Source organism: Erythrolamprus reginae, chromosome 2, assembly GCF_031021105.1.
Source record: "Erythrolamprus reginae isolate rEryReg1 chromosome 2, rEryReg1.hap1, whole genome shotgun sequence".
NCBI lineage: Eukaryota > Metazoa > Chordata > Lepidosauria > Squamata > Dipsadidae > Erythrolamprus > Erythrolamprus reginae.
The window spans coordinates 5,341,618-5,484,967 of record NC_091951.1 but is presented as its reverse complement, the minus strand read 5'-3'; the positions used below and the strand labels follow the sequence as shown (position 1 = coordinate 5,484,967).

The following is a 143,350-nucleotide window of genomic DNA, read 5'->3' as shown; positions in this document are numbered from 1 at the left end:
CTTTCTCAATAGATGCAAGAGACATCGATATGTACTCTAAAATTGGACTGGCCTTCTTAAAACCTCTTTATCTTGATTTATTCAACGCTTGCTTTTACTTATCTATAATTTCAAATATTAGATATAAGGAATGAGCTGCTGAAAATATATCTAGTTCATAATCTCAACACAGATCTACCGTACACCCACCCACTCCTTTCTTCCCTTTACTCTTCTTTTTCCCTTTCTTTTCTTTCTTTCTGTATGTTTATTGACCTTTTTGTTTATTTGTTTTGATCTATTGGCAAAGTATATTGTTTAGACTATAATCCGACATGATTATTGTCTTTTGTAATTCGAAATGTTTTTATTGTCAATCGCAATTATATGTATTCATTGTATATTTGTAAATAAAATATTTTAAATTTAAAAAAAAGAAAAGAAGAGAGATTATAGTTAGTTTTTTATTTTTTTAAAAATCAGTGATCAGATATTGTCTCCTGGAAGGGAAAAGTAAAGTATCTGGCCTTCTCGTATTCTAAGGAAGGAAAGACTCAATGTCTCTTTGCTTATATCAGGGGTCCACAAACTTTTTTTATTATTAAAATATAGTTTATTGATTTTTTAAGAGAAGAAAAAAAAAGGAAAAAAGGGGGGGAAATAGGGATACAGAAAGTAAGGGCGATACAGAACAATAAACATATTTCAGCATAAGATATATAACGTATTGTATATCAGTTTTAAACATTTAACTGTACATTTTCATATTATACTTAATATTTGTTTTATAGTTTCGTATCTATAGATTTATTTAGTAATATATTAGTATGGTTAGAGAAGATAAGGTAAGATTTGAGTGGGGAAAGGGAAAAAGGGTTGATACCTGCGATATAGCAGGCGTATGCGGTTTAACGACATATTTTTAAATTATAGTGTTGTGGGTGTGTATATTGAGGATGGTTGCATATTACATTGTTAGTAGATTATAGATATATATCAGAGGGATTGAACTCAGACAGAACATCTTCAGATATATTAGTGATAAGAAGAAGAAAAACTGCGGCATCACGAAACTTAGTACCGGGAATAATACATGCATCAATGGGAATAAGGAGATCGCTGACCATTTCAATAGCTACTTCTGTTCAGTTTTCTCAAAAGACACCGTACAAAATAATACTATACAGGGATATAGCATTGCTTCCAGCTGTATGGATTCAGCTCCAGTGATCTTAGAAGCCGATGTCTTAGAAGAACTTGAACGATTAAAGATAAATAAGGCAATGGGTCCAGATGGCATCCACCCCAGAGTTCTTAAAGAACTCAGATCTGTCATTACTACCCCCCTGACTGATTTGTTTAACCAATCCTTGTTAACAGGAGAAGTTCCTGAGGATTGGAGAATGGCCAGTGTTGTGCCTATTCACAAGAAGGGCAGTAGAGAAGAAGCTGGTAACTACAGGCCAGTTAGCTTGACATCAGTTGTAGTTAAAATGATGGACACTCTTCTCAAAAAGAGGATAAATCAGCACCTAAAAAACAATAACTTATTGGACCCAAATCAGCATGGCTTTACTGAAGGCAAATCATGTCAGACTAATCTCATTGATTTCTTTGACTATGTCACAAAGGTGTTGGATGAAGGTGGTGCCGTGGATATTGCCTACCTGGACTTCAGCAAAGCCTTTGATATGGTTCCACATAAAGAGCTGATAGATAAATTAGTGAAGATTGGACTTAATCCCTGGATAGTTCAATGGATTTGCAGCTGGCTGAAGCATAGACATCAGAGAGTTATTGTTAGTGGCGAGTATTCTGAGCAGAGTCAGGTTACAAGCGGTGTGCCACAAGGGTCTGTTCTGGGTCCTATTCTTTTTAATATGTTTGTGAGTGACATAGGGGAAGGTTTGGTAGAGAAAGTTTGCCTATTTGCCGATGACTCTAAAGTGTGCAATAGGGTTGATATTCCTGGAGGGGTCTGTAATATGGTAAATGATTTAGCTTTACTAGATAAATGGTCAAAGCAATGGAAACTGCAGTTTAATGTTTCCAAATGTAAAATAATGCACTTGGGGAAAAGGAATCCTCAATCTGAGTATTGTATTGGCAGTTCTGTGTTAGCAAATACTTCAAAAGAAAAGGATTTAGGGGTAATGATTTCTGACAGTCTCAAAATGGGTGAACAGTGCAGTCAGGCGGTAGGGAAAGCAAGTAGGATGCTTGGCTGCATAGCTAGAGGTATAACAAGCAGGAAGAGGGAGATTATGATCCCGCTATATAGAATGCTGGTGAGACCACATTTGGAATACTGTGTTCAGTTCTGGAGACCTCACCTACAAAAAGATATTGACAAAATTGAACGGGTCCAAAGACGGGCTACAAGAATGGTGGAAGGTCTTAAGCATAAAACGTATCAGGAAAGACTTCTTGAACTCAATCTGTATATTCTGGAGGACAGAAGGAAAAGGGGGGACATGATCGAAACATTTAAATATATTAAAGGGTTAAATAAGGTTCAGGAGGGAAGTGTTTTTAATAGGAAAGTGAACACAAGAACAAGGGGACACAATCTGAAGTTAGTTGGGGGAAAGATCAAAAGCAACATGAGAAAATATTATTTTACTGAAAGAGTAGTAGATCCTTGGAACAAACTTCCAGCAGACGGGGTAGAAAAATCCACAGTAACTGAATTTAAACATGCCTGGGATAAACATATATCCATCCTAAGATAAAATACAGAAAATAGTATAAGGGCAGACTAGATGGACCATGAGGTCTTTTTCTGCCGTCAGACTTCTATGTTTCTATGTATTTGGTCTAAAGAGTTTTCAGTTGGTTTCTGTTTTATTGTCATTAGTGTTGGATAGTGTTGGGGTCCTCAAACTTTTTAAACGGAGCCAGTTCACAGTCCCTCGGACTGTTGGGGAGCTGGACTGTAGTTTGATCAACCTAATGGTCGGCTGGGTGCGTGGACAGGTGGTCATATGACTGGGCGTGCATGGCCAATTTAGCAGTCCATTTTGCCTCTGTCCTTACAAAGCTGTACTTGCTCAAAGGCATCTGTTTATTTAATAAGACCCCACTTCCCAAAGGGGAAAAGAGTACAAACTTTCTTGTCACTTGCCTAATTTCATTAGAAGAGCAGCTTTAGGTTACTTAAAATAGGTCATTAACAAAATAATAAAACAAACAGGATTTACTTCAAAAGAATTCTTGATTGTATGTTTCAGATGACCACACAATAAACTAGACCGAATGAGGGGAGGGGAGAGAGAATATGTCTCTGGTGATTTTAATGGAGACCAAGGGAGGGATGAATGTAGAAAGTTGCACCAAAAAAATGGGGGGGGGGATATTTAATTCACGGCTTTGGTTTTAATTGGGTTGATTCATCAAGAAGAGAAGTTGATTCTTCAGAAGAAAAGGATTTAGCGGTAGTGATTTCTGACAGTCTCAAAATGGGTGAGCAGTGTGGTCGGGCGGTAGGAAAAGCAAGTAGGATTAATTTAATTTAATTATTGACTTTTAAGCTGCCCAACTCCTTGTGGACTCTTGTACAATTGGGCCTCTGTCCTCTACTAAGGCTTGTACCAGATCTGGCTGAAGAGACCTTGCAAGGTGATTAGACTTTGGGGCAGTGAAATAGCCGTTCTTGAAGCCTTCCAACTTTTTCAGTGTGAAGAGCATTTACAAGCCAATGGGATGCTTCAAGCAAAGGATTTTGCCCCAAAGTCTCATCACTGGGATCAGTGAAATGGCTGAGTGAGGGTTCGGCCCACCAGACACATACGGTGTAGAAGCTGCTCCAAGGTACACCGGGTAAGGAGCTTGTTTCAAAATTGTTTTGAGTTCTCATAGGTCTCTGCTGAAATTAACACACCCCAATAAATGTTAACATTTCTCCTAATTCCCTCTTAGATGTTTCCCCTGATTATTCCTTAACTCAAAAACTGAGTGAGGTTTGCATATACAGTAGTACCTCGTGATACAACCCCTCGTCATATGAACTTTTCGAGATACGAACCTGGGGTTCGGAAAATTTTTGTCTCTTCTTACAAACATTTTTCGCCTTACGAACCCGCCGCCTGAACGCCGAACCCGGAAGTTCGGGTTTGGCGTTCGGGTTCGTAAGGTTGCCGAGAAGCGCCTCCGCCCGGCTGTTGCCTTTTGAAACAGCCGGGGGGCTTCTCGACATTCCCCCGAACCCGAACTTTTGCCAAACTTCCAGATTCGGCTTCGGGAGGCCGCCGAGAAGCCCTGCTTCCCCGCTGTTGCCTTTTGAAACAGCTGGGGGGCTTCTCGGTGTTCCCCCGAACGCCGTACCCAGTAGTTTGGCAAAAGTTCGCCATTCGGGTTTGGGAGGCCGCCGAGAAGCCCCGCCACCCAGCTGTCACCTTGCCAGAAGAGCCACGGAGCTGTCAGCCGGTCGGGAGGCTCAAACGGAGGTGGGGAATCCCAATAGGGAATTCCATGGGTGGAGCTTTGACGTCATGAAGACGTCCTTCCTGGCCGGCCGAAATGTGAACCCCAGGAAGGCCTTTTTTTTTTGCTTGGACGCATTAATTTATTTTACATTGTTTCCTATGGGAAACATTGTTTCATCTTACGAACTTTTCACCTTACGAACCCCCTCCCGGAACCAATTAAGTTGGTATTACTGTATATAGATAATTGTAGAGATATTCTATAAATATTTTCAAAGCTTTTATGACTCACAAATATAGAAACCATCATGGTTTATATCACAGCACTGTAGGCATGCAAAAAACAACAAGGGAATTTTGGAAAAATTCAGAAGAAAATTGATTAACTTTTTACAGTTTGATTTATTTCTTTAACTTTGTTAACATTTTCATTTCTCTTTTTCTTTGAAGGTAATAATGAGCAGGAGAACCAAGATTCCTGTGAACTGTTCCAAGTAATCAATGCTAAAGACGGAACTGAGAAATTTGAAATCCGAATGGAATTCAAAAGCCATGAGAGAAACCAGTCAAATAATTTGAATCAGAAAAGCTCTTCTTCCAGTGATGCTCTGATGCAAGACTTTCTTGCCCAGCCAGAGAAAATAAGGAAAAAATGTATTGGGGATAGTGTGAAAAGTGCAAAAGAAGACCATTTAGCCCAAAACAAAAGAGAAAATGCTATAAGATGCAATGGACAAAATTACAATGGGACATTCATGAATTCTCTTGGAAATAACGTCCTTACACCTCAAAAAGTCATTCACACAAGAGAGGATCCTTATAAATGTTTGGAATCTGGGAAACATTTTAGAACAAGCAGGCAACGTACTTCCCATGAAAGGATTCACACTGGGAAGGAACGTTGTTCAAAAACGCCTGTAGCCCAGGCACCTCGGTCCCTCCAAACAGCAGGAGAGAAACCCTATAAATGCATGGAGTGTGGGAAAACCTTTATTCGTAGCAATGGGCTTAGAAGCCACGAAACAATTCACACAGGAGAGAAACCCCATAAATGCATGGAGTGCGGAAAGACCTTTGCTCTGAACAGTAGACTTAATATCCACAAAAAGATCCACACAGAGGAAAAGCCATTTAAATGCATGGAGTGCGGAAAAACCTTTGCTCAAAGAGGTAACCTTATCACCCATAAGATGATCCATACAGGGGAGAAGCCGTTTAAATGCATGGAGTGTGAAAAGAGCTTTGCTCTGAATAGTAGACTTAATATCCACAAAAAGATCCATACAGGGGAGAAGCCATTTGAATGCATGGAGTGTGGAAAGACCTTTGCTTATAGAGGTAAACTTATTACCCATAAGATGATCCATACAGGGGAGAAGCCGTTTAAATGCATGGAGTGTGGAAAGACCTTTGCTCAAAGAGGTAATCTTATTGCCCATAAGATGATCCACAACGGAGAGAAGCCATATAAATGCATGGAGTGTGGAAAGACCTTTGGTCAGAGCCGTTATCTTGCTAACCATAAAAAGATCCACTCGAAGAGAAAGCATTTAAATCCATGGAACGTGGAAAGATGTTTACTAACAGCAATGCTGTTCCGTCTCATAACCACACAGGAGAGAAGCCATATAAACGCATGGAGTGTGGAAAGACCTTTGCTCAGAATGGTTATCTATCTTCGCATAAAAGGATTCACACTCGGGAGAAAGTATATAGCAATACCAGTTCTACTTTAGACTTATCTACCCCTCCACGAAGCTTTATAGCAGTCTTTGAACAGTTTACCAAGTCAGCATATTGTCCCCAGAAACCTGGATCTTCACTTTACTGAATTGAGAAAAATGAAAGTTTGACTCAACTATGAGTCGCTTAGATCGAACTCCTGGCGGTGGCTATAGTACTATATTCTTTAAAAAAAATTAAATTAATTTCTTATTAAAATATTGGACACAGTGCGACCATCCTGGAGTTGTCTCTGCCATACAGACCAAAATATGAAATAAATAACATATATACTCTTCATACATCACTAATTATATATACAGTGTTCCCTTGATTTTCGCGGGTTCGAAACTTGCAAAAAGTCTATACCACGGTTTTTCAAAAATATTAATTAAAAAATACTTCGCGGGTTTTTTCCCTATACCACGGTGTTTCCCACCCGATGATGTCATATGTCATCGCCAAACTTTCGTCTGCCTTTAATAAATATATTTTTTAATAAACTTTAATAAATAAACATGGTGAATAATAATCTAAATGGTTGCTAAGGGAATGGAAAATTGCAATTTGTGGGTTTAAATGTTAAGAGAAAGCTTGTGATACTGTTCATAGCCAAAAATGGTGTATTTACTTCCACATCTCTACTTCGCGGAAATTTGACTTTCGCGGGCAATCTCGGAACGCATCCCCCGCGAAAATCGAGGGAACACCACTACTGTAATTATTCTACCCATTACACTCATCTATATTTACATATAGTACATTACTTATCTAAAAATCTGGGTTGTTTTCTGTTTCAACTCCCACCTCTTGTTTCCAACCACTGTTGAAATCTATTCCATATATCATTCAGTCTCTTCTTTTTTAATTCTAGCGTCCATTTATCCATTTCTGTGCAAATCAATACAGTGGTACAGTACCTCGGTTTTCGAACGCCTCTCAGTTCGAACAAATCGGTATTCGACCAGGAAATTCAAGAAACGTTTGCCCTGAAATCTGAACAAATATTTGGAACTCGAACACTCGAGAGAGCTGTAGACAGAAGCCAGCAAGCTACACAGAGAGAGAGAGAGAGAGCCAGGGACAGAAGGGGGCGAGCGAGAGAACTGAAGCCGGAAGCCAGCAAGCTAGAGAGAGAGAGAGAGAGAGACATGGGGACAGAAGCAGGCATGCTAGAGGGAGAGACAACTGAGGAGGGGGATTTATCTTAAATTGTTTCAGTTCTCAACCAAATCGGATCTCGACCACACTTCCAGAACGAATTGTGGTCAAGAACCGAGATACCACTGTATTTCCTTTATTACCGTATTTTTCACAGTATAAGACACACTGGAATTTATTTATTTTTATTTATTTATTTATTTATTTATTATTTGGATTTGTATGCCGCCCCTCTCCGAAGACTCGGGGCGGCTCACAACAAGTGTAAAACAAATCATAAATAATTCAATTAATTAAAATATTTAAAGATTTTAAAAAAACCATATACTAACAGACACACACACAGGCATACCATGTATAAATTAAATGTGCCCAGGGGGAGATGTTTAGTTCCCCCATGCCTGACGGCAAAGGTGGGTTTTGAGTTTACGGAAGGCAGGAAGAGTAGGGGCAGTTCTGATCTCCGGGGGGAGTTGGTTCCAGAGAGTCGGTGCCGCCACAGAGAAGGCTCTCCCCCTGGGGCCCGCCAACCGACATTGTTTAGTTGACAGGACCCGGAGGAGGCCCACTCTGTGGGACCTAATCGGTCGCTGGGATTCGTGTGGCAGAAGGCGGTCTCGGAGATATTCTGGTCCGATGCCATGAAGGGCTTTAAAGGTCATAACCAACACTTTGAATTGTGACCGGAAACTGATCGACAGCCAATGCAGACTGCGGAGTGATGGTGAAACATGGGCATACCTGGGTAAGCCCATGACTGCTCTCGCAGCTGCATTCTGCACGATCTGAAGTTTCCGAACACTTTTCAAAGGTAGCCCCATGTAGAGAGCATTACAGTAGTCGAACCTCGAGGTGATGAGGGCATGAGTGACTGTGAGCAATGAGTCCCGGTCCAGATAGGGCCGCAACTGGTGCACCAGGCGAACCTGGGCAAACGCCCCCCTCGCCACAGCTGAGAGATGGTTTTCTAATGTGAGCTGTGGATCGAGGAGGACGCCCAAGTTGCGGACCCTCTCTGAGGGGGTCAGTAATTCTCCCCCCCCCAGGGTAATGGACGGACAGATGGGATTGTCCTTGGGAGGCAGAACCCACAGCCACTCCGTCTTATCCGGCTTGAGTTTGAGTCTGTTGACACCCATCCAGGCCCCAACAGCCTCCAGGCACCGGCACATCACTTCCACCGCTTCGTTGACTGGGCATGGGGTGGAGATGTAAAGCTGGGTATCATCGGCATATTGATGATACCTCACCCCATGTCCTTGGATGATCTCACCCAGCGGTTTCATGTAGATGTTAAATAGCAAGGGGGAGAGGACCGACCCCTGAGGCACTCCACAAGGGAGAGACCTCGGAGCAGACCTCTGACCCCCCACTAACACCGACTGTGACCGGCCAGAGAGGTAGGAGGAGAACCACTGAAGCACAGTGCCTCCCACCCCCAACCCCTCCAACCGGTACAGAAGGATACCATGGTCGATGGTATCGAAAGCCGCTGAGAGATCGAGGAGCACCAGGACAGAGGATAAACCTCTGTCCCGGGCCCGCCAGAGATCATCCATCAACGCGACCAAAGCGGTTTCCGTGCTGTAACCGGGCCTGAAACCCGACTGCTGGGGACCTAGATAATCGGCTTCTTCCAAGGACCGCTGGAGCTGGAGTGCCACCACCTTCTCAACAACCTTCCCCATAAAGGGAAGGTTGGAGACTGGACGGTAGTTGTTAAGTACGGCTGGATCCAGGGAAGGCTTCTTGAGGAGGCGGCGCACAAGCGCTTCTTTATAGAGTGTTGGAAAAACTCCCCTCCCCAAGGAAGCGTTGGTGATCTCCTGGGCCCAGCTCCGTGTCACCTCCCTGCTGGCCGAGACCAACCAGGAGGGACACGGATCCAGTAGACAGGTGGCGGAACTCACAGCTCCAATGACCTTGTCCACTTCATCAGGTGTCACCAGATCAAACTCTTCCCAGACAGGTGGACAAGTACGTGCCCCAGTCACCTCGACTGACTCATTGTCAGTCGACTCTGTTTTACAATTGGAGTTGAGGTCGGCCCGGATCTGAGCGACTTTATCAGCGAAAAACGTGTTAAACTCCTCGGCGCTACTCTGCAAGGGCTCCCCAACTCCCTCCTGATTAAGAAGGGAGCGGGTCACCCTAAACAGAGCGGCCGGGCGGGATTCCGCTGATGCAATCAAGGCGGCATGGTACGCACATCTTGCCGCCTTGAGCGCCACTTTGTAAGTCTTAATAAAAGCTCTTACAAGTGTTCGATCAGATTCAGACCTACTCTTCCTCCATCGCTTCTCTAGATGTCTCTTTTGGCATTTCAACTCCCGGAGCTCCTCGTTGAACCATGGGGCTCTACGGGGTCTAGCGCCACGGAGAGGTCGCAAAGGCGCAATCCGGTCGAGAGCCTCCGCAGCAGCCGTATTCCAGGCCTCCGCAAGAGACTCCGCCGAACTATGGATGAGTGCCTCTGGAATAACCCCAAGCGCCGTCTGAAAGCCCTCTGGGTCCATCAGGTGTCTGGGGCAGAACATCTTCATTGGTTCCGCCTCCCTGCGGGGAAGGATTGGAGCCAGGAAGTCAAGCCGTAGTAGAAAATGGTCTGACCATGACAAAGGCAATGCTTCTAAGCCCCTTAGTCTCAGACCATTTCTCAATTGCTCGGAAAGGAATACCATGTCAGGCGCATGCCCTCCCTCGTGAGTCGGACCCTGTACTACTTGAGTCAGGTCCATGGCTGTCATGGTGGTCATGAACTCCTCTGCCAACCCAGAGGTTTCGCCGAGTGACGGCAGGTTGAAGTCCCCTAGGACAATGAGTCCGGGGAACTCCACCGCCAACCCGGCTACCTCCTCGAGTAGCACAGGCAGGGCTTTTGACACGCAGCTGGGAGGCAGGTACGTGAGAAATAAGCCCACCTGGACCCCTAAGTCCAACTTCAACAAGAGAGACTCGCAACCCGCAATTTCCGGAGCAATGAGTCCACGCAGGCAAAGGCTCTCCCTGGCTATAATAGCCACTCCTCCCCCCCCTTCCCTGGGGTCGAGGTTGATGCCATATCTGAAACCCGGCTGGGCAAATTTCAGAGAGAGGAACACCTCCCTCCGGGCCCAGCCAGGTTTCAGTAATACACGCCAGGTCGGCCTCCTCATCCAGGATCAAATCCCGGATGAGGAGAGCTTTATTTACCACCGACCTGGCATTAAGCAGCAGCAACCTGAGTCCAGGGCCAGAGTTACACTCATCACCAGTACCCAAGATTGGGCTCACAGAGCCAGAACAAGGGACCGTTATTAAGCAATGGTCCCTCGTTCCCCTGGAATGGCTAGCTCTGTGACCCCCGCCATATCTGCCTCTCCCCAGCAACACAGGGATATTCCGACCCTCTGCCACCCCAGAGATCGGTGCCCCTTCCTGTCCCGTCTCCCGAGCGTCAGGTGGGCCAAATCTATCATTCACACTACTATCAAACCACTCATCCATACCATAACCCCCCACCCACCCACCAACCCAATTATACCAATCATTCCATTCATACCCACAAGTATACTTATCCCAGTCATCCATTACTTAGCACCCCAATTATATTAAAAAACAATTAAATTTATAACAGTATAAAATAACAATTGATAAAAAATTTAAAACACTAAAACATTAAAATTATACTTATATAAATATAGGATAAAAATTATAAATTAGTAAAAATTGAATATAAGACGTACCTTAGGTTTGGGGGAGGAAAACAAGCAAACAGTATAGATGATATACCCTGTTTATATCCCATAAACAGTTGCATACATTTATCCAATCCAATACACAGAAACATAAAAGTCTGACGGCAGAAAAAGACCTCATGGTCCATCTAGTCTGCCCTTATACTATTTTCTGTATTTTATCTTAGGATGGATCTATGTTTATCCCAGGCATGTTTAAATTCAGTTACTGTGGATTTACCAACCATGTCTGCTGGAAGTTTGTTCCAAGGATCTACTACTCTTTCAGTAAAATAATATTTTCTCATGTTGCTTTTGATCTTTCCCCCAACTAACTTCAGATTGTGTCCCCTTGTTCTTGTGTTCACTTTCCTATTAAAAACACTTCCCTACTGGACCTTATTTAACCCTTTAACATATTTAAATGTTTCGATCATGTCCCCCCTTTTCCTTTTCCAGACTAGACAGATTGAGTTCTGGCGGGACCCAGGGGAAGAGCCTTCTCTGTGGTGGCTCTGACCCTCTGGAACCAGCTCCCCCCTGAGATTAGGATTGCCCCCACCCTCCCTGCCTTTCGTAAACTCCTTAAAACCCACCTCTGCCGTCAGGCATGGGGGAACTAAAACATCTCCCCCTTGCCCATGTTGTTTTGCCATTTGATTGATTGACTGTGCCTGTTTTTTATATATATTGGGATTGTTTTATGAATTTCTTAACTTAAAATTGTAATTAGATTGGTTGGCATTGGATTTGTTATTATGCACTGTTTTTATTATTGTTGTGAGCCGCCCCGAGTTTGCAGAGAGGGGCGGCATATAAATCCAATAAATCTAATCTAAATCTAATCTTTAAAGTCACTAAAAAAAAACCCTATTAAAAAGCAAAAACATACACACAAACATACCATGCATAAACTGTATAGGCCTGGGGGAGATGTCTCAGTTCCCCTTGCCTTACAGCAGAAGTGGGTTTTAAGGAGTTTGCGAAAGGCAAGGCGGGTGGGGGCAGTTCTAATCTCCAAGGGGAGATGGTCCCAGAGGGTCGGGGCCACCACAGAGAAGGTTCTTCCCCTGGGTCCCGCCAGACGACATTGTTTAGTTGATGTGACCTAGAGAAGGCCAACTCTGTGGGACCTAACCAGTCGCTGGGATTTGTGCAGCAGAAGGCACTCCCGGAGATATTCTGGTCCGATGCCATGAAGGGATTTATAGGTCAAAACCAACACTTTGAATTGTGACCAGAAACTGATTGGCAGCCAATGCAGACTGCAGAGTGTTACCGTAACACAGGAATATTTAGGGAAGCCCATGATTGCTCTCGCAGCTGCATTCTGCACGATCTGAAGTTTCCAAACATTTTTTAAAGGTAGCCCCATGTAGAGAGCATTACAGTAATCGAACCTTGAAGTGATGAGGGCATGAGTGACTGTGAGCAGTGACTCCCGGTCCAAATAGGGCCGCAACTGGTGCACCAGGCGAACCTGGGCAAACGTCCCCCTCCCCACAGCTGAAAGATAGAATTGTCCTTGGGAGGCAGAACCCACAGCCACTCCGTCTTATCCGGGTTGAGTTTGAGTCTGTTGACACCCATCCAGAACCCAACAGCCTCCAGGCACTGGCACATCACATCCACTGCTTCGTTGACTGGACATGGGGTGGAGATGTACAGCTGGGTATCATCGGCGTACTGATGATACCTTACCCCATACCCTTGGATGATCTCACCAGGGGTCTCTTGTGAACCCTCTTGGGGGCTCATCCAGACTGAACCCCCCTACCCCCAATTAATCCATCCAGCGGTTTTACCAGTTGGAGCATATGCTGTAGGAGATCAAGAGGAATTCACTCCAAGGCTCTGCTGAGGTTGTGGCACCTGCCTGATCTCCTGAGCCTCTTTCCCTTTCCCCAAAAGATCCCCTCTGGATCCCTTCTGTCTTCCCTTCCCTTCTCTCGTCTCTTCCCCTCTTCTCCCCTCTTGCTTCTTCTTGCTTTCTTTCTGTCATCTTGGTTGATCATCTTCATGGCCGCGTAGAGGAATTTGGCCCCACCCTCTCTCCTCCCCTTCACAACCTCTGCATGAAGCCGCTGGGTGAGGCCGTCCATCACCAGGGCTGGAGGTCTCTTCCATACGCTGATATCATCAGTTTACATCTCCACCTCTGGGGACACAGGTGATGCTGAGGCTGTGGGGGTGGAATCAATGGGGGATCAGAGGCTTCGGCTGAACCCTTGCAAGACCAAAGGGATTTGCGTCCATGGAGCCCCAACATGGGGGGACTTCAACCAACTGGGTTCTGGGTGGAGTTTCATTGTCCCAGAGACCCAGTTGGCAATTCTGGAGATTCTCCTGGATTCCTGAAGAGCATCTGGCAGTCACAGTTTGGAGAGTGTTCATAAGGCTTTGGGTCAGACGTGGTCACTTTGGCAAATAAATTTAATGAATAGATAAATTTACTAAACAAATGAACAAATGTTGTGGTAATACACCGAAATTAAGTGTGGCTTCATTTTCAACAAGATCCCAGGAATCACCCGACTCATGCTGCGTCTGTCCTTTCCGTCTTCTGCGTTATTTCTTTCCATGTCCACCACATCTGGCAGAAAGTTCCTTCCACCTCTGGGCATAGTTCCCTCTAAGCTGAGCAGTGAGCAATCGCTCACTTAAAAATCATCAACTCAGAGTTTTCCAAACCTGCCCAGAAGCCGAGAGGGAAAGAGTGAGAGGGAAGGAGAGAGAGAGGAAGCGAGGAAGAGAGAGAAACAGATAGAACAAAGAGAGGAAGGAAAAGAGAAAGAAAAAGAATGGGAGTAAGGAAGAAAGAAAGAGAATTGGAGAATGGCCAGTGTTGTGCCTATCCACAAAAAGGGCAGTAGAGAAGAAGCTGGTAACTACAGGCCAGTTAGCTTGACATCAGTTGTAGTTAAAATGATGGAGACTCTACTCAAAAAAAGGATAAATCAGCACCTAAAAAACAATAACTTATTGGACCCAAATCAGCATGGCTTTACTGAAGGCAAATCATGTCAGACTAATCTCATTGATTTCTTTGACTATGTCACAAAGGTGTTGGATGAAGGTGGTGCCGTGGATATTGCCTACCTGGACTTCAGCAAAGCCTTTGATACGGTTCCACATAAAGAGCTGATAGATAAATTAGTGAAGATTGGACTTAATCACTGGGTAGTTCAATGGACTTGCAGCTGGCTGAAGCGTAGACAACAGAGAGTTATTGTTAATGGCGAGTATTCTGAACAGAGTCAGGTTACAAGCGGTGTGCCACAAGGGTCTGTTCTGGGTCCTATTCTTTTTAATATGTTTGTGAGTGACATAGGGGAAGGTTTGGTAGGGAAGGTTTGCCTATTTGCCGATGACTCTAAAGTGTGCAATAGGGTTGATATTCCTGGAGGGGTCTGTAATATGGTAAATGATTTAGCTTTACTAGATAAATGGTCAAAGCAATGGAAACTGCAGTTTAATGTTTCCAAATGTAAAATAATGCACTTGGGGAAAAGGAATCCTCAATCTGAGTATTGTATTGCCAGTTCTATGTTAGCAAATACTTCAAAAGAAAAGGATTTAGGGGTAGTGATTTCTGACAGTCTCAAAATGGGTGAACAGTGCAGTCAGGCGGTAGGGAAAGCAAGTAGGATGCTTGGCTGCATAGCTAGAGGTATAACAAGCAGGAAGAGGGATATTATGATCCCGCTATATAGAATGCTGGTGAGACCACATTTGGAATACTGTGTTCAGTTCTGGAGACCTCACCTACAAAAAGATATTGACAAAATTGAACGGGTCCAAAGACGGGCTACAAGAATGGTGGAAGGTCTTAAGCATAAAACGTATCAGGAAAGACTTCATGAACTCAATCTGTATAGTCTGTAGGACAGAAGGAAAAGGGGGGACATGATTGAGACATTTAAACATGTCAAAGGGTTAAATAAGGTCCAGGAGGGAAGTGTTTTTAATAGGAAAGTGAACACAAGAACAAGGGGACACAATCTGAAGTTAGTTGGGGGTAAGATCAAAGGCAACATGAGAAAATATTATTTTACTGAAAGAGTAGTAGATCCTTGGAACAAACTTCCAGCAGACGTGGTAGATAAATCCACAGTAACTGAATTTAAATGCCTGGGATAAACATATATCCATCCTAAGATAAAATACAGAAAATAGTATAAGGGCAGACTAGATGGACCATGAGGTCTTTTTCTGCCGTCAGACTTCTATTTTTCTATAAAATCAAAATCTAGTTTGAAACTAGCTCAACTATTTAAGTGGCATTTTGATATTGATAGAGTTGCCCTATTATGAGCTCACTGTTATAGACACACAGTACAGTATTTTATTTTGAAATTCTCTGAGGCAAAACAGGGTGGGTTTTTTGTTTGTTTGCTTGTTTGTTTGTTTATTTATTTATTATTTCTGTGCCGCCCAGTCCCGAAGGGACTGCCGCTCAGACACTATACTTTTCCGCCCCCCCCAAAAAAAAAATTAGAGGGAACATTGCCTCTGGGCGTTTCCAGCATTTATGCCTGTCAGACTTGCCTATTTTGGGAATTCTTTTTTGGAGACTGCAACTGATCCCAATCACAAAGGATTTAGGAGAGGGTTTTCGGAGAGGGGCGGCATACAAATCTAATAAATAATAATAATAATAATAATAATAATAATAATAATAATAATATCTCCCTTTCAGGATCCCTTTTGATTTCTTGCAGCAATTTACTCTGGAAGATGACTCAAAACACAAAATACTTTTTTCAGGAGCAAAAAGGGATCTTGGCTTGAACTAACCAACTGGCTGTTCTGTTCTGGGCCCTCCTGTGTCTCTCATGTGCCTCCTTCTCCTCTCTCCCTCCAGCCAAGCCCACCGTCACCATCTCCCCCACCAAGATGGACCCAACTTCCTCCAACACCATCCTCCTCTGCACAATGACGGGCTTTTACCCCGTGGAGATCGAGGTCCAGTGGCTGAAGAACGTCCAGCCAGAGAAGGAGTGTGTGGCCTTTGGGGAGAAGCTCCAGAATGGAGACTGGACCTACCAGCTCCAAGTGATGCTGGAGACCCAGCCCCAGCGGGGGGACGTCTACACTTGCAAGGTGGAGCATGCCAGCCTAGAGGCCCCCATCAATGTCCAGTGGGGTAAGCCCCTCTCCTGCCACCCCTCCTGGTCTGGGGACCCCATCCTGCCCTGACAAGGGGGCGTGACCCTCTCTGTGGTGGTGGGAGCCAGAATGGACCCTCCTGGGGGAAGGTGGGCCCGATCCTCCTGCTCAGGTGAGGCTCCTTCTCCTTCCCCAGAGCCCCATTCCTCCCGCTCTGCCAGGGCCAAAATCTGGACGGGGATTATGGGGGCTGTGATAGGAGTGGCCTTCCTGGCTGTGGGGCTCTTCTCCTACCTGAAGGCCAAGAAAGGTGAGTCTGTGGGGTTGGAGGAGAGGTTGTGGGGAGGGGAACATCTAGGGGAGGCCTCTGATCAGGCTTAGCAGGTGGCCAAGAGGGTCCCATTGAGAAATATTTTGGGGAACTTCTCTTTTTGGAGGGTTTATTAAGGGAAGATTGTGCAAACTATTATGGGCTATTGATGGGGAGGGGGTCCCTCTGAGTCCTCCAGCCCATGAAGGGTCCTGATTGGCTCTTTTTCTCCTTCCAGTAATTCCCATCTAACCACCTGCAGGTGAGTTTCTCCTCTTCCTCCCTCTTCTCAGCCCCTCCTATAAATTATCAATATTTTTGTTTAATTTCTCAATTGTTCCTTTCTTTAAAGAAAACATGCCTGAACAATATATCTTTGCTGTGGATACAGCAAAGGTTTTGGAGTTTGGGCAGCTTTTCCTTACAGAGACCTGAAAAAGTATTGCAATCAAAAACAAAAACAAAGACAAATGCTTAAAATCTTACCCATAATTTTTCAATGTTTTGGGAAAATGCAAAAGGGAAGGGAAGGAGGGGGGCCATTCCTTCCCTTTCCTCCCTCGGGGAAGGAGCACCCCAGCATTTTGGAAGCAAGCCACCAGTTCTCTTAGACTCACTGGGGTGGGGAGAGGTTCCTGAGGATATTCAGGCATGGGGACAAATTCCACCCCCGCGGCTGTTTTAAAAGGGGGGAGTTCCACACTACTATGCACTATGGGATTGGAGGCCACTTCAGCCAATGGCAGGAGATCTGCCCAGCTGAACTGCTGATAATTAACATAGCATCTTCTCAGGTATTGTTCTATCATTGAGTTAGCTCGTTCTACAGCTCCATCAGTTCTCAGATGGAAGGTGGAGCTAAGCCCTTCAGATGCTCCTTCTTAACTGAATGGACCCCCTCCAAAACCTCACCGTGAACTGCACCCCCCATCTCCCCAGTCCCAGATGATCCTTCTTGGCAACCCATGCAGACCCATTTAGGTTTGTTAGTTGGAACCTTGACAGACTGTTCTTCCTGACCCCCCCTTCTCCTTGTGACAATTCACACCATTTCTGGCCATGTGACCCCAGGCTCCCCCCTTTGCTGCCCCCCCCCCCATCTTAGCCCCATCTTCCTTGTTCACATGAAGAATCCCAGCCTTTTGCTCCCTGGAATGGGCGGATTCTCTCTCTGTCTTTCTCTGCCTGTGGGGGCTGAAAGGGAAGAAAAATACGTTATTTACAGTAAAAGTTTCTCCTTATATTCTGATTTTCTTCCCCTTCTCTTTTTCTGCAGCACTCATGAATTAATCCTGCTGTCAACCTTCGCTATAATTCTGCATCATTTCTACGCTTGGTTGCCAATAGTTATGGGGAGGGGTCTTGGGTAATGGGGGGGGGAGTATGTAGGAGGCCCTGTGAAGTGGAATAAGTTTCCTCTTCCTTGAAACCAGGTGACCTGAAGGAGACCGTTAAAAGTGACATTCCATAAATGTGACCTGGGTTGAAGATGCCTCCACCTGATGGTCATGGACACTTGGGATTGGCCAATCTCCAGAGGGGGGGGGGTCAAAGGGGGTTTGATCTACGCAGGTACCGCACCTTTTTCTCCAGTCTTTGCTTTAACCTTGACTGCTTTCAGTTCTGGTTTATGATAAATTCACTTTTGAACCTTGAAAAGGACTCTGAGTTTTATTTTTCTTAAATACTGACTGTAGCAGCTGACACCTGCTCTCCGATGCAACAGGATTTATTTTTATTTCTTTGGTCCCTGATGATTCTTTGTCCTGTTTGCAAACTCTGAAAAATGGAGGCTGAAGGTGGCAAGTTGGGGGGAGGAGGAGAATGGCAGCGTGGACCTTCTCTTGCTGAGGAAACACCCCCCTCCCCACTTTCTTTCCTGTGAGGGAGGGGTGGAGACCATGTAGACTGTCCCCAGGGATGCTGGGCAGACCTGTCAATCAAGCCCCCTCGTGTCTCCTGGCTTTGAACCCACAGCAGCTTCATCTCCATCCTTCTTCCTACGAATCCCTTCCCTTCCCTTCGCTTTGCTGTGAAAGAATAAACTTCAGTTGTAGGAAAACCCTGGAATCCTTCGTTTCTTCCTCCTCTTCCTCCTCTTCCCTGCCCCCGCAGGAGGCCCCTCCCTCCACTGCCTCTGGATCAACCATCCCGGCTACTTCGGGTCCAAAGCCAGAACTTATGTGGGAGGAGGAGGGGCAGATCCAGGGAGGGGGAGGGGCTGGACCCCCTTGCTCTGCTTCCCCTCAAGTCCCCCTTTGAGGAGCAGAATGCCGGCAGGGACGGTCCTCCCTCGGCAATTGTGGGGAGCCATTGGGGGCACCTGAGACTCCCCCTACATTCACCCAGCCATTTGAGCCATTTCTCTTCTTCCCAACTGGAGGGCCCTGCCCCATTTTGTCAGCCAATGCCCCCCTCCCCTTTTTGGGGACTCTTTCGAATGATATATAGAGTCTCCCGCCTGATGGTATAAATAGAGAAGGCTCGAGCAGGGGTGTTCTGTCTGGGTTCCCCCAGACCTCAACACCAACTGGAAAAAACAGCCAGACACGCTGGTAAAAGCAAAAGTACTTTATAGCCTGAAAAATAAACACAGAGAAAAACCTGTTCTTCCCAACAGGCAGGCTAGGAGACTTTACAGCAGAGTCCTGATGTCCAGACAATACAGCAAACTTCTTGCTGGCACACCCACCACTGTAGAGCATAAGACCCCCACCTTTCCCCCCCAAGGTTTCAGTAGTCAAAGTCACAAACCAGAATTCCAAGACGCCAAAGATCACAGCCAGGTCCCAAGACTCCCAAAGATAATACTCCACAAGCCAGGAAGGGTGGGTCTGCCTTTTAGCCTTTCCAGAGAGCACCACACCCAAACCCAGCTGTTGCCTCTTTAGTGCTGAAAGTACCTAGCCAATTGGTCCCTTCTTTGTGTTGCTCTTCTCTGTCGCAGATCGATTATTGCTTGTGCATTTTCCTCTAAGGAATCCAGGCTGCTTGCTGGGGAGAGCTCCCTCTCGGGGGCCTCTGGCTGTTCCCCCTCTTCCTCAGCCTGGGATTCCTCCTCCTCATCTGCCTGCACCTCCTGTTCCTCATCCTCCCCCTCTGAGCAGCCGTTCCCTGAGGGGCCTCGGACGGAATCACAACAAGGGGGTTGGACTATATGACCTTTAAGAAATCCATCTGAAGCCATTCTTGGTGCAGGAGACGTTTGACAGCTCTGCAGGGGAAGGGGGAAGGGGGGGCTTCATTGTGCAATCTTGAGTGGAAGACCCCTTCCTTCTCTCCAGCACCCCTAGATGTCCCTAGACAGCCCCCCAACTGAGCCCGGCACCCTCCAGAGCTGATCCAGACTGGTTCTGCAGGACTCCAATGGCCTCAATCCCTGAGGCAGAATTTCCCCCTCCCCTCCCTCATTTGGGGTCTTGGGGTCCCCACAGGAAGAATCTGTCAGTATGGGATTGTAGGAATTGTTTGAAACTCTGAGAAGATCTGGGCTCCAGTTGGCAATACTTCCTCTTGCAAGACAGCCTGCAAGAACCTGCAGAAGGGACAACAACAAATGCACCAATGTGGGGGGGGGGGGGGACATCAGAGTGGACTTCCTTAAGAGAAAAAATAAAAGCATGTGTTGATGGTAGATGATCCATTGTTCAGGGGAACGGAAATAGCTGCCTCCAAAATGGACAATCAAACTAAGGTGGTTGGTTGTTTCCCAGGAGCAACTACCAAAGATGTGACTGAGGAGCTTAGAGAAATATTGAGGTCCACAGATTATTCTTCCTTTTCCCTCTTTCCTGTGGGGTGGGAGGATAAAGTCCCTGGAAATGATGCCAAGAGACTCGGAGCAGGGGGGCCCAGTGGGAGCCACAGAGATGGGGGCACAGGGGGGTTTTCTCTTCCACTCTCCCAATAAAGGGAACCACCCAAGGAGGGAAGGCAGCACCTTGGAAGTTGAGCCTGATGGTTCTCTCGAGGGAAATTGGGAGCCACATTTTTCACTGCCATTGAAACTTCAGTCACTAAATGAACTGTTGTAAGTCAAGGACTCCTTCCAGTTGGTCACAGGACAAAGAGGCTGCCCCACCTGGAGACTCAGCCATGGGGCGGAGGAGGGGAGTCCCTGAGCTGCCCTGATGAAGAATCCAGGCTTGTTGCCTGCTGGATCCTGGCCAGTTCCTCAGTTCTTCTTCGGAGGAGCCCAACGCTTCAGGCTGGGGAAGCAAAGCCCAAGCGCCTCTTCAGCTGTTGTGGGTTGCAAAAAGAAGAGCTGCTGCTCTCTCTCTCTCTCTCTCTCTCTCTCTCTCTCTCTCTCTGTGTGTAGTGTGGGTGTCAGGAAAAAAATTAAGAGAAAAATCAAAATCTCACAAGGGGGAAAATGAAAAGAGCCCAGAAGTTCTGCTTTGATCAGGAGAGCAATGGGCGTCCCACTAGAGTCTCTCTGGATCTGGGGCCCATTTTGTGTGACTGGGTGTGTGCAGACACACAATTGTGGGTCAGGTTTGGACTCTGCCTCCTCCTTCAGCTGCAGGTGGGGACCCAGTTCTGTCCTGCTGAGGCTGGTTCTAGGCCATGGGGGAATTTGACCCCTCGAGCCCCCCTCCCCCACCCCAGGAAAAGACTGCGGCCATTGCAGGATACAGGTCCTGTGGGATGTCTGCATGCTACAGCTGGGAGAGAGAAGGAAGGAAGAGCAAGTGGGGGCAGGAAGAGGGAAAAGGAAGGGGAGGGAGGCAGTTGGGGGAGGGAGGGAGGAGAGAGAGCGGGAACCAAGAAAGGGAGGGGGAGGGGAGGGAAAAGTGACATGAAAGGGAGAGCAAGGAGGGAGGGATGGAGAAAGTGAGGGAGAGAGAGTAAGGTGGGAGAGGGGGTAAGGGAAATCAAGGGGGAGCAGAAGCCTTATAGAATTTGTTGTGATTCAGTCTGAGGCTCCTCAGGGAACGGCTGACCCTCTGCCGGCTCCATGCTCAGAGGGGGAGGAGGAGGAACAGCAGGAGGAGGCCCAGGCAGACGGGGAGGAGGAATATCAGGCCGAGGGAGAGGGAGAACAGCCTGAGTCCCCCGGGGTGGAGCTCTCCCCAGCAAGCAGCCTGGAGTCCTTAGATGAAAATGCACAAGCAATCATCCATCTCAGGCAGAGAAGAGCAGCACAACGAAGGGGACAATTAGCCAGGTATTTCCAGCCCTAAATAGGCAACAGCTGGGTTTGGGTGTGGTTCTCCCCAGAAAGGTGAAAAGGCAGACCCACCCTTCCTGTATTGTGGAGTATTATCTTTGGGAGTCCTGGGACCTGGCTGTGATCTTTGGCATCTCTGATTCTGGCTTGTGGCCTTGAAGGCTTGAAGGGTGGGGGGAAGGTGTGGGTCTTATTCTCTACAGTGGTGTGTGTGCCAGCAAGAAGTCTGCTGTATTGTCTGGCCGTCCTGACTCTGCTGTGAAGCCTCCTAGCCTGCCTGTGTGGAAGAACAGGTTTTTCTCTGTGTTTGTTTTTCAAACTATAAAGTGCCTTTGCTTTTATCAGCGTGTCTGGCTGCTTTTTTCAGTTGGTGTTGAAGTCTGGGGGCACCCAGACAGAACAGTATAATACTCCACCAACCACCAGACAACTGGTTCTCATTTTGGAGGGGTGGTTTGGTTGTTTATTTTTCTTGCTCTCTGCTGCTGGTTCCTTGTTTGGCATTTTTTTGCTTTTTGGCTTCCTGTTTTTGCCTGCCACCATGGATGTTTCTGCAGCTGACATGCAGGCTGTCTTTGCAGAGTTGCGAGGGGACATTGCACAGTTGACCCAGACGGTCCTGGTGTTACAATGCCAGGTGGAGGTGTTGTCCCAGCCGGCCCCACCCCAGGCGCCCCCTGTGGTACCTCCTCCAGCACCTTTGCCCAGGAGGAAATGTTTTGTGGCGATGCCGGAAAAGTTCTGGGGGGACTGGTGGCTGTTTTCTGCGTTCCAGAGCCAGGTGCAGCTGTTTATAAACGCCCAGATGATGCACTTCCCGGGGGATGACCACAAGGTGGCGTTTCTGTGTAGCTTGTTGGCTGGCCCTGCAGCGTCGTGGGTGGCACCTTACCTGGCTCGGGATGACCCGCTACTCCAGAACTATGCTGTTTTCTGTGACCTGCTGCGTCACCAATTTGCGGACCCGGTGCAGGAGCAGACGGCCACGCGGGCACTGAAGCAACTGCGCCAGGGTTCGCGCTTCCGGCGGACTACATGGCTGACTTTCGGTCTCTGGCCGGACAAGTCCAGTGGAATGAGGCTGCCCTGATCAAGGCCTTTCAGGACGGACTATCAGACACTATATTAGATGAACTGGTGCATGAGGTGATGCCCGGCACGTTGGACGCTTTGGAGCGGCATTGCTTGGCAATAGAGGCCAGGCTGTTGGCCAGGGAAGTCCGTCGAGCGGGACGGTCCAACCCCCATGCGTCAGGCATTCCGCCGACACCTGTTCCGCGGCGGGGGTTGTCGACCGTAGGCACCCCGGCTCCGGTCCCTGCGCCCCGACGTTTTTCACCAGCGCTGCCTCCACGCCTGATGGATCGTGTTGCCGCCGGGGAGCCGATGGACGTGAGTTACGCACGACCCTGACAGACCCCGGAGGAACGAGGGCGTCGGCGGGCGGCTGGGTTGTGCTTCTATTGCGGGGTCCCGGGACATTTTGCTGTAGTTTGTCCCCACAAGAGGCGGAGCACGTGGCTGCCGCCATTCCAGTACCCTCCAGCTCTCCCGTGCTTCCAATGGCGTCCCCCGTGCAGTTCCCGGAGACAACCCCTTGTGTCCCTGTCCCTGTCATGAACTCTCTGATGGCGGGGCCTTCATCTGGACGTCCTCAGTCGCCGGAACGGTCGGGAAACGAGGGAGGCCCGGCTTGGTGGCAACACTAGGTCGGGCGGGGATCCCACTTTCTCCTGATTCCACGGCTACCGACTCCGGACCGTTTCGTCACCTGACACTCGCTGTGACTCTGCATATTGCGCAACGGACTCGGGCGTATCCTGCATTGGCCCTTGTGGATTCGGGGGCGATGACGAATTTCTTGGACGAAGCCTTTGCCCACCGCCATTCCTTGCCCCTTTGTCCTGTCATCCCGCCGTTAACCGTGGAGACCATCGATGGGTGGGTGTTGCTGGCTGGTCCCATCCGGTTCCAGACCCTGCCGGTGCGGATGTGCATCGGAACTCATGAGGTGGCCCTGCAGTTTTATGTCACCAAGGGACTTCATTTTCCCCTCGTGCTGGGGTTGTCGTGGCTGCGCGCACATGACCCGCATGTGGTGTGGTCCCAGAACCTGGTAACTTTCTCCAGTTTGCAGTGCGTGGACCACCACCGACATGTGTGCGCAGCCCATGGCCCCGTGGTTCCCGCGATCCAGTTACCCCGTTGCCTCAAGGAGTTCGCCGATGTCTTTAACGAGAAGGAGGCAGATCGGCTACCACCGCATCGGACGTACGACTGTGCCATAGACTTGATCCCTGACGCCAAGCTTCCGGCTGGTCGTTTGTACTCCATGTCAGAGACGGAGCTTGTGGTTCTCAAGGAGTTTGTTGAAAAGAATTTGGCCAAGGGATTTATTCGGCCATCCAAGTCCCCTTTGTCTGCCCCTGTTTTGTTCGTGAAGAAGAAAACGGGCGATCTTCGCCTCTGTTGTGACTATCGGCGCCTTAACGCCATCACGGTGCGTAATAGGTACCCCTTGCCTTTGATCCCTGAACTCATGGACCGGTTGCGGACGGCAACGGTATTCACCAAAATTGATTTGCGCAGTGCATACAATTTGGTCCAGATGCGGGCCGGGGATGAGTGGAAGACAGCATTCGGCACGCGTTATGGCCACTTTGAATACACCGTGATGCCCTTTGTCCTCACCAATGCCCCGGCCGTGTTTCAACATCTAATGAATGACGTGTTCCGGGACATGTTGGACCATTTCATGGTGATTTACCTTGATGACATTTTAGTGTATGCCCCGAACCATGCCTTGCATTTGGACCATTTGCACCGGGTCCTGCTCCGGTTGCGGGAGCAGCATTTGTATGCCAAACTGGAGAAGTGCCAATTCTTCCAGACTACCGTCGAATTCCTTGGGCACATTTTGTCTCCAGGTGGCATTTCCATGGACCCGGGCAAAGTGGCCGCACTTCAGTCTTGGCAACCTCCACGACGAGTGAAGGACGAACAACGTCTTTTGGGGTTTGCGAACTACTATCGGGCTTTTATTCCGGGGTATGCCACGTTAACCACGCCCTTGACTCGGTTGTTACAAAAGCAAGTTCCGTTTGGTTGGGGGGAGGCAGAACAGCGGGCTTTTGAGGCCCTAAAAGCGGCATTCATGGTGGAACCGCTTCTGCGTCATCCTGATCCCGCTCGCCCGTTTGTGTTGGAAGCAGACGCCTCAGATGTAGCGGTTGGCGCAGTGCTCCTCCAAGCCCATCGTCCCAGTGACATGCTGTTTCCGTGTGCCTACTTCTCCCGCAAGTTGTCTCCCTCGGAAAGGAATTATACTATTTGGGAGAAGGAACTCTTAGCTGTGAAGGCCGCCTTTGAGCATTGGCGGCATTACCTGGAGGGGGCCCGTCACCAGATCGAGGTACGGACGGACCACCGGAACCTCAAGTATCTGCAGACGGCCCGGAAATTGAACCAGAGACAGATACACTGGTCCTTCTTTTTCGCGCAGTTCAATTTCCGCATCAGGTACACTCCCAGCGCTCAGAACCCTCGAGCGGACGCCTTGTCGCACAAGCCGGAGTACATGCACCCGAAGGAGCCGGCTCTTCTGCAGACGGTTCTACCTCCTGCAGCTTTGGCTGCGACCCAGGACCCAGTGGACTTGCGTCGCCGTTTACGGGAGGCGCAGCGGGAGGATGGGTTTGTAGCACAGAGGGTGCGGGAGTTAACACCCAATTCCACCTGGACATTTCAAGACGGTCTGCTTCGGTACAGGGGGCAGCTGTATGTTCCCACTGGCCCAGTGAGGGGCCTGATTATGGCCCAGTGTCATGACTGTCCAGTGGCGGGGCATTTTGACCTGTTCAAAACATTAGACCTGGTCACTCGGACATTCTGGTGGCCACGCATCCAAGATGATGTGCGTTCCTACGTGGCCACCTGTGTCCGGTGTCGTATGGCCAAGGGGGTGACTGGAGCCCCACCAGGCTTACTGCAACCTTTGCCCACGCCGGAGAGACCCTGGGGTGCTGTGTCCATTGACTTTGTAACCCATTTGCCTTCCTCAGCTCGCTTCATGGTAGTCATGGTGGTGATGGACATGCTCACCAAGATGGTCCATTTTGTACCTTGCACTAGGGTGCCCACTGCTCAACACACGGCTCAAATGTTTATCAGCCACATGTTTAGGTTACATGGGCTTCCCGATCGGGTGGTCTCTGACAGGGGAACACAATTCACAGCCCGGTTCTGGCGGGAATTGATGTCGGCCCTGAATGTGTCCGTATGCCTCGCATCGACGCAGCACCCCCAGACCGATGGAGGCACAGAAAAGGTCATAGGGATACTGGAGCAATACCTGAGGTGTGTAGTGGCGGATCGCCAGACTGATTGGTCCAGGTTCCTCCCTGTCGCGGAGTTTGCTTTTAACAACTCCCGCCACTCCTCGACCCGACTCATGCCCTTTTTCGCCAATTATGGCTTCCATCCTCACTTCTTTCCCTTGACCCTCCTAGATTCCCCGGTGCCTGCTGCCGAGGACTTCCTCTCGGAGCTGCAGGCGGTCCACGAGATGGTGAAAAGGTACTTGAATAAGGCCAAGGAGGACTACAAGAGAGTGGCTGACCGCTCCAGACGGGATGTGCCCCCCTTGGTGGTGGGGGATCAGGTGTGGCTGTCCACAAAATACATAGCCTCCGAATTACCCAGACACAAATTAGATCCCCGGTTCCTGGGCCCTTTTCCCGTTGAAAGGGTGATCAATCCGGTGGCCTACCGGCTCACCCTGCCAGCCAACTTGCAGGTTCACCCTGTGTTTCACCATTCGCTGTTAGTCCCTGTCCCTCCCGATTGTCCGCTCCGTCCCAACGTTCCCGTGTTTCCTGCCCCGTGTGTTTGTGACCACCTCCCTGAGGCTATGGTACATGCCCTTATGGATTCCCGGTGGGTGGACGATTCCTTCCAATACAAGGTTCAATGGGTGGAGGGGGACCCTGATGATTGCTCCTGGGTGGAAGCAGCGTTGTTGGACGCTCCCGACCTTATTCGGGATTTTCACGCCCGGTTTCCCCAGAAACCGCGTCCTCTCTGCTGGCAGATGGGGAGGGGCCTTCCGAGGGGGGATGGTGTTGTGATTCAGTCTGAGGCTCCTCAGGGAACGGCTGACCCTCTGCCGGCTCCATGCTCAGAGGGGGAGGATGAGGAACAGGAGGAGGAGGAGGAGGCCCAGGCAGACGTGGAGGAGGAATATCAGGTCGAGGGAGAGGGAGAACAGCCTGAGTCCCCCGGGGTGGAGCTCTCCCCAGCAAGCAGCCTGGAGTCCTTAGATGAAAATGCACAAGCAATCATCGATCTCAGGCAGAGAAGAGCAGCACAACGAAGGGGACAATTAGGAAAAGGGCGGCATTAAAAAATTGGATAAATAAATAAATAAATAAATTAACCAGGTATTTCCAGCCCTAAATAGGCAACAGCTGGGTTTGGGTGTGGTTCTCCCCAGAAAGGCTGAAAAGGCAGACCCACCCTTCCTGTATTGTGGAGTATTATCTTTGGGAGTCCTGGGACCTGGCTGTGATCTTTGGCATCTCTGATTCTGGCTTGTGGCCTTGAAGGCTGAAACCTTGGGGGGGAAGGTGTGGGTCTTATTCTCTACAGTGGTGTGTGTGCCAGCAAGAAGTCTGCTGTATTGTCTGGCCGTCCTGACTCTGCTGTGAAGCCTCCTAGCCTGCCTGTGTGGAAGAACAGGTTTTTCTCTGTGTTTGTTTTTCAAACTATAAAGTGCCTTTGCTTTTATCAGCGTGTCTGGCTGCTTTTTTCAGTTGGTGTTGAAGTCTGGGGGCACCCAGACAGAACAGAATTAAGCCTTTTTGTCCACCCATCAAGCCCTTCGGAGGATTCGGGAGAGGCTCATATGCCTGGTTGATGGTGTCATCAAGCGTCTCCTGGTGGGATTTAAGCAGTTGCAAGCAGATCTGCCTTCCGCAATTGACTGAGGGGGGAGGGTGTTGTCAATGCCTAACCCTAATGCTGAAGAGCAGGAGAGGGGAGTCTGTGGGGCTGGATAGGAAGCGGGGTCGTCTAGGGGAGGCCTCTCATCCCGGTGGCATAGAAGGTTGGGTTGGCCCAGCATGTCTGACCCCTGGGAGATCCATCCTGCCTAGAGAGGTTGAGCTCAGTGTGGAGAAATGTACTGGGGGTGCTTTTCTGACACCTAGAAATATAACACAACAGAATCCAGAATAACAGAGTGGGAAGGGATCTTGGAGGTCATCTAGTCCAACCCCCTGCGCAAGCTGGACACCTCATGTCCTTCTGGTCCAAGGGCTGCCCAGTTTCTTCCTCAACACTTCCAATGATGGAGCTGCCTCTCTTATTATCTGCCATGGGAAATATTCCCTTTAAGGAGCATGTGTGTATGTGATCTGGACCATCCTTTGTTCATGTGACGGAGGGATCCAGCGTGTCTAGATAGGTGGAAAGCAGTATGGAGAAATCTGTTTGCAGAGCTTTGACATGTCAGGAAAGTTAATGGAATCTATCGATGGGGAGGGGGCTCCTCTGACTTCCCCCTGCCCCCGAAGGGTCTTTTTTTTCTCCTTCCAGCAACTCCCATCCAGCCTCCTGCAGGTGAGTTTCTCTTCTTCCTTCACCTGCCCCCCGGTCCCAGTTTTAAAAAATCTTTTATCTTCCATTTTTCAGGGGGGAAAATGTTTCTAAATGAATCAAACACCCTCAAATTCTCCCTGCACAGACTCAGTGCTCCAGTGGAATGAAAGTTCAAATTTCAGCCAAATTTTCCTTACACAAAACTCCACAATGAGGTGCCACCAAAGGCAACAGATTGAAAAGACTCAGAAGGGGTTTAGCCTCTCACAAGAGAACAAAATTGATCAACTTTTGCAAAATTGCAACATGACCCATGCACACCCATGTCGCTCTCCAATACAAACAGATTTTTACAAGTTGACACAACAGAATAGTCCTCAATTTGAAGATCAAACACTTTACCGTTCAGTCATTGGGTCACTGTTATACATTAGCAGTTGGACAAGACCCGACATTTCACTTAGTGTCAATCTTTTGTCAAGACACGTTGGCAAAGCAACTACATTTCACTGGACATGCATAAAGAGACTGCTGAGATACATGAAGCACACAAAAGACATGAAATTGTTCTTAGAACCAGAACACAACAATTATCCTGAGTTGATTTGCTATGAAGATTCTGATTGGGCAGGTGATAAAGAAACATGAAAAAGTACCTCTGGTTATATAATGTTTTTGAATGGTTGTCCAATTTATTGGAAAGTTAGAAAGCAAAGCTTTATTTCTTGTTCTTCCACTGAGTCAGAATATGCCTGTTTCTGACTGTTGTAATGCTTTAACCTGTGTTTCTGCTCTCGTTGATAGTATTTGGGGTGATCCCATGAAACCAATTGTTATTATTGAGGACAATATTTCAGTTACGTTCATATCTGAAACTGAATATGTTGGAGCTCGTTCACGGCACATCAACATAAGATATAAGAATGCAAGAGAATACGTAAAACAAGGATTCGTGAAACTATATTATGTGCCCACAACTGAACAGATCGCTGACGTGCTGAATAAACCACTGCCAGCTGACCAACACGAATACCTCTCCAAGAAAATGTGCCTTACGTGAACCAATGTCCCTGATGACCGCCAAAGAAGGGGTGTCATGCTGAATATTGCCAGCCTGAGACATTTAGTAATTAAAGAGTTAATATGTGTGCCTTTATTAATCTCCTCCTATATTTTGTGTAATATCCTGCCTTGTCATTTCCGCCTTCTTGCTCCGTTGTTCTTCTCTGCCTTAAGACTCCATGATGTGAGGTATTTGTTCTTTTGTCTACACTCAATGTTTATTTATACTTTCATAATAAAAGAAATCTTGTTTTGAATAAATGTTTGGAACTCTAAAATCCATCGCCTCCACGATAAAGTTCAAATGGACTTTTACAACCGTGACAACAACATATAAAAATAATATTAAAATATTATGAAGCCCAATTTCTTTATAAGAAGAAAGAAGGTGGGCTAAGAACAAAGGGTCACGAAGAAAAGCCCACAAACTAAGGGTGTTCCCTCCCCGAAGGAGGAATGGGAAGGAATGGTCCCTTTCTTTCCATCCTATTTGCAATTCCCCCAAAACCTGGAAAAATTCTGGGTAAGATGTTAGTGTTGGTGAGTTTTTATTTTAGATTGCAATTCTTTTTTCAGGTCTCTGTAAGGAAAAACAGACCAAAATCTGAAAAAATTGCTATGTGCTCAGCAAGAAGACTTTTTCTGGTATGTTGCTTTTTTAATGTAGCAATTAAAGAATTTTAAAAATCTCCAATAACATTTAGAAGAGGTTCAGATAAAGGAGAAGAGAAACTCACCTGCAGGTGGGTGGATGGGAGTTGTTGGAGGGAGAAAATGAGTCAATCAGGATCCTTCATGGGCTCGAGGACTCAGAGGGACCCCCTCCCCATTGATAGCCCACAATAGGTTGCATTCTCTTTCTTTAATAAACCTCCAAGAATATTCCCAAAAATATTTCTGAAAGAGACCCTCTTGGCTAAGCTTGATTAAGAGGCCTCCCCTAGCTGGTCCCCTCCCCACAACTCATCTTCCATCCCCTCAGACTCACCTTTCCTGCTCTTCAGGTAGAAGAGCCCCACAGCAAGGAAGACCACTCCTATCACAGCCCCCATAATCCCCATCCAGATTTTGCACCTGGCAGAACTGGAGGAACGGGGCTCTAGGGAAGGAGGAGCCTCATCTGAGCAGGAGGATCAGGCCCACCTTCCCCAAGAGGGTGCATTCTGGATCTCCCTAGAAAGAGGGTTAATAATAATAATAATAATAATAATAATAATAATAATAATAATAATAATTCATTACACTTGTATGCCACCCCTCTCTGAAGACTCGGAGCTTTCTTGGGATTGGGGGGGCAGCAGGGAGTCTGGAAGGAATAGGAGGGATCTGGCGGGGAAAGGGAAAGCGGGGCAGGTGGAGGCAGAGGAGTTCAGGCAGATCCCCAGATCATAGCAGAGCTTTGGACAGGATCCCTCTTTCCTTCTTCACCAAATCTCTAAGTGGCACAATTTTTAGATGGATTGAGGAGGGGGCGAAAGTGGAGGTGTCTGTGTGAGTCCCCCAAGAGGGTCCTTAAAATATCCATTGCATCTCAGAGTACTTTGCTAACAGTATTGCTCTCTGTTGAAGGATGGTTTTAATAACTATTAATTTTATAATGCTGAAAATTATTCGTTATTTGTAAATTAAAGCTGGGATTTAACCTGGTTGCTACCTAGACAAAGTACAGTAATACCTCGTCTTACGAACCTAATTGGTTCCAGGGGGAGGTTCGTAAGATGAAAAGTTCGTAAGACAAAACATTGTTTCCCATAGGAAACAATGTAAAATCAATTAATCCGTGCAACGGAAAAAAAAACGCAAAAAAACAACGACGCCCGGCTTTCACCTTTTGAAACACCCGGGGGTGCTTCCCAGCATCCTCTTGAACCCGAACGCCAAACCCAAACCTCCGGGTTCGGCGTTCGGGAGGCCGCTGGGAAGCCCCACCGCACGGCTGTCACCTTTTACAACAGCCGGGGGGCTTCTCGGAGGCCTCCCGAACACCGAACCTGGAAGTTCAGGTTTGGCGTTCGGGTTCAGGAGGCTGCTGGGAAGCCCCCCGGCTGTTTTAAAAGGTGACAGCCGGGCGGCGGGGCTTCCCAGCGGCCTCCCGAACCTGAACTTTTGCCGAACTTCCGGGTTTGGCGTTCGTGTTCAGGAGGACGCTGGGAAGCCCCTTGGCTGTTTCAAAAAGCGACAGCGGGGAGGCGGGGCTTCTCGGCGGCGGCAGCAGCGGGTTCGTAAGAAGAAAAAAGTTCATAAGAGGCAAAAAATTTCTGAACCCCGTGTTTGTATCTCGGGTTATTCGTAAGACGAGGGGTTCGTATCATGAGGTACCACTGTACGACATTTCCAGTGTGAGGTTTTGTTTTTTTGTTCTTCATAATAAGACCATTTGCATCTGGGAACGTTAACAATCTTTGTGTATTAGCTTAAAAAAAGGCAGCGGTTTTACAAAGTGAAAACCGTGACTTGTTTTTTTGAGCAAGAAATGCAAATGGATCAGAAAAAATATTTCAGCAAGAAAATGGATGGAGCATTTTTAAATAAGTGGAAATTGAAAAGTTTCAATTTGACATTTTATTGAAAATACCTTCAACTTCTGTAGATTACTTTTAGCAGTTGACTCACTAAAATGAGGACCCAGATTGCTTGGGACAAGAAGCTGTCTTTGTAAACTGCTCAAAGATAAAGTGGTAGAGCATTGTAGAGTAGTAAAGAAATCTAAGTGGAATTGCTATTGCTATATAGTTTCTCCCGAGTATGGATCCTTTTATGAGACGATAAAGATCTAATCTGAGCAAAGGTCTTTCCACACTCCATGCATTTATATGGCTTCTCCCCTGTATGAATCCTCTTATGGCAAATAAAAGTACCTTTTCGAGCAAAGTTCTTTCCACATTCAATGCATTTATACGGCTTCTCCCCTGTATGGATCCTCTTATGGGAAATAAAAGTATCTTTTCGAGCAAAGGTCTTTCCACATTCCATACATTTATACGGCTTCTCCCCTGTGTGGATCATTTTATGGGTATTAAGGGCACTGCTCTGAGCAAAAGTCTTTCCACACTCCATGCATTCATATGGCTTCTCACCTGTGTGGATCCTTTGGTGGTAAATAAAATGATCTCTTCGAGCAAAGGTCCTTCCACACTCCATGCATTCATACGGCTTCTCCCCTGTGTGGATCCTTTTATGGGAAGTAAGTGCACTAGTATAAGCAAAGGCCTTTCCACACTCCATGCATTTATATGGTTTCTCCCCTGTGTGGATCCTTTTATGTGAAATAAGTGAACTACTTTGAGCAAAACTCTTTCCACACTCTATGCACTTATACGGCTTCTCCCCTGTGTGGATCCTTTTATGGGAAGTAAGTTCATTGCTCTGAGCAAAGGACCTTCCACACTCCATGCATTTATATGGTTTCTCCCCTGTGTGGATCCTTTTGTGGGAAATAAGATGACCACTTTGAGCAAAAGTCTTTCCACACTCCATGCACTTATACGGCTTCTCCCCTGTGTGAATCACCTTATGGGAAGTAAGATGAACTTTTTGAGCAAAGGTTTTTCCACATTCCATGCATTCATATGGCTTCTCCCCTATGTGGATCCTTTTATGGGAAATAAGTGCACTACTTTGAGGAAAGGTCTTTCCCCACTCCATGCATTCATATGGCTTCTCCCCTGTGTGGATCCTTTTATGGGAAGTAAGAGAATTACTATGAGCAAAGGTATTTCCACATTCCATACATTTATACGGCTTCTCCCCTGTGTGGATCATTTTATGGGTATTAAGGGCACTGCTCTGAGCAAAAGTCTTTCCACACTCCATGCATTCATATGGCTTCTCACCTGTGTGGATCCTTTGGTGGTAAATAAAATGATCTCTTCGAGCAAAGGTCCTTCCACACTCCATGCATTCATACGGCTTCTCCCCTGTGTGGATCCTTTTATGGGAAGTAAGTGCACTAGTATAAGCAAAGGCCTTTCCACACTCCATGCATTTATATGGTTTCTCCCCTGTGTGGATCCTTTTATGTGAAATAAGTGAACTACTTTGAGCAAAAGTCTTTCCACACTCCATGCACTTATACGGCTTCTCCCCTGTGTGGATCCTTTTATGGGAAGTAAGTTCATTGCTCTGAGCAAAGGACCTTCCACACTCCATGCATTTATATGGTTTCTCCCCTGTGTGGATCCTTTTGTGGGAAATAAGATGACCACTTTGAGCAAAAGTCTTTCCACACTCCATGCACTTATATGGCTTCTCCCCTGTGTGGATCAGCTTATGGGAAGATAAACTTTTTGAGCAAAGGTTTTTCCACACTCCATGCATTCATATGGCTTCTCCCCTGTGTGGATCCTTTTATGGGAACGAAGTGCACTGCTCTGAGCAAAAGTCTTTCCACACTCCATGCATTTATACGGCTTCTCCCCTGTGTGGATCCTTTTATGGGAATTAAGAGAACTACTATGAGCAAAGGTCTTTCCACATTCCATACATTTATACGGCTTCTCCCCTGTGTGGATCATTTTATGGGTATTAAGTGCACTGCCCTGAGCAAAGGTCTTTCCACACTCCATGCATTTATATGGCTTCTCCCCCATGTGGATCCTTTTGTGGATAGTAAGTTGCCCCCTTGTTTTAAAACATTTTCCACATTTCAAACATTTATAAGGCTTCTCTTTTCTGTCGATCCCTTTTTGGGATGTCAGGTAGTTACTTCCAAGAGAAAGAATGGATGTCCCATTGTAATTTTGTCCATTGTGTCTTCTTATAACATCTTCTCCTTTGTTTTGGGTTAGTGTTAATTTACTTGTACTATAGCTCTGATTAGCTTCACACTTTTCCCAATATATTTTTTCTTGATTTTCTCTTGTTGCACAAGTATGTCTTTCATCAGAGCATCAGTGGAAGATGAGTTTTCCTGATTCCAATCCTTTGACTGGTTTCTTTTGGGGCTTTCGGATTCTATTGGAATTCCAAACTTCTCCGTTCCATCTTTAGGGTTGGTGACCTGGAGCAGTTCACAGGAATCTCGATTCTCTTGTCCTGTCCTGTTATTACCTTCAAAGCAAAAAAGAAATGAAAATGAAAGCCTTTGTTCTTAAACTGGATTGGGAGAAGACTCTTCTATGGGCTGGGTGTGAAAGTTCTATTCTGACACAATTTGGGAGGTTTCAGAGTACAAATGACAACACAGTCCTTTCACATGACCTCCAGAGGATACATAAAAGCACACCTCGTTCTTTTCAGCCTCCACAGGTAAGTTCAAATAGAAATGGAAAAATAGAGATAGCACAGAAAGCATCTAAGCAAAGAGACATTGACTCTTTCCTTCATTCAAGCACCAGAAGACCAGATCCATTAATAATAATAATAATAATAATAATAATAATAATAATAATAATAATAATAATTTATTAGATTTGTATGCTGCCCCTCTCCGAGGACTTTCCTTCTCCCTCCCAGAAGACGATATCTCATAATACATGTATTATTTTTAAAAATAAAAAACTAACTATAATCTGTCTTCTTGAAGTCTGATTCGCGACTAGAAAACTCTTACCCAGAGAGACCACATTCCTATGATTTTCAAGCATCACTTCTGAATGCAGCACTTTCTGGTCAGGATCCAGCTGCGACCATTCTTCCTCAGAGAAATACACCGCCACCTCCTCGAAGGACACAAGACTCTCCTGAACATGGAAAAAAGAACAGAACAGGAGGATTTGCAAGATCTTTTCATGTTCATCAAAGATTTAGACAAGAGGATAGATGGTGTGCAGTAGCTGCCAATAAAGCAGTAACACAGTTCTAGGCTGCATCAACAGAGGGATAGAATCAAGATCACGTGAAGTGTTAATGGTAAGGCCACAGTTGGAGTATTGCATTCAGTTCTGGTCACCACAATATAAAAAAGACGTTGAGACTCTAGAAAGAGTGCGGAGAAGAGCAACAAAGATGGTTAGGGGACTAGAGGCTAATATTGTGATGACGAAATTATGGCAGAGCCATTTCTCCGGGCACTCCAAGTGGCGGCCATGAAACTTCCAGGTTTCTGACATGCTTGTGCAGTGCCGAGAAGAGGGAGGAGTGGCTTCTGGACCCGCAGAAGCTGCTGACTGCCCTGGCGTCCGCACGCCAGTGGGGAAATCCCGGCGCCGCTTGAGGAGCAGCTGGAGGAGTTGGAGAGATAGGTGCATTTCTGCCCTCCCCCTGTGGCCTGCCCCCACCTCGCCTAGCCTGTTTGTGAGGATGGGAGAGAAGCGGGGGAGAGCCCAGCTGTAGCTTTCGCTGGCCGACTGGAGCCGTGCAGGAGAGGTGGCTGGACCTCTCTTGTGTATCTCCGGTCCGTTTTCAAAAAGAACAGATAAAAGAGCAAGGCGGAAAAGGCATCGACTCACTCTCCTGCCCTCTCCCAGCGCCCGGCTCTCCTCCTCGCCTCCAGTGTCAAAGAGCGAGCAAACCATCCTGCCTCCCTCCATGCACGCCTTCACACCCAGACACACACACACACATGCAAAGGAATCAGGAGGCTGCCATGCGCGTGGGCGTATGTGAATGTGAAGGCGCACATGGAAGTCGGCAGCAGCTGTGGCCGAGGGAGACAAAAAGGTTTGCTTGGCCTTTGACACAGGAGGCGAGGAGGGGAGCCAGGCACTGGGAGAGGGCAGGAGAGTGAGTCAGTGCCTTCTCCACTTTGCTCTTTGTCTGTTCAAGTACAGTGATACCTTGTCTTACAAACTTAATTGGTTCCGGGACGAGGTTCTTAAGGTGAAAAGTTTGTAAGATGAAACAATGTTTCCCATAGGAATCAATGGAAAAGCGATTAATGCATGCAAGCCCAAAATTCACCCCTTTTGCCAGCCAAAGCGCCTGTTTTTGCGCTGCTGGGATTCCCCTGAGGCTCCTCTCGCTGGGAAACCCCACCTCTGGACTTCCGTTGCCAGTGAAGCACACGTTTTTGCGCTGCTGGGATTCCCCTGCAGCATCACAAAAACACGGAAGTCCAGAGGTGGGTTTTCACATGGATGGGAGCCTCAGCGCAATCACAGCAGTGCAAAAACGGGTGCTTCGCTGGCAACAGAAGTCTGCAGGCGGGGCATCCCAGTGGCGGCGGTGGGTTTGTAAGGTGAAAATAGGTTGTAAGAAGAGGCAAAAAAAAATCTTAAACCCCGGGTTTGTATCTCGAAAAGTTTGCATGACGAGGCGTTTGTAAGATGAGGTATCACTGTATATTCAAATGTATTAAAAATGTACATTTCATCACTAAAAACCTATCCGCTCAGTCTATCCCATTCATACACATTCATCCAAAACTTCTATTTACTAATTAATTAAAAAGATTATCAGAATTAAAAGTACATTAAAAAAAGAATACATTTAAATATATATATAGGCCCTCAGATAATCCAATAGTGCAATAGGGATATCAAAAATTTCATAAGCGCTACTAAAATATTATAAAATGTACTAAAATAGAGCGGAACGGGGAGGAAGGCTATCACCTCCCCACACCAAAGCCACTTAGAGCTACTGGTCGGCCAGCAAAGATTTGGCCTGGGCAGGAGGAGGAAAGAGGAAAGAAGCTGGCATTTCCAGGCGCTTGCTTTGTCTCCTCCCCCTCCCCACCCCCTCCCCAAGGTTCCTCCCTCAAGCTGCCTGGTGACAAGAGAAAAAAGTGAAGGCTGTGTGGCAAGAAAAGGAGAGAAGAGTCAGAATCTCCCTATATGTCACTTTATGTGATGTAAAAGCTTTGCTGGCTGACGGATTCTGGAAGCTGAAGTCCTCCGGCCCTCTGGAATCAACTCCCCCCGGAGATTAGAACTGCTCCCACCCTCCTTGTCTTTCGTAAACTACTCAAGACCCACCTATACCACCAGGCATGGGGGATTTGAGACATCTTGCCCCCAGGCTCCTTATAATTTATGTTTGGTATGTATGTGTTGTCTGGTTTTTAATTATGAAAGGGTTTTTAGTTATTTTTAATATTAGATTTGTGCCACTATAATATTGTTTTTTATCATTGTTGCGAGTCTTCGGAGAGGGGCGGCATACAAATCTAATAAATTGAATTGAATAAATTGAATTTCTGTTGGGCCAGTGACTTTCCAGCTCATGTATATCTGCTTGGCTAGGCCGCAGCATGGGTTCAAATTTACTTGTATGAGATTCTCTAAAATGGGCAATGAAAAGGGTTTAGTTCAACTGGCAGCCTTTTTTAATGAGTTTTCATCAGAATATGAGACGGGAAGCAAACCCCTTCCATCAACTGTTCTCTCTTAAGCTCCTCCTCTAGCCCTGTGATGGCGAACTTGTGGCACCCAATTTTCACAAACACTGGGCTGTTTGTGCCTTCCCCGAGCCCTCGGAAGCATTCTGCAGACCTCACAAACCTCCCCCATTTTTGCACAACGGGCCTGTTCTTCACCCATTTTTGCAAAATGCGGGGTGGGCAGAGGGCTTGAAAGGCCCGCAAAGTGCTCCTGGGGGAGAGGGGCAGGGAGGACAGAAACTTTTTTCGTACTTACCACTTGACAATCTTGGTGTGTCCTATAGTCTGAAAAATAGGGTAAATTGCCCTATTGGCAGTCGGTTATAAATACGTGGGTGTTGGGTCGCGGTTTGGGCATTCGGTTTCAAAAAGGTTGGCCATCACTGGGTGAAACATATGAAAAACGGTTGCAGGACCTGGGTATCTCTAGTTTAAAGGAAAGAAGGACTGGGGAGACATGATAGCGATGTTCCAGTATCTCAGGGGTGGCCGCAAAGAAGAGGGAGTCAAGCTAAGGAGACAAGCGACTTAGAACTAAGGAGGAATTTCCTGACAGTTAGAACAATTGAACAACTGAGATTAAAACCAGAGACCTCTCTCCTAGGCATAATAAATCAAAAACTCAAAAAAGACTATTATTATCTGATACTATTATTATCTGATATGATTACTGCAATAGGAATTACAATAGCACAAAATTGGAAAAAAGAAGAAACACCATCAGAAAGAGAAATGATTAAAAAAAAATATGACTGTGCAGAAATGGACAGACTAACCCAAAAACGTAAAAATAAAGAAGAATCAAATTATGAAATCTGGAAAAAAATTTATGACTGGGTAGAGACAAGAAAATACAGTGATACCTCGTCTTACAAACGCCTCATCATACAAACTTTTCGAGATACAAAGCCGGAGTTTAAGATTGTTTTGCCTCTTCTTACAAACAATTTTCACCTTACAAACCCACCGCTGCTGCTGGGATGCCCCGCCTGCAGACTTCCGTTGCCAGTGAAGCACCCGTTTTTGCGCTTCTTGGATTCCCCTGAAGCTCCCCTACATGGGAAACCCCACCTCCGGACTTCCATTGCCAGTGAAACGCTCGTTTTTGCGATGCTGGGATTCCCCTGCAGCATCGCAAAAACACAGAAGTCTGGAGGTAGGGGTTCCCATGGAGGGGAGCCTCAGGGGAATCCCAGCAGTGCAAAAATGGGCACTTCGGATGGTAAAAGGGTTGAATTTTGGGCTTGCACGCATTAATCGCTTTTCCATTGATTCCTATGGGAAACATTGTTTCGTCTTACAAACTTTTCACCTTAAGAACCTTGTCCTGGAACCAATTAAGTTTGTAAGACAAGGTATCACTGTATAAACAAAAACAATAACAATAACAATAACGGTAGTAAATAAACAAGATGTTCTTAAAATCATTCCGAGATACAACATCAAGATCAACCCAATATGACTTTAGATTAATTGTATAATAGAACAAATGTGTGACAACCGCTGATGCCATAAGCTGCATATTGATATCAAAAGGAAAAAATAGAACTGTTAGGTCAACACTTCAACGGGGAGGGAGGGAGAGGGAACTAGGGGCAGCTCTGTAAGTATCTTAGTATCTTAGTATCTTAAATTCTAAGTATCTTAGAATTTAAGCACAACAACCATACAAATAATAATTATACTCTGAAATGATACAATATGTAAAACACTATATATCTGCTCTTTTTTAATCTTTGTATTATAATAAAAGTGATTTTTTTAAAAAAAAAGAACAATTGAACGGCTTGCCTCCAGAAGATGTGAATGCTCCAACACTGGAGGTTTTTAAGAAGAGGTTGGATAATCATTTGTCTGAAGTAATTTAGAGATCTCCAAGGTCCCTTCCAACTCTGTTGTTGTTGTTGCTGTTGTTATTATTATTATTATTACTCTCACTATTATTACGTATATTTCATTATCTATAGTTCTTGCATAGACATCCCTCGTATCTGTTAATTTTCACCCTCCTTCTCTTTCCATCTCTATTTCCCAATTTGTTTGACTGCTCTTTATTTTTATCTTCTAGCCATTAAAAGCTTTCTTCCAAAATTTGTAACAATCCGTCTCATCTTTGTCCTTGTCTAAAAAAATTGCTTGTTATAAACTTAAAGTTGGAGGAGCTTCGAAGAGAACAAGACAAACAGAGGAAGCAACTGGAACCTGCTATTCTGCTCTCCATGTTACGGTAGAACACAAAAATAATCCTGGCCAAATGGAGGAAAATAGAAGGAGAGAGCACTCTGAACACCCACTTCACTTCCTGAAGGAAGAATAGAAATCTAGTAATTTTCCCCTTTCTTACTTGATTTGGAGGTTCAACCGCTGTGTGATCTCCGTCATAAAAACAAGAGAACTTCATTCTTTGTTTCTCTGTAAGGAACAAATAATTTCAAAATGCATCATTAACAAATGAGGAGGAGGCTTTCTATACAAAAGAAGAGACAGAGAGAGGTAAGACAGATGGACAACTGGAGGATATTTTATTACCTGCTGAAGTGTCATGGCTTTGATCTTCCCAAGGGATCCTCCTGAAAAATATCTCCTCAGGGGGATTTGATGGATTCTTCTTTCCCTCAGGATCTCTGATCTCCACAGTGCAGCACTTCAGATGGGAAGAAGGAAAAAAAAGCACAATGTACATCAAAGTGGATTCCCAGATTCGGAACACAATCTCAAAGACCCCAATACCCATCTGTGAGGTTGAGTGAGAAAACAGAACAATGTCCTACAAGAATTGGAGATGGGATGAATGCTAGAGAAGTTGGGGATGGAGGGGTGAAGTATTGAAACACATTCTCTATTCTCTTCTGAGCTCCCAAAAGTGTCTCACCTGCTCCTTCTGCTCCTCCGCCTGGCTCAGGAGGAGGCCTTCCGCCAGGGCCACCGCCTGGGAGCTGGTCTCTGCTCCACACTCCCGCACCCAGCCCTCCATCTCTGGGGGCAGAAGGGACAGGAGATGCTCCAGAACCACCAGGTCCAGCATCTGGGCTTTGGTGTGCTTCTCTGGCCTCAGCCATCGCCTGCACAAGTCGTGGAGTCGGCTGCAAAGTCCTCGGGGACCCTCAGCCTCCTGGTATTGGATGGAGTTCCAGGGCTGAACTTCTGAAGCGAGGATGGATTCTTCCTCCAGGATCTTCTGCCCGGGTCTTGTCCAGAGCTTCCCCCCCTTCCCAGGCTGAGCGGCTGCAGGGCCTTTTCCGCTTCCCCCCTTTGCAACAGGTGAGGTCTCCATCCTTTCTCTGTCCTGCAGAGCAACTCCAAAGGGGTCCAAGGACTCTTGTGGGTCTCCAGACGCCTTTTCCTTCACGTTACCATTTCTGGGAACACAGGACGGATCCCTCCAGGTGACTCCGCTCTTTTTTTTCTTCCCCCAGGAGAAAATGTGGCCTTGCAAAGACCACAAATGGCTTCCGGTTTCTGTCTCTGAGATGGAAGGAAAAACAAAGGCCCAGAATGAGAAGGTGGAATTCAGCCCCTGAGCGACCTTCACCCAACCTGCCCGGAGCCTCAAGAGGCTCATCCCAGCGCAGGGCCAAGGTCCCCCGAGCAGGGCCGGGAAGGAGGCAGCTGCAGAAACCGCCCCGCTTCTCTCTCCCTCCGGAGACAGGATTGGGCCCTCGGAGAGCCTGGTGAGAATCCCGTCTCCTCCTCCTCCTCGCCAGGTTTCGCTCCTGCCCTGCTGGGCCTCCGCCAGCCCCCCCCCCTTCCTTCCCACCCCCCCTCCCGGCATCCCCGCTTCTTCCGCTTCCCCCTGCAGGGGGAGGGCCGCTGGGGAGTATGGGACTTGGGAAGAGCCCCCACTCTCACCTTGGGCGCGTCTGGATGTCCTTCCACCACCTCCCGCAGGGTCCCAATCTCAGGTGGAGTCCCACGGGATGAGGAGAGCGAGTGTGGCTTCCTAGACTGGCAAGGGACAGTGATGTCACTTCCTTCGCCAGACTCCTCAGAAAAGCCACTTGTGACGTTTTCCCTCCAGTGGGTCAACTCCCGCTGTGTTCCCTTCCCTTGGCAGAGGGCGCCCCCTGGTGGATTTCGGGTAAAATACCTGGGTGCCAGAAACGGCGGGAAAGAGGAGCTGACGGGAGTGGGGAAGGGAAAGGGTGGGGATGATGGGCTTGGGAGTAGGAGGAGAAAGGCCCCTTTCAGTGGCTCCCTGTCAGACCAAGGCTTCGAAGTCTCTATTAACCCAAAGGCAGTGAAGGAGGTTTTGGTCTTTCTTCTGTGGCGTTTCTAGAGCGGTTTCATTCTTTCTTCTCTCTCCTGCACCTCCGTCTCTTTCATTCAGCCTCTTCTTTGTCTATAGGATATTTATTTTATTTATTTATTTTGTCCAATACATAATACACATTGAAGAGGAAGATATGTAATAATATAAGTAAAAAGAATAGAAGAAAAGATATAAAAGTGTAGGTGAACATATATGAAAGGAAGAAAAAATAAATGAGATAAGGACAGACAATTGGACAGGGGACGGAAGGCCCACTGGGGCACTTATGCCCGGCCCTTACTGACCTCTAAGGAACCTGGAGAGGTCAGTCGTGGAGAGTCTAAGGGAGAAATGTTGGGGGTTAGGGGTTGACACTACTGAGTCCGGTAATGAGTTCCACGTTTCGACAACTCGGTTGCTGAAGTCGTATTTTTTACAGTCAAGTTTGGAGCGGTTAATATTAAGTTTGAATCTGTTGCGTGCTCTTGTGTTGTTGTGGTTGAAGCTGAAGTAGTCATTGACAGGTAGAAAGTTGCAGCATATGATCTTGTGGGCAATGCGTAGATCGTGTTTTAGGCGATGTAGTTCTAAGCTTTCTAGACCCAGGATTGATAGTCTGCTTTCCTAGGGTCTTCTGTTTCGAGGATAGAATGGTATGGAAGGAACAAGGGCAGAAGAGGAAAGGAATCTTGGTGGCAGCCCCAGAGATATTATGTTTTGAAGGGGATTTAAATGGTTGTGTATTGTTTTATTTGTGTAGGCCACCCAGAGCCCGTCAGGAGTTGGGTGGCCTATATATGCAATAAATTGAATTAAAATAAATAAATAAATTTAGCCTCCATCTTTGTTGCTTTTCTCTGCCTTTTTTGTACTCTTGAGAGCTTATTCATTTATTTATTGTACAAAACACAAGGAAAAATAGAAACCAGACATTGAGGGCAGGAGAAAGGGAGGGAGAAGGAGGCCTGAGAGGGACAAGGGGAAAAAGAAGAAAAGGACGTTGACTTCTTTTTCGCACAGTGCAAGATAAATTTTAAAAACCATCCCAGCCGGACAATTCAATCTAAGGGACAAAAGCAAAGTCATCTTATCTCTGTTTCTTTTGGATACTTCAAATGTGAAGATACTGAATTTAATGGCTGGAGAAGGAAACACCCCATTCTGAGGGAGCGAGGGCCAGCTCCTGCCTGAGGGGATCTGTGCTCTGATTGGTTGCTGAGGGTGGAAAGGGGGCGTTTCCCCTTTCTTGCCTTTTTTTTCTGGAGGCTGTTTCAGATTTACCTCAGGATGTTCCTGACTCTCTTCTCTGCTGCGAATGTTAAATACATTTACAGTATGTTGATATAAAGCTACAAGTTTGTGTCAGTGTCTCCCTCTTTCTTTGGACAACATCTGCATATTTCCTCCACATTAATCTCTTCAGTTGCATCTTCCAGTCGTGGGTTTCCATTTTCTCCTAATAGTGTTGGAAGCAAAATAAGGTCCACTTCCAAGAAGGGAATAAAATGGAAGCTGCTTAAGAACAGAGCTGAAAGGGAACTTGTGTCAGGGCAGCACTTGAGGAAGCTGACCCAACCCAACCAGCCAGTCACAGACCAATAGATAAGAAGCTGAAGTCTTCGAATGAACACATTGCAGCAGGAGTTCTAAAGAAAATATATTTACTTCTTCTTAGCAAAAATTACTTCTCTATTTACAATATTACCTATACCCTATCTTACTGTACATAAGTCACACTACAACTTGTTATTTATAATATAACTTTATTTGCATTTTATTATGAATAATTTTATTTTTCATTTACTGTATTATTATTTTGTGTATGTACCAAAAAAGTAAAAATAAATAAATATATTTTGATTGTTATTAAAATACATCCATTTTTTTTGACGTGGGGTATTAAGCATTGTGAAAATTATAGAAGGGGTACACATATGTCAAAAGTTTTGGAAACACTGATTTAAGGTATAAATCAAGTACCGTATGTCCATCACCATCTATATCCGTGATATCACAGGTGGCACATGAAGCCATATTAGTGAGGACGCAAACTCAGGTGAGCGCCAGCCAGCTGATTTACGAGCCTTCTGAGCTTAATGGGAGTCGGGAAACAGCCTTTTTTCAGCTTCTGGGTGGGGTGGGGGAGGCTCTTCCCAAGCTCCAGAGCTTTTCTAGGAGCCTGGGGAGAGCAAAACATGGGCAGGCCATTATGTTCTGGGAGTGGGGTAAGGTGTTATTGCACATATTTTAGACTTTAATATTAGATTTGCTATTGTATATTGTTTTATCACTGCTGTAAGCCGCACCGAGTCTGCGGAGAGGGGTGGCATACAAATATTATAATAATAATAATAATAATAACAACAACAACAATAATAACAACTAGTCAACCACTACTACCACAGCAACCACACCTATGCAAATGTTTCATACATTTTTATATATTTACCAGCCAATTAGGTTGCAGCATATTGATTCAGCATTCTCTGCGTATAATAGCCATTACAATGACTACAGTCCTTCCTCTTGCATTGGGATGTTATATCAAGTTAGGCCTAATCCTGACACCTTGGAGGTCTTCTAGTCCAGCCCCCTACTCAGGCAGGAGAAACTATATCTTCTTCTGGGACTTTGGAGGATAATCCCCCCCCCATGGGGCAGCTGAGAAATGAGCTGGATGAACAAAGAAATTTTGGGCCATTTCTGTGACGTCCAGTTATCCAGAGGAGTCTTTTGTCCAGCCTCTCACGGGTCCTTCCCCCTTGCAAGCGCCACGGCCATTTGGGCCGCCGATGGCAGCAATAATCCATTTCTTCTTCCCGTTAAGCCAAGCCAGGCGTCGCTTTGCCTGCGGCTGTCACCCGGCAGCCTCCTTCTGGGGCGGGGGGAAACCCAGACATGGGGTGTTATTGCTTTCTACTCGGTTTCTTTTGGGGTGTGGAGAAGTGAAGGCTTTCGTGGGATCTGTGTTCTGTTCCTCCGGGAGTTTGAGTTGGAAAGTAACAAGGAGCGTTTGGGTTTGGGGCGGCTGAGTCTTCCACAGCTGAAACAGGCAGATTTCTCAGGGAAAGCTCCACATCTGCTCTTTTATACCGGGTTAATTGATTGCAACATGTCACTTTATATTTTTCTCTACATATTCTTCTATTGCTTGAGTTTGTGGCAAGATAACAGATTAACAGAGTTGGGGACCTTGGAGGTCATCTAGTCCAAACCCTAATGAAGTTATCCACATCAAGGAGTGGGAAGAGGAGGAGAAGTGGCCAGACTTTAATTTGGGGTCTCCATTTGGGGCTGCTTTGAAGGGGAAAGGAGGATCCCCTGACCCACAGAAAGAAAGGGGCAAGAAATTGGGAGGGGCCGGTTCCTCTAGATGTTCCAAGCAAGGGTGACGTATATTTTAAGGGGGGTAATCAGCTTTTTCTGTCCTGAAGTGAAGCAGCCCTCTCCTGGTCTGGCTGGTTTTTTTGTGACTCCCCACACATTGAATAGGTGGGTGTGTATGTGACCCAGAAGTCCTCACTGGCTGCGGGATTACCCCTCCCCCACCCTTATCAACCAGGGCAGCATCTCCTCCTACAGCAGAATCTTCCCATTCAATGAGCACACGCATGTGTGTGTGTGTGTATGAGTGGGCCAGATGTCTCCAGTCCCAAAAGAGGAATAGGGTTGTTGAGGGGAGGAAGGGTTTTTCTCCTCTTTTTGAGATGGGAGTCGCCAGAAAGTGAGGCAGGACCAATGGGAAGTCTCCTTGCTGTAGCGTCATCAGTCTCCGGGCAGAGCCCTTTGTGACATCATCTGAAGCAGGAGGGAGAGTTGGGGGAGAGAAGGAAACTGAGAGTGGCTGGGGTGGCCGCGGCTCAAGGGGAGTTCAGGGCAGAGACAGAAGGTTCCCTCCATTTAATAATAATAATAATAACAACAACAACAACAATAGGATCTGACTGGATTCTGAAGGATAACACACCAAACATCCTGATGGTGGAGAAAAAGAAAGTATGGATCATCGACATCGCAATCCCAGGGAACAGCAGAATTGAGGAGAAGCAGCTAGAGAAATTAGTGAAATACAGTGGTACCTCATGATACGAACCCCTTGCCAACAACCGGAGATACGAACTCCGGGTTCGGATATTTTTTGCCTCTTCTTACAAACGTTTTCCATCTTATGAACCCGTTCCCACCGCCCGGCTGTCGCTTTTTGAAACAGCCAGGGGGCTTCCCAGCGTCCTCCTGAACCCGAACGCCAAACCCGAACTTCTGGGTTCAGCGTTCGGGAGGCCGCCGAGAAGTCCCCCGGCTGTTTCAAAAGACAACAGCTGGGTGGCGGGGCTTCTCCATGGCCCCCAAACACCGAACCCGGAGGTTCGGCAAAAGTTCGGGTTCAGGAGGCCGCTGAGAAGCCCCGCTGCCCGGCTGTCATCTTTTGAAACAGCCGGAGGGGTTCTCAGTGTCCTCCTGAACTCGAACGCCAAACCCAAACTTCTGGGTTCGGCATTAAGGAGGCCGCCAAGGCCTCCGGCTGTTTCAAAAGACGACAGCCGGGCGGCGGGGCTTCTCGACGGCCTCCCGAATGCCGAACCCGGAAGTTCAGCAAAAGTTTGGGTTCGGGAGGCCGCAGAGAAGCCCCACCGCCCGGCTGTCATCTTTTGAAACAGCCGGAGGCCTTGGCGGCCTCCTTAACGCCGAACCCAGAAGTTTGGGTTTGGCGTTCGAGTTCAGGAGGACAATGAGAACCCCCCCGGCTGTTTCAAAAGATGACAGCCGGGCAGCGGTGCTTCTCCTCAGTTCTAAGTTGCTTCTCTCCTTGCTTAGTTTCCACCCATTGCTTCTTATTCTACCCTCAGGTGCTTTGCAGAATAGGTTGACTCCTTCTCTGTGGCAACCTCTTAGATATTGGAACACTGCTATCATGTCTCCCCTGGTCCTCCCCAGTACGTTTACAAAATGAAAATCGTGACTGACTGTTTGAGCAAGAAATGCAAATTCTGGATGGGAAATCATATTTGAGCAACAAAATGGATGGAGCATTTTTAAATAAATGAAAATTGAAAACTTTCAATTCGACATTTTATTGAAAACATCTTCAACTGCTATAGATTGCTTTTAATAGTTGATTCAGCCTTTCATATGCTGACTTTGTAAACTGCTCAGATATAAGTGGTAAAGCACTGTGGAGTAGTATATAAATGTAAGTAGAATTCCTATAGCTATATAGTTTCTCCTGAACATGTATCCTTTTATGAGAACATAGGTGACCATTCTGAGCAAAGATCTTTCCACACTCCATGGATTTAAACGGCTTGTCCTACGTGTGGATCATTCTAGGGAAAGTAAGAGGGTTTTTTCATACTCCATGAATTTATACGGCTTTACTCTTGTGGATCCTTTCATGGGAAATAAGATGACCACATTGAGCAAAGGTCTTTCCACACTCCATGCATTTATATGGCCTCTCCCCTGTGTGGATACTTTTATGGGAAATAAGATCACTTCTTTGAGCAAAGGCCTTTCCACACTCCATGCATTTATACGGCTTCTCCCCTGTGTGGATCCTTTTATGGGAAATAAGATGACCACTTTGAGCAAAGGCCTTTCCACACTCCATGCATTTATATGGCCTCTCCCCTGTGTGGATCCTTTCATGGGAAATAAGATCACGTCTTTGAGCAAAGGTCTTTCCACACTCCATGCATTTATACGGCTTCTCCCCTGTGTGGATCATCTTGTGGGAAGTAAGATTACTTCTTCGAGCAAAGGTCTTTCCACACTCCATGCATTTATATGGCCTCTCCCCTGTGTGGATCCTTTTATGGGAAGTAAGTGTGTTGCTATGACCAAAGGTCTTTCCACACTCCATGCATTTATACGGCTTCTCCCCTGTGTGGATCCTTTTATGGGAAATTAGAGGACTTCTTTGAGCAAAGGTCTTTCCACACTCCATGCATTTATACGGCTTCTCCCCTGTGTGGATCCTTTTATGGGAAATAAGAGGACTTCTTTGAGCAAACGTCTTTCCACACTCCATGCATTTATATGGTTTTTCCCCCGTGTGGATACTTTTATGGGAAATAAGATCACGTCTTTGAGGAAAAGCATTTCCACACTCCATGCATTTATACGGCTTCTCCCCTGTGTGGATCCTTTTATGGGAAATAAGATGACCACTTTGAGCAAAGGCCTTTCCACACTCCATGCATTTATATGGCCTCTCCCCTGTGTGGATCCTTTCATGGGAAATAAGATCACGTCTTTGAGCAAAGGTCTTTCCACACTCCATGCATTTATACGGCTTCTCCCCTGTGTGGATCATCTTGTGGGAAGTAAGATTACTTCTTCGAGCAAAGGTCTTTCCACACTCCATGCATTTATATGGCCTCTCCCCTGTGTGGATCCTTTTATGGGAAGTAAGTGTGTTGCTATGAGCAAAGGTCTTTCCACACTCCATGCATTTATACGGCTTCTCCCCTGTGTGGATCCTTTTATGGGAAATTAGAGGACTTCTTTGAGCAAAGGTCTTTCCACACTCCATGCATTTATACGGCTTCTCCCCTGTGTGGATCCTTTTATGGGAAATAAGACTACTTCTGCGAGCAAACGTCTTTCCACACTCCATGCATTTATATGGTTTTTCCCCTGTGTGGATCCTTTTGTGGGAAATAAGAGGACTTCTTTTAGCAAAGGCCTTTCCACACTCAATGCATTTATACAGCTTCTCCCCTATGTGGATCACCTTGTGGGTAGTAAGATAACTTCTTTGAGCAAAGGACTTTCCACATTCCATGCATTTATACGGGGTCTTCCCTGTGTGGATCATCTTGTGGGAAGTAAGATTACTTCTTCGAGCAAAGGTCTTTCCACACTCCATGCATTTATACAGCCTCTCCCCTGTGTGGATCCTTTTATGGGAAATAAGAGGACTTCTTTGAGCAAAGGTCTTTGCACATTCCATGCATTTATACGGCTTCTCCCCTGTGTGAATCATCTTATGGCAAACAACATGACTTTTTTCACCAAATGTCTTTCCACACTCAATGCATTTATACAGCTTCTCCCCTGTATGGATCACCTTGTGGGTAGTAAGACCACATCTTTGAGCAAAGGTCTTTCCACACTCCATGCATTTATGCGGCTTCTCTTTTGTGTCAATCACTTTTTCAGATGTAAGATAGTTATTTCCATGAAAATGAATGGATGTCCCATTGTAATTTTGTCTGTTGTTTCTTTTTCTACCATCTTCTCCTTTGTTTTGGGTTAAAGAGTATTCATTTATTTGTACTTTAGCTTTGGTTAGCTTCACACTTTTCCCAATATATTTATTCCTTATTTTCTCTTGTTGGGCAAGAGAATCTTGAATCAGAGCATCAGTGGAAGATGAGCTTTCCTGATTCCAGCTCTTTGACTGGTTTCTCACACGGCTTTCTAATTCCATTCGAATTCCAAACTTCTCATTTCCATCTTCAGCATTGATCAGTTGGAACAGTTCACAGGAATCTTGATCTTTACCTTCAAAACAAAAGGGAAATGAAAATGATAATTAGGTTAGAGAAAAAGGATAGAAAGCCAAGTGAAATTCCTTCAGAATTTCTCCAAAATGTCACTAGGTTATATGTTTGCATGCTTGCACTGGTGTGACATAAACATGATGATTTCTATATTCATGAGTCATGAGAGTGTACAAAGCTTCCATTCTCCTAATGCTCTTCTGGAACCAGACAATGGTGGGAGGGGTGGGGGAATATGGAGGGCAAATGTTGCAGCCCCTCTGCTGTCATTCATAAGTATGCACTATTGCCATGATGCTGCAACACTCATAATTTCGGGACTGGATCCCACGTACTTAGGGGAGGGCTGCTCATAACCTGGAATGGTCACTAAGGAAACTGTTGTAACTCAAGGATGTCCTGTACCCTAGGATGCTCTCAGTGACACTGCAGGAGGGTTTTGTTGTTGAATTGGATTGAGAGAATGCTCTTCCATGGGCTGAGGGTGAAAGTTCTGTTCCCACACAATTTTGGAGGTTTCATAGGACAAAGGACAATACACTCCTCTCACATGACCTCCCTAGGATACATAAAGGCCCACTTTGTTCTTTTCGGCTCCTACAAATACGTTCAAATAGAAATGGAAACTACAGAGAAGAAATGCACAGAAAACATCTAAGCAAAGAGACATTGATTCTTTCCTTCCTTGGAGCACCAGAAGGCCACATCCTTTCCTTCTCCCTCCCTGGAGACGATCTCTCATAATAGTGGGGTTTTTTTTAATCTCTTGAACTCTGATTGGCGATTAGAAAACTCTTACCCAGAGAGACCACGTTCCTATGGTTTTCCAGCATGACTTCCGAATGCAGCGCTTTCTGGTCAGGATCCAGCTGAGACCATTCTTCCTCAGAGAAAGACACAGCCACCTCCCCGAAGGACACAGGACTCTCCTGAACACAGAAAAAAGAACAGAACAGGAAAATTTGCCAGCAGCAGGAGGGCACTGGCAGCAGCGGCACTCGGCAGTAGCCGCAGGACGGCGGCTGCGAGCAGGAACTCCAGGGTGGAGGCACCGGCAGCTGCACCGCCCCAGCTGGCTGGAGCTTCCCTGGCGGCACCGGCAAGTGAGCTTTGGTGCCTCACGGGCGGGTGCCGGTAGCGGGAGCAGGAGGGTGCCGGTAGCAGCGGCACTGGGCAGTAGTCACGGGACAGCGGCTGCAAGTGGGAGCTCCAGGGTGGAGGCACCGACAATGGCAGTTGGATGCTGTACATGCTGGTGCTGTGCTGGGCATGGGCACAGGGCTGGCACTAGCCCACTGGCTGGGCTGGAGGTGCCAGCCCCACGCCCATGCCCAGCGCAGTGTCAGCATCTACGGCATCCAGCAATAAGTCCAGCTGCCCCCGTCGGTGCCTCCACCCTGGAGCCACTCGCAGCCGAGCATCCTGCCGCCACCCCGTGGTTAATGTGTTGCCTGCGTGGTGTATGAGAGAGAAAGAGATCGACAGAAAGAAAGCAAGAGACAGAGACAGAAAGCAAGAGAGAGAGAGAGGGAAAGCATCAGAGAGAGAAAGAGAAAGAAAGCAAGACAGAGAGAGAGAAAAAAGCAAGAGAGAAAGAGAAAGCAATCAAGAGAGAAATAGAGAGAAAGCAAGAGAGAGAAAGAAAGCAAGAAAGAGAGAAAGAAAGCAAAAGAGAGAGAAAGAAAGCAAGAGAGAGAAAGAAAGGAAAAGAGAAAGAGAAAGAAAGCAAGAGAGAGAGAGAGAAAGAAAGAGAAAGAAGAGAGAGAGAAAGGAAGCAACAGAGGGAGAAAGAGAGAGAAGGAAAGCAAGAGAGAGAGAAAGGAAGCAACAGTGGGAGAAAGTGAGAGAAGGAAAGCAAGAGAGAGAGAAAGAAAAAGAGAGAAAGAAAAAACAAGAGAGAGAGAGAAATGAAGCAAGAGAGAGAAGGAAAGCAAGAAAGAGAGAGAAGGAAAGCAAGAGAGAGAAAGAAAGCAAAAGAGAGAGAAAAAGAAACCGAGAGAGAGCAAGAAAGCAAGAGAGAGAGAAGAAAAGAGAAAGAAAGAGAGAGAAAGAAAGCAGGAGAGTGAGAAAAAGCAAGAGAGAAAGAGAGAGAAAGAAAGAAAGAAAGAGAAAGCATTGTCATCGCTCCGCAGCCTGCACTGGCTGCCGATCATTTTCCGGTTTCATTCAAAGTGTTGGTTATGACCCATAAAGCCCTATCGGACCAGAATACCTCCGGAACCGCCTGTGGCCGCACGAATCCCAGCAACCAATTAGATCCCACAGAGTTGGCCTTCTCCGAGTCCCGTTGACGAAACAATGCCATCTGGCGGGACCTAGGGGAAGAGCCTTCCCTCTGGCGGCCCCAGTCCTCTGCAATCAGCTCCCCCCAGAGATTAGGACTACCCCCACCCTCCTTGGCTTTCGCAAACTTTTGAAAACTCATCTATGTCACCAGGCATGTAGGAATTGATATATCCTTAGCTGCCTTGACATTATGGATGGTGTGTTTGGGCTGTATGACTGTTTTAATAGGGGTTTTTTAAAGACTGTTTTAACATTGGATTTGTATATGATGTTTTATTGTTGTGAGCCGCTCCGAGTCCTCGGAGAGGGGCAGCATACAAATCTAATAAATTATTATTATTATTTATTATTAAGAGAGAGAAAGAGATAGAAGGAAAGCAAGAGAGAGAGAAAGAGAGAAAGTGTGTGTGAGAAAGAAAGCAAGAGAGAAAGACAGCAAGAGAGAGAGAAAGAGACAGAAGGAAAGCAAGAGAGAGAGAAAGACTGTATGTGAGAAAGAAAGCAAGAGAGAGAGAGAAAGCAAGAGAGAAAGAGAGAGAGACAGACAGAGAGAAATGAGAGCAAAAGGGGGAGAAAAAAGTGAAATGAGAAAATGATTGAGGCAGAGAATGTGAGGAAAAAGAGAGAAACAAAAGATAGAGAGAGAAGTGACTCTTGATTTAATGCATATGATAAAAAGCACCCAAAGAATAAGAGAGAAAAAGCCCCAGCCTTCACCTGTTTTTGGAAAGGGTTCAAGAGTGTGTTTACACACACTCACAAGGGGTGGAGGAGACAGAGATGGGAAAAGAGAGAGCGTCTTAGAGTGTCATTTTGTGTCATATTTGTTGGTGGTCTGCCCCAGGATTTTGTAAATGTAAAAAATGTGCCTCGGTTCAAAACAGGTTGAAAATGACTGGTCTGGAGGACAGAAGGAAAAGGGGGGACATGATCGAAACATTTAAATATGTCAAAGGGTTAAATAAGGTTCAGGGGTGAAGTGCTTTTAATAAGAAGGTGAACACAAGAACAAGGGGACACAATCTGAAGTTAGTTGGGGGAAAGATCAAAAGCAACATGAGAAAATATTATTTGACTGAAAGAGTAGTAGATCCTTGGAACAAACGTCCAGCAGACATGGTTGGTAAATCCACAGTAACTGAATTTAAACATGCCTGGGATAAACATAAATCCATCTTAAGATAAAATACAAAAAATAGTATACAGCCAGATACAATCCAGGTACTAAAAGGACATGAGGGAATATGGGAGAAGCACAACATCAAGTATATTAGAGAAACTTTCAACTGGCCCTGAAAGTAAAATCATTTCCAAACTATATACTTACTTGCTACAATATGAAAGACACGCAGATGTAGTAAAAGCACCTATGGTGACATGGGCACAGAACATTGGTTATAATATTCACTTGGCAGGCTGGGAACAAATATGGAATTGAAATTTTAAAATATCAAAATCAGTATCTTATAAGGAAAATTACTATAAAATGTGTTATCGATGGTATTTAGCACCGACCCAAGTAGCTAAAATATATCCAAAATTGAGCCCAAATTATTGGCAGTATAAAAATAATAATAATGGAATCTTCTTCCATATGTGGTGGTCAAGCTCTGAGACAAAAAAATCCTGGACCAAAATCCACACATCGTTACAAGAGATCACACAAATAAAGATAGAATTCTTGCAGGAATTATTCTTATTGGGAATATTTAAAAGGAAATAAACTAAAGCAAAAAAAATACTTAATATTACATATCACGACTGCAGCCAGAATGACTTTCGCCCAATATTGGAAAAATACAGAACCACCACCCCAAAAAAGTAGTAATTAACAAAATATATAATTGTTCCGAAATGGACAAACAGATGGTGGAATTAAGGGGCCAAAAAGTTTCTGAGTACTACGAAATATGGGCACAAGGGCACAGGTGGATTGAGTGAAGAAATAGGAATAAAAAGAACACAAAAGATACATAAAAGCTAGTAAAACGTGAACCTGCTATTTTGCTCTCCATGTTGTGGAAGGACACAAAAATAGTCCTGGCCAAACGGGGGGGGGAGGGGGATAGAAGGAGAGAGAGCGCTCTTCAAATTTGCTTCACTTCCTGAAGGGAGAAAACAAATCTAGTATCTTTTCTCTTTCTTACTTGATTTGGAAGTTCAACCGCTGTTTGACCTCCTTCATAAAAACCAGAGAGCTTCATTCTTTCTTTCTCTGTAAGGAATAATTTCAAAATGCATCATGAACAAAATAGGAGGAGGTCTTCTATAGAAAAGGAGAGAGCAAAGGTAAGACAGATGGGTCATCGGATCATCTCCCATTACCTTCCGAGGTCTCCTGGTTTGGATCTTCCCAAGGGATCCTCCAGAAGAATGGCTCATGAGCGGGATCTGATGGATTCTTCTTTCCCTCCACATCATTGGTTTCCTTCTTCTCCTCCGCCTGGCTCAGGAGGAGGCCTTCCGCCAGGGCCACCGCCTGGGAGCTGGTCTCTGCTTCACACTCCCGCACCCAGCCCTCCATTTCTGGGGGCAGAAGGGACAGGAGATGCTCCAGAACCACCAGGTCCAGCATCTGGGCTTTCGTGTGCTTCTCTGGCCTCAGCCATCGCCTGCAAAAGTCATGGAGTCGGCTGCAAAGTCCTCGGGGACCCTCAGCCTCCTGGTATTGGATGGAGTTCCAGGGTTGAACTTCTGAAGAGAGGATGGATTCTTCCTCCAGGATCTTCTGCCCAGGTATTGTCCAGAACTTTCCCCCCTTCCCAGGCTGAGCGGCTGCAGGGCCTTTTCCGGTTCCCCCCTTTGCAACAGGTGGGGTCTCCATCCTTTCTCTGTCCTGCAGAGCAACTCCAAAGGGGTCCAAGGACTCTTGTTGGTCTCCAGTCGCCTTTTCCTTCACGGGACCATTTCTGGGAACACAGGACGGATCCCTCCAGGTGATTCCGCTCTTTTTTTCTTCCCGCAGGAGAAAATGTGGCCTTGCAAAGACCACAAATGGCTTCCGGTTTCTGTCTCTGAGGAAGGAAAAACAAAGGCCCAGAATGAGAAGGTGGGATTCAGCCCCTGAGCGACCTCCACCCAACCTGCCCGGAGCCCCAAGAGGCTCGTCCCAGCGCAGGGCCCAGGTCCCCCGAGCAGGGCCGGGAACATATTATTTCTTATGTTTGTATGTATTTTTGGTTTTACAAATAAGGGTTTTTTAGTATTGGATTTACATGCTGTTTTGTATTACTGTTGTGAGCTGCCCCGAGTCTACCGAGAGGGGCGGCATACAAATCCAATCAATCAATCAATAAAAAATAAATAAATAAAATAAATAAACAAGGAGGCAGCTACAGAACCCGCCCCCTTCTCTCCCCCTCCGGGAGCCTGGTGCGAATCCCGCCTCCTCCTCCAAGGCCCCCTCTTCCTTCACCAACTTGGGCCCTTCCCCGAATCTCCCCCCACTTCCCGGCATCCCCGCTTTTTCCGCTTCTCCCTGCAGGGGGAGGGCCGCTGGGGAGCATGGGACTTGGGAAGAGCCCCCACTCTCACCTCGGGCGCGTCTGGATGTCCTTCCACCACCTCCCGCAGGCTCCCGGTCTCAGGTGGAGCCCCACGGGATAAGGAGAGCGAGTGTGGCTTCCTAGACTGGCAGAGGACACTGATGTCACTTCCTTCGCAAGACTCCTCAGAAAAGCCCCTTGTGACGTTTTCCCTCCAGTGAGGCCAATCCCGCTATACTGTATTCCCTTCCCTTGGCAGAGGGCGTCTCCTGGCGGATTGGGGGTGAAATACTTGGGTGCCAGAAAGGGCGGGAAAGAGGAGCTGGTGGGAGGGGGGAGAGGGCGGGGATGATGGGCTTGGGTGTCGGAGGAGAAAGGCCCCTTTCGGTGGCTCCCTGTCAGACCAAGGCTTCGGAGTCTCTATTGACCCAAAGGCAGTGAAGGAGGTTGTGGTCTTTCTTCCGTTGCGTTTCTAGAGCGGTTTCTCCTGCCCCTCCATCTCTTTCATTCAGCCTCTTCTTTGTCTAGAGGAGAGAATGGTATAGAAGGAAAAAGGATAGAAGAGAAAAGAAATCTTTGTGGCAGCCCCAGAGATATTAGGTTTGGAAGGGGATTTAAATCGGTGTCTATGGTTTTATTTGTGTAGGCCACCCAGAGCCTGTCAGGAGTTGCGTAGCCTATACAGGCAATAAAATGAATTAAAATAGATAAATAATTTTAGCCTCCATCTTTGCTACTTTTCTCTGCCTTTCTTGTAGTGTCCAGAGCTTATTCATTTATTTAGTGTACAAAACACAAGGAAAAATACAAACCAGACATTGAGGGCAGGAGAAAGGGAGGGAGAAGGAGGCCTGAGAGGGACAAGGGGAAAAAGAAGAAAAGGACGTTGACTTCTTTTTAGCACAGTGCAAGATACATTTTAAAAACCATCCCAGCCGGACAATTCAATCTAAGGGACAAAAGCAAAGTCATCTTAGCTCTGTTTCTTTTGGATACTTCAAATGTGAAGATACTGAATTTAATGGCTGGAGAAGGAAACTCCCCATTGTGAGGGAGCCAGGGCCGGCTCCTGCCTGAGGGGATCTGTGCTCTGATTGGTTGCTGAAGATGGAAAGGGGGCGTTTCCCCTTTCTCCTTTTTTTTCTGGAGGCTGTTTGAGATTTACCTCAGGATGTTTATTTATTTATTTATTTTATTTATTACTTGGATTTGTATGCCGCCCCTCTCCGAAGACTCGGGGCGGCTCACAGCATGTAAAACAAATCATAGTAATCAGACAGATTTAAGATATTTAAATATTTAAAAAAACCCAGATACTAACAGACACACACACAGACACACCATGCATAAGTTAAACGTGCCCGGGGGAGATGTTTCAGTTCCCCCATGCCTGACGGCAGAGGTGGGTTTTAAGGAGTTTACGGAAGGCAGGAAGAGTAGGGGCAGTTCTAATCTCCGGGGGGAGTTGGTTCCAGAGGGCCGGTGCCGCCACAGAGAAGGCTCTTCCCCTGGGGCCCGCCAACCGACATTGTTTAGTTGACGGGACCCGGAGTAGGCCCACTCTGTGGGACCTAATCGGTCGCTGGGATTCGTGCGGCAGGAGGCGGTCTCGGAGATATTCTGGTCCAATGCCATGAAGGGCTTTAAAGGTCATAACCAACACTTTGAATTGTGACCGGAAACTGATCGGCAGCCAATGCAGACTGCGGAGTGATGGTGAAACATGGGCATACCTAGGTAAGCCCATGACTGCTCTCGCAGCTGCATTTTGCACGATCTGAAGTTTCCGAACACTTTTCAAAGGTAGCCCCATGTAGAGAGCATTACAGTAGTCGAACCTTGAGGTGATGAGGGCATGAGTGACTGTGAGTAGTGAGTCCCGGTCCAAATAGGGCCGCAACTGGTGCACCAGGCGAACCTGGGCAAACGCCCCCCTCGCCACAGCTGAGAGATGTTGTTCTAATGTGAGCTGTGGATCGAGGAGGACGCCCAAGTTGCGGACCCTCTCTGAGGGGGTCAATAACTCCCCCCCCAGGGTAATGGACGGACAGATGGGATTGTCCTTGGGAGGCAAAACCCACAGCCACTCCGTCTTATCCGGGTTGAGCTTGAGTCTGTTGACACCCATCCAGGCCCCAACAGCGTCCAGGCACCGGCACATCACTTCCACCGCTTCGTTGACTGGGCATGGGGTGGAGATGTAAAGCTGGGTATCATCCGCATATTGATGATACCTCACCCCATGTCCTTGGATGATCTCGCCCAGCGGTTTCATGTAGATATTAAATAGCAGGGGGGAGAGCACCGACCCCTGAGGCACCCCACAAGGGAGAAACCTAGGAGTCGACCTCTGACCCCCCACCAACACCGACTGGGACCGGCCAGAGAGGTAGGAGAACCACTGAAGGACAGTGCCTCCCACCCCCAACCCCTCCAGCCGGCGCAGAAGGATACCATGGTCGATGGTATCGAAAGCTGCTGAGAGGTCAAGGAGCACCAGGACAGAGGATAAACCCCTGTCCCGGGCCCGCCAGAGATCATCCATCAACGCGACCAAAGCGGTTTCCGTGCTGTAACCGGGCCTGAAACCCGACTGCTGGGGACCTAGATAATCGGCTTCTTCCAAGGACCGCTGGAGCTGGAGTGCCACCACCTTCTCAACAACCTTCCCCATAAAGGGAAGGTTGGAGACTGGACGATAGTTGTTAAGCACAGCTGGGTCCAGGGAGGGCTTCTTGAGGAGGGGGCGCACAAGCGCTTCTTTATAGAGTGATGGAAAAACTCCCCTCCCCAAGGAAGCGTTGGTAATCTCCTGGGCCCAGCTCCGTGTCACCTCCCTGCTGGCCGAAACCAACCAGGAGGGACACGGATCCAGTAAACAGGTGGCGGAACTCACAGCTCCAATGGCCTTGTCCACTTCATCAGGTGTCACCAGATCAAACTCTCCCCAGACAGGTGGACAAGTACGTGCCCCAGTCACCTCGACTGACTCGTTGTCAGTCGACTCTGTTTTACAATTGGAGTCGAGGTCGGCTCGAATCCGAGCGACTTTATCAGCGAAAAACGTGTTAAAGTCCTCGGCACTACTCTGCAAGGGCTCCCCAACTCCCCCCTGATTAAGAAGGGAGCGGGTCACCCTAAACAGAGCGGCCGGGCGGGATTCCGCTGATGCAATCAAGGCGGCATGGTACGCGCATCTTGCCGCCTTGAGCGCCACTTTGTAAGTCTTAATAAAAGCTCTTACAAGTGTTCGGTCGGATTCAGACCTACTCTTCCTCCATCGCTTCTCTAGACGTCTCTTTTGGCGCTTCAACTCCCGGAGCTCCTCGTTGAACCATGGGGCTCTACGGGGTCTAACGCCTCGGAGAGGTCGCAAAGGCGCAATCCGGTCTAGAGCCTCCGCAGCAGCCGTATTCCAGGCCTCCGCGAGAGACTCTGCCGAACTGTGGACGAGTGCCTCTGGAATAACCCCAAGCGCCGTCTGAAAGCCCTCTGGGTCCATCAGGCGTCTGGGGCGGAACATCTTCATTGGTTCCGCCTCCCTGCGGGGGAGGATTGGAGCCAGGAAGTCAAGCCGTAGTAGAAAATGGTCTGACCATGACAAAGGCAATGCTTCTAAGCCCCTTAGTCTCAGACCATTACTCAATTGCTCGGAAAGGAATACCATGTCAGGTGCGTGCCCTCTCTCATGAGTCGGACCCTGTACTACTTGAGTCAGGTCCACGGCTGTCATGGTGGCCATGAACTCCTGTGCCAACCCAGAGGTTTCGCCGAGCGACGGCAGGTTGAAGTCCCCCAGGACTATAAGTCCGGGGAACTCCACCGCCAGCCCGGCTACCTCCTCGAGTAGCACAGGCAGGGCTTTAGACACGCAGCTGGGAGGCAGGTACGTGAGAAATAAGCCACCTGAACCCCTAAGTCCAATTTCATCAAGAGAGACTCGCAACCCGCAATTTCCGGAGCAATGAGTCTACGCAGGCAAAGGCTCTCCCTGGCTACAATAGCCACTCCTCCCCCCCTTCCCTGGGGTCGAGGTTGCTGCCATATCTGAAACCCGGCTGGGCAAATTTCGGAGAGAGGGACACCTCCCTCCGGGCCCAGCCAGGTTTCAGTCATACATGCCAGGTCGGCCTCCTCATCCAGGATCAAATCCCGGATGAGGAGAGCTTTATTTACCACCGACCTGGCATTAAGCAGCAGCAACCTGAGTCCAGGGCCAGAGTTACACCCATCATCAGTACCCAAGATTGGGCTCACAGAGCCGGAACAGGGGACTGTTAATAAGCAACGGTCCCTCGTTCCCCTGGAACGGCTAGCTCTTTGGCCCCCGCCATATCTGCCTCTCCCCAGCAACACAGGGATATTCCGACCCTCTGCCACCCCAGAGATCGGTGCCCCCTCCTCTCCTGTCTCCCGAGCGTCAGGTGGGCCAAATCTATCATTCACACCACTATCAGCCAACTCATCCATACCATAACCCCCTCCCCCAACCCAGTTATACCAATCATTCCATTCATACCCACAAGCATATTTATCCCAGTCATCCATTACTTAGCCCACCCAATATTTTAAAAAACAATTAAATCAATAACAGTATAAAATAGCAGTAATAAAGATTAAAACACTAAAACATTAAAATTATCCTTATAAATAAGTTAATAAGATTAGAAAGTTAATAAAATAGTATAAAAATATAGAATACGAAATAAGATCTTAATTAATAGCAATCATCAGCCAATCAACCAGTCCAGGTCCGAGTCCTCTATAGATCTTCCATATAGTTAGTCTTAAAGTTTGCTGTTTTTACTATAGTCTATGGTCTTGCCACTAGGGGCGCAGTTCTTCTATGATCTTAATAGTACAGTACTGTAGTTGAGGAAATGGGGAAAAAAGTGAGAAGAAATGGTGGGGGAGGGTGACAGTTTATGACAATTGATGACAAAAGCAGGGATTAAAACGATACACAATAACCCCGGTCTCATTGGCCATGATGTTTCTGCCAGTAATTCATAGTTCTCGCCCCCTCTCAAGTTCTTCAGGTCTCTGTAAGCACCCATACTGGGCGTCTGTCTCCTTCGTTTCTCTCGTCGTCGTCCCCTCTTGGCACCAGCAGCTCTCACCCACCGGTGCCATACAGGGGGGGGGGGTGTTGTTTCTGGATATTCCTCGCCCATTAGATCTTCTCAGGTGCTCTCCACCACCGACTGCAGGTCGCTCCCACCGGCCCGAATCGTCAGCGGCTTCAGTCTCACGAGCAGGCAGGGTCGCCCCAGTTCCAGTGCTGGTCTCTGCTCCATTCAGCTCCGTTCTCTCCGCTCCCCTCCTTTCCGTCGACCCTCGAACCTCGCCTCCACCGCCTCGGCACTGGTCACTCTCACTCACCAGTGCCACGCCAGGAAGCTTGGCTCGGTCCAGCTCTCCACCTTCACAGCTTCTCTCCTCTCTTCCCTCCTTCGGCATTTTCGCTCAGCGTTCAGGCGCGGCCATCTTCCGCGCCTCAGCTGATCGGCACTACAGCCTGCAGCCTCCAACGCTCCCCAGCGTCCCCAGCAGCAGCGAGAACGCTCAGTCTCTGGCTGCTTCAATGGGGGGCAAGACAACAGACCAACCTCGGGACATTTCGAAGCTGGACTGGCCCATCTCCGACGATTTTTGCCGTAGTCTCAGGAGAGCGATAGACCCACCATCTCCATACCGCTCAACCCGGAACCGGAACAAAGGATGTTCCTGACTCTTCTCTGCTGCAAATGTTCAATACATTTACCTTATGTTGATATAAAACTACAAGTTTGTGGCAGTGTCTCCCTCTTCCTTTGGACATAGCTGCCTATTTCCTCCACATTAACCTCTTCAGTTGCAGCTTTCGGTCTTGGGTTTCCATTTTCTCATGTTAGTGTTGGAAGCAAAATAAGGTCCAATTCCAGGAAGGGAATAAAATGGAGGCTGCTTGGGAAAGGAGGTTTATTGATGGGCAGAACCAGGAAAAGCCTGGAACAGGAATAGAGCTGGAAGGGACCTTGGAGATCATGTAGTTTAGCCTCCTGCTCCGGCAGGAGAAACTATACCATCTCTGACCATTTGCTGTCCTGTCTTTTCTTCAAACCATCCAGTGATGAAGTGCCCACAACCTCTGGATAATTCACTTCACTGTGATGACATCATAGTCCATCTAATCTGCCCTTATACTATTTCCTGGATTTTATCTTAGGATGGATATATGTTTATCCCAGGCATGTTTAAATTCAGTTACTGTGGATTTACCAACCACGTCGGCTGGAAGTTTGTTCCAAGGATCTACTACTCCCTCAGTAAAATATTTTCTCATGTTACTTATAATCTTTCCCCCAACTAACCACAGATTGTGACCCTTGTTCTTGTGTTCACTTTCCTATTAAAAACACTTCCCTCATGAACCTTATTTCACCCTTTAACGTATTTAAATGTTTCGATCATGTCCCCCCTTTCCCTCCTCTCCTCCAGACTATACAGATTGAGTTCATGAAGTCTTTCCGGACAAATTTTATGCTTAAGACTTTCCACCATTTTTGTAGCCCGTCTTTGGATCCGTTCAATTTTATCAATATCTTTTCGTAGGCGATTTCTCCAGAACTGAACACAGTATTCCAAATGTGGTCTCACCAGCGCTCTATACACCAGGATCACAATCTCCCTCTTCCTCCTTGTTATACCTCTAGCTATGCAGCCAAGCATCCTACTTGCTTTCCCTACCGCCTGACTGCACTGTTCACCCATTTTGGGACTGTCAGAAATCTAAATCATTTGCTAAATCATGAAGCTAAATCACTTGCCATATTACAGACCCCTCCAGGAATATCAACCCTATTGCACACTTTATAGTCATCAGCAAATAGGCAAACTTTCCCTACCAAACCTTCCCCTATGTCACTCACAAGCATATTAAAAAGAATAGGACCCAGAATAGACCCTTGTGGCACACCGATTGTAACCAGGCTCTGCTCAGACTACTCGCCATTAACAATAACTCTCTGATATCTATGCTTCAGCCAGCTGCAAATCCACTGAACTATCCAGGGATTAAGTCTAATCTTCATTAACGTATCTATCAGCTCTTTATGGGGAACCATATCAAAGGCTTTGCTGACCTCCAGATAGGCAATATCCACGACACCACCTTCATCCAACACCTCTGAAACGCTAAAGAATCAATTCTCAACAAATGAACCAGTAAACGTTGGAAAACTCTCAAAAACATCACCTGTTACAGCAAACCACCTTCCCAAGCTGAAGGAAATCAGCAATTGGCAGATGACCTGAATGTGTTCTACTCCAGGTTTGAAAAGAAACCTTAACCACTTATCTGCACCACCTCCATCCCAGACACACCAACAACAGCTAAATCTTCTACAACTGAACCCATCCCATTGGGTTTACAACCCCTAGTGATCACAGAAAAGGAAGTGAAAGATCTATTTCTCAGACAGAAGCCTGGAAAAGTACCAGGCCCAGACAAGATAACTCCTTCTTGCTTAAAAGTCTGTGCTGACCAATTAGCCCCCATCTTCACCCAAATCTTCAACAAATCACTAGAGTTGTGCTATGTTCCTTCCTGCTTCAAACGCTCGACTATCATCCCAGTGCCAAAGAAGCCCTCCATCAAGGAACCCAATGACTACAGACCAGTTGCTCTAACATCTGTAGTTATGAAAACCTTTGAAAGGCTAGTGATGTTTCATTTGAAAACCATCACGGATCCACTGTTAGACCCCCTGCAATTTGCATACCGAGCAAATAGATCAACAGATGATGCTGTTAATATGGCTCTACACTACATCCTTCAACATCTTGAATCTCCAATGACCTACGCTAGGGTCCTCTTTGTGGACTTCAGTTCAGCATTCAATACCATCGTACGGGACATTCTCTTAACCAAACTAAATCAGCTAGCGGTACCTGAACATACTTGTAAGTGGATCACAAGGTTCCTAACAGACAGGAAGCAGCAGGTGAAGCTAGGCAAAATCACACCAGATACATGTACAATTAGCACAGGTGCCCCCCAAGGCTGTGTACTCTCACCACTTCTCTCTATACACCGATGACTGCATCTCATATGGTCCATCTGTTAAACTACTGAAGTTTGCAGATGATACAACAGTGATCGAACTCATTCGAGACAATGATGAATCCGCATACAGACTGGAAGTTGAACAACTATCCTTGTGGTGTGACCAGAACAATCTAGAACTGAACACACTCAAAACCGTAGAAATGGTGGTAGACTTTAAGAGAAACCCTTCCACTTCTCACAATACTAGACAACACAGTATCAACAGTAGAGACCTTCAAATTTCTAGGTTCTATCATATCTCAAGACCTAAAATGGTCACCTAACATCAAAAACATCATCAAAAAAGCACAACAAAGAATGTTCTCTCTGCGCCAGCTCAGGAAGCTCAAACTGCCCAAGGAGCTGCTGATCCAGTTCTACAGAGGAATCATTGAGTCTGTCATCTGCACCTCTATAATTGTCTGGTTTGGTGCTGCAACCCAGCAGGACCGACACAGACTTCAGAGGAGAATCAGAACTGCAGAAAAAACAATTGCTGCCAACCTACCTTCCATTGAGGACCTGTATACTGCACGAGTCAAAAAGACGGCGGGGAAAATATTTACTGACCCCTCACATCCTGGACACAAATTGTTTCAACTCCTAACTCAAAACGTCGCTACAGAGCACTGCACACCAAGACAACTAGACACAAGAACAGTTTTTTTCCAAACGCCATCACTCTACTAAACAAATAATTCCCTCAACACTGTTAGACTTTCTACTAAATCTGCACTTCTATTCTACTAGTTTTTCTCATCATTGCTTTCACCCATTTCCTCCCATGTTGACTGTATGACTGTAACTTGTTGCTTGTATCCTAAGATTTTTATTAATATTGTTTCTTCATTGATTATTTGACCCCTATGTGTTGTACCACATGATTCTTGACAAATGTATATTTTATTTTATGTACGCTGAGAGCATATGCACCAAGACAAATGTCTTGTGTGTCCAATCACACTTGACCAATAAAAATTCTATTCTATTCTATTCTTTGTGACATAGTCAAAGAAATCAATGAGATTAGTCTGATATGATTTACCCTCAGTAAAGCCATGATGATTTGGGTCCGATAAGTTATTGTTTTTTAGGTGCTGATTTATCCTCTTTTTGAGTAGAGTCTCCATCATTTTAACTATAACTGATGTGAAGCTAACTGGCCTGTAGTTGCCAGCTTCTTCTCTACTGTCCTTCTTGTGGATAGGCAGAACACTGGCCATTCTCCAATCATCAGGAACATCTCCTGTTAACAGGGATTGGTTAAACAAATCAGTCAGAGGGATAGCAATGTCAGATCTGAGTTCTTTAAGAACGCTAGTATGGATGCCATCTGGACCCATTGCCTTATTTATCTTTAATCTTTCAAGTTCTTCTAAGACGTCGGCCTCTGAGATCACTGGACCTGAATCCCTACAGATGGAAGCAATGCTATATCCATCTATAGTATTATATTGTAAGCTGCCTTCTGAGAAGACTGAATAGAATTAGCTATTCAAATGGTCAGTGATCTCCTTATTTCCCTCAATGTATGTATCATCCCCACTACTAAGCTTCGTGATGTTACAATTTTTCTTCTTCCCATCACTAATATATCTGAAGAAGGTTTTATCCCCCTTCTTTACAGATTTAGCAATTTTTCCCTCTTTTGAGGCTTTAGCAGCATATATTATCTGTTTTGCCTCCTTCTGTCTCATTTTATACACCTCTCTATCAGCTATACTTCCAGGCTCTTTATACGTCCTATAGGCAGCCTTTCTTCCATTTATAGCCCTTACATCATTGCTAAACCATAGCGGTTTCTTCTTCCTTTTACCTTTAGTTATTTGCCTTACATACATCTTCAAACCCTATAGATTACTTTTAATAGTTGATTCGGCCTTTCATCTTTCTGAGGTTGCTAAAATTAAGACTCAGATTGCTGTGGACAATATGCTGACTTTGTAAACTGCTCAGAGATAAGTGGTAAAACACTGTGGAGTAGTATATAGTTGTAAGTAGAATTGTATAGCTATATAGCTTCTCCTGAGCGTGGATCCTTTTACAAGAAGATAGATGACCATTCTGAGGAAATGTCTTTCCACAATCCATGCATTTATATGGCTTTTCCCCCGTGGATCCTTTCATGGGAAATAAGATAACTTCTATAAGCAAAGGCCTTCCCACACTCCATGCATTTATACGGCCTCTCCCCTGTGTGGATCCTTTTATGGGAAGTAAGTGCACTAGTATAAGCAAAGGCCTTCCCACACTCCAGGCATTTATACGGCTTCTCTCCTGTGTGGATCCTTTTATGGGAAGTAAGACTACCACTTTCAGAAAAGGTCTTTCCACACTCCATGCATTTATATGGCTTCTCCCCTGTATGGATCACCTTGTGGGTAGTAAGATTACTTCTTCGAGCAAAGGTCTTTCCACACTCCATGCATTTATATGGCTTCTCTCCTGTATGGATCACCTTGTGGGTAGTAAGATTACTTCTTCGAGCAAAGGTCTTTCCACACTCCATGCATTTATATGGCTTCTCCCCTGTGTGGATCATCTTGTGGGAAATAAGATGACTTCTTTTAGCAAAGGCCTTTCCACACTCAATGCATTTATACGGCTTCTCCCCTGTATGGATCATCTTGTGGGTAGTAAGATGACTTCTATGAGCAAAGGCCTTTCCACACTCCATGCATTTATACGGCTTCTCCCCTGTGTGAATCATCTTGTGGGTAGTAAGATGACTTCTTTGAGCAAAGGTCTTTCCACATTCCATGCATTTATACGGCTTCTCCCCTGTATGGATCACCTTGTGGGTACTAAGATGACCTCTTTGAGCAAAGGTCTTTCCACATTCCATGCATTTATACGGCTTCTCCCCTGTATGGATCACCTTGTGGGTAGTAAGATTACTTCTTTGAGCAAAGGTCTTTCCACATTCCATGCATTTATATGGTTTATCCCATGTGTAAATCATCTTATGGCAAACAACATGACTTTTTTCACCAAATGTCTTTCCACACTCCATGCATTTATACGGCTTCTCCCCTGTGTGGATCCTGTTATGGGAAATAAGAGTACCACTTTGAGCAAAGGCCTTTCCACACTCCATGCATTTATATAGCTTCTCCCCTGTGTGGATCATCTTGTGGGAAGTCAGATGACTTCTTTTAGCAAAGGCCTTTCCACACTCCATGCATTTATATGGCTTCTCCCCTGTGTGGATACTTTTATGGGAAATAAGATGACTTATTCGAGCAAAGGTCTTTCCACACTCCATGCATTTATACGGCTTCTCTTTTGCGTCAATCACTTTTTCAGATGTAAGAGTTATTTCCATGAAAATGAATGGATGTCCCATTGTAATTTTGTCTGTTGTTTCTTTTTCTACCATCTTCTCCTTTGTTTTGGGTTAAAGAGTATTCATTTATTTGTACTTTAGCTTTGGTTAGCTTCACACTTTTCCCAATATATTTATTCCTTATTTTCTCTTGTTGGGCAAGAGAATCTTGAATCGGAGCATCAGTGGAAGATGAGCTTTCCTGATTCCAGCTCTTTGACTGATTTCTCTCACGGCTTTCGAATTCCATTCGAATTCCAAACTTCTCATTTCCATCTTCAGCATCGATCAGTTGGAACAGTTCACAGGAATCTTGATCTTTACCTTCAAAACAAAAGGGAAATGAAAATGATAATAAGGTTAGAGAAAAAGGATAGAAAGCCAAGTGAAATTCCTTCGGAATTTCTCCAAAATGTCACTAGGTTGTATGTTTGCATGCTTGCACTGGTGTGATATAAACATGATGATTTCTATATTCATGAGTCATGAGAGTGTCCAAAGCTTCCATTCTCCTCATGCTCTTCTGGAACCAGACAATAGTGGGAGGGGTGGGGAATATGGAGGGCAAATGTTGCAGCCCCTCTGCTGTCATTCATAAGTATGCACTATTGCCATGGTGCTGCAACACTCATAATTTCGGGACTGTATCCCATGTACTTCGGGGAGGGCTGCTCATAACCTGGAATGGTCACTAAGTGAACTGTTATAACTCAAGGATGACCTGTACCCTAGGATGCTCTCAGTGACACTGCAGGAGGCTTTTGTTCTTGAATTGGATTGGGAGAATGCTCTTCCATGGGCTGAGGGTGAAAGTTCTGTTCCCACACAATTTTGGAGGTTTCATAGGTCAAATTTATTTATTTATTTATTTATTTATTCATTCATTCATTCATTAATTGGATTTGTCTCTCCTCAGACTCGGGGCGGCTAACAACAGTAATCAAACAGCATATAATTTATTTATTTATTTGATTTTTATGCCACCCTTCTCCTTAGACTCAGGGCAGCTTACAACATGTCAGCAATAGCACTTTTTAACAGAGCCAGCCTACTGCCCCCACACTCCGGGTCCTCGTTTTACCCACCTCGGAAGGATGGAAGGCTGAGTCAACCTTGAGCCGGTGATAAGATTTGAACTGCTGACCTTCAGATCTACAGTCAGCTTAAGTGGCCTGCAGTACAGCACTCTACCTGCTGCGCCACCCCGGCTCATTAATAATAATAATAATAATAATAATAATAATAATAATAATAATAATCCAATACTAAAAACAGTTGATAACTCATTACTATAAAAACCAAACATACGTAAAGACATACAATGCATAAAATTGTAAAGGCCTAGGGGGAAAGTGTATCTCAATCCCCCCATGTCTGGCAGCAGAGGTGGGTTTTAAGGAGCTTAAGAAAGGCAAGGAGCGTGGGGGCAGTTTTAATCTCTGGGGGGAGTTGGTTCCAGAGGGCTGGGGCCGCCACAGAGAAGACTCTTCCCCTGGGTCCCACCAAGCGACATTGTTTAGTTGACGGGACCCGGAGAAGACCCACTCTGTGGGATATAACTGGTCGCTGGGATTCGTGCAGCAGAATGACAATACACTCCTCTCACATGACCTCCGTAGGATACGTAAAGACACATTTTGTTCTTTTTGGCCCCTACAAATACGTTCAAATAGAAATGGAAACTACAGAGAAGAAATGCACAGAAAACATCTCAGCAAAGAGACATTGACTCTTTCCTTCCTTGGAGCACCAGAAGGCCACATCCGTTCCTTCTCCCTCCCTGGAGACGATGTCTCATAATAGTGGGTTTTTTTTTAAATCTCTTGAACTCTGATTGGCATCTAGAAAAACTCTTACCCAGAGAGACCACATTCCTATAGTTTTCCAGCATGACTTCCGAATGCAGCTCTTTCTGATCAGGATCCAGCTGAGAACATTCTTCCTCAGAGAAAGACACAGCCACCTCCTTGAAGGACACCAGACTCTCCTGAACACAGAAAAAAGACAAGAACAGGAAAATTTGCAAGATCTTTTCATGGTCATCAATGATTTAGACAAGAGGATAAAAGGGGAACTGATCAAATTTGCAGACAAGGCCAAATTGTCAGGAATAACGAAACTCCAGAATATTAACTTGAGATATAGAAGGATCAACAGATTGGGTCCCATCTAACAAAATGAAATCAGCATTTCAACATTTCATTTGCCGATGACTCTAAAGTGTGCAATAGGGTTGATATTCCTGGAGGCGTCTGTAAAATGGTAAATGATTTAGCTTTACTAGATAAATGGTCAAAGCAATGGAAACTGCAGTTTAATGTTTCCAAATGTAAAATAATGCACTTGGAGAAAAGGAATCCTCAATCTGAGTATTGTAGTGGAAGTTCTGTATTAGCAAAAACTTCAGAAGAGAAGGATTTAGGGGTAGTGATTTCTGACAGTCTCAAAATGATGAGCAGTGTGGTCAGGCAGTAGGAAAAGCAAGTAGGATGCTTGGCTGCATAGCTAGAGGTATAACAAGCAGGAAGAGGGAGATTGTGATCCCGCTATATAGAATGCTGGTGAGACCACATTTGGAATACTGTGTTCAGTTCTGGAGACCTCACCTACAAAAAGATATTGACAAAATTGAACGGGTCCAAAGACGGGCTACAAGAATGGTGAAAGGTCATAAGCATAAAATGTATCAGGAAAGACTTCATGAACTCAATCTGTATAGTCTGGAGCAGTGTTTTTCAACCAGTGTGCTGCGAAGCAAAGAGCAAAAAGTTGCGACACCAGAAGCTGAACTTCCTTCTTTGCGCCTTCCTTCTTCACTTTCCTTCTTTGCGCCTTCCTTCTTCATGGCAGGTGAGCTTTGGGGCTCGGCGGGAGGGCAGTGGCAGTAGGAGCGGGAGGGCGCTTGCAGCAGCAGCAGCACTGAGAAGTAGCAGCAGGGTGGCGGCTGTGAGCAGGAGCTCCAGGGCTGAGGCAACGGCAGCTGCAGCGCCCCGCCCGACTGGAGCTTCCCTGGCGGTGACAGCAAGTGAGCTTTGGGGCCTGGTGGGAGGGCGCCGGCAGCGGGAGGGCACCGGCAGCAACGGCACTCGGCAGTACCCGCAGTACCTCTGGAACCGCCTGCGGCCGCACGAATTCCAAAAACCAATTAGATCCCACAGAGTTGACCTTCTCCGAGTCCTGTTGACGAAACAATGCCATCTGGCGGAACCCAGGGGAAGAGCCTTCTCTGTGGCGGCCTCAGTCCTCTGGAATCAGCTCCCCCCAGCGATTAGGACTATCCCCACCCTCCTTGCCTTTCGCAAACTTTTGAAAACTCATCTATGTCGCCAGGCCTTGAGGAATTGATATATCCTTAGCTGTCTTGACTTTATGGATGGTGTGTTTTGGCTGTATGACTGTTTTAATAGAGGTTTTTTAAAGACTGTTTTAACATTGGATTTGTATATGATGTTTTATTGTTGTGAGCCACTCCGAGTCCTCGGTGAGGGACGGCATACAAATCCAATAAATTATTATTATTTATTATTAAGAGAGAGAAAGAGAGAAAGACAGCAAGAGAGAGAGAAAGAGATAGAAGGAAAGCAAGAGAGAGAGAAAGAGAGAAAGTGTGTGTGAGAAAGAAAGCAAGAGAGAGAAAGAGAAAGAAAGAGAGAGAGAAAGAAAGCAAGAGAGAAAGAGAGAGACAGAGAGAAATGAGAGCAAAACGGGGAGAAAAAAGTGAAATGAGAAAATGATTGAGGCAGAGAATGTGAGGAAAAAGAGAGAAACAAAAGATAGAGAGAGAAGTGACTCTTGATTTAATGCATATGATAAAAAGCACCCAAAGAATAAGAGAGAAAAAGCCCCAGCCCTCACCTGTTTTTGGAAAGGGTTCAAGAGTGTGTTTACACACACTCACAAGGGGTGGAGGAGACAGAGATGGAAAAAGAGAGAGCGTCTTAGAGTGTCATTTTCTGTCATTTTTGTTGGTGGTCTGCACCAGGATTTTGTAAATGTAAAAAATGTGCCTCGGCTCAAAACAGGTTGAAAATGACTGGTCTGGAGGACAGAAGGAAAAGGGGGGACACGATCGAAACATTTAAATATGTCAAAGGGTTAAATAAGGTTCAGGGGTGAAGTGCTTTTAATAAGAAGGTGAACACAAGAACAAGGGGACACAATCTGAAGTTAGTTGGGGGAAAGATCAAAAGGAAACGTGAGAAAATATTATTTCACAGACATGGTTGGTAAATCCACAGTAACTGAATTTAAACATGCCTGGGATAAACATAAATCCATTTTAAGATAAAATACAGAAAATAGTATACAGCCAGATACAATCCAGGTACTAAAAGAACATGAAGGAATATGGGAGAAGCACAACATCAAGTATATTAGAGAAACTTTTAACTGGCCCTGAAAGTAAAATCATTTCCAAACTATATACTTACTTGCTACAATATGAAAGACACGCAGATGTAGTAAAAGCACCTATGGTGACATGGGCACAGAACATTGGTTATAATATTCACTTGGCAGGCTGGGAACAAATATGGAATTGAAATTTAAAAATATGAAAATCAGTATCTTATAAGGAAAATGACTTTAAATGTGGTATCGATGGTATTTAGCACCGACCCAAGTAGCTAAAATATATCCAAAATTGAGCCCAAATTGTTGGCAGTATAAAAATAATAATAATGGCATCTTCTTCCATATGTGGTGGTCAAGCTCTGAGACAAAAAAATCCTGGACCAAAATCCACACATGGTTACAAGAGATCACACAAATAAAGATAGAATTCTTGCAGGAATTATTCTTATTGGGAATATTTAAAAGGAAATAAACTAAAGCAAAAAAAAATACTTAATATTACATATCACGACTGCAGCCAGAATGACTTTCGCCCAATATTGGGAAAATACAGAACCATCACCACCCCAAAAAATTAGTAATTAACAAAATATATAATTGTTCCGAAATGGACAAACAGATGATGGAATTAAGGGGCCAAAAAGTTTCTGAGTACTACGAAATATGGGCACAAGGGCCCAGGTGGATTGAGTGAAGAAATAGAAATAAAAAGAACACAAAAGATACATAAAAGCTAGTAAAACGTGAACCTGCTATTTTGCTCTCCATGTTGTGGAAGGACACAAAAATTGTCCTGGCCAAACAGAGGGGGGGGGGAATAGAAGGAGAGAGAGCGCTCTTCAAATTTGCTTCACTTCCTGAAGGGAGAAAACAAATCTAGTATCTTTTCTCTTTCTTACTTGATTTGGAAGTTCAACCGCTGTTTGACCTCCTTCATAAAAACCAGAGAGCTTCATTCTTTGTTTCTCTGTAAGGAATAATTTCAAAATGCACAATGAACAAAATAGGAGGAGGTCTTCTATAGAAGAGGAGAGAGCAAAGGTAAGACAGATGGGTCATCGGATCATCTCCCATTACCTTCCGAGGTCTCCTGGTTTGGATCTTCCCAAGGGATCCTCCAGAAAAATGGCTCATGAGCGGGATCTGATGGATTCTTCTTTCCCTCCATATCATTGATTTCCTTCTGCTCCTCCGCCTGGCTCAGGAGGAGGCCTTCCGCCAGGGCCACAGCCTGGGAGCTAGTCTCTGCTTCACACTCCCGCACCCAGCCCTCCATCTCTGGGGGCAGAAGGGACAGGAGATGCTCCAGAACCACCAGGTCCAGCATCTGGGCTTTGGTGTGCTTCTCTGGCCTCAGCCATCGCCTGCAAAAGTCGTGGAGTCGGCTGCAAAGTCCTCGGGGACCCTCAGCCTCCTGGTATTGGATGGAGTTCCAGGGTTGAACTTCTGAAGAGAGGATGGGTTCTTCCTCCAGGATCTGCTGCCCAGGTATTGTCCAGAACTTTCCCCCTTTCCCAGGCTGAGCAGCTGCAGGGCCTTTTCCGGTTCCCCCCTTTGCAACAGATGGGGTCTCCATCCTTTCTCTGTCCTGCAGAGCAACTCCAAAGGGGTCCAAGGACTCTTGTTGGTCTCCAGAGGCCTTTTCCTTCACGGGACCATTTCTGGGAACACAGGACGGATCCCTCCAGGTGATTCCGCTCTTTTTTTCTTCCCCCAGGAGAAAATGTGGCCTTGCAAAGACCACAAATGGCTTCCGGTTTCTGTCTCTGAGGTGGAAGGAAAAACAAAGGCCCAGAATGAGAAGGTGGAATTCAGCCCCTGAGCGACCTTCACCCAACCTGCCCGGAGCCCCAAGAGGCTCATCCCACCGCAGAGCCGAGGTCCCCCGAGCAGGGCCGGGAAGGAGGCAGCTGCAGAGGCCGCCCCGCTTCTCTCCCCCTCCGGAGACAGATTCGGGCCCTCGGGGAGCCTGGTGCGAATCCCGCCTTCTCCCCTCCCCCCCGCTTCTTCCCTTCCCCTGCAGGGAGGGCGGCAGGGGAACATGGGGACCGGGAAGCCCCCCCCCCCCCTCACCTGGGACACGTCTGGAGGTTTTCCCGCCGGGTCTCACGCGGCACCAGGGTTTAAGGAGAGCGAGTGGGGCGTCCTAGAGCGGCAAGGCTCACTGATGTCACTTCCTTCTCAGCCTTCTCTGCAAAACCTCCGTGACGTTCGCTCTCCGGTGGGCCAATGGGGAGTTTCTTTCCCTTTGCAGACATCGCCCCCTGGTGGATTTGGGGCAAAGTGCCCGGATGGGAGGAATGGCGGGAAAGAGACGCGCCTGACAATTCAATCTCAGCTCTGTTTCTTTTGAAGACTTTCAATGTGAAGAGAGTGAATTTAATGGCTGGAGAAGGAAAGTGCACAAAGGTCCCAAACACCCAGTAGTGGCTGAGGGAGGGCGGGCTCCTGCCTGAGGGGATCTGCGCTCTGATTGGTTGCTGGGGATGGGAAGGGGGCGTGTCCACTTTCCCCCGCCTTTTTCCTTTGGGCGCTGTTTGAGATTTACCTCAGGAGGCTCCCGACTGTCTTCTCTGTTGCGAACGTTCATTTATCTTGATATAAAAGGGCAGATTTTTCTCAGTGTCTCCCTCTTCCTTTGGACAGCAGCCGCGTGTTCACATGGACCTTTTTTCCTTCTTTCCTGCGGGGAGGAAGGATAAACTCCCTGGAATCGAGCCCCAGAGATTGGGAGCAGGAGGGCCCAGTGGGAGCCCCAGAGATGGGGGCACAGGGGGTTTTCTCTCCCGCTCTGCCCATAAAGGGAACCACCCAAGGAGGGAAGGCAGCACCCTGGAAGTCCAGCCTGGCTTAGGGGACGGGTCTCTCCAGAGAGGAATTGGGATCCTTGGACCATGGTCCACAACACCCACCTGGAGGCTTCCAGCAGGGGATGAGCTGCCCCTCACAAGGACCCAGAAGGTCAGCTGTGAGAACCGACCACCTCTCCTCATCCAAAGGGCTTGAGAGTGAAGCCGAAATGAGAGGGAGACAAATTTTAGAAGCTGATTCCCAACTCAAATCTCAGGTGAATCAATCAAATTGGAAGAAAAAAGGACACAAAACAGCAGAGGTAGAAACCAAATATGGGGTCAATCAAAAGGGGACTCCGATGCACCAATGCGAGGAATAAACCGGGTGATTTCCACAGAAAATCTGTGGAGGGAGCTGCAGGGTTGATGTGTCAAAGGTCAGCTGTAAAGACTTCATGACTTCGGAGAGGACTCATTATTTCTGTCTCAGGGGGTAAAATACTCACCCCTCCCCCACTATTTAAAGAGGTTACAATAAATGGACAACATGCTAATGTGAACTAATATACTTCTACTGTTTCTGCTTCTATTTAAAATATGAAGGTTAGAATCTGTCTTTAGAGAGGGGCGGCATACAAATGTAATATATTATTATTATTATTATTATTATTATTATTATTATTATTATTTTTATTATTATTATTATTATTATTATTGCTGTTGTTATATTATTATTATTGTTATCATCATCATCTTTCTACCTATCCTCTCTCACACACAATCTCTCTCTTAGTCTGAAATTTATATAGCCCCCCCCCCCCAACTCACAAGAGACTCTGGCTCACATACAGCAAAGCTAAAGATGGATTTTTACATGAAAGTATTAGACATTCAAAACAATAAGAAAACTTTTTAAAAGAAGGAATATTAGGCAAAGAGTCACTTTTTTCAGTGCCATTGAAACTAAATGGCTAAATGTTATAAGTCAAGGACTCTTTCCAGTGGGTCACAGGACAAAGGGGCTGCCCCACCTGTAGACTCAGCCATGGGGCGGAGGAGGAGAGTCCCTGAGCTGCCCTGACGAAGAATCCAGGCTTGTTGCCTGCTGGATCCTGGCCAGTTCCTCAGTTCTGCTTCGGAGGAGCCCAACGCTTCAGGCTGGGGAAGCGAAGCCCAAATGCCTCTACAGCTGTTGGGGCTTGCAGAAAGAACAGCTGCTGCTTTGTGTGTGTGTGTGTGTGTGTGTGTGTGTGTGTGTGTGTAGTGAGGATGTCAGGAACAACTCAGAGAATCAAAATCTGGCAGGGGGAAACATGAAGTTCTACTTTGATCAGGAGAGCGATGGGCGTCCCACCAGAGTCACTATGGATCTGGGGCCCATTTTGTGTGACTTGTTGTGTGCAGACACACAATTGTGGGGCAGGTTTGGACTCTATCTTTCTCTATATCTATCTATCATCCATCCATCCATCTATCTATCTATCTATCCCCCCATCCATCTATTGTATCTGTCTGTCTGCCTATCTATTCATCCATATCTATTCATCTATCTATCTACCTATCTATCTCTTCATCATTTTATTATGTATCATATCATATCCTATCTATCTATCTATCCTCTCTCTGCTAAAAATGGGAATTTACATGAAAGTATTAAAAACATTCAAATAATTAAACTTTGAAAAAAGAGATATCAGGCAAGGTGTGACTTTTTTCAGTACAGTACCATTGAAAATTCAAGCAGGTGCCAAATGAGCTGTTGTGAGTCAAGGACTCTTGGGTCGCAGGACAAAGGGGCTGCCCCACCTGGAGACTCAGCCATAGGGCGGAGGAGGACTAGGGACTTGAAATATAAATTTAATACTTTATTACTGCTCATGGTGACTGCAGCCAGAATTCTTGATATGCAAAAGTGGAAAGAAACCTCCATCCCCAGGAGGGACAAAGTGATGGAGTGAAGAAGTTGGCAGAGATGGAGAAATAAGCCCCTTTTTGACCAGGGGAAAGAATAGAGATCCAGCTGTTTTTCTACCTGGAAGCCACTTCTGGACGTTGTGGTTGAGGCAGAAGAAAAAGGAAATCTGAACTTTGGAATTTAAGTGATTGAGTGAATTTGCTGTTACAGAAACTGTTGTATTTACATAGAGAAGAAACAAAAACCGAGGCTGCAATTTCACTTTCCATTTTATTCTGCGGGGAGAAAGTTTCCTTCTTTTTCCCTTTCATCCCCCACTTTCTTTCCCTTCCCCGTTTCCTTCCCACTTTCATTTTCTCTTTTCCGCCCTTCTAGTCCGAGTGAAAGAATCACCAGAGGGAGACTGTGTGTTTTGGGGGCAAAAACCGCCCCCCGATTCCAATCGAGATCTGCGGAATCCAAGGGCGAAATTCCTCCCCCAATGTCCCTCGGGGTCTTTCTCTGCTGAAAGGGGCGAGGGTTGTGCCTGGAGGCGAAGGGGGAGGAGTTCTCCCAGGAGAGGAGCGGGAAGCGGGGCAGAAGCGGCCAGACTGGATTCCGGGATCTGCTTTGGCAGGAAAAGGGATCCCCCCGACCCACCGGAAGAAAGAGGGAGATCCCTACACGACCGTGGTTGAGGCGCTTCGTCCAGACGTTCTGAGCGAGGGAGGCGCGTGTTTGAAGGAAGGGAAGCGCCGTTTCCTCTGGGAAAGCCACGAGATCCCTCCGGAGATTCCCCCCTGAAGAGGGAGAGGGCCTGGGGAGAGGATCCGGCTGGGTGAGGAGGGATCCCCGCAGATCCTCTCCGCCTCCTCCTGCCCGGACTGCCAGCGGAGGGTTTTCCTGGCTTCCCTTCGGGGTGGGGGGAAGGGGTGACCCCCCAAGTTCCAGCCATCCATGGGGCGGCGCCTCCTCCCTTGTCACCCGGGGCAGCTGCTGGGGGCTCCCTCCTTCCAGGCTGAGCGGGTGGGGGGAGCCCAGAAGGATACTTGAAGCTCCGGATCCACTCGGCCCTTCGGGAGTCTCCGCAGCTCCAGCCTGGGCGCCCTCTGGGCACTGGGGGAACTCAAAGGGCATCCAGTCCGCCCCTCCAGGCGCCCAGAGAAAGGGAGAGTGGGGGAGGATTATGGAGCCGGCATGAAGGAGCCCCCTAGAATGCAGCCCCCCCCCCAAGACTGAGCACGTCCCCCTCCCTCCCCTCCTCTCTCGGCTTCGGACTATCTCCTGTATCGGGCGATGTCAAGGGAGACTCTACACGGAGACCGATGACGCTACAAAAGGGAGAATTCCCATTGGTCCTCTTGCTCCTTTTGGACACGCCCAATGCCGAAGTCGGAGGAAAACTCCTGCCCCCAATCCAGACCCCCCGATTCCGCCTCTGGGGCTGGGAGCCTCCGCATCTCTAGCCTCTCTCGGTCGGGCGCTGGTGCAGCCGCCTCATCCATGGCTTTGGTGGGGGTCCCGTTGGTGCTGCTGGTGGGAGCGCTGGCCCGGATCCCGGGAAGCGGAGGGGGGAAGGAGAGCCCCGGTAAGGAGGGGGCTGGGCGGGGGAGGAGGGGGTGGGGGGGAGAAAGCTTATGGGTCTCCAGATCCTGCGACAGCCTCGACCTCCGCGTGGTCTCCTTCCCTTCCTCCCCACATGTCCCCCAGGAGGATGGAGAGGGACCCCCGTTCCCCGAATGTAGCGGAGGGGGAGTCGCAGCCGGGCCCCTCACTCGCCCCCCCCCAGCGTCTGGGTCAGAGGGGGCTGCAGGGAAAGAGGAAGGGAAGCGAAAGCGAAAGAGGGAAACTGAGGCACTTCGGCTTTTTTCAAAACGTTTTTCTTTTGAATCTCAAAATTGAGGCTTTGGGGGTCAGGCAAGACGGGAGGTTCGGTCCTTCCGGGGGGAACCATGAATTTGGGGAGGAGGCCAGGAACCCCCCATAGCTCCCCTTGCTGCTCTATGGGGACCTGGGATCCAGTCTGGGAGGAGGATCTGGGGGGCTTTGAGTTGCTCCCCCCAAACTGCCCCCCGTTTGTGAGGGGGACTGGAAACCCTCCCTTTGAGACTATTGGGGGGGCTGCAGGGGGTCTTTTGGGGGAGGGGAAACGGGTGTGATGAAGGATGGGAGTTGGGCTGAAGTTTGGGGGCCAAGAGGAAAAGTTGGGGTGATCCAGGGAAGTTGGGGCTTAAAGGGCAGGCAGACCCCTGGAGGGTCAGTCTAGATGTCCTCCTTGTGCCCCCTCCCCCACATGGAAGAGAGAGGGGGGAGGGGTGGATATGAGCTTCCCTCCAGTCTCGAAAGTTCTCCCAGCCCCTCCCCCATCCTTCAGGCCGCTTTCGATCCAGCTTCCCCTGCAGAAAGTCGATCTCCTGGGCCCGTTGGGCTTCTGCCTGGCTTTCCCCCGCCTTCCTCCCCTCCCCCTCTTCCTCCCCTCCCCCCTCTGCAGACCCCCCCCAAAGAAGTCTTCCGCCCTGTCTAGGTTCCCTTTCCCTCCTCCAGGGGGCGTCCCCCACCAGTGTCCCCTCCCCTCCCCTTCTTCCGTGGAACCCTCCTCCTCCACCACCAGCGGCTGGGAATGATGGGCCCTGGAGTCCCTCCTGACGGCCTTCCTCCTCCTCTTCCCTTCGCAGCCTATTTCCTGCACCAGGGGAAGCACGAGTGCCGCTTCCTCAACGGGACGGAGCGGGTGAGATACCTGGAGAGGTACATCTACGACCGGCAGGAGACCATCCACTTCGACAGCGACCGCGGGAAGTTCGAGGCCGTCACGGAGTTCGGGAAGGCGGATGCGGACGCGTGGAACAGAAATAAGTTCATCCTGCAGGACGCGAAGTCCGCTGTGGATCGCTGCCGGGACAGCTACGAGGCTCTCCAGGGGGCCCCTGTGGTTGGCCGGAGAGGTGAGTCTGCGGGGGGCAGAGGTTTTGGGGAGGGGATCCCGTCCCCCTTCCCTTTCCAAGGGGGATCCAGGCCTCTGAGAGGGATCTTCCAAGAGAATCCACGGAAGCCACTTGTGGTCTCCTTTCTCTGCCTTTTTCTTCTTCATTCCGAGTCATTTCCACTCCATCTTTTAAATCAATAAATAAGCAACTAAGTGAAATAAATAAATGTATAAAATTAAATAAGCAAATTAAACCTATACATAAATAAATAAAAACTGAATAAATGGAAACTGAAATAAAAAAGAATAAAATAACTTAAATTAATTCAATTTAAAATAATAAATGAAATAAAAAAGAATAAAAGAATAAAATCAACTAAAATAAGTCAATATTAAAATAATAATCTAAATAAGGAATAGAATAAATAATAAACTAAATAATTAAAATAAATAAAGTATAAACAATAATACATCAATAAATATATACAATATAATTAATTGATAAATAAAAAATAAATAAATAACAATAATAAATAAATAAAAATATGATGGGGGAACATAAAATTCACTTTGTATTCCTGCTGTTTTCAATCAAGAGGCCTGTTATTTGTCTATTAAATTGAATTGCTGGATACGTGGAGGGAGAAAGTTGTGTCCCTCCTCTGTAGGTATTTAAAAAGAAAGAAAAATATATCTTTTTTCCTATCCAATTAAAATCTCCAGCAACTCCCATCTGGCCAAAATGGAACCTCAAAATCTTCACACCGCAGTCTTGAAAATAAGGAGATTTGGGATGGGCTATAAAAATAAAAATGTAAAAATGCCAAATTGCAGCTTTTGAATTTCCACAGATTTAAAATCTGATCCTTCCGTTTTCTTGTTCAAAGACTTTTCTCATCCACAATTTGCATTTCCTGTTTTTTTTTTAAAAAAAGGCTGTTTTCACTTTGTAAAGCCACTGCCTTCATTTTTTTTAGCAATTCTCACAAAGGCCTTTAAGGTCCCCAGATGCAAATGGGATCAGCCTGAAAAATGCAACAACCCTCACCTGAAATGCTGCTATCGGTCTGCAATCTGACCAGATCCCAGGTTGGAAGGACAGATCACCATTTCAAAAGTGGTTGCTCTTAAGCAGGACAGAATTTACTGTTAATCAGAAAATCTCTCAAAAGAAAAGAAAATGGTTTTCAAAGGACTCTGGCCTGGAATTATTATTATTATTATTATTTATTAGATTTGTATGCCGCCCCTCTCCGTAGACTTGGGGCGTCTCACAACAACAATAAAATAATCTACAACAAATCTAATAATTTTAAAGTCACTAAAAAACCCCTATTAAAAAGCAAAAACATACACACAAACATACCATGCATAAACTGTATGGGCCCCGGGGGAGATGTCTCAATTCCCCCATGCCTGATGGCAGAGGTGGGTTTTAAGAAGATTACGAAAGGCAAGGAGGGTGGGGACAATTCTAATCTCCGAGGGGAGGTGGTTCCAGAGGGTCAGGGCCGCCACAGAGAAGGCTCTTCCTCTGGGTCCCGCCAAATGACATTGTTTAGTCGACGGGACACGGAGAAGGCCAACTCTCTGGGACCTAACCGGTCGCTGGGATTCGTGCGGCAGAAGGCGGTCCCTGAGATATTCTGGTCGGATGCCAAGAAGGGCTTTATAGGTCATAACCAACACTTTGAATTGTGACCAGAAACTGATCGACAACCAATGCAGACTGTGGAGTGTTGGTGTAACATGGGCGTACCTAGGGAAGCCCATGATTGCTCTCGCAACTACATTCTCCACAATCTGAAGTTTCCGAACATTCTTTATTCTTCCCCATGTAGAGAGCGTTACAGTAGTCAAACCTCGAGGTGATGAGGGCATGAGTGACTGTGAGCAGTGACTCCCGGTCCAGATAGGGCTGCAACTGGTGCACCAGGCGAACCTGGGCAAAAGTCCCCCTCGCCACAGCTGAAAGATGGTTCTCAAGTGTGAGCTGTGGATTGAGGAGGACACCCAAGTTGTGGACCCTCTCTGAGGGGGTCAATAATTCTCCCCCCCCGGGTAATGGACGGGCAGATGGAATTGTCTTTGGGACAATTCCCTTCCCTTCTCTCGTCTCTTCCCCTCTTCTCCCCTCTTGCTTCTGCTAGCTTTCTTTCTGCCATCTTGGTTGATCATCTTCATGGCTGCGTAGAGGAATTTGGTTCCGCCCTCTCCTCCCCTCCACAACATCTGCATGAAGCCACTGGGTGAGGCCGTCCAACACCAGGGCTGGAGGTCTCCTCCATTAGCGGATGTCATCAGTTTACATCTCCACCTCTGGGGACACGGGTGATGCTGAGGCTGTGGGGGGATCAATGGGGGATCAGAGGCTTTGGCTGAACCCTGGGCTTTGGGTCCATGGAGCAACAACATGGGGGGACTTTAACCAACTTCCTTCTGGGTGGAGTTGCATTGTCCCAGAGACCCAGTTGGCAATTCTGGAGATTCTCCTGGATTCCTGAAGAGCATCTGGCAGTCACAGTTCGTAAGGCTTTGGGTCAGTCGTGGTCACTTTGGCAAATAAATTTAATAGATAAATTTACTAAACAAATGAACAAATGTTGGGGTAATACACCAAAATGAAAAGTCTGGTTTCATTTTCAACAACATCCCAGGAATCATCTGACTCGTGCTGCGTCTGTCCTTTCCGTCTTCTGCATTATTTCTTTCCACGTCCACCACATCAGACAGAAGGTTCCTTCCACCTCTGGGCGTTTCCAGCATTTATCCCTGTCAGACTTGGCTATTTCTGGAATTCTTCTTTGGAGACTGCAACTGATCCCAATCACAAAGGATTTAGGAGAGGGTCTTCAGAGAGGGGCGGCATACAAATCTAATAAATTATTATTATTATTATTATTATTATTATTATTATTATTATTATTATTGTTATTGTTATTATTAATTATTTTTTTTTATAAAATAATGTTTATTGGTTATATACAAATATATACAAAGAAACAATACAAAACAGTGTTGACAAGACAAGGTGTTCATATCATAAGCATCTGATCATTGTTTCCAATAGGGTTGAACAAACCACATTTAACAATAACATTGAACATAAGACAACCCCTCCCCCCCCCCCGGCTGCCAATCTGCAGCTATATTTATTTTTTATTTTCCCGGCTATTCTGTCAGCGGAATCATATTTCTTAAAGTTTGCTTAATCGTTGGTCTAAAACTTCCTTTTCTAGATAATGTGTTTAATATTATGATTGTTATAGTTCTAATTTGTTTCTATCCTAAAAAAGAAAAGAAAAAAAAAGGGTGTCAGCGAGCAAGCAAATAAATTGTTTTGTTTTGTTCTTCTCCTTTTCTCCCCCCGTTCTTGATCTTTTTATAATTTGTTTTATTGTATTTTGTTTCCTTTCCCTTCTATAGCTCTCTCCCTTTCATTGATCCAGTTGTAGAACTTGTCCCATGTGGTTATATTTTTTGTTTCCTTGTTGTCTTTCAGTTTTTGTGTTAAGGAGTCATACTCGGCGCAATCGAATATTTTTTTAATAATTTCTCTGTCTGATGGTACCTCTTCCCTTTTCCAGTTTTGAGCTATTGATATTCTGCTTGCTGTTATAATGTGTTGGATTATATAGTAATTGAAGTAGACCCAGAGGCAGGGTTCAAGCAATCGGTACTTTTATTCAGCTCAGAGAACAAGTGACAGCTCAGCAAGGTAAAGTGACAATTCAGCGAGTACCGACTGACTCTGCTTGAAGAAACCGCTCCTTTTATACATTTGCGGTTCCCGCCAAAGCTAGAGCCGGCCGCGTCTGAGCCAATCAGGAGCGACTTCCTGCTTCGGCTCAGACAGCGCTGGAAAGAGGAACAAACTATTTACAGGAATTACAAGGTAGCCATTTCAGGATACAACACCCCTCCCCTCATAGTTGGACACATCCATCACGAAAGCCATGTGACAAAGTCGTCCAATCGGTGGGGCCTCTGAGGAGCTCGCGCTGACCTGCGCAGTTCAATTTCTCCTTCGACACCGACTGTGGAGGATGGCTCGCCGCTGTTCTCCCGGCGCGGTGGACTTTGTCTGGCAGGCCCAACGAAGGCTTCGGAGGACGAGGATGGCTCGGCGTCACTGGATGGTTCCCCCTGGCCCGATAAGTCTCTTTGCATATTTCTTAACTCGGGCAATGTGCTAAAGTCTGTTGAAGGGGGAGAGTCCATGTCAGCGGTTTGTGTCAATTGATTTTCTGTTCGCTTCCGAATGTGGTCTATGTGTCGTTTCCACAAACGACCATCCTCTAATTTTACAATATAAGTCTTTGGTGCATTTTGTTTAACAACAATTCCTTTCATCCAGTTTACATTTCCATCAAAACTTTTTACATATACATTTTGTCCCAAATACATTTCTCTTTCAGGTTTTACACACATTTGGTTATTATTAACACAGAACCTTGGATTCAACCTGTCTAGTGGTGACCTCAATTTCCTCCCCATCAGTAACTCTGCAGGGCTTACATGTGTGTGCGAGTTAGGGGTAATGTGTTGGGTGAGTAAGAATTGGTCCAAGTTTTGTTGTACATCCCCAGGGCCTGACCTGCGCAATGCCTCCTTTGCCACACGAACGTAACGTTCTGCCAATCCATTAGCCCAGGGCGAATAAGGCGAGATGAGGGCATGCCTGACCCCTAGGCCATCTAGGAACAATTCGAATTGCCTGGCTGTTAGCTGTGGCCCATTGTCAGACACTAAGATATCTGGGCAACCATGGGATGCAAACAGTCTACTCAATACCTTGATGGTGGCACTTGTGGTTATGTTGTTCATTGCTATTATTTCCACCCATTTGGAGAAGGCATCAACCACTATTAGAAAATACTGGGACCCCACTGGGCCAGCAAAGTCAATGTGGATTCTTGACCAAGGACCAGCAGGCTGCTCCCACTCAGCCGGAGTTGTTTTGGGGGGACTAGGCCGTGACTCTTGGCATGGTTCACACCTTGAAACCCAACTTTCAATGTCAGCATCCAGCCCTGGCCACCATAAATGCCCCCTTGCTAGGCTCTTCATCCTGACAATCCCAGGATGACCCACATGTAACATTTTGAGTACCTTTTCCCTCAGGCTTTTGGGGATGATCACTCTATCTCCCCACAGCAGGCAACCCTTTACATAAGATAACTCAAGTCTTTTGTTTTTAAAATCACACAATTCAGGTTTCACAACATCATTTTGCCATCCCTTTAGTACACAGTTCACCACTTGTTTAAGGATTTGATCTTGCTGCGTGTGTGCAGCTACCTCTTTGGCCGTGGTTAGTGGCTTATCCTCGAGTTCTATCATTAATACATCTGTGGAAGGAACAGGGTCTTCCACTAAGTCTGTTATGGGGCACCTGCTGAGGCCGTCTGCGTGATTGATTTCCTTCCCCCCCTTGTGGGTGAGCTCATACTGGTACCCTGAGAGGAAAAGAGCCCATCTGATTAGTCTTGGAGACATAAAAGGTGGAGTGGGCTTGTTGGGGGCTAGCAGACCTAGTAGAGGCTTGTGGTCAGTGACTAGTTCAAAACTTCTTCCAAAAATATAATTGTGAAACTTCTTTACCCCTGCCACTAAAGCTAGAGCCTCCTTGTCTAACTGGCTATAATTCCTCTCTGTGCTGGTCATGGTTCTTGAGAAAAATGCTATTGGGGCCTCTGTCTTATTAGGTAGAACGTGAGCTAGGACTCCTCCTATGCCGTACGGCGAAGCGTCGCACGTGAGCCTAATGGGTAGTGAAGCACTATATTGGACTACTACACTTTTAGAAGTTAATAATTGTTTTATTTGAGAAAAAGCTTCACGTTCAGTTTCCCCCCATGTCCAGCGGGCTTCCTTCTGGAGTAAACGATGGAGAGGCTCTGCTACTGTTGCCTTCTGTTTTAAAAAAAAGGAATAAAAATTAAGGAGGCCTAAAAATGCCTGCAGCTCATTCTTATCTCGTGGTTCTGGGGCTTCTCTAATTGCTCTCAGCTTCTCTGTTGTGGGGTGGATACCTTCTTTGTCTATTTTATATCCTAGGAATTCTATACTGTTGGTTCCCCAGACACATTTATCAGGCTTGATTCTTAAACCTTTGTCCTGTAATCTCTTAAGTACTTCCCTTATTCTTTTGTTTACTTGTTCCTGGTTTTCCCCTGCAATTAAGATGTCATCAAAGTATGGAATGGCCCCATTTACCCCTGACAATAGGCGTTCCATAATGCTCTGGAATATTCCTGGGGCTATGCTTACCCCAAACTGTAACCTCGTGCATTTGAACGCCCCCCTGTGCGTTACAATTGTTTGTGCGTTTGCTGTTTGTTCATCGACTAGAAGTTGCTGGTAAGCTTGCGCCAGGTCGATCTTTGCGAACCTTTTCCCCTCCCCCAGGGAGTGTAGAAGTTGTTGTACAACCGGGATGGGGTAGGGGTGGTGTTGGAGTGCCTTATTCAGGGTAGATTTGTAATCAGCGCAAACTCTTAAAGACCCATCTGGCTTCAGAGGTGTAACTATGGGAGTTTCCCATGGCCCCTGTTCCACAGGGACCAAAATACCTTGGCTAATGAGTTTATCCAACTGCATGTCTAGTTTGGGGAGAAGCGGAAGGGGAACCCTGCGAGGTTTTAGCCTGACCGGTGGGACCTTGGGGTCAATAGAGAATGATATAGAGGCCCCCCTATACAATCCCAAGGTGGGGCTGAACACTTCAGGGAACTCTTTCACAAAATTAGGCATAATATCACAGTTCACATTACACACACCCGAAATTTCGATCCCCAACGGTTCCATCCACGCTAAACCCAGAAGAGAATGCTTAGCCCCGGTTACAATAAGCATGGGAAGGGTACATTTAACATTCTTGAATGCAATAGGTACATTTGCTGTTCCCAGGACCGAGATTACCCCCCCTTGAAAGTCTCTGATCACTAAAGAGGTTTGATTTAGATCAGTTTTAGACACATTAGGCATATACAGTTTAAACTTCTCCCAAGGCATGATGGTATATCTAGAACCCGTATCCAGCTCCATTGAGCAAGGCTGGTTATTTAGTAACAGTGAGATAACAATTTTAGCCCCCTTTTTGGTTGCCGTGTTATTCACGGAAAATTGAGAGTTACCTCTATAGTAGTCGCGGTTAGCGGTTGAGTAGTTCCTTTGACCCGAGTTGCGGAACGGTCTTTTTTCTCGCGATTGGGGGGTCTGGTTTTGTGGTCGCTGGTATTGCGGTGTGGCGAATGTCTCTTCTGGTGCCGTTGCTCTGCATGCGATGGCGATGTGGCCTCGACGGTTGCAGCGGTGGCATGTGGCGTCTCGGAAAGGGCATCGATGGCGCTGGTGGTTTCCCCGGCAGCCCGCGCAGGGGGCTGGGTGAGTAGCTCTGTGGTGTCTCGGCTGGTCTTGTACCAGGAGGCAGTTGTCCCCGCTGTGAGCTGGTTGGCTGAGGTCGTCTGATTCTACGGCGCGGGGAGACGCGGCGTCAATCTTGGCAATGAGTTCTCGCCTTCCGTGCTCTTTCAATTCTCTAGCTGCTGCGTCGGCGGCTTCTGCGGTTTGCGCTAGTTTAATCACGGTTTGTAGAGTCGGCTCTTCTTCGGTGAGGAGTTTATTTCTCACTGTGGCGCTTTTCATGCCGAAAACCAGGGCGTCGGTGAGGCGAGCTTCCGGGTCTTTAAACTTGCATTGAGCAAGTACCGTTCGAAGTCGCGTTGTAAACTGGTTGATTGACTCAGTTTCCTTTTGAGCCATCATGGAAAACTGATGCCGAAAAACCATGGCTGGTTTGGTCGGTTTGAAATGGCTCGCTAGCTTTTCCTGTAGGACGTCCCAAGCTACGGTTCTTGCTTGCTGCGGTTCGGTGAGAGTCTGGGCAAGGCCACGGATTTCTGGGCCGCAGTAATTAAGGAAAATAGCCCGTCTGCGATCGGCTTCGGCGTCCTGTATTCCCGCCGCCTCGAGGAAGATCTCGAAGGTGGCCATGTATTCGTCCCAGGTCGTTTTTTCGGGATCGAAGAGTTCTGGAGCCTGGCCGATCTGGACTTTGTTCATGTTGCACGCGATGTTTCTTCCGTCCGTTCGTCGCCAGTGAAGTAGACCCAGAGGCAGGGTTCAAGCAATCGGTACTTTTATTCAGCTCAGAGAACAAGTGACAGCTCAGCAAGGCAAAGTGACAATTCAGCGAGTACCGACTGACTCTGCTTGGAGAAACCGCTCCTTTTATACATTTGCGGTTCCCGCCAAAGCTAGAGCCGGCCGCGTCTGAGCCAATCAGGAGCGACTTCCTGCTTCGGCTCAGACAGCGCTGGAAAGAGGAACAAACTATTTACAGGAATTACAAGGTAGCCATTTCAGGATACAACAGTAATCTGTTTATTATTATTATTATTATTATTATTATTATTATTATTATTATTACCCCCCTTTCAGGATCCCTTTTAATTTCTTGCTGCAATCTACTTTGGAAGATGACTCAAAACACAAAATACTTTTTTCAGGCGTGAAAAGGGATCTTGGCCTGAACCAACCAACTAGGTCTTCTGTTCTGGGCCCTCCTCTGTCTCTCATGTGCCTCCTTCTCCTCCCTCCCTCCAGCCAAGCCCACCGTCACCATCTCCCCCACCAAGATGGACCCAACTTCCGCCAACACCATCCTCCTCTGCACAATGACCGGCTTTTACCCCGTGGAGATCGAGGTCCAGTGGCTGAAAAATGGGTGGCAGGAGAAGGAGGGCGTGGCCTTTGGGGAGGAGCTCCAGAATGGAGACTGGACCTACCAGCTCCACGTGATGCTGGAGACGCAGCCCCAGTGGGGGGACGTCTACACTTGCAAGGTGGAGCACGCCAGCTTGGATGCCCCCATCACCATCCAGTGGGGTAAGCCCCTCCCCTCCCACCCCTCCTGGTCTGGGGACCCCATCCTGCCCTGAGAAGGGGGAGAGACCCTCTCTGTGGTGGTGCGAGCCAGAATGGACCCTCCTGGGGGAAGGTGGGCAGAATCCTCCTGCTCAGGTGAGGCTCCTTCTCCTTCCCCAGAGCCCCGTTCCTCCCGCTCTGCCAGGGCCAAAATCTGGACGGGGATTATGGGGGCTGTGATAGGTGTGGCCTTCCTGGCTGTGGGACTCTTCTCCTACCTGAAGGCCAAGAAAGGTGAGTCTATGGGGCAGCAGTAGAGGTTGCGGGGAGGGGACCATCTAGGGGAGGCCTCTCATCAAGCTTAGCAGGTGGCCAAGAGGGTCCCCTTGAGAAATATTTTGGAGAACTTCTGTCCTTGGAGGGTTTATTAAGGGAAGATTGTGCAAACTATTATGGGCTATTGATGGGGAGGGGTTCCCTCTGAGTCCTCCAGCCCATGAAGGGTCCTGATTGGCTCTTTTTCTCCTTCCAGCAATTCCCATCCAACCACCTGCAGGTGAGTTTCTCCTCTTCCTCCCTCTTCTCAGCCCCTCCTATAAATTATCAACATTTTTGTTTAATTTCTCAATTGTTCCTTTCTTTAAAGAAAACATGCCTGAACAATATCTCTTTGATGTGGATACAGCAAAACTTTGGAGTTTGGGCAGCTTTTCCTTACAGGGACCTGAAAAAGTATTGCAATCAAAAACAAAAACACAGACAAATGCTTAAAATCTTTCCCATAATTTTTCCATGTTTTGGGAAAATGCAAAAGGGAAGGGAAGGAGGGGGGCCATTCCTTCCCTTTCCTCCCTCGGGGAAGGAGCACCCCAGCATTTTGGAAGCAAGCCACCCCTTCTGTTAGGCTCACTGTGGGTGGGGGGAGAGGTTCCTGGGGGTTTTCAGGCATGGGGACAAATTCCACCCCTGTGGCTGTTTTAAAAGGGGCAAGTCCCACACTACTATGCACTGTGGGATTGGAGGCCACTTCAGCCAATGGCAGGAGATCTTCCCAGCTGAACTGCTGATAATTAACATAGCATCTTCTCAGGTATTGTTCTATCATTGAGTTCGCTCGTTCTATGGCTCCATCCGTCCTCAGATGGAAGGTGGAGCTAAGCCCTTGAGATGCCCCTTCTTGACTGAATGGACCCCCTCCAAAACTTCCCCATGAACTGCACCCCCCACCTCCCCAGTCCCAGATGATCCTTCTTGGCACCCCATGGAGACCCTTGACAGGCTGTTCCTCCTGACCCCCCCTTCTTGTGACAGTTTATTTTCTGGCCATGTGACCCCAGGCTTCCCCCTTTGCTGCCACCCCCCATATTAGCCCCATTTTCCTGGTTCACATGAAGAATCGCAACCTTTTGCTCCTTGGAATGGGCGGATTCTCTCTCTGTCTTTCTCTGCCTGTGGGGGCTGAAAGGGAAGAAAAACATGTTATTTACAGTAAAAGTTTCTCTTTATATTCTGATTTTCTTCCCCTTCTCTTTTTCTGCAGCACTCGTGAATTAATCCTGCTGTCAACCTTCGCTATAATTCTGCATCATTTCTACGCTTGGTTGCCAATAGTTACGGGGAGGGGTCTTGGGTAATGGGTGGGGGGGAGGATGCAGGAGGCCCTGTGAAGTGGAATAGGTTTCGTCTTCCTTGAAACCAGGTGACCTGAAGGAGACCGTTAGAAGTTACATTCCATGAATGTGAGGTGGGTGGAAGATGCCTCCACCTGATGGTCATGGACACTTGGGATTGGCCAATCTCCAGAGGGCGTGGGGTCAAAAGGGGGTTTGATCTACGCAGGTATCGCACCTTTTTCTCCAGTCTTTGCTTTAACCTTGACTGCTTTCAGTTCTGGTTTATGATAAATTCACTTTTGACCCTTGAAAAGGACTCTGAGTTTTACTTTTCTTAAATACTGACTGTAGCGGCTGACACCTGCTCTCTGATGCAAAAGGATTTATTTTTATTTCTTTGGTCGCTGATGACTCTTTGTCCTCATTGCAAACTCTGAAAAATGGAGGCAGAAGGTGGCAAGTTGGGGGGAGGAGGAGAATGGCAGCGTGGACCTTCTCTTGCTGAGGACAGACCCCTCCCCACTTTCTTTCCTGTGAGGGAGGGGTGGAGACCATGTAGAGTGTCCCCAGGGAGGCTGGGCAGACCTGTCAGTCAAGCCCCCTCATGTCTCCTGGCTTTGAACCCACAGCAGCTTCATCTACACTATTCTTCCTACGAATCCCTTCCCTTCGCTTTGCTGTGAAAGAATAAACTTCAGATGTAGGAAAACCCTGGAATCCTCCGTTTCTTCCTCCTCTTCCCTGCCCCCACAGGAAGCCCCTCCCTCCGCTGCCTCTGGATCAACCATCCCGGCTACTTCGGGTCCAAAGCCAAAACTGATGTGGGAGGTGGAGGGGGCAGATCCAGGGAGGGGGTGGGGCTGGACCCCCTTGCTCTGCTTCCCCTCAATGCCCCCTTTGCGGAGCAGAATGCCAGAAGGGACGGTCCTCCCTCGGCAATTGTGGGGAGCCATTGGGGGCACCCGAGACTCCCCTTACGTTCACCCAGCCATTTGAGCCATTTCTCTTCTTCCCAACTGGAGGGTCCTGCCCCATTTTGTCAGCCAGTACCCCCCTCCCTTGCATCAGAAGCCATTCCTGGAGCAGATGTTTGACACAGAGGGGAGGGAGGGGGGCTCCATGGTGCCATCTTGAGTGGGAGACCCCTTCCTTCTCTCCAGCATCCCTCTCACGGGGGTCCTCAGAAGGGCTCAACGGGTGGACAACAAGGCTAAATTCTCCTCCAAATGTCCCCTCGGTGGTCTCCTCTGCCTGGAGACAGACGATGCTTCCAAAACTGTTTTTCATGGGTTGGGCCTGACATTTTAGAAGTCAGAAATAGAATTCTGCAGGGCTGCCTCTCCACCCTTGATTCCCTTTGCCCCCTCTCCCTCCTCGCTCCCTCGCTTTCCCCCTCCTTCCCTCCTTGCTCTTGTTCCCATTTCACTTTTTCCCTTTCCTCCCCCTCCCTCTCCTCCCTCCCTCCTCCCCCTTCCTTTCCCCCCTCCCAGCTCCCACTTGCTCTTCCTTACTTCCCCCTCTCCCGGCTGCAGCAGGCAGACACCCCACAGGGCCTGTATCCTGCGATGGCCTTAGTCTTTTCCTGGGGTGGGGGAGGGGGCTCGAGGGGTCAAACTCCCCCCTGGCCCAACACCGGCCTCAGCAGGACAGAACTGGATCCCCACTTGAACAGAAGTAAGAGGTGTTCAAACCTGCCCCACAATTGTGTGTTTCCACACACCCAGTCACACAAAATGGGCCCCAGATCCAGAGAGACTCTGGTGGGACGCCCATCGCTCTCCTGATCAAAGCAGAACTTCTGGGCTCTTTTCATGCTTCCCCCTGCGAGATTTTGATTTTCTCTCAGTTCTTCCTGACACCCACACTACACCCACCCACAAACACACACACACCCAGAGCAGCTCTTCTTTCTGCAACCCACCACAGCTGCAGAGGCGCTTGGGCTTCGCTTCCCCAGCCTGAGCTTGCAGACCCCAAATCACCTCCCTTGCACCCTGAGCCTCAGGAAGGTGAGAAAGTCTAAAGGGCTCCTGAATTTCAAGGTGGGGACAAGGACCAAGGAAGGAGAGACCCCCCTTGTGCTCCCCCCCCATTTATGATTTCCGCTCCACTCTAACCTTCTCCCCTCTCTGTAGACAAGGAGAATTGGGCTCCCAGGAGGTCTTCCAAAGGGCAGGAACTGAGCAAGGGGGGAGAGTTTCAGGGAGATCAGGCAAGGCTAAAAGAGGATTGGGAAGTGGATCTTTTGAGGGAGGCGAGTTCGAGGAGGGCCTGAAGCTTCCCCCTCCTTGTCTAGGAGCAGTTTCAGCCTATGCAGTAGCCCAGATGCCTCCTGGTGGTCTCCCATCCTCAGGCTGGCCACGCCAATCTCTCTCAGCCAGGGGAGGGCAGGGGGGCTGGGCAGCTGCCAGATGTTCAGGGCTGAGGATGAAACGCCAGATCAGGCAGGTATTAGAGCCCCAACCCTCTCCCGGCTGCATCAGGCAGACATCCCACAGGGCCTGTATCCTGAGATGGCCTCTGTCCTTTCCTGGGAGGTGGGAGGGGGCTGGAGGGGTCAAACTCCCCCCTGGCGCAGCACCAGCCTCAGCAGGACAGAACTGGGTCTCCACCTGCAGCTGAAGGAGGAGGCAGAGTCGGAACGTGCCCCACAATTGTGTGTTTGCACACACTCATTCACACAAAATGGGTCCCAGATCCATAGAGACTCTGGTGGGACGCCCATCGCTCTCCTGATCAAAGCAGAACTTCATGTCTCCCCCTGCAAGATTTTGATTTTCTCTGAGTTCTTCCTGACAACCCCACTCTACACACACACACACACAAAGCAGCATCTCTTCCTTCTTCAAGCCCAAACAGCTGCAGGGACGCTTGGGCTTCGCTTCCCCAGCCTGAAGCGTTGGGCTCCTCCGAAGGGGAACTGAGGAACTGACAAGGATCCAGCAGGCAACAAGCCTGGATTCTTCATCAGGGCAGCTCAGGGACTCTCCTCCTCCGCCCCATGGCTGAGTCTCCAGGTGGGGCAGCCCCTTTGTCCTGTGACCCACTGGAAGTAGTCCTTGAGTTATAGCCTTTCATTTAGCGACTGCTCAAAGTTTCAATGGCTCTGAAAAAGGGACCTTCTGTCCTTCTGGTCCAAGGGCTGCCCAGTTTCTTCCACAAAGCCTCTCTTAATATCTGCCATGGGAAGTATTCCCTTTAAGGTGTAGGTGTGTGTGTGTGTGTGTGTGTGATCTGGACAATCCTTTGTTCACCTGATGGAGGGATCAAGCATGTCTAGATAGGCAAAAAAGGAAAGAAGTTGGAAGGGACCTTGGAGGTCATCTAGTGCAACCCACTACTCAATCTGAGACGCGAAGAGGGAGACGTTTGGTGTCAGAATGGGGCAGGAGGCTCGAGTTGTGGGGAGAGAAATGGCTGGGTAAGCGAAGGGGGAGGCTCAGGTGTCCCCAAAAGGCCCCCCAGGAGTGCTTGGGGAGGACCATGCGGGCTGCCATTTGGACCTTCAAAACGGGCTTGAGGGGAAGTAGAGCGGGAGGGAGGGTTCTTAGCAAGAGAAGGTCAAGGCTGGGATTCCCCCCCCCCCCCAATTTGCCACCTTCTGCCTCCATTTTTCAGAGTTTGGACCAAGTTTGTTACTCTAGATGCCACCTGGGACTGACCATGCCCAGAGCCCTGGCAACCCTTTGATTGCAGGATGCACCAAGCCTTTGCCAGGGCCATGCCAAGACGCTTACTGAGGGGGATTTGGGGGAATGCAGAGGGAGACCCACCTCACCCACAAACCAGGCTCTGCCTGCAGCTGGGCTACCTCCTTCAAGCCATTCTTGGTGAAGGAGGTGGGGAGGGGTCCAAGTCCCAGCTTGCCTGGGATGGGGGGCAGCAGGGAGTGTGGAAGGAATGGGGGGGATCTTGGGGAAAGTGAGTGGGGGCAGATGGAGGCTGAGGAGATCAGGCAGATCCCAAGATCACCGGAGAGCTTTGGACGAGATCCCTCTTGATCTCCTCCTTCACCAAATTTTCTAAGTGGCACAATTGTTAGATGGATTAATGGGGGACGGGTGGGGTTGTCCGGGTGAGCCCCCCAAGAGGGTCCTTAAAATGTCCGTTCCATCTCAGAGTACTTTGCTAACAGTGTTGCTCTCTGTTGAGGGATTGTTTAAATAATTGTTAATTCTATAATGCTGAAGAACATTCAATTGGTTAGTTGTAAATTAAAACTGGGATCTAATCTGTTGCCATCTACACAAATAATTCCAGTGTGGGTTTTGTTTTGTTTTTCATAATAAGCCCATTTGTATCTGGGAGCATTAAAAAATCCTTGTGGACCAGCTATAAAAAGGCAATGGTTTTACAAAGTGAAATTGTGACTTTGTTTGAGGAAGAAATGCAAATTCTGGATGCGAAAAAATATTTCAGCAAGAAAATAGATGGAGCATTTTTTTTATGTTTTTGACATTTTATTGAACACAACTTCTATACATTATTTTTAGCAGTTGATACAGCCTTTCATGCTTCTGAGGTCGCTAAAATGAGGGCAGATTGCTGAGGACAATAAGCTGACTTTGTACACAGGTCAGAGGTAAAGCGGTAAAGCATTGTGGAGTAGTATATAAATCTAAGTGGAATTGCTATTTCTACATAGTTTCTCCAGAGAATGGATCCTCTTATGGTAAGTAAATCCACTGCTATTAGCAAAGGTCTTTCCACACTCCAAGCATTTATACGGCTTCTCCCCTGTGTGGATCCTATTGTGGCGAATAAGTTTACTTCTCTGAGCAAAGGTCTTTCCGCACTCCAAGCATTTATACGGCTTCTCCCCTGTGTGGATCTTATTGTGGCGAATAAGTTTACTTCTCTGAGCAAAGGTCTTTCCGCACTCCAAGCATTTATACGGCTTCTCCCCTGTGTGGATCAACTTATGGGAAGTAAATCCACTGCTATGAGCAAAGGTCTTTCCACATTCCAAGCATTTATACGGCTTCTCCCCTGTGTGGATCCACTTATGGGAAGTAAATCCACTGCTATGAGCAAAGGTCTTTCCACATTCCAAGCATTTATATGGCTTCTCCCCTGTGTGGATCCTCTTATGGGAAGTAAGTGTACTGCTTTCAGCAAAGGTCTTTCCACACTCCAAGCATTTATATGGCTTCTCCCCTGTGTGGATCCTCTTATGGTAAGTAAATCCACTGCTATTAGCAAAGGTCTTTCCACACTCCAAGCATTTATACGGCTTCTCCCCTGTGTGGATCCTATTGTGGCGAATAAGTTTACTTCTCTGAGCAAAGGTCTTTCCGCACTCCAAGCATTTATACGGCTTCTCCCCTGTGTGGATCGTATTGTGGCGAATAAGTTTACTTCTCTGAGCAAAGGTCTTTCCGCACTCCAAGCATTTATACGGCTTCTCCCCTGTGTGGATCAACTTATGGGAAGTAAATCCACTGCTATGAGCAAAGGTCTTTCCACATTCCAAGCATTTATACGGCTTCTCCCCTGTGTGGATCCACTTATGGGAAGTAAATCCACTGCTATGAGGAAAGGTCTTTCCACATTCCAAGCATTTATATGGCTTCTCCCCTGTGTGGATCCTCTTATGGGAAGTAAGTGTACTGCTTTCAGCAAAGGTCTTTCCACACTCCAAGCATTTATACAGCTTCTCCCCTGTGTGGATCCTCTTATGGGAAGTAAGTATACTGCTTTCAGCAAAGGTCTTTCCACACTCCAAGCATTTATACGGCTTCTCCACTGTGTGGATCCTCTTATGGGAAGTAAGTGCACTGCTAACAGCAAAGGTCTTTCCACACTCCAAGCATTTATACGGCTTCTCCCCTGTGTGGATCAACTTATGGGAAGTAAATCCACTGCTATGAGCAAAGGTCTTTCCACATTCCAAGCATTTATACGGCTTCTCCCCTGTGTGGATCCACTTATGGGAAGTAAATCCACTGCTATGAGGAAAGGTCTTTCCACATTCCAAGCATTTATATGGCTTCTCCCCTGTGTGGATCCTCTTATGGGAAGTAAGTGTACTGCTTTCAGCAAAGGTCTTTCCACACTCCAAGCATTTATACAGCTTCTCCCCTGTGTGGATCCTCTTATGGGAAGTAAGTGTACTGCTTTCAGCAAAGGTCTTTCCACACTCCAAGCATTTATACGGCTTCTCCACTGTGTGGATCCTCTTATGGGAAGTAAGTGCACTGCTAACAGCAAAGGTCTTTCCACACTCCAAGCATTTATACGGCTTCTCCCCTGTGTGGATCCTCTTATGGGAAGTAAGTGTACTGCTATCAGCAAAGGTCTTTCCACACTCCATGTATTTATACGGCTTCTCCCCTGTGTGAATCCTCTTATGGGAAGTAACTGTATTGCTATGAGCAAAGGTCTTTCCACACTCCAAGCATTTATACGGCTTCTCCCCTGTGTGGATCTTCTTATGGGAAGTAAGTGCACTGCTAGCAGCAAAGGTATTTCCACACTCCAAGCATTTATACGGCTTCTCCCCTGCGTGGATCTTCTTATGGGAAATAAGATGACTTCTCTGTGCAAAGGTCTTTCCACATTCCAAGCATTTATACGGCTTCTCCCCTGTGTGGATCCTTTTGTGGCAAATAAGTTTACTTCCTTGAGCAAAGGTCTTTCCACACTCCATGCATTTATACGGCTTCTCCCCTGTGTGGATCCTCTTATGGGAAGTAAGTACACTGCTATGAGCAAAGGTCTTTCCACACTTCAAGCATTTATACGGCTTCTCCCCTGTGTGGATCTTCTTATGGGAAGTAAGTGTACTGTTCTCAGCAAAGGTCTTTCCACACTCCAAGCATTTATATGGCTTCTCCCCTGTGTGGATCGTTTTATGTGAAATAAGATGACTTCTTTGAGAAAAGGTCTTTCCACACTCCATGCATTTATACAGCTTCTCCCCTGTGTGGATCCTTTCATGGATAGTAAGTTGCCACGTTCTGCTAAAACATTTTCCACATTTCAAGCATTTATATGGCTTCCCTTTTGTATCAATCGCTTTTTGAGATGTAAGGTAGTTATTTCCAAGAGAAAGAATGTATGTCCCATTGTAATTTTGTCCATTGTGTCTTCTTATAGCATCTTCTCCTTTGTTTTGGGTGAAATAGTTTTCATTTACTTGTATTTTAGCTTTAACTAGCTTCACACATTTTCCAATATATTTTTTCTTCATTTTCTCTTGTCGGGCAACAATGTTTTGCATCGGAGCATCAGTGGAAGATGAGCTTTCCTGATTCCAATTCTTTGACTGGTTTCTCTCAGGGCTTTCGAATTTCATTCCAATTCCAAACTTCTCCATTCCATCTTTATCATTGATCAGTTGGAAAAGTTCATGGGAATCTTGATTCTGCTGCCAGTTATGACCTTCAAAGCAAAAGGGAAATGAAAATGATGACAAAGTTGATGATGATTCAAAATACATGTAAAGATCTAGAGACCCTCTGGATTTGCATGCAAAATAAAGACGGTTCTGTCATTAGAATTGGGGTGATCTATAGGGCTCCAGGGCAATCTGAGGAACATGACAACAAGATGGTGGATGAAATTACCCTAATGGCAGTTAAGGGAGATATTGTGGTTACGGGTGATTTCAACATGCCTGATGTTGACTGGAATATCCCCAGTGCCCTTACATGCAAAAGTAAGAATATAATAGAGGCCCTTAAAGGAGCAGCTCTGGCACAGCTAGTTAAGACACCAACTAGAGGGGAGAATATTCTAGATTTAGTTTTTACGAATGGGAATTGGGTTTCAGAGGTCAAGGTGGGAGAAAATTTAGGTTGCAGTGACCATCTATGTTTGTGGTTTGATGTAAAAACTGATTGTGAGCAATCCTATACTGTAACCAAAGTATTGGATTTCAGAAAAACAAATTTTAATGCAATGGGGGAATATTTAAATAATGAATTAAAGGGGAGGGATAAAATGGCAGGAGCGAGCACCCAGTGGACTGTATTAAAAAAGGCCATCTTAAAAGACACAGGACTGTATGTAAAGCAAATAACTAAAGGTAAAAGGAAGAAGAAACCGCTATGGTTTAGCAATGATGTAAGGGCTATAGTCAATGAAAAAAAGGCTGCCTATAGGAGGTATAAAGAGTCTGGAAGTATAGCTGATAGAGAGGTGTATAAAATGAGACAGAAGGAGGCGAAACAGATAATATATGCTGCTTAACCCTCAAAAGAGGAAGAAATTGCAAAATGTGTAAAGAAGGGGGATAAAACCTTCTTCAGATATATTAGTGATAGGAAGAAGAAAAACTGCAGCATCACGAAGCTTAGTACCGGGAATACTACATGCATTGATGGGAATAAGGAGATCGCTGACCATTTCAATAGCTACTTCTGTTCAGTTTTCTCAAAAGACACCTTACAAAATAATACTATAGAGGGATATAGCATTGCTTCCAGCTGTACGGATTCGGCTCCAGTGATCTTAGAAGCTGATCTCTTAAAAGAACTTGAACGATTAAAGATAAATAAGGCAATGGGTCCAGATGGCATCCACCCCAGAGTTCTTAAAGAACTCAGATCTGTCATTGCTACCCCGACTGATTTGTTTAACCAATCCCTGTTAACAGGAGATGTTCCTGAGGATTGGAGAATGGCCAGTGTTGTGCCTATCCACAAGAAGGGCAGTAGAGAAGAAGCTAGTAACTACAGGCCAGTTAGTTTGACATCATTTATAGTTAAAATGATGGAGACTCTACTCAAAAAGAGGATAAATCAGCACCTAAAAAACAATAACTTATTGGACCCAAATCAGCATGGCTTTACTGAAGGCAAATCATGTCAGACTAATCTCATTGATTTCTTTGACTATGTCACAAAGGTGTTGGATCAAGGTGGTGCCATGGATATTGCCTATCTGGACTTCAGCAAAGCCTTTGATATGGTTCCACATAAAGAGCTGATAGATAAATTAGTGAAGATTGGACTTAATCCCTGGATAGTTCAATGGATTTCAAGCTGGCTGAAGCATAGACATCAGAGAGTTATTGTTAATGGAGAGTATTCTGAGCAGAGTCAGGTTACAAGCGGTGTGCCACAAGGGTCTGTTCTGGGTCCTATTCTTTTTAATATGTTTGTGAGTGACATAGGGGAAGGTTTGGTAGGGAAGGTTTGCCTATTTGCCGATGACTGTAAAGTGTGCAATAGGGTTGATATTCCTGGAGGGGTCTGTAATATGGTAAATGATTTAGCTTTACTAGATAAATGGTCAAAGCAATGGAAACTGCAGTTTAATGTTTCCAAATGTAAAATAATGCACTTGGGGAAAAGGAATCCTCAATCTGAGTATTGCATTGGCAGTTCTGTGTTAGCAAAAACTTCAGAAGAGAACGATTTAGGGGTACTGATTTCTCAAAATGGGTGAGCAGTGTGGTCGGGCGGTAGGAAAAGCAAGTAGGATGCTTGGCTGCATAGCTAGAGGTATAACTAGCAGGAAGAGGGAGATTGTGATCCCCTTATATAGAGCGCTGGTGAGACCACATTTGGAGTACTGTGTTCAGTTCTGGAGACCTCACCTACAAAAAGATATTGACAAAATTGAACGGGTCCAAAGACGGGCTACAAGAATGGTGGAAGATCTTAAGCATAAAACGTATCAGGAAAGACTTAATGAACTCAATCTGTATAGTCTGTAGGACAGAAGGAAAAGGGGGGACATGATCAAAACATTTAAATATGTTAAAGGGTTAAATAAGGTTCAGGAGGGAAGTGTTTTTAATAGGAAAATGAACACAAGAACAAAGGGACAAAATCTGAAGTTAGTTGGGGGAATGATCAAAGGCAACATGAGAAAATATTATTTTACTGAAAGAGTAGTAGATCCTTGGAACAAACTTCCAGCAGACGTGCCTGGTAAATCCACAGTAACTGAATTTAAACATGCCTGGGATAAACATATATCCATCCTAAGATAAAATACAGAAAATAGTATAAGGGCAGACTAGATGGATCATGAGGTCTTTTTCTGCTGTCAGTCTTCTAGGTTTCTATGACTGCATGCTCACAGTGTTGTGATATACACATTATGATTTCTATATTCATGTGTTATGAAAGCTTTGAAAATATTTAGATGTCTCTTTCTTTATAATCTATCTATCTATCCATCCATCTATCTATCTGCAAATCTCACTCAGAGCCAGTTTTGAATTAAAGAATGGAATAGAAAAAGAAAAGGGACCTTGGAGGTCTTCTAGTCCACCCTCCCGATTAGGCAGGAAAGCCTTCCACCACTTCAGTCAAATGGTTATCCTACATCTTCTTAAAAACTTCCAGTGTTGGAGCATTCACAAGTTCTGGAGGCAAGCTGTTCCACTGATTAATTGTTTCAACTGTCAGGAAATTTCTCCTTAGTTCTAAGTTGCTTTTCCCCTTGATTAGTTTCCACCCGTGGCTTCTTGTCCCGCCCTCAGGTGCTTTGAAGAATAGTTTGACTCCCTCTTCTTTGTGGCAGCCCCTGAGATATTGGAAAACTGCCATCACTCTGGATGTGGTACAGGAGTCAGTTCGCAGAGAGCGGAGATCTAAAGTACTTTAGGGATAGATCACACGAGACCAGTAGTGCAAGATCCCAGGCTACTAATATGATGTGATCTCACACCTTCAGGCATTGAAGAACTTTAAGAACTGAGGACTGCACAAGATCCAGGGCAAAAGTCTTCGAAGACGAAGGGACATTCCCTCTCCTGGCCAACATTTTGCCCTGGATCTTGTGCAGGCCTTGGGTAGCCGGGAACAGAGGCCTAGAGCATTATAGTGCGATATCACATGAGATCAATAGTGCTACATTTTCTACTACTGACTTCACATATCTCTCAATACTTTAGGCTTCTTCTTTCTGCAAATGCACCCAAGTAGGCAAAGGAACCGATGGAAAGTTCTGTTCTGACACAAGTTTGGAGGTTTGAGACAAATGACAACACACTCCTCTCACATGACCTCCAGAGGACACACAAAAGCACACCTCGTTCTTTTCAGACTCTAGAGATAAATTCAAATAGAAATGGAAAAATACAGATGTGAAATGGCACATAAAGCATCTAAGCAAAGAGACATTGACTCTTTCCTTCCTTGGAGCACCAGAAGGCCAGATTCTTTCCTTCTCCCGCCCAGGAGATGATGTCTCATAATATTGGTTTTTTACATTAAAAACTAACTATATTCTGTCTTCTTGAATTCTAATTGGTGTCATACTCTTACCCAGAAAGATCACGTTCCTATGGTTTTCCAGCATGACTTCCGAATGCAGCGCTTTCTGGTCAGGATCCAACAGAGACCATTCCTCCTCAGAGAAAGACACAGCCACCTCCTCGAAGGACACAGAACTCTCCTGAACACGGGAAAAAGAACAGAACGGGAGGATTCATAACATCTGTTTATCTTCATCATTCATTTAGACAAGAGGATAGAAAGGGAACTCATCACATTTGTAGACAAGACCTAATTGACAGGTGTAACAACACTCCAGGATATAAGATCGAGATATAGAAGGATCAACAGATATGGGCCCCATCCGACAAAGCAAAATCGACAGTGAAAACTGTAACCACGTTCATTTAGGAAAGAAAACCCACATGCATTCGCATAGAAGAGGTGATACCTGGCTTAATAGTAGTAAGTGCAACAGGGATCTTGGAGTCCTAGTGGACAAACACTTAAATATGAGTCAGCAGATAATGTACAGGTGCCACCAAAAAACCTGAAACCCAACAAAATCAAAGGCGGCATTAAGAGGGATAGAATCAAGATGACATGAAGTGTTACTACCACTGTATAATGCCTTGATAAGACCACACCTGGAATATTGACTCCACTACTGGTTGCCAGATGGAAGAAAGATCTTGAGACTCTAGAAAGAGTGCAGACAAGAGCAATAAAAATTACTACTGGACCAGAGGTTAAAGCATTGCTGTTTTATCATTGCTGGAATTGGGTATGTCTACTTTAAAGAAAAGAAGGACCAGGGAGTGACATGATAGCAGTGTTCCAAGAAACAATGGATGGAAAGTTTTCAAGGAGAGAACCAATCCACAAGTAAAGGGAAATTTCCTGATGTTGAGAACAACTAATCAGTGGAATGACTTGCCTCCAAAATTGTGGTTGCTCCAAAAGTGGAGGTGTTTATGAAGGAATTGGACAGCCATTTATCTGAAATGTTATAGGGCTTCCTGTCTGAGCAGGGGGTTGGACTAGAAGACCTCCAAGATCCCTACCAACTGTTATTCTGTTTCATTGTTTCCAAATTACTGCAGCAAAGATATGCACCAAATTAAAAGGTTGTGCATCACAGAAGTCCTAGGTTTAGGTGAGAGAATGCGCAAATATGAAAATTGCTTTATCAAGTTCATTGATCCTGCAAAACCTTCAGTGCCTTTCACTAAAGTAATCCCACTTCTGGATCAACTGATTTATTGCCCTGTCTATCATTGATTGATCTAGTTCTGACCCATTGGGTGAAAGGAAGAAAACAGAGAGAAAATTCCCTGGGAAAATCATTTCTCAGCTTTTGCAAGGCGGGAATGTTTGATCTCCTAATCAAGGCACAAATCAGAGGACTGGAAATTATTTTGTATTTGTTTTGTATATATTTATTCTTATTTCTTGAAGGACTTTTTAACAATTGCTTCTTGTAAACTCAAAGTTGGAAGAACACCTAGCAGAACAAGATAAGCAGAGGAAGCTATGCTGGCTAAAAGGAACTTGAACCTGCTGTTCTGCTCTCCATGTTGTGGAAGAACACAAAAATAACCCGGGCCAAAAAGGGGGGAAATAGAAGGAGAGAGCCCTCTGCACACCCGCTTCACTTCCTGAGAGGAGAATAGAAATCTAATAGCTTTTCCCTTTCTTACTTGATTTGAAGGTTCAACCGCCGTTTGATCTCCGTCAGAATAACCAGAAAGATTCATTCTTTGTTTCTCTGTAAGGAATAAATAATTTCAAAATGCATAATTAACAAAATAGGAGGAGAAGAGAGAGAGAGGTAGGACATATGGCTCATCGGAGGATCTTCCATTACCTTCTGTGGTGTCCTGACTTGGATCTTCCCAAGGGATCCTCCAGGAAATTGGTTCCTGAGGGGGATTTGATGGATTCCTCTTTCCCTCAGGATCTCTCATCTCCACAGTGCAGCACTTCAAACAGGAGGAAGGGAAAAAGAAGCAGAATTAATGTACATCACACAACAAAAAGCGGATTGCCAGATTCACAACACAACATCAAAGCCCCCAATATCCACCCGTGAGATTGAGTGAAAGAACGGAACAATGTCCTACACAAATTGCAGAACTGCCACATGTGATGAACAACAGAGAAGTTTGGGAAGGAGGGGTGAAGTATTCAACCACACTCTCTACTGTTTTCTAAGCTCCCTAAGGTGTCTCACCTGCAACTGGGCCTGCTCCTTCTGCTCCTCCGCCTGGCTCAGGAGGAGGCCTTCCGCCAGGGCCACCGCCTGGGAGCTGGTCTGTGCTCCACACTCCCGCACCCAGCCCTCCATCTCTGGGGGCAGAAGGGACAGGAACTGCTCCAGAACCACCAGGTCCACCATCTGGGCTTTCGTGTGTTTTTCTAGCCTCAGGCATGGCCTGCTCAACTCATGGAGTCGGCTGCAAAGTAGTCGGGGACCCTCAGCCAACCATGATTGCATGGAGTTCCAGGGTTGAATTTCCGAAGGAAGGATGGGTTCTTCCTCCAGGATCTTCTGCCCGGGTCTTGTCCAGAGCTTCCCCACCTTCCCAGGCTGAGGGGCTGCAGGGCCTTTTCCGCTTCCCTCCTCTGCAAAAGTTGCGGTCTCCATCCTTTCTCTGTCCTCCAGAGCACCTCCAAAGGGGTCCAAGGACTCTTGTGGGTCTCCAGACCCCTTTTCCTTCACGGGACCATTTCTGGAAACACAGGACAGATCCCTCCAGGTGATTCCGCTCTTTTTTTCTTCCCCCAGGAGAAAATGTGGCCTTGCAAAGACCACAAATGGCTTCCGGTTTCTGTCTCTGAGGTGGAAGGAAAAACAAAGGCCCAGAATGAGAAGGTGGAATTCAGCCCCTGAGCGACCTTCACCCAACCTGCCCGGAGCCCCAAGAGGCTCGTCCCAGCGCAGGGCCGAGGTCAACCGAGCAGGGCCGGGAAGGAGGCAGCTGCAGAGGCCGCCCCGCTTCTCTCCCCCTCCGGAGACAGGATCGGGCCCTCGGGGAGCCTGGGGCGAATCCCGCTTCCTCCCCTCCCCCGCTTCTTCCGCTTCCACTGCAGGGAGAGGGCGGCAGGGGAACATGGGGACCGGGAAGCCCCCCCCCCTCACCTGGGACACGTCTGGAGGTTTTCCCGCCGGGCTCTAGTCTCACGCGGCACCAGGGTTGAAGGAGAGCGAGTGGGGCGTCCTAGAGCGACAAGGCTCAGTGATGTCACTTCCTTCTCAGCCTCCTCTGCAAAACCCCCCGTGACGTTCGCCCTCCGGTGGGCCAATGGGGAGTTTCTTTCCCTTTGCAGACATCGCCCCCTGGTGGATTTGTGTGAAAGTGCCAGTCAGGATGGAATGAATGGCGGGAAAGAGACGCGCCTGACAATTCAATCTCAGCTCTGTTTCTTTTGAAGACTTTCAATGTGAAGAAAGTGAATTTAATGGCTGGAGAAAAGTGCACAAAGGTCCCAAACATCCCGTTGTGGCTGAGGGAGGGCGGGCTCCTGCCTGAGGGGATCTGCGCTCTGATTGGTTGCTGGGGGTGGGAAGGGGGCGTGTCCACTTTCCCCCGCCTTTTTCCTTTGGGCGCTGTTTGAGATTTACCTCAGGAGGCGTCCGACTGTCTTCTCTGTTGCGAACGTTCATTTATCTTGATATAAAAGGGCAGATTTTTCTCAGTGTCTCCCTCTTCCTTTGGACAGCAGCCGTGTGTTTCCTCCACATGGACCTTTTTTCCTGCGGGGAGGAAGGATAAACTCCCTGGAATGGAGGCCCAGACACTGGGAGCAGGAGGGCCCAGTGGGAGCCCCAGAGATGGGGGCACAGGGCGTTTCTCTCCCGCTCTCCCCACCAAGGGAACCATCCAAGGAGGGAAGGTAGCACCCTGGAAGTCCAGCCTGGCTTAGGGGACGGGTCTCTCCAGAGAGGAATTGGGATCCTTGGACCATGGTCCACAACACCCACGTGGGGGCTTCTGGCAGGGGATGAGCTGCCCCACACAAGGACCCAGAAGGTCAGCTGTGGGAACCGACCACCTCTCCTCACCCAAAGGGCTTGAGAGTGAAGCCGGACTGAGAGGGAGACGAAGGTTTAGAAGCTGATTCCCAACTCAAATCGCATAGGTAGAAACCAAATACGGGGTCAATCAAAAGGGGACTCCGATGCACCAATGGGAGGAATAAACGGGGTGAATTCCAGAGAAAATCTGTGGAGGGAGCTGCAGGTTCCAGGTGCCAAAGGTGAGGCGAGAAACCTTAATGACTTCGAGAGGACTCATAATTTCATTCTTGGGGTAAAATACTCTCCCCTCCCCCATTGTATTTAAAGAGGTTACAATAAATGGACAACATGCTGATGTGAACAAATACATTTCTACTATTTCTGCTTCTTTTCAAAATATAAAGGTATCTATCTATCTATCTATCCTCTCTCTCTCTTTCTCTCTCCTAATCCCTCTCAAATGTATATAGTCCCCCAACTCAGAACAATTGACTCTGGGTCACATACAGTAAAGCTAGGAATGGGGATTTACATGAAAGTATTAGAAAAACATTTAAAATAATTAAAAAACCTTTTAAAAGAAGGAATATTAGGCAAAGAGTCACTTTTTTCAGTTCCATTGAAACTTCTAGCAGTCACTACAGGAACTGTTATAAGTCAAGGACTACTTCGGGTGGGTGACAGGACAAAGGAACTGCCCCACCTGGAGACTCAGCCATGGGGCGGAGGAGGAGAGTCCCTGAGCTGCCCTGATGAAGAATCCAGGCTTGTTGCCTGCTGGATCCTGGCCAGTTCCTCAGTTCCGCTTCGGAGGAGCCGAAAGCTTCAGGCTGGGGAAGCGAAGCCCAAGGGCCTCTGCAGCTGTTGGGGCTTGAAGAAGGAAGAGCTGCTGTATGTGTGTGTTTGTGTGTGGTGTGGGGGTGTCAGGGAGAACTGAGAGAAAATCAAAATCTTGTAGGGGGAAACATGAAAAGAGCCTAAACGTTCTGCTTTGATCAGGTGAGCGATGGGCGTCCCATCAGAGTCTCTATGGATCTGGAGCCTATTTTGTGTGTCTGGGTGTGTGCAAACACACAATTAAATAATCAAGTAGAATCTGAATTTTATACAATTTGGGAAAAAGTGTATAAATGGTGGAATTTGAGAAAAAAAAGATAATTGAAAATAAAGAAAAAAGTATGAAACAGTAAAATGTATATTTTTGAATACAACTTATAGTGAAATTCAATGAATAACACTATTTCTAATAACCAAGTTTAACAATTTAATCATAATTATATAATCAATAGAAAATATTTGAAATTTTAGGTTTATTTTTCTTTGCATTAATTAGTATTGTATACAAACAGATATTTCATCGATGAGTTCCCTTTTCTGTATTGATCTAAAATAGAATTAGCTTTTTATTTTTATATTAGGAAGACTTCTATAAAGGAGGAGCAATTGTAGCTTATTTATTTATTTTATTTATTTATTTATTTATTTATTTTATTATTTGGATTTGTATGCCGCCCCTTTCCGAAGACTCGGAGCTCTTATATATGTTAAATGTTGTTAGTTCTGTCAGTCTTATACTTTTAAAACATTCAATAAAAATGATACAAAAAAACCAAACACACCATTTTGGGGCAGGTTCGGACTCTGCCTCCTCCTTCAGCCTCCCATGCCCTCACCTAGCTGAGAGAGATCCGCCTGGTCAGCCGGAGGATGGGAGACCACCAGGAGGCGTCTGGGCTACTGTATAGGCTGAAACTCCTCCAAGACAAGGAGTGGGAAGCTTCAGGCCCTCCTCGAACTCACCTCCCTCAAAAGATTCACTCCCCATTCCTCTTTTAGCCTTGCCTGATTTTCCTGAAGCTCCCCTCCCTCCCCCCTTGCTCAGTTCCTGCTGTTTGGAAGACCTCTTGGGAGCCGAATTCTCCTTGTCTAGAGAGAGGGGAGAAGGTTAAGAGTGGAGCAGAAACAAGGGGTTCTAACCAGTGTTCCCTCTAATTTTTTTTGGGGGGTGGGCGGAAAAGTATAGTGTCTGAGCAGCAGTCCCTTCGGGACTGGGCGTCACAGAAATATTAAATAAATAAACAAACAAACAAGCAAACAAATAAAAAACCCACCCTGTTTTGCCTCAGAGAATTTCAAAATAAAACACTGTACAGTACTGTGTGTCTATAACAGTGAGCTCATAATAGGGCAACTCTATCAATATCAAAATGCCACTTAAATAGTTGAGCTAGTTTCAAAATAGATTTTGATTTTCTTTCTCTCTTCCTTCCTCCCATTCTTTTTCTTTCTCTTTTCCTTCCTCTCTTTTTTCTGTTTCTCTCTCTTCCTCTCTCTCTCCTTCCCTCTTACTCTTTCCCTCTCGGCTTCTGGGCAGGTTTGAAAAACTCTGAGTTGATGATGATTTTTAAGTGAGCGATTGCTCACTGCTCAGCTTAGAGGGAACTATGGTTCTAACCTTCCTTCATCCTTGCCCCCACCTCTAAATACAGAAGCCCTTTAGCCTTTCCCGCCTTCCTGAGACTCAGGGCGCAAGGGAAATAATTCATGTTCATGCCAGAGTATAGATTCTTAGGACTTGGAAGTCCCAGGGCTGATTTGTCCCCCCATAAAGTCCGCTTTACGCTCAGGATCCGTGCAGTCAAAATGTTGAGTTTCCTGGCAAAGAAACGGCAGGAATGGAGAATCTGCCTCCTTCATAATACAAAATGGGATCTAATCTACCAGGCAAACTCTGCACACAGCCAGGAGTTTAATTCTGAGATCGGTCGGTAAAAAGATTGATGAGGCTGGCTCGGTAGGCCGCTTAGAGAGGGCTGTAAAACCAAAGTGGTATATAAGGCTAAGTGCCATTTCTATCTAGGGAGAGTGGATGATGGGGAGGGGGGCGCAAAAGGGAGTCCACGTTCCCCTCCGGAACCGGCATGAAGGAGCCCCCTAGAATGCAGCCCCCCACGACTGACAACCTCCCCCCTCCCCCTTTCTCCGCTCTTCTCTCGACTTCGGACTAGCTCCTGTATCGGGCGAAGTCAAGGGAGACTCTGCCCGGAGACCGATGACGCTGCAGAGGGGAGAATTCCCATTGGTCCGCCTGCTCCTTCTGGATACGCCCAGTGCCGAAGTCCGAGGAAAACTCCTCCCACCCCATCCAGACCCCCCTGATTCGGCCTCTGGGGCTGGGAGCCTCCGCGTCTCTCTCCTCCCTCGGTGGGGCCGCCTCCATGGCTTTGGTGGGGGTCCCCCTGGTGCTGCTGGTGGGGGCACTGGCCCGGATCCCCGGAAGCGAAGGGGGAAAGGAGACCCCCGGTAAATAGGGGGCTGGGCGGGGGAGGAGGGGGTTGGGGGCAGGAGGGGGCTGGGAAGGACCCTACGAGTGGGGGAGGGGGAAGAAAGCTTATTGGTCTCCAGAGCCTCCAACAGCCTCGATCTCTGCGTGGTCTACTCCCCCTTTCTCCCCACATGCTCCCCCAGGAGGATGGAGAGGGACCCCCGTTCCCCGAGTGTATCCGAGGGGGGGGAGTCGCAGCCGGGGCCCCCCCTGCGCCCCCCAGCGTCTGGGTCGGAGGGGGCTGCAGGGAAAGAGGAAGGGAAGCGAAAGCGAAAGAGGGAAACTGAGGCATTTTCAGTCCTGAATCCACAAAAGGAAAAAGACGCATTTGAGCAAAAAGAATTTGACTTTAAAAAAAAAAACTTCAGTTTTTCTTCTGAATCTCAAAACTGAGGCTTTGGGGGTCAGACAAGAGGGGAGCTTCGGTCCCTTCAGAGGGAGACCCTGAATTTTGGGAGAAGGCCAAGAACCCCCCACCCCCATAACCCCCTCCCCACTGCTCTATGGGGGCCTGGAAGGGAGGGGGAGGATCTGGGGGGCTCTGAGTCTCTCCTCCCAAACTGGCCCCCCTTTGTAAGGGGGCTGGAGACGCTCCCTTTGAGAGGCTCTTGGGGGATTTCAGGGGGGCTTTTGGGGGAGGGGGAAAAGGTGGGATCCCAGAGAATCCTTTTAGGGGCAAGAAGAAAAATTGGGGTGACCCAGGGAAGGGTGGGAGTTGAAGGGCTGGAAGATCCCAGAAGGTCAGGCTAGATGTCCTCATTGTGCCCCCTCCCCATTCTCCCCTACCCCCCATGGAAGAGCGAGAGGGAGGTATCCATGTTAGCTTCCCTCCAGTCTAAAAAGTTCTTTCAACCCCTCCCCCATCCTTCAGGTCGCTTTTGGTCCAGATTAATTAATTAATTAATTAATTAACTTACTTACTTACATATTTATTTAAACCTCTCTGCCACCCAATCCCAAAGAACTCTGGGTGGCTTACAGCAGTATAAAATTATAATTAACAACAATAAGAAAAAGAAGTCAAGGGGAAAAAATTCTAAAATCATCATTAAAACTAAGATAATTTAATGGCATACATACTAATCGTTCATACCAATTGATAGTGGTTGATTTAGGGCCTCCAGGCCTGCCAGCATAGCCAGGTCTTCGTGGCTTTACGGAAAGCCTGAAGGGGGGGCCTACGGACCTGGGGGGGAGAGTTGGTTCCATAAAGTCGGGGCAGCAACAGAGAAGGCCCTCCCCCATGGCCCCACCAGCCTGCATTGTTTGGCTGACGGAACCTGGAGGAGGCCGACTCTGTGTGCTCTAATTGGTGGAAGGAGACGGTCCCGTAAATAGTCTGGCCCTGAGCCATATAGGGAGATTAGATCTCCTGGACCAGTTGGGATTCTGCCTGCCTTTTCCGACCTTCCTCCCCTGCCCCTCTTCCCTCCCCCTCTTTCTTTCCTGCCCTCCCCTTCTTTCTTTCTTCCTTCCCCCCTCTGCAGAGTGCAGATCCCCCCAATAGCAAGTCTCCCTCCCTCTCTAGGGCTGGGAGAGTTCCCTTTCCCTCCTCCAGGGGACCCTCCTCCTCCTCTACCAGTGGTTGTGAACAATGGGCCCTGGAGTCCCTCCTAATGGCCTTCCTCCTCTTCCTCCCTCCCTGCAGCCCATTTCCTGGCCCAGGAGAAGGGCGAGTGCCACTTCCTCAACGGGACGCAGCAGGTGAGGCTCCTGTGGAGGTACATTTACGACCGGCAGGAGATTGTCCGCTTCGACAGCGACTGCAGGGAGTTCAAGGCCATCACAGAGTTTGGGAAGGCGACTGCGGACGCGTGGAATAGAGACAAGTTAGCCCTGCGGTACCGGAAGGCTGCTGTGGATTCCTTCTGCCGGAACAACTACAAGACTGCCCAGAGCGCTTCTGTGGTGGGCCGGAGAGGTGAGTCTGGGGGGGGGGGGAGATTTTGGGGAGGGGATCCCGGGGTCCCTTTCCTTCCTTTTATTTCAAAGGCCTGGATGATTATAACTCAGTGATGGTAAAAATTAATTACAAGGTCAATTAATTAAACCCTTATTTAAAAGGGGGATTCAGGCCTCTGAAAGGAATGTTTAAAGAGAATCCATGGAAGCAAATTGTGGTGTCCTTTCTCTGCCATTTAAGTAAGAATATATATATTCTAGAACTTCCGGTTTTGGCATCACACTGATAGCTGGGTAGCCTTCGGTATCTCTGGGTTTGCTGTGGCTTTCCGTGGTTTTTTTGGCGGCTTTAGGGCGATCACAAACCTGTAGAGCCAGTGATATTAGAGAGGAATTTCCAGCACACCCCCTGAGTAGCGAGGATCACCTCTTGCCGATACGTGGAAAAACCGATCATTTCAATCGGCCTAAAGACGAGACGCTCCGACTTCACTGAGGAAGCTGTAAGGAAGACAACGAGAAGGCTTTATTGGAAAGTGAGAGGTTTTTTCGGACTATTTTCAAATCAGTGTTGTATGTTGATGGTATTAGATGGCTTTAGAGTGAAACCCCAGCTGGGAGTGTTAATCAGCTGATCGGATCTGATTGCCAGAACGACTGAGAAGGCGGCGACTGAATGACAGATGGTGGCATAAGAAAACAGAACTAGGCGCTCAGAGAGGGACATACTATTTGGATATATACAAAACACCATTGAAGTCCCTGGAAATTGAATGTTTTGACAGATTGACAACAACTTGGCAGAAAAACAGCAGCGGGAGAAAGTTTTTGTTAGAAGTCGTGAGGGTGAGCGGAAGTTTGCGAGGGAGGCAGGTCGTGAGCGGAGCGAGTCGGTGATAGACTACAAAACCGGAGAACCAAATATTCATTTTTCTTTGCTTTTCTCTCTTCCCCCTTCTTTTCCCCTTGCTCTTTTCCCTGGTCTTCGTCGCGATGACATCTATGGTGTTGATCTTTGATTTAAATTGGCTAATAAACTTTCCCATATACTTGGAACGGAACGGAACCTTTGAACTTTGCTTACTAACATCCCATTACTTGACTGAGGACTGTGGACTCTAATCAACATTGGATATGGAGACTCTCTGGGTTTGCATGAAAAACAAAGACGGTTCTGTCATTAGACTTGGGGTGATCTATAGGCCTCCAGGGCAATCTGAGGAATATGACAACAAGATGGTGGATGAAATTACCCAAATGGCAGTAAAGGGAGATATTGTGGTTATGGGTGATTTCAACATGCCTGATGTTGACTGGAATATCCCCAGTGCCCTTACATGCAAAAGTAAGAATATGGTAGAGGCCTTTACAGGAGCAGCTCTGGCACAGCTGGTTAAGACACCGACTAGAGGGGAGAATATTCTAGATTTCGTCTTTACGAATGGGAATTGGATTTCAGAGGTTAAGGTGGGAGAAAATTTAAGTCTTCGGAGAGGGGCGGCATACAAATCTAAATAATAAATAAATAAAATAAATAAATAAATAAATAAGTTGCAGTGACCATCTATGTTTGTGGTTTGGTGTGAAAACTGATTCTGAGCAGTCCTATAATGCAACCAAAGTATTGGATTTCAGAAAAACAAATTTTAATGCAATAGGGGAATATTTAAATAATGAATTAAAGGGGAGGGATAAAATGGCAGGAGCGAGCACCCAGTGGACTGTATTAAAAAAGACCATCTTAAAAGCCACTGGACTGTATGTAAGACAAATAACTAAAGGTAAAAGGAAGAAGAAACTGCTATGGTTTAGCAATGATGTAAGGGCTATAAATGAAAAAAAGGCTGCCTATAGGAGGTATAAAGAGTCTGGAAGTATAGCTGATAGGGAGGTGTATAAAATGAGACATAAGGAGGCGAAACAGATAATATACCGTGTTTCCCCGATAGTAAGGCCGTGTCTTACTTTCTTTTTACCCCCCAAAACCCCACTGTGTCTTACTTTGGGGGTATGTCTTATATTGTCCCGGGCACCGGGGTCGGCTCATCTTCGGGCAGCCTGGTGCCAGCTTTCTCTTTCCGCGGCGGCGGCGGCAGGCTCCGGAGGGAGCTTGGGTGGTGGCGAGAAGACGGGATTCTGGGTGCCGAGCGCCACCTGCCCGCCGTTCACGCCAAGGACAGGCAGCCCCAGTTCCAGCGCCTCGGCCTGCTCGCCCAGCGGGGAGAGCAAAGGCGGCGGCGGGAGTAGCGGAGGCGAGGCGGAGAAGAAAGAAGCGGCGGGGTCCAGCCCTCTAGCCGGCGCCTTGCCAGCTATCCGCCGCTTCTTTCTTCTCCGCCTCGCCTCCGCTACTCCCGCCGCCGCCTTTGCCTCTTGCCCGGCGGGGAGAAGTACAGAAGGGCCGGGTGTGCCACGTAGACGGCAAAGAGCCCCACTGCCAGCCCCGTCAGCGAGCTGCGCCTCGGCAGCATCGCTCCCCAAGACTAGCGCCGCGGCCGCCACCGGCATCGACCACCCCGCCACGGAGAGCAGCGTACGACACCGAGCGCTCGAGCGCGATCACCTCCCCGGCCGCTTCGCTTCTTCGGATCTCCCTTCTTTCGACAACGGAAACGGAGGCGGGCCGCGCGGAGAGTGCTGGGAAATGTAGTCTCTTAGAGAACAATGGCATATCATGGCGAACGCGTGCAGGAGTAAGCTGGCTGCAACGCGAGCGCTAGAAGTACATCAGCAAGGTAACAGGAATGCTAACCTTAACAAGCTACCGTGTTTCCCCGAAAGTAAGACATATGTCTTACTTTCGGGGTATGGCTTAAATTAGCCGACCCCCCTGAAACCCCCCATATGTCTTACAATCGGGGGGGTCTTAATATCGGGGAAACACGGTATGCTGCTAAAGCCTCAAAAGAGGAAGAAATTGCCAAATCTGTAAAGAAGGGGGATAAAACCTTCTTCAGATATATTAGTGATAGGAAGAAGAAAAACTGCAGCATCACGAAACTTAGTACCAGGAATAATACATGCATTGATGGAAATAAGGAGATCGCTGACCATTTCAATAGCTACTTCTGTTCAGTTTTCTCAAAAGACACCTTACAATATAATACTATAGAGGGATATAGCATTGCTTCCAGCTGTACGGATTCAGCTCCAGTGATCTTAGAAGCCGATGTCTTAGAAGAACTTGAATGATTAAAGATAAATAAGGCAATGGGTCCAGATGGCATCCACCCCAGAATTCTTAAAGAACTCAGATTTTTCATTGCTACCCCCCTGACTGATTTGTTTAACCAATCCCTGTTAACAGGAGATGTTCCTGAGGATTGGAGAATGGCCAGTGTTGTGCCTATCCACAAGAAGGGCGGTAGAGAAGAAGCTGGTAACTACACGCCAGTTAGCTTGACATCAGTTATAGTTAAAATGATGGAGACTCTACTCAAAAAGAGGATAAATCAGCACCTAAAAAACAATAACTTATTGGACCCAAATCAGCATGGCTGTATTTATTTATTTATTTATTTATTCATTCATTCATTTATTATTAGAGTTGAAAGGGACCTTACAGGTCATCGAGTTCAACCACCTGCCTGAGCAGGAAATCCTACATCACCCCAGCCAAATGGCAGTCCAATCTCCTCTTGAAAGAGTCCACAACCTCCACTGGCAGGCCGTTCCACTGGTTGATTGCTCTCACTGTCAGGAAATTCTTTCTTATCTCCAGGTTGAATCTTTCCTTGGTCAGTTTCCAACCGTTGTTCCTCGTCCGGCCCTCTGGTGCCCTGGAAAACAGTGTGTCCCCCTCCTCTCTGTGGCAACCCCTCAAGTACCTGTATACAGCTATCATGTCCCACCTAGCCCTTCTTTTTACTAGACTATCCATGCCCATTTCCAGCAACCTTTCCTCGTATGACCTGGTCTCTAGTCCTTTTATCATTTTAGTTGCTCTTTTCTGCACCCTCTCTAGAGTCTCTATATCTTTTTTGAAGTGTGGTGACCAGAACTGGATGCAATACTCCAGGGGTGGTCTGACCAGGGCCTTATAGAGTGGTATTATTGCCTCTCTGGTCTTGGAGTGTATCCCCCTGTTCATGCAGCTTAGGATTGTGTTGGTTTTTTTAGCTGCTGCTGCACATTGCTGGCCCATGTTTAGCTGGTTATCCACTAAGACTCCAAGATCCCTTTCATAGTCACTCATGGTGAGTGTGGTTTTGCCTAATTTTGTATGCATGTTTTGGGGTATTTTTTGCCTAGGTGCAGGATTTTACTCTTCTCTACATTGAACTTCATTTTGTTCATTTCAGCCCACTGTACAAGTCTGTCTAGATCTTTTTGAATTCTGTGTCTATCCTCTGGGGTGTTGCCCACTCCTGCCAGTTCGGTGTCATCTGCGAATTTAATTAATTCGCCCCCTATTCCCTCGTCTAGGTCGTTGATAAATATGTTGAAGAGTACTGGGCCGAGGACTGATCCCTGTGGTACCCCGCTGCCTACCTCTTTCCATGTGGATTTAGTCCCGTTGAGGGCTACTCGTTGGGTGCGATTGGTCAGCCAGTTTTCAATCCATCTTGTTGTGTTACTGTCGATTCCACTCTTTACTTTGGAGAGTAGAAGGTTGTGGTCCACCTTGTCGAATGGTTTGCTAAAGTCTAAGTATATTATGTCCACTGCATTTCTCTGGTCAATTGATTTGGTCACAGTGTCGAAAAATGAAATGAGGTTGGTTTGGCATGATTTGTTTCTGACGAATCCGTGTTGGCTGGTGGTTATTACGTTGTTCGATTCAAGGTGGTGGCAGATCTGTTTCTTGATTATCTTTTCCAATATTTTCCCAGGAATAGACTTTAGGCTGATCGGTCTATAGTTTCCTGGGTCTGTTTTTTCCCCTTTTTTGTAAATAGGGACGACGTCGGCTCGTTTCCAATCATCTGGTAAGTTTCCTGTGGTCCAGGATTTTTGAAAGATGTGGTACAGAGGTTCAGTGATGACATCAGCTAGCTCCTTTAGGACTCTGGGGTGCAGGCCATCTGGTCCTGGTGATTTGTACTCATTCAGTTCCAATAGGTGGTCTTATACTGTATTTCTATTAAAGTAGTGTTTTGTTCCAATTTTGATTTCTGCAGCTGTGATACAAGCTCATTGTTTTGTTGTTTCTTTGTGAGTGAAAACAGATGCAAAAAAGGTGTTGAACAGTTCTGCTTTCTCTTTATTGTCCATTACTTCTGTGCCATCTCCTCTTTCTAACGGACCAACTGCTTCCTTGATTTTTTTTGGGTTGTTTATGTGTTGGAAGAAGCTTTTTTTATTGTCTTGGACCTTTGTTGCTAGGCCTAGTTCATACTGGGCTTTTGCTGTCCTGATTTTTTCTTTGCAGATTCTGGCCGTTTGTTGATATTCTGCCTTGGTTATGTGCCCCTCTTTTACTGAAGGCAAATCATGGCAGACTAATCTCATTGATTTCTTTGACTATGTCACAAAGGTGTTGGATTAAGGTGGTGCCGTGGATATTGCCTATCTGGACTTCAGCAAAGCCTTTGATACGGTTCCACATAAAGAGCTGATAGATAAATTAGTGAAGATTGGACTTAATCCCCGGATAGTTCAGTGGATTTGCAGCTGGCTGAAGCGTAGACATCAGAGAGTTATTGTTAACGGCGAGTATTCTGAGCAGAGACAGGTTACAAGCGGTGTGCCACAAGGGTCTGTTCTGGGTCCTATTCTTTTTAATATGTTTGTGAGTGACATAGGAGAAGGTTTGGTAGGGAAGGTTTGCCTATTTGCCGATGACTCTAAAGTGTGCAATAGGGTTGATATTCCTGGGGGCATATGTAATATGGTAAATGATTTAGCTTTACTAGATAAATGGTCAAAGCAATGGAAACTGCAGTTTAATGTTTCCAAATGTAAAATAATGCACTTGGGGAAAAGGAATCCTCAATCTGAGTATTGTATTGGCAGTTCTCTGTTAGCAAAAACTTCAGAAGAGAAGGATTTAGGGGTAGTGATTTCCCTACAGTCTCAAAATGGGTAAACAGTCCAGTCAGGCGGTAGGGAAAGCAAGTAGGATGCTTGGCTGCATAGCTAGAGGTATAACAAGCAGGAAGAGGGAGATTGTGATCCCCTTATATAGAGTGCTGGTGAGACCACATTTGGAATACTGTGTTCAGTTCTGGAGACCTCATCTACAAAAAGATATTGACAAAATTGAACAGGTCCAAAGACGGGCTACAAGAATGGTGGAAGGTCTTAAGCATAAAACGTATCAGGAAAGACTTCATGAACTCAATCTGTATAGTCTGGAGGACAGAAGGAAAAGTGGGGACATGATCGAAACATTTAAATATATTAAAGGGTTAAATAAGGTCCAGGAGGGAAATGTTTTTAATAGGAAAGTGAACACAAGAACAAGGGGGCACAATCTGAGGTTAGTTGGGGGAAAGATCAAAAGCAACATGAGAAAATATGATTTGACAAACTTCCAGCAGACGTGGTAGATAAATCCACAGTAACTGAATTTAAACATGCCTGGGATAAACATAGATCCATCCTACAATAAAATACAAAAAACAGTATAAGAGCAGACTAGATGGACCATGAGGTCTTTTTCTGCCGTCAGCCTTCTATGCTTCTTTTGCACAAGCCAGAAATGGTGAGGTTAAAAAAAAGGGGGAGAGAAAAGAAAAAGAAATAACATTTGGGACTACTTTGGCTGTGACTAAGATTCAAGGACTTTCTTCAATCAAGCACAATAATAGCTTGTTTCTCTCCTGATTAATTAATTAATACACTGATTGCTGGAAGACTATGCAAAAATATATAAGACTATATAATTAATATTGAATTGAATTAATTTATATTGATTTAAAGTCAAAAGCTAACAATTTAAACAGTTTATATTTATCTATACTCTTTTCCTCTCTCTTCTTTTCTCGCCTTACCATTGCATCACAAAGGATTTAGAAGAGGGGCTTCGGAGAGGGGCGGCATACAAATCTAATTAATAATAATAATAATTATTATTATTATTAATTATTATTATTATTATTCCCCCCCCCTTTTGATTTCCTGCTGCAATTTACTTTGGAAGATGATTCAAAACACAAAATACTTTTTTCAGGCGTGAAAAGGGATCTTGGCCTGAACTAACCAACTGGTCTTCTGTTCTGGGCCCTCCTGTGTCTCTCATGTGCCTCCTTCTCCTCCCTCCCTCCAGCCAAGCCCACCGTCACCATCTCCCCCACCAAGATGGACCCAACTTCCCCCAACACCATCCTCCTCTGCACAATGACGGGCTTTTACCCCTTGGAGATCGAGGTCCAGTGGCTGAAGAACGGCCAGCCGGAGAAGGAGAGTGTGGCCTTTGGGGAGGAGCTCCAGAATGGAGACTGGACCTACCAGCTCCAAGTGTTGTTGGAGACACAGCCCCAGCGGGGGGATGTCTACACTTGCAAGGTGGAGCACGCCAGCCTGGAGGCCCCCATCACCGTCCAGTGGGGTATGCCCCTCCCCTCCCACCTCTCCTGGCCTGGGGACCCCATCCTGCCCTGAGAAGGGAGAGACCCTCTATGTGGTGGGGAGAGCCTCTATCTCCTGGGGGAAGGTGGGCCTTATCATCCTGCTCAGGTGAGGCTCCTTCTCCTTCCCCAGAGCCCCGTTCCTCCCGTTCTGCCAGGGCCAAAATCTGGACGGGGATTATGGGGGCTGTGATAGGAGTGGCCTTCCTGGCTGTGGGGCTCTTCTCCTACCTGAAGGCCAAGAAAGGTGAGTCTGGGGGGCTGGAGTAGAGGTTGTGGGGAGGGGAACATCTAGGGAGGCCTCTGATCAAGCTTAGCGGGTGGCCAAGAGGGTCCCCTTGAGAAATATTTTGGGGAACCTCTGTTCTTGGAGGGGCTATTATGGGGAGATTGTGCAACCTATTATGGGTTATCGGAGGGGAGGGGGTCCCTCTGAGTCCTCCAGCCCATGAAGGGTCCTGATTGGCTCTTTTTCTCCTTCCAGCAATTCCCATCCAACCACCTGCAGGTGAGTTTCTCCTCTTCCTCCCTCATTTCAGCCCCTCCTATAAATTATCAATATTTTTGTTTAACTTCTCAATTGTTCCTTTTTTTTAAAGAAAACATGCCTGAACAATATCTCCTTGTTGTAGATACAGCAAAATCTTTGGAGTTTATGCAGCTTTTCCTTACAGAGACCTGAAAAAGTATTGCAATCAAAAACAAAAACACAGACAAATGCTTAAAATCTTACCCATAATTTTTCCATGTTTTGGGAAAATGCAAAAGGGAAGGGAAGGAGGGGGGCCATTCCTTCCTTTTCCTCCCTCGGGGAAGGAGCACCCCAGCATTTTGGAAGCAAGCCACCCCTTCTGTTAGGCTCACTGGGGTGGGGGGAGAGGTTCCTGGGGGTGTTCAGGCATGGGGACAAATTCCACCCCCGCGGCTGTTTTAAAAGGGGTGAATCCCACACTACTATGCACTGTGGGATTGGAGGCCACTTCAGCCAATGGCAGGAGATCTGCCCAGCTGAACTGCTGATAATTAACATAGCATCTTCTCAGGTATTGTTCTATCGTAGAGTTTGCTCGTTCTACAGCTCCATCCGTCCTCAGATGGAAGGTGGAGCTAAGTCCTTGAGATGCCCCTTCTTCACTGAAAAACTTCCCTCCAAAACTTCACCATGAACTGCACCCCCCACCTCCCCTGTCCCAGATGATCCTTCTTGGCACCCCATGGAGACCCTTGGAAGGCTGTTCCTCCTGGCCCTGTCACCCCATGCTCCCCCCTTTGCTGCCCCCCCCATCTTATCCCCATATTCCTTGTTCACATGAAGAATCGCCGCCTTTTTCTCCCTGGAATGGGCGGATTCTCTCGCTGTCTTTCTCTGCCTGTGGGGGCTGAAAGGGAAGAAAAATATGTTATTTACAGTAAAGGTTTCTCCTTATATTCTGATTTTCTTCCCCTTCTCTTTTTCTGCAGCACTCGTGAATTAATCCTGCTGTCAACCTTCGCTATAATTCTGCATCATTTCTACGCTTGGTTGCCAATAGTTACGGGGAGGGGTCTTGGGTAATGGGGTGGGGGAGGATGCAGGAGGCCCTGTGAAGTGGAATAAGTTTTGTCTTCCTTGAAACCAGGTGACCTGAAGGAGACCGTTAGAAGTTACATTCCATGAATGTGAGGTGGGTGGAAGATGCCTCCACCTGATGGTCATGGACACTAGGGATTGGCCAATCTCCAGAGGGGGGGTGTCAAAAGGGGGTTTGATCTACGCAGGTATCGCACCTTTTTCTCCAGTCTTTGCTTTCACCTTGACTGCTTTCAGTTCTGGTTTATGATAAATTCACTTTTGAACCTTGAAAAGGACTCTGAGTTTTATTTTTCTTAAATTCTGACTGTAGCAGCCGACACCTGCTCTCCGATGCAACAGGATTTATTTTTATTTCTTTGGTCGCTGATGACTCTTTGTCCTCATTGCAAACTCTGAAAAATGGAGGCAGAAGGTGGCAAGTTGGGGGGAGGAGGAGAATGGCAGCGTGGACCTTCTCTTGCTGAGGAAACACCCCCCTCCCCACTTTCTTTCTTGTGAGGGAGGGGTGGAGACCATGTAGACTGTCCCCAGGGATGCTGGGCAGACCTGTCAGTCAAGCCCCCTCATGTCTCCTGGCTTTGAACCCACAGCAGCTTCATCTCCATCATTCTTCCTCGAATCCCTTCCCTTCGCTTTGCTGTGAAAGAATAAACTTCAGATGTAGGAAAACCCTGGAATCCTCCGTTTCTTCCTCCTCTTCCTCCTCTTCCCTGCCCCCACAGGAGGCCCCTCCCTCCGCTGCCTCTGGATCAACCATCCCGGCTACTTCGGGTCCAAAGCCAGAACTGATGTGGGAGGTGGAGGGGACAGATCCAGGGAGGGGGACGGTCTGGACCCCCTTGCTCTGCTCCCCATTAAGGCCCCCTTTGAGGAGCAGAAGGCCAGCAGGGACGGTCCTCCTTCAGCAATTGTGGGGAGCCATTGGGGGCACCCAAGACTCCCCTTACGTTCACCCAGCCATTTGAGCCATTTCTCTTCTTCCCAACTGGAGGGCCCTGCCCCATTTTGTCAGCCAGTGCCACCCTCCTTTCCATCAGAAGCCATTCCTGGAGCAGAAGATGTTTGACACAGAGGAGAGGGAGGGGGGCTCCATGGTGCCGTCTTGAGTGGGAGACCCCTTCCTTCTCTCCAGCATCCCTCTCCCGGAAGGGTTCAACGGGTGGACAAAAAGGCTAAATTCTCCTCCAAATTTATTTATTTATTTATTACTTGGATTTGTATGCCGCCCCTCTCCGAAGACTGGTCTCCTCGGTGGTCTCCTCTGCCTGGAGACAGACGATGCTTCCAAAACTGTGTTTTTCATTGGTTGGGCCCGACTTTTTAGAAGTCAGAAATAGAATCCCTTTCCTCCCCCTCCCTCTCCTCCCTCCCTCCTCCCCCTTTCTCCCTCCCCCTTCCTTTTCCCTCCCCCTGCCCCCACTTGCTCTTCCTTACTCTCCCCTCTCCCGGCTGCAGCAGGCAGACATCCTACAGGGCCTATCCTGTGATGGCCTCAGTCTTCTCCTGGGGTGGGGGAGGGGGCTCAAGGGGTCAAATTCCCCCCTGGCCCAGCACCGGCCTCAGAAGGATAGAACTGGACCCCCACTTGAGCAGAAGGAGGAGGTGTTGAAACCTGCCCCACAATTGTGTGTCTGCACACACCCAGTCACACAAAATGGGGCCCAGAGAGAGAGAGAGAGAGAGCGAGAGAGCGAGAGAGCTGAAAGATGTTTCTCTAATGTGAGCTGTGGATCGAGGAGGACGCCCAAGTTGCGCACCCTCTCTGAGGGGGTCAATAACACCCCCCCAGGGTGATGGATGGACAGATAGAATTGTCCTTGGGAGGCAAAACCCACAGCCACTCCATCTTATCAGGGTTGAGCTTGAGTCTGTTGACACCCATCCACACCCCAACAGCCTCCAGGCACCGGCACATCACTTCCACTGCTTCGTTGACTGGACATGGGGTGGAGATGTAAAGCTGGGTATCATCAGCGTACTGATGATACCTCACCCCATGCCCTTGGATGATCTCACCCAGCGGTTTCATGTAGATATTAAATAGCAGGGGGGAGAGGACCGACCCCGGAGGCACCCCACAAGGGAGCGACCTAGAGGTCGACTTCTGACCCCCCACTAACACTGACTGCGACCGACCGGAGAGGTAGGAGAACCACTGAAGAGCAGTGCCTCCCACTCCCAACCCCTCCAGCCGGCGCAGAAGGATACCATGGTCGATGGTATCAAAAGCCCCTGAGAGGTCAAGAAGCACCAGGACAGAGAATAAACCCCTGTCCCGGGCCCACCAGAGATCATCCATCAGCGCGACCAAAGCAGTTTCCGTGCTGTAGCCGGGCCTGAATCCTGACTGTTGAGGGCCTAGATAATCAGCTTCTTCCAAGGACCACCTTCTCAACAACCTTCCCCATAAAGGGAAGGTTGGAGACTGGACGATAGTTAATAAGCATGGCTGGGTCCAGGGAAGGCTTCTTGAGGAGTGGGCGCACAAGTGCCTCCTTATAAGGAGCCAGAAAGGACCCCCTCCCCAAAGAAGCATTGACAATCTCCTGGACCCAGCTCCGAGTCACCACCCTGCTGGCCGAAACCAGCCAGGAAGGACACGGATCCAGCAAACACGTAGTGGAACTCACAGCTCCAATGGCCTTGTCCACTTCATCAGGTGTCACCAGATCAAACTCTTCCCAGATAGGTGGACAAGTACGGACCCCAGTCACCTCAACTGACTCGTTGTCAATCGACTCTGTTTTCCAATTGGAGTCGAGGTCCGCCCGGATCCGAGCTATTTTATCAGCGAAAAACATGTTAAAATCCTCAGCACTTCTCTGTAAGGCCTCCCCAACTCCCCCCTGGTTAAGAAGGGAGCGGGACTTGGGTCCAATGAAGTCTTATTAGGATAATTTCAGGGATCCTCAATCTCTTGTTGTTGTTGCTCTTGTTTTTATGATTTTTTTTAATAAAGGAAAGAAGTTGGAAGGGACCTTGGAGGTCATCTAGTGCAACCCACTGCTCCATCTGAGATGCGAAGAGGGAGACGTTGGGTGTCGGAATGGGGCAGAAGGCTCGAGTTGTGGAGCAGAGAAATGGCTGGGTGAGCGAAGGGGGAGGCTCAGGTGTCCCCAAAAGGCCTCCCAGGAGTGCTTGGGGAGGACCATGCGGGCTGCCATTTGGACCTTCAAATCGGGCTTGAGGGAAAGTAGAGCGGGAAGGGGGGATTCTTAGCAAGAGAAGGTCCAGGCTGCCATTCCCCTCCCCCCCCAACTTGCCACCTTCTGCCTCCATTGTTCAGAGTTTGGACCAAGTTGGTTACTCCAGATGCCACCTGGACAGACCATGTCCAGAGCCCTGGCAACCCTTTGATTGCAGGATGCACCAAGCCTTTGCCAGGGCCATGCCAAGACGCTTACTGAGGGGGATTTGGGGGAATGCAGAGGGAGACCCACCTCACCCGCAAACCAGGCTCTGCCTGCAGCTGGGCGACCTCCTTCCAGCCATTCTTGGTGAAGGAGGTGGGGAGGGGTCCAAGCCCCAGCTTGCCTGGGATGGGGGGCAGCAGGGAGTGTGGAAGGAATGGGGGGGCTTGGGGAAAGTGAGTGGGGGCAGATGGAGGCTGAGGAGATCAGGCAGATCCCAAGATCACCGGAGAGCTTTGGACGGGATCCCTCTTGATCTCCTCCTTCACCAAATCCTCTAAGTGGCACAATTGTTAGATGGATTAATGGGGGATGGGTGGGGGTATCTGGGTGAGCCCCCCAGGAAGGTCCTTAAAATGTCCGTTCCATCTTAGAGTACTATGCTAACAGTGTTGCTCTCTGTTGAGGGACTGTGTTAATAACTGTTAATTCTATAATGCTGAAGAACATTCAATTGGTTAGTTTTAATTAAAGCTGGGATCTAATCTGTTGCCATCTAGACAAATAATTCCAGTGTGGGTTTTGTTTCGTTTTTCATAATAAGCCCATTTGCATCTGGGAGCATTAAACAATCTTTGTGGACTAGCTATAAGAAGGCAATGGTTTTACAAAGTGAAATTGTGACTTTGTTTGAGGAAGAAATGCAAATTCTGGATGCGAAAAAATATTTCAGCAAGAAAATGGATGAAGCATTTTTAATGTGGAAATTGAAAACCTTCAATCTGACATTTTATTGAAATCATCTTCTATACATTATTTTTAGTAGTTGATACAGCCTTTCATGCTTCTGAGGTCCCTAAAATGAGGACACAGATTGCTGGGGACAATAAGATGACTTTGTACACAGGTCAGAGGTAAAGTGGTAAACCTATTTATCTATCTATCTATCTATCTATCTATCTATCTATCTATCTATCTATCTATCTATCTATCTATCTATCTATCTATCTATCTATCTATCTATCTATCTATCTATCTATCTATCTATCTATCTATCTATCTAACCAAACATACATACAGATATACCATGCATAAAATTGTAAAGGCCTAGGGGGAAAGAGTATCTCAGTTCCCCCATGCCTGGCGGCAGAGGTGAGTTTTAAAGAGCTTACAAAAGGTGAGGAGGGTGGGGGCAATTCTAATCTCTGGGGGGAGTTGGTTCCAGAGGGCCGGGGCCGCCACAGAGAAGGCTCTTCCCCTGGGGCCCGCCAACCAACATTGTTTAGTTGACGGGACCCGGAGAAGGCCCACTCTGTGGGACCTAACTGGTCGCTGGGATTCGTGCAGCAGAAGGCAGTTCCTGAGATAATCTGGTCTGGTGCCATGAAGGGCTTTATAGGTCATAACCAACACTTTGAATTGTGACCGGAAACTGATCGGCAACCAATGCAGACTGCGGAGTGTTGGTGTTATATGGGCATTTTTGGGAAAGCCCATGATTGCTCTCGCAGCTGCATTCTGCACGATCTGAAGTTTCCGAACACTTTTCAAAGGTAGCCCCATGTAGAGAGCATTACAGTAGTCGAGCCTCGAGGTGATGAGGGCATGAATGACCGTGAGCAGTGACTCCCGGTCCAAATAGGGCCGCAACTGGTGCACCAGGCGAACCTGGGCAAACGTCCCCCTCGCCACAGCTGAAAGATGTTTCTCTAATGTGAGCTGTGGATCGAGGAGGACGCCCAAGTTGCAGACCCTCTCTGAGGGGGTCAATAATTCCCCCCCCCCAGGGTAATGGACGGACAGATGGAATTGTCTTTGGGAGGCAGAACCCACAGCCACTCCATCTTATCAGGGTTGAGTTTGAGTCTGTCGACACCCATCCAGACCCCAACAGCCTCCAGGCACTGGCACATCACTTCCACTGCTTCGCTGACTGGACATGGGGTGGAGATGTAAAGCTGGGTATCATCCGCATATTGATGATACCTCACCCCATGCCCTTGGATGATCTCACCCAGCGGTTTCACGTAGATATTAAATAGTAGGGGGGAGAGGACAAACCCATGAGGTACCCAACAAGGGAGCGACATAGAGGTCAACCTCTGAACCCCCACTAAGACCGACTGCAACCGACTGGAGAGGTAGGAGGAGAACCACTGAAGAACAGGTCCTCCCACTCCCAACCCCTCCAGCCAGTGCAGAAGGATACCATGGTCGATGGTATTGAACGCCACTGAGAGGTCAAGAAGCACCATGACAGAGGCCAACCCCTGTCCCTGTCCCGCCAGAGATCATCCATCAGCGCAACCAAAGCAGTTTCCGTGCTGTAGCCAGGCCTGAATCCTGACTGGCTTCTTCCAAGGACCGCTGGAGTTGGAGCGCCACCACCTTCTCTCTACCTTCCCCATAACAGGGAAGGTTGGAGACTGGGAAATAGTTGTTGAGAATGGCTGGGTCCAGGGAAGGCTTCCAAGAGGGACACGGATTTAGCAGGCAGGTGGCGGAACTCAAAGTTCCAATGGCCTTGTCCACTTCATCAGGCGTCACCAGATCAAACTCTTCCCAGACAGGTGGACAAGTACGTGTCCCAGTCACCTCGACTGACTCGTTGTCAGTCAACTCTGTTTTCCAATTGGAGTCGAGGTCCGCTCGGATCCGAGCGATTTTATCCGCGAAAAACATGTTAAAATCCTCGGCACTACTCTGCAAGGGCTCCCCATCTCCCCCCTGATTAAGAAGGGAGCGGGTCACTCTAAACAGAGCGGCCGGGCGGGATTTCGCTGATGCGATCAAAACGGCATGGTACGCACATCTTGCCGCCTTGAGCGCCACTTTGTAGGTCTTAATAAAAGCTCTTACAAGTGTTCAATCAGATTCAGATTTACTCTTCCTCCATCATTTCTCTAGACGTCTCTTCTGGCGTTTCAACTCCCAGAGCTACTCGTTGAACAATGGAGCTCTACGGGGTCTAGTGCCACAGAGAGGTTGCAATGGCACAATTTGGTCAAGAGCCTCTTCTGCCGCCTTCTTCCAGGCCTCAGCGAGAGACTCTGCCAAGCTGTGGACGAGTGAATATGGTAAAACCCCAAACACCCTCTGAAAGCCCTCAGGGTCCATCAGGCGTCTGGGGCGGGGGAGGATTGGAGCAAGGAAATCAAGCCTCAGTATAAAATTTATACAACTTCTCCCATGTGTGGACCCTCTTATGGGAAGTAAGCTGAGTTTTGCGACCAAAGGTCTTTCCACACTCCATGCATTTATACAGCTTCTCCCCTGTGTGGATCCTCTTATGGGAAGTAAGTACACTGCTATAAGCAAACATCTTTCCACACTCAAAGCATTTATACGGCTTCTCCCCTGTGTGGATCCTCTTATGGGAAACAAAGCTATCCTTTCGAACAAAGGTCTTTCCACACTCCATGCATTTATACGGCTTCTCCCCTGTGTGGATCCTTTTATGGGAAGTAAATGCACTGCTATGAGCAAAGGTCTTTCCACACTCCATACATTTATATGGTTTCTCCCCTGTGTGGATCCTCTTATGGGAAGTAAGTATACTGCTATGAGTAAATGTTTTTCCACACTCTATGCATTTATATGGCTTCTCCCCTGTGTGAATCCTCTGATGGGAAACAAAGCTATCCTTTCGAGCAAAGGTCTTTCCACACTCCATGCATTTATACGGCTTCTCCCCTGTGTGAATCCTCTGATGGGAAACAAAGCTATCCTTTCGAGCAAAGGTCTTTCCACACTCCATGCATTTATACGGCTTCTCCCCTGTGTGGATCCTCTGATGGGAAATAAGATGACTTTTGCGAGAAAAGGTCTTTCCACACTCCATGCATTTATATGGCTTCTCCCGTGTGTGGATCCTCTGATGGGAAGTAAGTGCACTACTTTGAACAAAGGTCTTTCCACACTCCAAGCATTTATACGGCTTCTCCCCTGTGTGGACCCAGTTATGGGACATAAGTGCACTACTTTGAACAAAGGTCTTTCCACAATCCAAGCATTTATACGGCTTCTCCCCTGTGTGGACCCACTTATGGGAAGTAAGTGCACTGCTATGAGCAAACGTCTTTCCACACTCCATGCATTTATACGGCTTCTCCTCTGTGTGGATTCTCTTATGGGAAGTAAGTGCACTGCTATGAGCAAAGGTCTTTCCACACTCCAAGCATTTATACGGCTTCTCCCCTGTGTGGATCCTCTTATGGGAAGTAAGTCCACTCCTATCAGCAAAGGTCTTTCCACACTCCATGCATTTATATGGCTTCTCCAGTGTGTGGATTCTCTTATGGGAAGTAAGTTGACTTCTTCGAGCAAAGGTCTTTCCACACTCTATGCATTTATACGGCTTCTCCCCTGTGTGGATCCTCTTATGGGAAATAAATCCACTCCTATTAGCAAAGGTCTTTCCACACTCCAAGCATTTATATGGCTTCTCCCCTGTGTGGATCCTCTTATGGGAAGTAAGTTGACTTCTTCGAGCAAAAGTCTTTCCACACTCCAAGCATTTATACGGCTTCTCCCCTGTGTGGATACTCTTATGGGAAATAAGTTGAGTTCTTCGAGCAAAGGTCTTTCCACACGCCAAGCATTTATACGGCTTCTCCCCTGTGTGGATCCTCTTATGGGAAGTAAGTGTACTGCTATGAGCAAAGGTCTTTCCACACTCCATACATTTATACGGCTTCTCCCCTGTGTGGATCCTCTTATGGGAAATAAGATGACTTCTCTGAGCAAAGGTCTTTCCACACTCCATGCATTTATACGGCGTCTCCCCTGTGTGGATCCTCTTATGGGAAATAAGTTGACTTCTGTGAGCAAAGGTCTTTCCACACTCCATGCATTTATACGGCTTCTCCCCTGTGTGGATTCTCTTATGGGAAATAAGTTGACTTCTCTGAGCAAAGGTCATTCCACACTCCATGCATTTATACGGCTTCTCCCCTGTGTGGATCCTCTTATGGGAAATAAGATGACTTTTCCAACCAAAGGTCCTTCCACACTCCAAGCATTTATACAGCTTCTCCCCTGTGTGGATCCTTTCGTGGATAGTAAGTTGCCACGTTCTGCTAAAACATTTTCCAGATTTCAAACATTTATATGGCTCCCCTTTTGTATTAATCGCTTTTTGAGATGTCAGGTAATTACTTTCAAGAGAAAGAATGGATGTCCCATTGTAATTTTGTCCATTGTGTCTTCTTATAGCATCTTCTCCTTTGTTTTCGGTGACATAGTTTTCATTTACTTGTATTTTAGCTTCAACTAGCTTCACACTTTTTCCAATATATTTTTTCTTCATTTTCTCTTGTTGGGCAAGAATGTCTTGCATCGGAGCATCAGTGGAAGATGAGCTTTCCTGATTCCAATTCTTTGACTGGTTTCTCTCAGGGCTTTCGAATTTCATTCCAATTCCAAACTTCTCCATTCCATCTTTATCATTGATCAGTTGGAACAGTTCACAGGAATCTTGATTCTGCTGCCAGTTATGACCTTCAAAGCAAAAGGAAAATGAAAATGATGACAAAGTTAGAGAAAACCATCAAAATGTTGAAAGTCAAGTGAATTTCCTTCTGAATTTGTCCAAAATTCCATTAGGTTGTATGTTTGCATAATAATAATAATAATAATAATAATAATAATAATAATAATAATAATCATCATCATCATCATCATCTGGCCAGCCATCGACAAATGAGCTACAGGAACAAAACAAACAAAGCTTACAAATCAAAAAGCGGCAGAAATTCTAAATGTCAGAGAATTGCACAATCATGAAGTGTTATTACAACTCGGAGCCTGAAAAACGCGTATATCAAAGACGGATGTACCAATTATGGAAACAAGAATATGCAGACTCAAAAATAATGGAACTTCGACTGGCCGATCAGCGACGACTCATAATCAGGAACCAAATGTTCAGTGAAGTTGAATTAGAAGAAATACAGAAAATTTGCAAAATAGAAAAACCAAAATCTGATCTGGCAGCAGTAGAAGCTCCAATAAGATCTGGAGTCACTGCTCAACTGGAACCTGATGAAAATTTGGAAAGATAGCAAGAAGCTGCAGATGAGACACTTGATACTATGACTCAAAGGCAGCAAGAACTTAAGGACCAAATACTTGCTCATGTGGGGTCCAATGCAGAGCGAAAGAGACTGCCAGCCTTAAAAAACATAAGCAAGAAACGACTTGTCCCACTGATAGAAGACATTAACACTGCACTTGCAGCTGTCAATGTAACTTCAATTGAAGAATTGAATCAGCTTGCCTACAGTACAGCTGTGATAGTAACTGAAGAACTAGGGTTACTGCAACAGAAACCAATTGGAAAACCAATTGAAAAACCAAAATGGAAAATCCGACTAGAACTGAAAATCAAAAGCTTGAGATCAGATGCAAGTAACTTGAAGAACATTAAGGAGCAGAAACTTAACAATCAGAAGATCAAAGACTATTTGACAAAAAAGTACTGGCTTAGTACAAGAAAGATTGAGGAAGCTCTGGAAATTATAAAGCAGCAGATAACAGCAACAGCCAGGAAAATTGAGCGATATGAAGCTAGGATCACCCAGTACAGGCAGAATTAAACATTTCAATCCAACCAGAGGCAGTTCTACCGGAACCTGCATCAGCAAACAGATAAGAAAATTGAAAAGCCAGAGCTGAAAATAACAACAAAGTTCTGGAAAGATCTCTGGGAGGTCGAAAAGGACTATAACAGGACTGCTCAGTGGATAAAGGAGTTTGAAAAGGAATTCTCAGGGAGCAATATGCAGCAGCTGGAGATAACACCTGAAATGATTGCAGAAAGAGTGAAGAGGGTAAAGAACTGGACATCCCCTGGCACTGATCAGGTGCATGGGTTTTGGCTGAAACACCTGACCAGCCTGCATGCAAAAATGGCCAAATTGTTCAACAAAATGCTGCAGACAGGAAATATTAGTGAAAGGCTTACAACTGGCAGAACATATTTAATACAGAAAGATGCAGCGAAAGGAGCCATACCAGGAAACTACAGGCCAATAACATGTTTGCCGACCATGCTTAAACTGCTGACAGGTATCATAGCTGACAGAATTCAGGACTTTCCTTCCTTGGAGCACCAGAAGGCCAGATCCTTTCCTCCTCCCTCCCAGGAGACGATGTCTCATAATATTGGTTTTTTAAATAAAAAACTAACTATATTAGGTCTTCTTGAACTCTGATTGGTATCATACTCTTACCCAGAAAGACCACGTTCCTATGGTTTTCCAGCATGACTTCCGAATGCAGCGCTTTCTGGTCAGGATCCAGCTGAGACCATTCCTCCTCAGAGAAAGACACAGCCACCTCCTCGAAGGACACAGGACTCACCTGAACACGGGAAAAAGAACAGAACGGGAGGATTCATAACATCTGTTTATCTTCATCATTCATTTAGACAAGAGGATAGAAGGGGAACTCATCACATTTATAGACAAGACCAAATTGACAGGTATAACAAGACTCCAGGATATAAGATCGAGATATAGAAGGATCAACAGATATGGGCCCCATCTGACAAAGCAAAATCAACAGTGAAAAATGTAACCACATTCATTTAGGAAAGAAAACCCAAATGCATTCGCAGAGAAGAGGTGATACCTGGCTTAATAGTAGTAAGTGCAACAGGGATCTTGGAGTCCTAGTGGACAAACACTTAAATATGAGTCAGCAAATAATGTACAATGGCCACCCAAAAACCCAAAACCCAACAAAATCAGAGGCGGCATTAAGAGGGATAGAATCAAAATGACATGAAGTGTTAGTACCACTTTATAATGCCATGATAAGACCACACTTGGAATATTGACTCCACTACTGGTTGCCAGATGTAAGAAAGATCTCGAGACTTTAGAAATAGTGCAGACAAGAGCAACAAAAATTACTACTGGACCAGAGGTTAAAGCATTGCTGTTTTACTGTTGCTGGAATTGGGTATGTCTACTTTCATGAAAAGAAGGACCAGGGAGTGACATGATAGCAGTGTTCCAAGAAACAATGGATGGAAAGCTTTCAAGGAGAGAACCAATCCACAAGTAAAGGGAAATTTCCTGATGGTGGGAACAACTACGGTAATCAGTGGAATGACTTGCCGCCAGAAATTGTGGTTGCTCCAAAAGTAGAGGTGTTTATGAACGAATTAGACAGCCATTTATCTGAAATGTTATAGGGCTTCCTGTCTGAGCAGGGGATTGGACTAGAAGACCTCCAAGATCCCTACCAACTGTTATTCTGTTTCATTGTTCCCAAATTACTAAAGCAAAGATATGCACCAAGTTAATTGGTTGTGCATCACAGAAGTCCTAGGTTTAGGTGAGAGAATGGGCAAATATGAAAATTGCTTTATCAAGTTCATTGATCCTGAAAAACCTTCAGTGCCTTTCACTAAAGTAATCCCACTTCTGGATCAACTGATCTATTGCCCTGTCTATCATTGACTGATCTAGTAGCCTGATCCATTGGCTGAAAGGAAGAAAACAAAGAGAAAATTCCCTGGCAAAATCATTTCTCAGCTTTTGCAAGGCGGGAATGTTTGATCTCCTAATCAAGGCGCAAATCAGAGGACTTGAAATTATTTTGTATTTGTTTTGTATATATTCATTCTTATTTCTTGAAGGACTTTTTAAAACTTGCTTCTTGTAAACTCAAAGTTGGAAGAACACCTAGCAGAACAAGATAACCAGAGGAAGCTATGCAGGCTAAAGGGAAATTGAACCTGCTGTTCTGCTCTCCATGTTGTGGGAGAACACAAAAATAATCCGGGCCAAACAAGGGGGGGGAATAGAAGGAGAGAGCACTCTGCACACCCGCTTCACTTCCCGAGAGGAGAATAGAAATCTAATAGCTTTTTCCTTTCTTACTTGATTTGAAGGTTCAACCGCTGTTTGATCTCCGTCATAATAACCAGAAAGATTCATTCTTTGTCTCTCTGTAAGGAATAAATAATTTCAAAATGCATAATTAACAAAATAGGAGGAGAAGAGAGAGAGAGAGGTAGGACAGATGGGTCATCGGAGGATCTTCCATTACCTTCTGTGGTGTCCTGACTTGGATCTTCTGAAGGGATCCTCCAGGAAATTGGTTCCTGAGGGGGATTTGATGGATTCCTCTTTCCCTCAGGATCTCTCATCTCCACAGTGCAGCACTTCAAACAGGAGGAAGGGAAAAAGAAACAGAATTATTGTACATCACACAACAAAAAGCGGATTGCCAGATTCACAACACAACATCAAAGCCCCCAATATCCACCCGTGAGATTGAGTGAAAGAACGGAACAATGTCCTACAAAAATTGGAGAACTGCCACATGTGATGAACAACAGAGAAGTTTGGGAAGGAGGGGTGAAGTATTCAATCACACTCTCTACTGTTTTCTGAGCTCCCTAAAGTGTCTCACCTGCAACTGGACCTGCTCCTTCTGCTCCTCCACCTGGCTCAGGAGGAGGCCTTCCACCAGGGCCACCGCCTGGGAGCTGGTCTCTGCTCCACACTCCCTCACCCAGCCTTCCATCTCTGGGGGCAGAAGGGACAGGAACTGCTCCAGAACCACCAGGTCCACCATCTGGGCTTTGGTGTGTTTCTCTGGCCTCAGGCATGGCCTGCACAACTCGTGGAGTCGGCTGCAAAGTCCTCGGGGATCCTCAGCCGCCCATGATTTGATGGAGTTCCAGGGCTGAACTTCTGAAGGAAGGATGGAGTCTTCCTCCATGATGTTCTGCCCGGGTCTTGTCCAGAGCTTCTCGCCCTTCCCAGGCTGAGTGGCTGCAGGGCTTTCTCCGCTTCCCTCCTTTGCAACAGGTGGGGTCTCCATCCTTTCTCTGTCCTGCAGAGCAACTCCAAAGGGGTCCAAGGACTCTTGTGGGTCTCCAGACGCCTTTTCCTTCACAGGACTATTTCTGGGAACACAGGATGGATCCCTCCAGGTGATTCCGCTCTTTTTTTCTTCCCCCAGGAGAAAATGTTGCCTTGCAAAGACCACAAATGGCTTCCGGTTTCTGTCTCTCAGATGGAAGGAAAAACAAAGGCCCAGAATGAGAAGGTGGAATTCAGCCCCTGAGCGACCTTCACCCAACCTGCCCGGAGCCCCAACAGGCTCATCCCAGCGCAGGACCGAGGTCTCCCGAGCAGGGCCGGGAAGGAGGCAGCTGCAGAGGCCGCCCCGCTTCTCTCCCCCTCCGGAGACAGGATCGGGCACTCGGGGAGCCTGGTGCGAATCCCGCCTCCTCCCCTCCCCCCGCTTCTTCCGCTTCCCCTGCAGGGAGAGGGCGGCAGGGGAACATCTGAACCGGGAAGCCCCCCCCCTCCCTCACCTGGGACACGTCTGGATGTTTTCCCGCCGGGGTCTCGGTCTCACGCGGCACCAGGGTTGAAGGAGAGCGAGTGGGGCGCCCTAGAGCGGCAAGGCTCAGTGATGTCACTTCCTTGTCAGGCTCCTCTGGAAAGCCTCTCGTGACGTTCGCCCTCCGGTGGGCCAATGGGGAGTTTCTTTCCCTTGGCAGACATCGCCCCCTGGTGGATTTGGGGCAAAGTGCCAGGATGGGAGGAATGGCGGGAAAGAGACGCGCCTGACAATTCAATCTCAGCTCTGTTTCTTTTGAAGACTTTAAATGTGAAGAGAGTGAATTTAATGGCTGGAGAAGGAAAGTGCACAAAGGTCCCAAACACCCCGTTGCGGCTGAGTGAGGGTGGGCTCCTGCCTGAGGGGATCTGCGCTCTGAATGGTTGCTGGGGATGGAAAGGGGGCGTGTCTCCTTTCCCCGCCTTTTTCCTCTGGGCGCTGTTTGAAATTTACCTCAGGAGGCTCCTGACTGTCTTCTCTGCTGCGAACGTTCATTTATCTTGATATAAAAGGGCAGATTTTTCTCAGTGTCTCCCTCTTCCTTTGGACAGCAGCCGCGTGTTTCCTCCACATGGACCTTTTTTCCTTCTTTCCTGCGGTGAGGAAGGATAAACTCCCTGGAATCGAGGCCAAGAGATGGGGAGCAGGAGGGCCCAGTGGGAGCCCCAGAGATGGGGACACAGGGGGGTTTCTCTCCCACTCTGCCCATAAAGGGAACCATCCAAGGAGGGAAGGCAGCACCCTGGAAGTCCACCCTGCCTTAGGGGACGGGTCTCTCCAGAGAGGAATTGGGATCCTTGGACCATGAACCACAACACCCACGTGGGGACTTCTGGCAGGGGATGAGCTGCCCCTCACAAGGACCCAGAAGGTCAGCTGTTTTCAGAAAGGGTCGGCATACAAATGTAATATTATATTCTTATTATTATTGCTGATGTTATTATTATTGTTATCATTGACATCATCATCTATCTATCCTCTGTCTCTCACACACAATCTCTCTCTTAATCTGAAATTTATATAGCGCCCCCCCCCCAAACTCACAAGAGACTCTGACTCACATATAGCAAAGCTAAAAATGGATATTTACATGAAAGTATTAGAAGACATTCAAAACAATAAGAAAACTTTTAAAAAGAAGGAATATTAGGCAAACTCACTTTTTTCAGTGCCATTGAAACTAAATGTCTAAATGTTATAAGTCAAGGACAACTTCCAGTGAGTCACAGGATAAAGGGGCTGCCCCACCTGGAGACTCAGTCATGGGGCAGAGGAGAGTCCCTGAGCTGCCCTGATGAAGAATCCAGGCTTGTCTGCTGGATCCTGGCAGTTCCCCAGTTCCGCTTCTGAGGAGCCCAACGCTTCAGGCTGGGGAAGCAAAGCCCAAGCGCCTCTGCAGCTGTTGGGGCTTGCAGAAAGAAGAGCTGCTGCTTTGTGTGTGTGTGTGTGTAGTGGGGATGTCAGGAACAACTCAGAGAAAATCAAAATCTTGCAGGGGGAAACATGAAGTTCTGCTTTGATCAGGAGAGCGATGGGCGTCTCACCAGAGTCTCTATGGATCTGGGGCCCATTTTGTGTGACTGGGTGTGTGCAGACACAATTGTGGGGCAGGTTCGGACTCTGACTCTTCCTTCAGCTACAGGAGGGGACCCAGCTCTGGCCTGCTGAGGAAGGTGCTGGGCCAGGGGGGAATTTGACCCCTCCATTCCCCTCCCCCCTCCCAGGAAAGGACTGAGGACATCTCAGGATACAGGCCCTGTGGGATGTCTGCTTGCTGCAGCCGGGAAAAGGTTGAGGCTCTGAGCCTTGCCTGATCTGTTATTTCATACTCAGCACTCAACAACTGACAGTTGCCGAGCCTCCCCTGCCCTCACCTAGCTGAGAGAGATCAGCCTGGCCACCTTGAGGATGGAGACCACCAGGAGGTATCTGGGCTACTGTATAGGCTAGTGATGGCAAACGTTTATTTCCTTGGGTGCTGAAGGAGCGTGCACTTATGCTATCACACAAACAACTGGCAGAAACCATCGCGGAACCACTTCTTCTCATCTACTAAAATTCTGGACCACAGGAGATCTACCGGAAGACTGGAAATGAGCTGATATAGTCCCCATCCACAAAAAGGGTAAAAAGACTGACCCAGGTAACTACAGACCAATCAGTCTGACTTCTATACCTGGAAAAATACTAGAGAAAATAATAAAAAAAACAACTTTATTTATTTATTTATTTATTTATATTTGTATGCCACCCCTCTCTGAAGACTCAGGGCGGCTAACAACAATGAAAAGACAATGTAAACAAATCTAATATTAAAAATAATCTTAAAAACCCCAATTTAAAGAACCACTCATATATACAAGCATACCACGTATAAATTCTATAAGCCTAGGGGGAAGTGAAATTTCAATTCCCTCATCCCTGACGACACAGGTGGGTTTTAAGGAGCTTGCGAAAGGCGAGGGTGGGGGCAACTCTGATATCTGGGGGTAGCTGGTTCCAGAGTGTCGGGGCCGCCACAGAGAAGGCCCTTCTCCTGGGTCCCGCTAAATGACATTGCTTAGTCGATGGGACCCACAGAAGGCCAACTCTATGGGACCTAACCGGTCGCTGGGATTCATGGGGCAGAAGGTGATTCCGGAGATATTCTGGTCCGATGCAATGAAGGGCAACAATTTGAATTGTGACCGGAAATTGATCGGCAACCAATGCAGACTGCGGAGTGTTGGTGTAACATGGGCATATCTCGCAGCTGCATTCTGCACGATACTGATGATACCTCACCCCATGCCCCTGGATGATCTCACCCAACTTTGCAACTACCTAGACACATACAAGATAATATCCAACAGTCAACATAGGTTTGTCAGAAAGAAATCATGCCAAACCAATCTCATATCATTTTTCAACACCATAACCAAATCAATAGACCAACACAACGTAGTTGACCTCATATACTTGGACTTTAGCAAAGCTTTTGATAAATTAGATCACAATCTACTAATCCACAAATTAGAAAAAAACGGGATAGACTATGACACATGCAGATGGATAAGCAGTTGGCTGACCAACTGCACACAACAAGTAGTCCTCAATGGCTCCAAATCCACACGAAAGAAGTTAGACAGTGGGGTACCACTAGGTTCTGTCCTAGGTCCTGTGGTCTTCAACATTTTCATCAATGACCTAGATGAGGGAATAGAAGGGGAACTAATCAAATTTGCAGATGATAGCCAACACCCTAGAGAATAGGCTCAAAATACAGACAGACCTAGATAGATTAACGCTGTGGGCCCAAACTAACAAAAGATATTTCATATAGATGTTAAATAGCAAAGGGGAGAGGACCGACCCCTGAGGTACCCCACAAGGGAGCGACCTAGAGGTCGACCTCTGACCCCCCACTAACACCGACGGCGACCGACCGGAGAGGTAGGAGGAGAACCACTGAAGAACAGTGCCTCCCACTCCCAACCCCTCCAGCCGGCGCAGAAGGATACCATGGTCAATGGTATCGAAAGCCACTGGGAGGTCATGAAGCACCAGGACAGAGGATAAACCCCTGTCCGGGGCCTGCCAGAGATCATCCATCAGCACAACCAAAGCAGTTTCCGTACTGTAGCCGGACCTGAATCCTGACTGTTGAGGGCCTAGATAATCGGCTTCTTCCAAGGACCGCTGGAGCGCCACCACCTTCTCAACAACCTTCCCCATAAAGGGAAGGTTGGAGACTGGGCGATAGTTGTTGAGAATAGCTGGGTCCAAGGAAGGCTTCTTGAGGAGGGGCGCACAAGTGCCTCCTTGTAGGGATCCAGAAAGGACCGCCTCCCTAAAGAAGCCTTGAATCTCCTGGACCCAGCTCCGTGCCACCTCCCTGCTGGCCGAAACCAGCCAGGAGGGACACGGATCCAGCAAACGGGTGACGGAACTCACAATAATACATAATAATAATGTGGTGGAACTCACAGCTCCAATGGCCTTGTCCACTTCATCAGGTGTCACCAGATCAAACTCTTCCCAGACAGGTGGACAAGTACGGGCCCGTCACCTCAACTGACTCGTTGTCAGTCGACTCTGTTTTCCAATTGGAGTCGAGGTCCGCCCTGATCCGAGTGATTTTATCAGTGAAAAACGTGTTAAAATCCTCTGTAAGGCCTCCCCAACTCCCCCCTGGTTAAGAAGGGAGCGGGACTTGGGTCCAATGAAGTCTTATTAGGATTATTTCAGGGATCTTCAATCTGTTGTTGTTGTTGCTCTTTTTATGATTTTTTTTAAAAAGGAAAGAAGTTGGAAGGGACCTTGAAGGTCATCTAATGCAACCCACTGCTCAATCTGAGACTCGAAGAGGGAGACATTGGGTGTCAGAATGGGGCAGGAGGCTCGAGTTGTGGAGCAGAGAAATGGCTGGGTGAGCGAAGGGATAAACTCAGGTGTCCCCGAAAGGCCTCCCAGGAGTGCTTGGGGAGGACCATGCGGGCTGCCATTTGGACCTTCAAAACGGACTTGAGGGGAAGTAGAGCAGGAGGGGGGATTCTTAGCAAGAGAAGGTCCAGGCTGCCATTCTCCTCCCCCCTCAACTTGCCACCTTCTGCCTCCATTGTTCAGAGTTTGGACCAAGTTGGTTACTCCAGATGCCACCTGGGACTGACCATGTCCAGAGCCCTGGCAACCCTTTGATTGCAGGATGCACCAAGCCTTTGCCAGGGCCATGCCAAGACGCTTAATAAGGGGGATTTGGGGGAAGGCTGAGGGAGACCCACCTCACCCACAAACCAGGCTCTGCCTGCAGCTGGGCGATCTCCTTCCAGCCATTCTTGGTGAAGGAGGTGGGGAGGGGTCGAAGTCCCCAGCTTGCCTGGGATGGGGAGCACCAGGGAGTGTGGAAGGAATGGGAGGGATCTTGGGGAAAGTGAGTGGGGGCAGATGGAGGTTGAGGAGATCAGGCAGATCCCAAGATCACCGGAGAGCTTTGGACGGGATCCCTCTTGTTCTCCTTCACCAAATCCTCTAAGTGGCACAATTGTTAGATGGATTAAAGGGGGACGGGTGGGGGTGTCTAGGTGAGCCCCCCCAAGAGGGTCTTTAAAATGTCCGTTCCATCTCAGAGTACTTTGCTAACAGGGTTGCTCTCTGTTGAGGGACTGTTTTAATAACTGTTAATTCTATAATGCTGAACAACATTCAATTGGTTAGTTGTAAATTAAAACTGGGATCTAATCTGTTGCAATCTAGATAAATAATTCCAGTGTGGGTTTTGTTTTGTTTTTCATAATAAGCCCATTTGCATCTGGGAGCATTAAAAAAACTTTGTGGACTAGCTATAAAAAGGTAATGGTTTTACAAAGTGAAATTGTGACTTTGTTTGAGGAAGAAATGCAAATTCTGGATGCGAAAAAATATTTCAGCAAGAAAATGGATGGAGCATTTTTTAATGTTTTTGACATTTTATTGAAAACAACTTCTATACATTATTTTTAGTACTTGATACAGCCTTTCATGCTTCTGAGGTCACTGAAATGAGGACAGATTGCTGGGGACAATAAGCTGACTTTGTACACGGGTCAGAGGTAAAGCATTGTGGAGTAGTAGATAAATCTAAGTGGAATTGCTATTTCTACATTGTTTCTCCAGAGAATGGATCCTCTTATGCTAAGTAAATCCACTGTTATCAGCAAAGGTCTTTCCATACTCCATGCATTTCTACGGCTTCTCCCGTGTGGATCCTCCTATGGGAAGTAAGTGTACTGCTATGAGCAAAGGTCTTTCCACACTTCATGCATTTATACGGCTTCTCCCCAGTGTGGATCCTCTTATGGGAAATAAGACTACTTTTGCAACCAAAGGTCTTTCCACACTCCCTGCATTTATACGGCGTCTCCCCTGTGTGGATCCTCTTATGGGAAGTAAGTACACTGTTATAAGCAAAGGTCTTTCCACACTCCAAGCATTTATACGGCTTCTCCCCAGTGTGGATCCACTTATGGGAAATAAGACTACTTTTGCGACCAAAGGTCTTTCCACACTCCATGCATTTATACGGCTTCTCCCCAGTGTGGATCATCTTATGGAAAGTAAGTGACTTGCTATGAGCAAAGGTCTTTCCACACTCCATGCATTTAAACGGCTTCTCCCCAGTGTGGATCATCTTATGGGAAGTAAGTGACTTGCTATGAGCAAAGGTCTTTCCACACTCCATGCATTTGTACGGCTTCTCCCCTGTGTGGATCCTCTTATGGGAAATAAGATGACTTCTCTGAGCAAAGGTCTTTCCACACTCCATGCATTTATACGGCTTCTCCCCTGTGTGGATCCTCTTATGGGAAGTAAGTCCACTGCTATCAGCAAAGGTCTTTCCACACTCCATGCATTTATACGGCTTCTCCCCTGTGTGTACCCACTTATGGGAAATAACATGACTTTTGCGAGCAAAGGTCTTTCCACACTCCAAGCATTTATACGGCGTCTCCCCTGTGTGGACCCACTTATGGGAAATAACATGACTTTTGCGAGCAAAGGTCTTTCCACACTCCAAGCATTTATACGGCTTCTCCCCTGTGTGGATCCTCTGATGGGAAATAAGATGACTTTTACGAGCAAAGGTCTTTCCACACTCCAAGCATTTATACGGCTTCTCCCCTGTGTGGATCCTCTGATGGGAAATAAGATGACTTTTGCGAGCAAAGGTCTTTCCACACTCCAAGCATTTATACGGCTTCTCCCCTGTGTGGACCCACTTATGGGAAGTAAGTGCACTGCTATGAGCAAAGGTCTTTCCACACTCCAAGCATTTATACGGCTTCTCCCTTGTGTGGACCCACTTATGGGAAGTAAGTGCACTGGTATGAGCAAAGGTCTTTCCACACTCCATGCATTTATACGGCTTCTCCCCTGTGTGGATCCTCTTATGGGAAATAAGATGACTTCTCTGAGCAAAGGTCTTTCCACACTCCATGCATTTATACGGCTTCTCCCCAGTGTGGATCCTCTTATGGGAAGTAAGTCCTCTGCTATCAGCAAAGGTCTTTCCACACTCCATGCATTTATACGGCTTCTCCCCTGTGTGGACCCACTTATGGGAAGTAAGTCCACTGCTATCAGCAAAGGTCTTTCCACACTCCATGCATTTATACGGCTTCTCCCCAGTGTGGATCCTCTTATGGGAAATAAGATGACTTTTCCAACCAAAGGTCTTTCCACACTCCCTGCATTTATACGGCTTTTCTCCTGTGTGGATCCTTTCGTGGATAGTAAGTTGCCATGTTCTGCTAAAACATTTTCCACATTTCAAACATTTATATGGCTTCCCTTTTGTATCAATCGCTTTTTGAGGTGTAAGGAAGTTATTTCCAAAAGAAAGAATGGATGTCCCATTGTAATTTTGTCCATTGTGTCTTCTTATAACATCTTCTCCTTTGTTTTCGGTGAAATAGTTTTCATTTACTTGTATTTTAGCTTTAACTAGCTTCACGCTTTTTCCAATATATTTTTTCTTCATTTTCTCTTGTCGGGCAAGAATGTTTTGCATCGGAGTATTAGTGGAAGATGAGCTTTCCTGATTCCAATTTTTTGACTGGTTTCTCTCAGGGCTTTCAAATTTCATTCCAATTCCAAACTTCTCCATTCCATCTTTATCATTGATCAGTTGGAACAGTTCAGGGGAATCTTGATTCTGCTGCCAGTTATGACCTTCAAAGCAAAAGGGAAATGAAAATGATGACAAAGTTAGAGAAAACCATCAAAATGTAGAAAATCAAGTGAATTTCCTTCTGAATTTGTCCAAAATTCCATTGGGTTGTATGTTTGCATAATAATAATAATAATAATAATAATAATAATAATAATAATAATAATAATAATAATTATTATTATTATTTAATAGTTTTGTTTGCCGCCCTTCTCAAAAAGTTCTGATGAAAAGAAAGATCATAGTTGGGGGAAAGATCAAAAGCAAAATGAGAAAATATTATTTTACTGAAAGAGTAGTAGATCCTTGGAACAAACTTCCAGCAGACGTGCTTGGTAAATCCTCAATAACTGAATTTAAACATGCCTGGGATAAACATATATCCATCCTAAGATAAAATACAAAAAGTAGTATAAGGGCAGACTAGATGGATCATGAGGTCTTTTTCTGCCGTCAGTCTTCTATGTTTCTATGACTGCATGCTCACAGTGTTGTGATATAGACATTATGATTTCTATATTCATGAGTTATGAAAGCTTTGAAAATATTTAGATATCTCTTTCTTTATAATCTATCTATCTATCCATCCATCTATCTATCTGCAAATCTCACTCAGAGCCAGTTTCGAATTAAAGAATGGAATAGAAAAACAAAAGGGACCTTGGAGGTCTTCTAGTCCACCCCCCCACCCCCCCGATTAGGCAGGAAAGCCTTCCACCACTTCAGTCAAATGGTTATCCTACATCTTCTTAAAAACTTCCAGTGTTGGCGCATTCAAAAGTTCTGGAGGCAAGCTGTTCCACTGATCAATTGTTTCAACTGTCAGGAAATTTCTCCTTAGTTCTAAGTTGCTTTTCTCCTTGATTAGTTTCCACCCATGGCTTCTTGTCCCGCCCTCAGGTGCTTTGGAGAACAGTTTGACTCCCTCTTCTTTGTGGCAGCCCCTGAAATATAGGAAAACTGCCATCACTCTGGATGTGGTACAGGAGTCAGTTCGCAGAGAGCGGAGGTCTAAAGTACTTTAGGGATAGATCACACGAGACCAGTAGTGCAAGATCCCAGGCTACTAATATCATGTGATCTCACATCTTCAGGCATTGAAGAACTTTAAGAACTGCACGAGATCCAGGGCAAAAGTCTTTGGAGACGAAGGGACCTTCCCTCTCTTGGCCAACATTTTGCCCTGGATCTTGTGCAAGCCTTGGGTAGCCGGGAACAGAGGCCTAGAACATTATAGTGCGATATCACATGAGATCAATAGTGCTACATTTTCTACTACTGACTTCACATATCTCTCAATACTTTAGGCTTCTTCTTTCTGTAAATGCACCCAAGTAGGCAAAGGAACCGATGGAAAGTTCTGTTATCACACAAGTTTGGAGGTTTGAGACAAATGACAACACACTCTTCTCACATGACCTCCAGAGGACACATAAAAGCACACCTCGTTATTTTCAGACTCCACAGATAAATTCAAATAGAAATGGAAAAATACAGATATGAAATGGCACATAAAGCAACTAAGCAAAGAGACATTGACTCTTTCCTTCCTTGGAGCACCAGAAGGCCAGATCCTTTCCTTCTCCGTCCCAGGAGACAATGTCTCATTATATAGGTTTTTTAAATAAAAAACTAACTATAATCTTTCTTCTTGAACTCTGATTGGTGTCATACTCTCACCCAGAAAGACCACGTTCCTATGGTTTTCCAGCATGACTTCCGAATGCAGCGCTTTCTGGTCAGGATCCAACAGAGACCATTCCTCCTCGGAGAAAGACACAGCCACCTCCTCGAAGGACACAGGACTCTCCTGAACACGGGAAAAAGAACAGAACGGGAGAATTCATAACATCTGTTAATCTTCATCATTCATTTAGACAATAGGATAGAAGGGGAACTCATCACATTTGTAGACAAGACCAAATTGACAGGTATAACAACACTCCAGGATATAAGATTGAGATATAGAAGGATCAATAGATATGGGCCCCATCTGACAAAGCAAAATCAACAGTGAAAACTGTAACCACGTTAATTTAGGAAAGAAAACCCAAATGCATTCGCAGAGAAGAGGTGATACCTGGCTTAATAGTAGTAAGTGCAACAGGGATCTTGGAGTCCTAATGGACAAACACTTAAATATGAGTCAGCAAATAATGTACAGTTGCCACCAAAAAACCCAAAACCCAACAAAATCAGAGGCGGCATTAAGAGGGATAGAATCAAAATGAGATGAAGTGTTAGTACCACTTTATAATGCCTTGATAAGACCACACCTGGAATATTGACTCCACTACTGGTTGCCAGATGTAAGAAAGATCTCGAGACTTTAGAAATAGTGCAGACAAGAGCAACAAAAATTACTACTGGACCAGAGGTTAAAGCATTGCTGTTTTACCATTGCTGGAATTGGGTATGTCTACTTTCATGAAAAGAAGGACCAGGGAGTGACATGATAGCAGTGTTCCAAGAAACAATGGATGGAAATTTTTCAAGGAGAGTACCAACCCACAAGTAAAGGGAAATTTCCTGATGGTGGGAATAATTAATCAGTGGAATGACTTGCCTCCAGAAATTGTGGTTGCTCCAAAAGTGGAGGTGTTGATGAAGGAATTGGACAGCCAGTTATCTGAAATGTTATAGGGCTTCCTCTCTGAGAAGGGGGTTGGACTAGAAGACCTCCAAGATCCCTACCAACTGTTACTCTGTTTCATTGTTCCTAAATTACTAAAGCAAAGATATGCACCAAATTAAATGGTTGTGCATCACAGAAGTCCTAGATTTAGGTGAGAGAATGGGCAAATATGAAAATTGCAAATTCAAGAAGGCGATTTACAACAAACACAAGACAAGCATGAAAGACAAGAGCCGATTACACGGGCAAAAGCTGAAGCAAGAAAATAAAAGCGACAAAACCCCACACATTTTATCACAAGAAAACGATATCACCATATTCTCAACTAATATTAATGCGTTGAACTCAGACAGAAAAAGAAAAAAGATTTTCCACAAACTTCTAAACCACAACTTTCACATAACATGTCTACAAGAGACACATACTGTATTACCAAAAAGGATGCCATGGTTCTACTTCTCCACGGTCTTGGCGAACTCTTTACTTCCTCAGCATCAGTTTAAAAAAGAGGAACTGCCATATGTGTTAAAACCCAATACAGACCAAAACCTATCTATGAAGACACCGACGGTCAAATATTAATGGTGCAGATAACTATTAGAAACGAACAACTAACAATAATAGGAATCTACGCACCTACCATCAACCAATCCATATTTTTCTCACAACTACACAAAAAAATAATGGAAAGGAATTTAACAAATTTCATTATTATAGGCGACTTTAATGCGATACAAAATAAAAACAAAGACCACAAGAGTAATAAACAGCACCGACTAAGGAAAACTCTCCCAACTACATTCAAAGACTTAACATATGAATTTGCACTTAAAGACATATGGAGAACACACCACCCAAAGAAATCACAGTACACCTTTTATTCACATCCACACAAATCATGGTCACGTATCG

General features: G+C 46.7%; 3 protein-coding genes and 2 pseudogenes across 4 annotated transcripts in view; 2 read left to right on the top strand and 3 right to left on the bottom strand.

The window, feature by feature from the left end:
• The window catches only part of LOC139162996 (zinc finger protein 253-like), a 10,152-nt gene extending 3,791 nt beyond the window's left edge, over positions 1-6,361 (top strand). Inside the window, exons 6-7 of the mRNA XM_070743894.1 lie at positions 4,854-5,934; positions 6,012-6,361. Of these exons, the coding sequence (XP_070599995.1) occupies positions 4,854-5,934; positions 6,012-6,234 (1,304 nt within the window). The 3' untranslated portion in view covers positions 6,235-6,361. The remainder of the gene's footprint in view (positions 1-4,853; positions 5,935-6,011) is intronic.
• A 25,436-nt stretch (positions 6,362-31,797) lies between these two features.
• On the bottom strand, positions 31,798-41,437 carry LOC139162875 (zinc finger protein 420-like; annotated as a pseudogene).
• Positions 41,438-46,815: 5,378 nt separating this feature from the next.
• LOC139162883 (zinc finger protein 208-like) lies at positions 46,816-103,274 on the bottom strand. Of its 2 annotated transcripts, XM_070743778.1 has the most exons (8): positions 103,215-103,274; positions 102,306-102,909; positions 101,940-102,054; positions 101,773-101,840; positions 100,124-100,253; positions 93,753-96,281; positions 65,283-65,938; positions 46,816-48,444 (listed from the first exon to the last, which is right to left on the bottom strand). In XM_070743778.1, exons 2-8 carry the CDS (start codon positions 102,717-102,719, stop codon positions 47,122-47,124), a joined length of 5,235 nt encoding a protein of 1,744 aa, XP_070599879.1. In that variant the 5' UTR covers positions 102,720-102,909; positions 103,215-103,274; the 3' UTR covers positions 46,816-47,121. The 2 variants fall into 2 exon arrangements, with proteins under 2 accessions (XP_070599879.1, XP_070599878.1); XM_070743777.1 differs by lacking the exons at positions 65,283-65,938; positions 93,753-96,281; positions 100,124-100,253; ... (2 more) ...; positions 102,306-102,909; positions 103,215-103,274 and adding exons at positions 50,064-50,193; positions 53,698-53,765; positions 53,876-54,564; positions 55,085-55,191 and having other exon boundaries at positions 46,816-49,265.
• LOC139162962 (zinc finger and SCAN domain-containing protein 31-like) lies at positions 71,558-72,965 on the bottom strand. Its single transcript, XM_070743875.1, has 3 exons — positions 72,876-72,965; positions 71,880-72,568; positions 71,558-71,769 (listed from the first exon to the last, which is right to left on the bottom strand). The coding sequence occupies exons 2-3, from the start codon at positions 72,376-72,378 to the stop codon at positions 71,642-71,644; spliced, it is 627 nt and encodes a 208-aa protein (XP_070599976.1). The 5' UTR covers positions 72,379-72,568; positions 72,876-72,965; the 3' UTR covers positions 71,558-71,641.
• Positions 103,275-107,145: 3,871 nt separating the features above from the next.
• Positions 107,146-117,425, top strand: LOC139163183 (H-2 class II histocompatibility antigen, E-S beta chain-like; annotated as a pseudogene).
• The last annotated feature ends 25,925 nt before the right edge of the window (positions 117,426-143,350 follow it).

Bases quoted from the DNA above. Each gene is read 5' to 3' on its own strand.
- LOC139162962 (XM_070743875.1), bottom strand. From the start codon at position 72,378: ATGGAGACCCCATCTGTTGCAAAGGGGGGAACCGGAAAAGGCCCTGCA. The intron at 71,770-71,879 runs GTAATGGGAGAT...TATTCCTTACAG, and splicing joins AAACCAGGAGACCTCGGAAG to AGAAACAAAGAATGAAGCTC.
- LOC139162883 (XM_070743778.1), bottom strand. From the start codon at position 102,719: ATGGAGACCGCAACTTTTGCAGAGGAGGGAAGCGGAAAAGGCCCTGCA. The intron at 101,841-101,939 runs GTAATGGAAGAT...TATTCCTTACAG, and splicing joins AAGTCAGGACACCACAGAAG to AGAAACAAAGAATGAATCTT. The intron at 65,939-93,752 runs GTAAACTTATTC...TTGCTCAAAGAG, and splicing joins AAAGACCTTTGCTCAGAGAA to GTCATCTTAGTACCCACAAG.